Genomic DNA, 144179 nt, shown 5'->3' on the forward strand with positions numbered 1-144179 from the left:
ATGCCTTCTCATCTTCAGTTTTCAGCTCATCAAGTAGAGTTGTGTAGTGGCCAAAACGGCCTTTCCTGGTGTCAGACAACCATTTCCTGACCCTCGTGCGCCTGTTTACCCTGCCCTGGAAAATAAAAATAAAAACAAGATAAGTACATACTCATGTGAAAGAATGACAAATAAAAGCAAAATGACAAATGGCAGAGTACAATAGGACAAATTTACCTGAAAGAGGAGGTGCTGGACCTGTAAGAGGAGGTGCTGGGCCTGCAAGAGCTGCTCATCATGCACTTTGAGGTGCTTTGAGTGCTGCCTCCTTCTTTCTGGTTGTCTCATCTTCATAGGCGATTATTCGAGGTCTGTGGATTCAGGAAAATACTTAGGAGTAATTCTGACAAATGCTGAGGAGTGACACAAGCCTCTGGTCTGTACAGTTGCTAAAGAAGGACACGTGGGAGTTGTCCCGAGGGTGCCCTTTTATATAACCACGTTACCATGACAGCTGGGAAACACTTGAGCTACTCAAACTCAGCTCCTCCAACCGACACCGTGGTCCCATCGAGATGGAATCGTAATACAATACGATGGCTATACGCAGACATTATGAAGGCTGTACGCAGTCGCGTTGCCTTCTTGTGACAATCGGGCAGCATCTTGTTTCCTTCGTATTATCTTCGTAGGTGAAAATTGCACGATGGTACGATGCACAGACTGAGACTGACTGAGTTTGGTTTTACGCCTTGAGCAATATTCCAGCAACATCAGGCGGGGGACACCAGAAATGGGCTTCACACAATGTACCCATGTGGGGATTCGAACCCGGGTCTTCGGCGTGACGAGCCAACGCTTTAACCATTAGGCTACCCCACCGCCCCCGATGCACAGACGAATCAATACGATAACGACACGAATTCACAAGATGTCATTTCGATGGCCTAGCGAAGGGCAAGATGGAGACACGTAAGCATCAAGAAAAGACTTAGAGTGAGTGAGTGAGTGAGTGGGTGAATTAATTTTTACGCGCACTCAGCAATATTCCAGCTATATGGCGGCGGTCTGTAAATAATCCAGTGATCAACAGCATGAGCATCGATCTGCGCAATTGGGAACCGATGACATGCGTCAACCAAGTCAGCGAGCCTGACCACCCGATCCCGTTAGTCGCCTCTTACGACAAGCATGGGTTACTGAAGGCCAATATTCTAACCCGGCCCTTCACGGGTATCACGAAAAGAACCTTAGCACAGGGTATCGGGATTGTTTTGGCATGCCAAAGATTTTGCCCGCTCTTCCGATGTATCTGCCGGAGGCAGAGAAACTCTCCCGGCTGCCAAGCGATGGCTGAAGATGACCTTACGAATTGCCCGATTGCTTTACGATCCTCGTCGAATTTGCACAAAATCGGTACACTGAAGTGAATTTCTCCTTTGTTTCATATGTACTGTTCACTACAGGGAAACTATTCAACTATTTATGTTAAATAGAACGTTGAAACAACGTAAAATACGTTAGCATCAAATAACTTAACCTTGTGGTAAAAATGACGTATCACCACGTCAGGCCACACCATTGTGACAACGTAAATGGGAGTCCACAGAATAGCGTTGTAACAACGAAAGCATAACGTTGTAACAACGTGAAAATTGTTAGCTGGGTTACTAGATAGCGTTTGGAATTAAGGGTCCTGCCCGGAGGAGGATTTATGAAAAGAGATGATACACCGAACATTTGCTGAATGCATCCCACAGACAATGGAGATACACGGTTCACTTTGGAGACACTCTGAAACAATTACACTTTTGAATACTAGTAAATAAAATTTTACAGAAACTTATTTAAATGGTTTGCGCTATAACAGCAATACTCACATTCGTGGAACAGTGTTTCCAAAACAGACCTAGACTGAGTATCCAGGGTTCAAAGTGGAATTTATAGTGCTGGTCTACTTGTAATGTGAGGTGTTATGTGAGTTCTCCAGGATAACATTTCCTCCTTATGTATCTATAAAAGACTTTCTCTTACTCGTTGAGTCACTAACAGGCCAGTCTTGACTCGCAGTCAATATATAGTAACCAGCACATTATGTACTGTCATCTACTGAATCTCAACAGGAAGAATGTAATGCAACGCTGTTCCCCACTGAACAAAAGCTCCTCATAACAAGAGGTGGCACAACGCTTGGGTGTGTCAAAGAATGTTAATGCGACGTGTGACGAGATGGAGCCTTTAATCCAGAAACAGACAGATAGGAAACGTCATCGTGCTGTCACGACGTGTGTTGTGTTTTCTTTTTCAAATAAAGATATTTGCTTGGTAGGTTATTAAAACCATGTTCTTCTGAGGTCTTGGAATATTGCAGCAACATTTGGCAGTGGTTTGTGTGCCACCAGGCGGAGAGTACTGGCCTGGCTGCCGAGGATGGTTTTAAAAGCACTACCTCCGAGAATCAGTTTCTGATCGATATAATAACCCAATCTGTGTTTGATTTTGAATGACATCCACCTTTCTGGTATTTCCTTCATCATAGATTTCTCCTAAGATGATGTGTTGCCTCGTCGTTTTTATCTGAATATGAGACGTTACAGCTCCAATATCTGCCCGTTAGTGTTGTATCAAACCACCTTCCACTCAAAATCTGTACATGATTACGAATGGGTTTATTTATTCTTAATGTTATGTTTAGAGTCGTGTGCTATTTAGAGTGGTTGCTAGTTATTTCTGGGCTCAAATTGGTGAATGTTTGGTCTAGCGTAGAAATACAGGGCAAGTATCCTCAGCCCAGAACGCGAAGTGGAAATCTGTTGTGTATGCGCCAGAGGTCCACCGTGACTGTCCCGCCCTTGACTAGTCTCCCACACAATCGTGCTTGGTTGTCTTCATAGACGTGGTTAAATGCCCGCGGGATGACCAGGTAGCTGACATGACGTGAAACATCAGCAAGTAAGATGTACTTTTGTATTCACTAATACTGACATGACATGAAACATCAGAAAGTAGGGTGCACTGTTGTATTCACTAATACTGACATGACATGACACATCAGAAAGTAGGATGTACTTTTGTATTCGTTGATACTGACATGACGTGAAACATCAGAAAGTAGGATGTACTTTTGTATTCGTTTATACTGACATGACGTGAAACATCAGAAAGTAGGATGTACTGTTGTGTTCGTTGAGACTGACATGACGTGAAACATCAGAAAGTAGGATGTACTGTTGCATTCACTGATACTGACATGACGTGAAACATCAGAAAGTAGGATGTACTGTTGTATTCGTTGAGACTGACATGACGTGAAACATCAGAATGTAGGATGTACTGTTGCATTCACTGATACTGACATGACGTGAAACATCAGAAAGTAGGATGTACTGTTGCATTCACTGATACTGACATGACGTGAAACATCAGAAAGTAGGATGTACTGTTGTATTCGTTGAGACTGACATGACGTGAAACATCAGAAAGTAGGATGTACTGTTGTATTCACTGATACTGTCATGACGTGAAACATCAGAAAGTAGGATGTACTGTTGCATTCACTGATACTGACATGACGTGAAACATCAGAAAGTCGAATGTATTGTTGTACATTACTGATACTGTCATGACGTGAAACATCAGCAAGTAGGATGTACTTTTGTATTCACTGATACTGACATTACGTGAAACAAACATTTTTTTAACCAACAGCGTCCATGATGTAAACACTTCCAGATATAATGTAGCAAAGTCCGCTAACCTTACTTAAATTGCACCCAGTTTAAGTAATATAGTTCGTCTGGGTATGTATGTTTTTGATGAACGTTAGATATATGCCTTTTGTATACTTTGACCTAACTAGAAAAATATTCTTTAGAGTTTGTCATCTAAACTTAAAGATATATATTTCCTTGTCAGCATTCAATCTCATGACAGGAAGCCCATGTCACTATTGGCGTGCGGCATATACGCGCATTTACTCTACAGATAGGGGGAGATAATCATCTCTGGACACGGATAAAGCCATGCATGCCACCTCATGACAGGAAGCCCATGTCACTATTGGCGTGCGGCATATACGCGCATTTACTCTACAGATAGGGGGAGATAATCATCTCTGGACACGGATAAAGCCATGCATGCCACCTCATGACAGGAAGCCCATGTCACTATTGGCGTGTGGCATATACGCCCATTTACTCTACAGATAGGGGGAGATAATCATCTCTGGACACGGATAAAGCCATGCATGCCATCTCATGACGGGAAGCCCATGTCACTATTGAGTCGATGGCGTGCGGCATATACGCCCATTTACTCTACAGATAGGGGGAGATAATCATCTCTGGACACGGATAAAGCCATGCATGCAATGGTAATGAGTTGAGATTACCATCAACGTAATGGCTAGAAAGCGGCATACACGTCATGGCTTCATCATAAGTAGCTTGTGGAACACAGTGTGTACATTCAGACAGTTGTCCTGGGTAGGCAGCGATGGCTGTAGAACTGACTCGTCAAGATGGGGACAGTAAATGGTCAGTAATTCGTTATGTTGGCCTCTCAAATTGGCCGTATCACACTTTCAGTTGCTTCCGATTGAACAGGGAAATGAAAGCAGTGATAAAAATCGCAATTTCCCATTTTGAATCTGGGATCGAATGAACAACATCATATTTCTTTAAAGAAAGTACAAGGCCAAGGACCATGGGCATTACTCCAGCAACACGGCATGCCCCATATTTGTTAATGGTAGTGAAATGAATGCCACAAGACCCAACGACTGATGATGCTGTGTAGGATCTGTAACAACAGAAGGGAACTACTAGTTACTTATATCAGCAACTGATTTGGTAATTTAAAACAAAGAAACTGTTTTCCTTAAACTTTCAATCGAACATTTAAGTGAAACGTGTCTCAGGACGTCAATCATTCATGTGAAACATGTTTGAAACTCGTCTGTTCGGAAGCCACGGATCTCCAATAGATGTAACTCTGAAAGAATAACGAGAAGACTAACGAGGACCCCGTTGTCACACATACGTAGCCATAAAGTGTACACGTTTTCTACCTCTATCCTCCTGAATAACTATGCACAGATATTGATGACCACCATAAGGTCGTTTTGCACTCCCATGTGACATTGTTGACGTTAGCGGGACAAAAGCATCACCCTAATAATGGAGACACTTTACACTGACACTGATGTTAAAAGGCAGGTGCAATATTGTAGAGGTGCCATACAGCCCTCCCCCATCGAGCATACTGAGGAGATCAAGGTTACATTTTACTTCCTGACTCATGTAAATGGGCATCAGTACACGTCTCGATTACACGGGTTTTATGTAGACTCAAAATTCTAGTCTGCCATACAGATCCTGAAAGAAATATATCCAAGAAAGTCCATGCAAGTCAAGAATATGTGGCAAGTCTAAATATCTGAAAATGAAGAAAGTCTCTGGGCTCCTTTTCATTATATTTATGATTATGTTTTATGAACAGATTTTTTTTCTGTAAAATATGTTCATATCAGAGAGAAGATTCATATGAACTTACCTTTTTCTTTACTTGAACATTATCTAATAAGTTTTGACGCAGATTAGTCAGCCAGAGATGGTAAACACGAATATGGTATTCCGGTTCATTCACAGTATATAGTTGTTTTTCACCAAAGGTGAAACGGCAGTCTAGTGTGTGTAGCAGTGCCTTACAGACAGACGAATTCGGCCAGCAATGCACGCCCCCGACCTACCCGAGTTACATACTGTGCCAGCTGTCATCAGTGTATGTCCCGATACACCCGACTTACATACTGTGCCAGCAGTCATCAGTGTACGCCGCCCGACTTACCCGAGCTACATGCTGTGCTAGCAGTCATCAGTGTACGCCCCCGACCTACCCGAGTTACATACTGTGCTAGCAGTCATCAGTGTATGTCCCGATACACCCGAGCTACATACTGTGCTAGCAGTCATCAGTGTACGCCCCCGACCTACCTGAGTTACATACTGTGCCAGCAGTCATCAGTGTACGTCCCCGACCACCCAGAGTTACATACTGTGCTAGCAGTCATCAGTGTACGTCCCCGACCTACCCAAGTTACATACTGTGCCAGCTGTCATCAGTGTACGTCCCCGACCTACCCGAGCTACATACTGTGCTAGCTGTCATCAGTGTACGCCCCCGACCTACCCGAGTTACATACTGTGCTAGCAGTCATCAGTGTACGCCCCCGACCTACCAAAGTTACATACTGTGCTAGCAGTCATCAGTGTACGTCCCCGACCTACCCGAGTTACATACTGTGCTAGCAGTCATCAGTGTACGCCCCCCGACCTACCCGAGTTACATACTGTGCTAGCAGTCATCAGTGTACGTCCCCGACCTACCCGAGTTACATACTGTGCCAGCTGTCATCAGTGTATGTCCCGATACACCCGAGCTACATACTGTGCTAGCAGTCATCAGTGTACGCCCCCGACCTACCCAAGTTACATACTGTGCTAGCAGTCATCAGTGTACGCCCCCGACCTACCCGAGTTACATACTGTGCCAGCTGTCATCAGTGTACGCCCCCGACCTACTCGAGCTACATACTGTGCTAGCAGTCATCAGTGTACGCCCCCGACCTACCCGAGTTACATACTGTGCTAGCAGTCATCAGTGTACGTCCCCGACCTACCCGAGTTACATACTGTGCTACCAATCATCAGTGTACGCCCCCGACCTACCCAAGTTACATACTGTGCTAGCAGTCATCAGTGTACGCCCCGACCTCTGCAAGTTACATACTGTGCTAGCAGTCATCAGTGTACGCCCCGACCTACCCGAGTTACATACTGTGCTAGCAGTCATCAGTGTACGTCCCCGACCTACCCAAGTTACATACTGTGCTAGCAGTCATCAGTGTACGCCCCCGACCTACCCAAGTTACATACTGTGCTAGCAGTCATCAGTGTACGCCCCCGACCTACCCAAGTTACATACTGTGCTAGCAGTCATCAGTGTACGCCCCCGACCTACCCAAGTTACATACTGTGCCAGCAGTCATCAGTGTACGTCCCCGACCTACCCGAGTTACATACTGTGCCAGCTGTCATCAGTGTATGTCCCGATACACCCGAGTTACATACTGTGCTAGCAGTCATCAGTGTACGCCCCCGACCTACCCAAGTTACATACTGTGCTAGCAGTCATCAGTGTACGTCCCCGACCTACCCGAGTTACATACTGTGCCAGCAGTCATCAGTGTATGTCCCGATACACCCGAGTTACATACTGTGCTAGCAGTCATCAGTGTACGTCCCCGACCTACCCGAGTTACATACTGTGCCAGCTGTCATCAGTGTATGTCCCGATACACCCGAGCTACATACTGTGCCAGCTGTCATCAGTGTACGCCCCCGACCTACCCGAGTTACATACTGTGCTAGCAGTCATCAGTGTACGCCCCCGACCTACCCGAGTTACATACTGTGCTAGCAGTCATCAGTGTACGCCCCCGACCTACCCGAGTTACATACTGTGCTAGCAGTCATCAGTGTACGCCCCCGACCTGCCCAAGTTACATACTGTGCTAGCAGTCATCGGTGTACGTCCCCGACCTACCCGAGTTACATACTGTGCTAGCAGTCATCAGTGTACGTCCCCGACCTACCCGAGTTACATACTGTGCTAGCAGTCATCGGTGTACGCCCCCGACCTACCCGAGTTACATACTGTGCTAGCAGTCATCAGTGTACGCCCCCGACCTACCCGAGTTACATACTGTGCTAGCAGTCATCAGTGTACGCCCCCGACCTACCCAAGTTACATACTGTGCTAGCAGTCATCAGTGTACGCCCCCGACCTACCCGAGTTACATACTGTGCTAGCAGTCATCAGTGTACGCCCCCGACCTACCCGAGTTACATACTGTGCTAGCAGTCATCAGTGTACGCCCCCGACCTACCCGAGTTACATACTGTGCTAGCAGTCATCAGTGTACGTCCCCGACCTACCCAAGTTACATACTGTGCTAGCAGTCATCAGTCATCAGTGTACCCCGACCTACCCGAGTTACATACTGTGCTAGCAGTCATCAGTGTACGCCCCCGACCTACCCAAGTTACATACTGTGCTAGCAGTCATCAGTGTATGCCCCCCGACCTACCCTGCCGAGTTACATACTGTGCTAGCAGTCAGTGTACGTCCCCGACCTACCCGAGTTACATACTGTGCTAGCAGTCATCAGTGTACGCCCCCGACCTACCCGAGTTACATACTGTGCTAGCAGTCATCAGTGTACGTCCCCGACCTACCCGAGTTACATACTGTGCTAGCAGTCATCAGTGTACGCCCCCGACCTACCCGAGTTACATACTGTGCTAGCAGTCATCAGTGTACGCCCCCGATATACCCGAGTTACATACTGTGCTAGCAGTCATCAGTGTACGTCCCCGACCTACCCGAGTTACATACTGTGCTAGCAGTCATCAGTGTACGCCCCCGACCTACCCGAGTTACATACTGTGCTAGCAGTCATCAGTGTACGCCCCCGACCTACCCGAGTTACATACTGTGCTAGCAGTCATCAGTGTACGTCCCCGACCTACCCGAGTTACATACCCCCGACCTACCCGAGTTACATACTGTGCTAGCAGTCATCAGTGTACGCCCCCGACCTACCCCGAGTTACATACTGTGCTAGCAGTCATCAGTGTACGCCCCCGACCTACCCGAGTTACATACTGTGCTGCAGTCAGCAGTGTCATCAGTGTACGCCCCCGACCTACCCGAGTTACATACTGTGCTAGCAGTCATCAGTGTACGCCCCCGACCTACCCGAGTTACATACTGTGCTAGCAGTCATCAGTGTACGCCCCCGACCTACCCGAGTTACATACTGTGCTAGCAGTCATCAGTGTACGCCCCCGACCTACCCGAGTTACATACTGTGCTAGCAGTCATCAGTGTACGCCCCGACCTACCCGAGTTACATACTGTGCTAGCAGTCATCGGTGTACGCCCCGACCTACCCGAGTTACATACTGTGCTAGCAGTCATCAGTGTACGCCCCCGACCTACCCGAGTTACATACTGTGCTAGCAGTCATCAGTGTACGCCCCCGACCTACCCGAGTTACATACTGTGCTAGCAGTCATCAGTGTACGCCCCCGACCTACCCAGAGTTACATACTGTGCTAGCAGTCATCAGTGTACGCCCCGACCTACCCGAGTTACATACTGTGCTAGCAGTCATCAGTGTACGTCCCCGACCTACCAGAGTTACATACTGTGCTAGCAGTCATCAGTGTACGCCCCCGACCTACCCGAGTTACATACTGTGTAGCTAGCAGTCATCGGTGTACGCCCCCGACCTACCCGAGTTACATACTGTGCTAGCAGTGGCCCAGTCATCAGTGTACGCCCCCGACCTGCCCGAGTTACATACTGTGCTACCAGTCATCAGTGTAGATGACCTACCCGAGCTACATACTGTGCCAGCTGTCATCGGTGTACGTCCCCGACCTACCGATGAAGGAGCTGTCATCGGTAGATATACTTAGATATACTGTGCTAAAGAAATCAGTCGTCGACTATAGGGATACGCTGTTACCCGCAAACTTAGTATTACTGTGCCAGCAGTCATCTCACAACGTCCCTGAAAGCCAGTTACACTGTGTGCTAGCAGTCATCTCAACATACGCCCCGACTTCTATAGTTTTATACAAGTACGTATTAGATATTTGCCGAAACAACTTTCTCAATAATTTCTGGGAATACTGTAATTCCTTTCAGTCAACGTAGACGGTATCACCCTTATTGGTAACAGCGAGCTGAATGGACGTCAGTCAGATCAAAACTTCTTTGAATGAAGTACTGGCTCCACCGTGCAGGGCTTCCCCAACACACCCGTTGTTCACGCCACAGTGTAACCTATTGGTATGCACGTCTCACACTGACGTAAGCGCCTATGCAAACTGACATCAAAGCAACAAGTGCTTATAAATATCAATTATTTAGCGCTGCAAAATGAAAACGAAAACATACAAGGAACTGTTTGGTACTGCTAGAGGCAAAGCACGACATTCCATATTCGAATTTAAGGTTTATAGCAACAGTCATCGACATCAGACATATTAGATTCATCCAATGGTGTAAAAGTTGAGCAGCAGTTTACAACATATTCATTTCTCTGTGTTCCTCCATTAAAACTGAGATATAAACACACTTTTCCCTTCTTTGAAATGTAATCGGGATACAGTTTTTTAACATATAGCCTATTATTGGGCCTGGCATACACAGTTTCATCACTGGGGATCAGTTTCCGGAACAACGGATACATATAGAATCTATAAATACTACATTGGGGAACTTAAAATTTCTTGCACAAGGTCGGTCACGAAAAAGTCGGTCAGCTGTTTCGGCAACTTGTTTAGTCATCGCAACACGTGTTCAGATCGTGAATTGTCATATCAAAGCTAAGGGTTGCGCCACAAGTTAAACAATTATCTGTACACACAGACAAGTGGGTTAAATGGATTATGGGGGGAAGCGGTTGGTGGAGAAAACGGCCAAACCTCGGCGTCTGGAATTGATGTCAGTGTTTACCGAAACTTGCGGAACCTGTCACCTGTTGCCAACACGCTCACAGCCGCTGAAAGGCTGCACCAGCAGAACTATCTTATCTGGGTACTGCTTTGTCTATGTCCTATGTCAGTCTATTCATAATTGTTCATTTCACTCTTTTTATAGCTTAAATGGGGCGGTGGGGTAGCCTAGTGGTTAAAGCGTTCCTTCGTCACGCCAAGACACGGGTTGGATTTTCCAGATGGGTACACTGTGTGACGCTCATTTCTGATATCCCCCAGCCGTGATATTGCTGAAATATTGCTAATAATGGCGTAAAACCAAACTCACTCACTTAAACACACAACTACGCTCGTGCAAGAGAAATACAACTGCCCTCGTCTATTACGCGGGTATCACTTCCTGCTCGCCGTTAGAAGTTAGTTTCCATATTGACTTTCGAACAGATACAGCCTGACTGTTATGCACACTGCAATACCTAACGAAATATTGACTTGCGTAGCTATCTGACAAGCGTTGGCAAGCGAGAGATAGTTGCTGTAATACGGAAGACGTTATAGTGAAACCTGCTTTACACACAACACTGTTATCTATCTACATACTGGTAAAGAAAACATTGAATGAGCAGTGGCATACAGCGTGACCGTAACGTCTGCGGCGGCGGCGGCGGCGTCACGTACACCTATACATATGGCGAGGTTATGTAACACGCCTTTTTTAGATGAAAACGACTGTGCGCCCCAAATTCAGAATATTTGTGTATTTCCCGTATTGGAAAACAAACGGTAAGTTTGCGTTCATTCTACCATGGCTCCCAAGCATGTTGTGACATTCCTTGGTAATAACAAATGCCTTCTCATCTGAGACGTATAAACCTTTTTGTTTTGTGAACGAGTATTTTAGTTTATCACTAATAGAAATGTAGCCTTCTTCCAGTTCGTCAAAATAACATTTACAATAAGATTTTGCTTTACCAATCTCACACTAAGCGCTACGTAATGATGGACAGGCAGAGCACGCCAACGTGGACCGTCATGGATGTGTCTAGTGCAGTGGGTGACCTGTGTCAACCATCAATACAGTTGTGGAGACAAGTTATTGCCGGGTTTATTCCTGGTTAGGTTAGAGGTTGTTTTGTGGACAAGTGTTGTTGCGCCTACGTCAGCAATATGACGCTGTCACTCACCAACGAACACTCTCAGTGTCGTATGAATATACTGACCTACTTGTTTCATAACTCGGTGGGATAATTCATACTGATTCACAGGTAAGCGATCTGTCGTAAAGCGGGCAGACAGGTTGTCACTGACCGAATTTCCACATATAGACACAAAAATACACCCATAAACCACGGCGTCAGAGCAAAGGGTGAAATGAAATCACTGGGCCAGTGTATGCGTATGCACATATTAACGTGATCGAAATTAACTTAATACTACCACAACCTCAACGTTGATTAATTAACTGCAGCTACGTCATGCTCTGTTCCTTACTTACACGTACTTGAAACAGCTTTAACAACATGCTGTTTTATCTTTCATCTGCGTCAGGATATAGTGTCAGGCATTTGGAGGGACGCAATGCATCCTTGGCTTTATAAGCAGCATCTAAACTTTAATTGCCAACAGGAGTCTTGTGAAACGGTGGTATGTCAAAGGTTGTCATCTACTACAAGTCAACAAGCAGCTGCCCACATGTTCACGCAAACTGTACGGTTTGTTCTTCCCTTGACTTACATAGTCGACATGCTCAGAACAAAACAATGCATCTTTCGAAATCCATTTCATATATATAAAAAAAATTTCTTTTAAAAACATTTAACTTCATGGAACCATATACAAATTGATATGTTTATAATAGGAATTATGTATGCCTTCCTGTGTGACCAAAAAACTGCATGAAAGTACGTGTCTGTAATCATCTACTTGTTATCCGACATAAAGCAGGTTGTAGACACTAGAACATGTACCAGGCTGTACTTGTAGTAGACACTAGAACATGTACCAGGCTGTACATGTAGTAGACACTAGAACATGTACCAAGTTGTACCTGTAGTAGACACTAGAACATGTACCAGGTTGTACCTGTAGTAGACACCAGAACATGTACGAGGCTGTACCTGTAGTAGACACTAGAACATGAACCAGGTTGTACCTGTGGTAGACATAAGAACATGTACGAGGCTGTACCTGTAGTAGACACTAGAACATGTACCAGGCTGTACTTGTATTAGACACTAGAACATGTACCAAGTTGTACCTGTTGAGACATGTACCAAGTTGTACCTGTAGTAGACACTAGAACATGAACCAGGAAGTACCTGTAGTAGACACTAGAACATGTACCAGGCTGTACCTGTAGTAGACACTAGAATATTTACCAGGTTCTACCTGTAGTACACACTAGAATATGTACCAAGTTGTACCTGTAGTAGACACTAGAACATGTACCAGGCTGTACACTAGAATATGTTCTGTAGTAGTACACTAGAATATGTTACCAGGTTGTACCTGTAGTAGACACTAGAATATGTACCAGGCTGTACCTGTAGTAGACACGGGAACATGTACCAGGCTGTACCTGTAGTAGACACTAGAACATGTACCAGGAAGTACCTGTAGTAGACACTAGAATATGTACGAGGCTGTACCTGTAGTAGACACGGAAACATGTACCAGGAAGTACCTATATTAGACATTAGAACATGTACCAGGCTGTACCTATAGTAGACACTGAAACATGTACCAGGCTGTACCTGTAGTAGACACTAGAATATGTACCAGACTGTACCTGTAGTAGACACTAGAACATGAACCAGGCTGTACCTGTAGAAGACACTGAAACATGTACCAGGCAGTACCTGTAGTAGACACTAGAACATGAACCAGGCTGTACCTGTAGTAGACACTAGAACATGTACCACGCTGTACCTGTAGTAGACACTGAAACATGTACCAGGCTGTACCTGTAGTAGACACTAGAATATGTACCAGGCTGTACCTGTAGTAGACACTAGAACATGTACCAGGTTGTACCTGTAGTAGACACTAGAACATGTACCAGGCTGTACCTGTAGTAGACACTAGAACATGAACCAGGTTGTACCTGTGGTAGACATAAGAACATGTACCAGGCTGTACCTGTAGTAGACACTAGAATATTTACCAGGTTCTACCTGTAGTAAACACTAGAATATGTACCAAGTTGTACCTGTAGTAGACACTAGAACATGTACCAGGCTGTACTTGTAGTAGACACTAGAATATGTTCCAGGTTGTACCTGTAGTAGACACTAGAATATGTACCAGGCTGTACCTGTAGTAGACACTGAAACATGTACCAGGCTGTACCTGTAGTAGACACTAGAACATGTACCAGGAAGTACCTGTAGTAGACACTAGAATATGTACGAGGCTGTACCTGTAGTAGACACGGAAACATGTACCAGGAAGTACCTATATTAGACATTAGAACATGTACCAGGCTGTACCTATAGTAGACACTGAAACATGTACCAGGCTGTACCTGTAGTAGACACTAGAATATGTACCAGACTGTACCTGTAGTAGACACTAGAACATGAACCAGGCTGTACCTGTAGAAGACACTGAAACATGTACCAGGCTGTACCTGTAGTAGACACTAGAACATGAACCAGGCTGTACCTGTAGTAGACACTAGAACATGTACCACGCTGTACCTGTAGTAGACACTGAAACATGTACCAGGCTGTACCTGTAGTAGACACTAGAATATGTACCAGGCTGTCCCTGTAGTAGACAATAGAATATGTTCCAGGTTGTACCTGTAGTAGACACTAGAACATGTACCAGGCTGTACCTGTAGTAGACACTAGAACATGAACCAGGTTGTACCTGTAGTAGACACTAGAACATGTACCAGGCTGTACTGTAGTAGACACTAGAACATGTACCAGGCTGTACATGTATTAGACTGTACCTGAAGTATGACATGAGACCATGTACCAGGCTGTACCTGTAGTAGACACTAGAACATGAACCAGTACCTGTAGTAGACACTGTACCTGTAGTAGACACTAGAACATGAACCACGTTGTACCTGTAGTAGACATTAGAACATCTACCAGGCTGTACCTGTAGTAGACACTAGAACATGTACCAGGCTGTACCTGTAGTAGACACTAGAATATGTACCAGGCTGTACCTGTAGTAGACACTGAAACATGTACCAGGCTGTACCTGTAGTAGACATTAGAACATGTACCAGGCTGTACCTGTAGTAGACACTAGAGCATGAACCAGGAAGTACCTGTAGTAGACACTAGAACATGAACCAGGAAGTACTTGTAGTAGACACTAGAACATGAACCAGGTTGTACCTGTAGTAGACACTGAAACATGTACCAGGCTGTACCTGAAGTAGACACTAGAACATGTACCAGGAAGTACTTGTAGTAGACACTAGAATATGTACCAGGCTGTACCTGTAGTAGACACTAGAACATGAACCAGGAAGTACCTGTAGTAGACACTAGAACATGAACCACGTTGTACCTGTAGTAGACATTAGAACATGTACCAGGCTGTACCTGTAGTAGACACTAGAACATGTACCAGGCTGTACCTGTAGTAGACAGTAGAACATGTACCAGGCTGTACCTGTAGTAGATACTAGAATATGTACCAGGTTCTACCTGTAGTAGACACTAGAATATGTTCCAGATTGTACCTGTAGTAAACACTAGAACATGTACCAGGCTGTACCTGAAGTAGACACTAGAACATGTACCAGGCTGTACCTGTAGTAGACACTAGAACATGAACCCGGCTGTACCTGTAGTAGCGTTAGCATATGTACCAGGTTCTACCTGTAGTACACACTAGAATATGTACCGAGTTGTACCTGTAGTAGACACGGGAACATGTACCAGGCTGTACCTGAAGTAGACACTAGAACATGTACCAGGAAGTACTTGTAGTAGACACTAGAATATGTACCAGGCTGTACCTGTAGTAGACACTAGAACATGAACCCGGCTTATGGAGAGCAAGGCGAAATACATCGGTCAGGGGAGTTACTCTAATTCAAAGGTGCACGAAGAACACTAGATACGTACCCGTATACCTGTAAACAAACACAAATAGCAGTCACCCGATAGATGTATAGAAGGTTCTATAGGACTTAAGATGTTGTGATTTATTGGTGTTAGAGGATTAGTTTGGTTTGTAGAGACACCACATTTCGATATTTATGTGACCTGTTACGCGTCACTGACTGTTTGCAGTATTCCCCATGTGGTCTGCGCAACAACCCCATACAAGTAACACATCGTATTTATTACGACGCATATTGGTCTAAGTTTCTATCATCATGACGAGTGCGCATGTCCACTATACGGTTGCGGTGACACCCTGTATTACACACGTGTGAAGGAGAGAAAACGTAGAACTGAATGATGTCAGCAACCAGTGTCACTGTGTCTGGTGTGTGTGTGTGTGTTTAGAACTCGGGGCTCTGTAGCATCATGTCTCGTGAGGGTAACATAGCACACAGGCACTGAAGCTAAACTGTTCAGCACGTATATACAGGAAGTAGAGAAATGAAATGTGCACATGAAATGATAGAGGTATCATATTCAGAAGAAATATCTATTCCTTGAACTGTGACACAACTGTAAGCTCGGTGTGTGACTGAATGGAGAGGAGTCTTGGTCTTTGTTTTGAAAAGGCGGTTTAACATATTCACTTCACGATACTTACAATCTAGGGCGACATCGTTCAACTATAAATAACTGTGTCAGTACGTGTTGCTTCGTCTGATTCAATGAGTAAAGTACAAGTTCGCCCTACGTAACATTCTACATGTAAACGCCACTCTATTTCCAGAATGATTAACATGTCAGATGAACAGGCGGTAGCTTCTCACACGCCTCTCATGTCTGAGGCAGGTGCTGGTGCTAGCCTATAACATGTCATAAGGCAGGTGCTGGTCTATAACATGTCATAAGGCAGGTGCTGGTCTATAACATGTCATAAGGCAGGTGCTGGTCTAAACATATCATAAGGCAGGTGTTGGTCTATAACATATCATAAGGCAGGTGCTGGTCTATAACATGTCATAAGGCAGGTGCTAGTCTATAACATGTCATAAGGCAGGTGCTGGTCTATAACATGTCATAAGGCAGGTGCTGGTCTGTAACATATCATAAGGCAGGTGCTGGTCTATAACATATCATAAGGCAGGTGCTGGTCTATAACATATCATAAGGCAGGTGCTGGTCTATAACATGTCATAAGGCAGGTGCTGGTCTATAACATGTCATAAGGTAGGTGCTGGTCTATAACATGTCATAAGGCAGGTGCTAGTCTTTAACATTTCATAAGGCAGGTGCTGGTCTATAACATGTCAAAAGGCAGGCGCTAGTCTATAACATGGCATAAGGCAGGTGCTGGTTTATAACATATCATAAGGCAGGTGCTGGTCTATAACATGTCATTAGGCAGGTGCTGGTCTATAACACATCATAAGGCAGCTGCTGGTCTATAACATATCATAAGGCAGCCGCTAGTCTGTAACATGTCATAAGACAGGCGCTAGTCTATAACATGTCATAAGGCAGGTGCTGGTCTATAACATATCATAAGGCAGGTGCTGGTCCATAACATATCATTAGGCAGGTGCTGGTCCATAACATGTCATTAGGCAGGTGCTGGTCTATAACACATCATAAGGCAGCTGCTGGTCTATAACATATCATAAGGCAGCCGCTAGTCTGTAACATGTCATAAGACAGGCGCTAGTCTATAACATGTCATAAGGCAGGTGCTGGTCTATAACATATCATAAGGCAGGTGCTAGTCTATAACATGTCATAAGGCAGGTGCTAGTATATAACATTTCATAAGGCAGGTGCTGGTCTATAACATGTCATAAGGCAGGTGCTGGTCTATAACATGTCAAAAGGCAGGCGCTAGTCTATAACATGTCATAAGGCAGGTGCTGGTCTATAACATATCATAAGGCAGGTGCTGGTCTATAACATATCATAAGGCAGGTGCTGGTCCATAACATGTCATAAGGCAGGTGCTGGTCTATAACATGGCATAAGGCAGGTGCTGGTCTATAACATATCATAAGGCAGGTGCTGGTCTATAACATGTCATAAGGCAGGTGCTGGTCTATAACATGGCATAAGGCAGGTGCTGGTCTATAACATGTCATAAGGCAGGTGCTGGTCTATAACATATCATAAGGCAGATGCTGGTAGATAACATGTCATGTGACGCAAATTGTGCTGGTTGAAACCATGGCATATAGGGCAGAGGTCATTTGCGCTGGTCTAGGGCTTTAACTTCTTTTACTAACTGGTGTTTGAAAGGCCAGCTGGTCTGAGCATATGGTTGAAGTCACGCCTATGCATAATTTCAGTAAGTGTATGTAACTGATTTTGTCCAGAAGATATTCTAAGGTTCTGTATGTTATTTAATCAGATATTTAAAAATGAGGCGTCTAAGGCGTCGTCTATTAATCAAGACATATACTGCAGACAGCAGAGTATGTTAACCTAGGCTTGACCAAACAACATCTTTTCACAATGCAGGAAATGGTAAACTTTTGATAATGAGCTCCATGCGCCGAAAATACCGCTGTTTGTTTTGATGTGTCTATGTTTAGAAATCGTGACTGTGTCCTCTGCACGGCGGCTGTAGACAAGTATGAAATGCTGTAAGGGACATTCTCGCCGTGTTGAATTCTCGCGATCTCGACCTCTTAATTAAGGCAAAACGTCGGCCATCTCACGATTTCGTTTTTGTACACAGTATATTTTGTGAAAAGTCTGTATTTGGGCCTGTGAAATATGGCAATGTTGAGTTTTCAAATCATATTTAATGCATGTGTCACTATCAAATCATGTTAGTTGGTATCACGTGCCTAACAAATCATGTCACATGTAATTAATGCATGTGTGTGGTAACAGCACTATCAAATCATGTTAGTTGGTATCACGTGCCTAACAAATCATGTCACATGTAATTAATGCATGTGTGTGGTAACAGCACTATCAAATCATGTTAGTTGGTATCACGTGCCTTAACATATCATGTGACATGTAATTAATGCATGTGTGTGGTAACAGCACTATCAAATCATGTTAGTTGGTATCACGTGCCTTAACATATCATGTCACGTGCCTTAACATATCATGTGACATGTAATAATGCATGTGTGTGGTAACAGCACTATCAAATCATTCTAGTTGGTATCACGTGCCTTAACATATCATGTCACATGTAATTAATGCATGTGTGTGGTAACAGCCCTATCAAATCATGTTAGTTGGTATCACGTGCCTTAACATATCATGTCACATGTAATTAATGCATGTGTGTGGTAACAGCCCTATCAAATCATGTGAGTTGGTATCACGTGCCTTAACATATCATGTCACATATAATTAATGCATGTGTGTGGTAACAGCACAATCATATCATGTTTCATGTAATTTCAAAGGTAAACAGGTGAAAAGTTACACGTCTATAAACAAAGAGTTCGCTAATACAACAGCAGCCTTTATTGTTGTGTTTCTGTATACTTTCAAGAGTCCACAAGATGGCGTCAAAGTCAGTACTTTGTATAGCCACAATTGGCAGCAATTACTGCTCGGCATCGTCTCGGCACAGGCGGCATAAGTCGACGAAGTCGCTCTTGCGGAATTCTTCCCCACTCTTCCTGCAATGCGATGACCAGTTGTGGAAATGTCTGAGGCTTTTTTTTGACGTCGATCGAATTCATCCCATAGGTGTTCTATAGGGTATAGATCCAGTGATCGGGAAGGCCATGACAAGACATTGACATTAGAATTGGCAAGGATGCGGACCGTGACGCGTGCTGTATGTGAAGTAGCGTTGTCATGCTGGAACAACTCCCTCTGTCGGTCCATAATCGGAAGCATGTGACGTGCAAGGATTTCGTTGATGTACCGATTTGCTGTCAAATTCCCCTGAACCACCACTTCTAAATCCATTTGTACGCTGGTGTGCTGGTGCGCATGTGTGCTGGTTATTTCACCCTACACCATAACACGTCCTCCACCGAATCTGTATACCTGTCGAATGCAATTAAGGGCAAAGGTAAACACGCTGTCTTCCATCTCGCCGGTGAAGAAGAAATCCTGATTCATGAATGAACCAGACTCGCCTCCAGTTTCTAAGGTTCCAGTTCCGGGCTCTACGACAGCACCGCAAGTGATTGCGCCGGTGGAAGTCTCTCAAAACAGGGGCGACAACTCGCCTTCTTGGTCGAATCCCCCCCCTTCACGCAATCGATTCCTGACAGTTTGGTCGGAAGTTCTTCTCGCAAGACGATGACGCAAGTGAATAACCCGGATGTAGCGGTCCTGAGCTTGGGTGTTAACTCTTGGACGGCCGCTTCTCGGGCGATCTTAGGCGAGATATGGTGCTCTGATGACCGTTGAAATGTCAGGCAACTGCGGACTGCGACCCCCAGCTTCAAGGCGGCCTGTGGGATATTTCGATTGTGAAAATCAAAATCACCTACATTTTTTTAAGAGTGTAACTTGAGTTTTTTGCCATCCCAGAAAAGAACTAAGTTCACCACTTTGTACACTCCTATCCTACTTTACAAACTTAGCAAAAACGTAATTTCTTAATCCTTGGGCATTTGTCAATAAATGCCTTAAACATAAATGTCTACATCTCCATCTTCAAATGTTCACGACAACTTGGTAAAACTGCAAAGCAAATGTCAACTAAAGTTTACAGAGAAATCGATATGTGGAGACGTTAATTGGTAACGGCTGTGTTTACATTTTAACATTTAGGGAGGAAGTAAAAATGGACACCAATTGTGCTTCCCTTCTCCCGGGTCTGTTTCTTTGTGCTCATACCAGCAAACCTCGAAACGTTATCAGGATTATAATAAAGGCCTCGGTTAAACAGGTTTATTGTAGAATCGCGGAAGACAATTTAAACAATTGTCTCCTGACCTTCTGTGTAGCGTTACACCTTTTCATCTGTCAGGTTGTAGATCAGCACCTGACCTTCTTTGACGCGCTATAGTCCAACACCTTTTCATCTGTCAGGTTGTAGATCAGCACCTGACCTTCTTAGATGCGCTATAGTCCAGCACCTTTTCATCTGTCAGGTTGTAGATCAGCACCTGACCTTCTTAGACGAGCTATAGTCCAGCACCTTTTCATCTGTCAGGTTGTAGATCAGCACCTGACCTTCTTAGACGAGCTATAGTCCAGCACCTTTTCATCTGTCAGGTTGATCAGCAGACCTTCTTTGAAGCAGTGCCTGACCTTCAGGTTGTAGATCAGCACCTGACCTTCTTAGACGAGCTATAGTCCAGCACCTTTTCATCTGTCAGGTTGTAGATCAGCACCTGACCTTCTTAGACGCGCTATATCGCTGGGTCTGAAAGTTGATTTGTTATAAGAGTTCATCATTGCATCTATGTATTGTCAGATACTATATTTAGCATATCTGCATGGTCAGAAAAGTTATGTTTCATGTCTGTATAGATCTAAGGATGTATCTATGCATACATATGCCGTTCTAAGAGTATAATTATGAACATCTGTATTCAGATAGGATATGACATATGTGGTATAAGAATTGAATCAATGCAGAACTATAAATGTTTTATCCGAGCTTAATAACAACATGTATGTAGGGCTATAAAGGTTGATTAGTGATATAGGTGATTGAGGTTGCACCTGCATATACCAGATTACCAATGGTTTACATGAGCATAGGAGCTGACCAATACAATTCATACATATACATCACAAGTAGTGCGATACAGTTAACGTTGTACCTGTATATACGAACCGACTAATGTTATACCTGTATATATATATATGATGTGATCAATTTCATACCTGTATATATGTTGTACCTGTAAAAATGAACCGATTACGGGTGCACCTATATATCTTTTTGATCTTATGCATGCATATTTGATCTTATTTATTATATAAAAGATGTACACATACGCCGAATAAAGCTCTGCCGGTTTACAGGAGCCGGTTATTGATTGATACAGGCTGTGAATAAGATCTTCGTAAATTGATTAGTTTTGATTTGTTGAAAACAAACGGTTCAGTTCAAGTTTATTCTGCAAAATATGACTAATGTATGTTTACCCTCCTAATTGTAGATTTCATATATATCAAGCTGTTGTGTATCGTTTGTCTAATAGTCATTCTGTCATCCATATCAAACGTATATTACAGGCTAGTATAAAGTGATATATCTAGACGATTTCTACATCTTGTCAGAAGTGGAAATGCACTATCTCAGCAGACTTCTGTCCTTTCAGTCGGCACGTCGCACTTAATTGCTCACTGTAGCAATGTAGGATAAAAAAAATCATGTCAGTCAACTGTTTGATATGATTGAATCACCTATTCCACAACAATAAGCAGAACGGGTTCGGTGTATACCTCGGAAGCAGCAGCCAATGGCTACGGCCAAGGTTAACTGCGATTGGCTGGGAACAAGGTTATCGGGTAGGGTTACGACTGTGACGCTCAGCCCGGCTTATAAAGTGCGTTCGATCAGCTGTTGATCAGCTGTTGCGAGAAGCCGGCCGGTGTAATTCCGAGGAAGCAAGTGGATATCGTGTAAGCATTAATATGGGGGATCTGGACATTGACAATTACTTGGGATCCGACCCAGCATCCGACATCATTCAAGATATCATTTCAGGGTCTAGACGACACAAGGTAGGCCATGCCCACATATGTTGCCGTTGAATATGTTCAAACACATATTCACCTGGTTAGCAATAAATAATCTGTATTTTGTCATGAACTTTTCACTGACATTATTTCAGATGACTAATGGTTATTTCGATTAACGCCGCATTTGTTGAATTACTAAATCTGATCGTAATATGATTTCTACATGCATATTGAATCATGTTACTGAAATAAGCAGCACGTTTGGAAAAGATTGTCATTCATGTCTCTCGTCTCAGTGTTGAGTGTCTTTTGGCTCAGTGGTCAGTGTCTCTTTGATCAATGTTCAGTGTCTCTTGGTTCAGTGGTCAGGGTCTCTTGGCTCACTGGTCCGTGTCTCTTTGATCAATGTTCAGTGTCTCTTGGCTCAGTGGTCAGTGTTTCTTGGCTCAGTGGTCAGTGTCTCTTGGCTCACTGGTCAGTGTCTCTTTGATCAATGTTCAGTGTCTCTTGGCTCAGTGGTCAGGGTCTCTTGGCTCACTGGTCCGTGTCTCTTTGATCAATGTTCAGTGTCTCTTGGCTGAGTGGTCATTGTCTCGTGGCTCACTGGTCAGTGTCTCTTTGATCAATGTTCAGTGTCTCTTGGCTCAGTGGTCAGTGTCTCTTTGATCAATGTTCAGTGTCTCTTGGCTCAGTGGTCAGTGTCTCTTTGATCAATGTTCAGTGACACTTGGTTATGTAGCCAGTGTCTCTTGGTTCAGTGGTCAGAGTTTCTCTCTCATTGGTTAGTGTCTCTTGGCTCAGTGATCAGTGTATCTTGGCTCACTGGTCAGTGTCTCTTTGATTAGTGCTCAGTGTCTCTTGGCTCAGTGGTCAGTGTCTCTTTGATCAATGTTCAGTGTCTCTTGGCTCAGTGGTCAGTGTATCTTTGATCAACGTTCAGTGACACTTGGTTATGTAGTCTGTGTCTCTTGGTTCAGTGGTCAGAGTCTCTTGGTTCAGTGATCAGAGTCTCTCTCAATGGTCAGTGTCTCTCTCAATGGTTAGTATCTCTTGGCTCAGTGCTCGGGGTCCCTGGGATCAATGTTTAGTATGTATCGTGACTCAGTGGTCTCTGGGAGAAGCTTGTCTGACGGCACAAATACGATACATTTCTTCACTGATGCGGTGAAACAAAGAGGGAATGTTTGTAACGATATTTCCTGCTTGATGTGCTTAAACATAGTTTGTCAAAGTAAACAAATGAATGACAAGTGCACTTGACAATATTCCGCGGGCGATTGCTTGTAGAGTCAATTTTCACGGTTCGTTGCCTGTATAGTTAGACATTTATAATGTGTTCTGGAAGATTAAACGAGAAGATTGCGCTCTATGAGCTCAGAGATCATTTTTGCATGTGCATATGGCCATCTAAAATATAACCCAATGTGCATTGTTTTGAATGTATTCAAACAGTTATAGACAATTCCAGGACACAACATGACAGAAGTAGCCGGTCCAGCCAATCACCATGCTTTCCATAGTAATGGGATTCCCGTGTGATCCGTGGCAGATGGTCTGGACCCAGAAAGGAACGTCCTCTACAGCCCTCATGATATATCTAAACATCAGTTTTAAAGTTCAACTTGTTGAAGCCACATATTTCAACAAAAAGATATTAAAGGATTAAATATCACAAAAGGCTATGTTCGATACTTAGAATCAGGTGGCAGTACTTGACAACTGTAGTCATGTGGCACAGTGTCTCTCTCAGTCTACATTGCCAGAAACCATCTTGTAACAGACATAGAGCAAAGCGCGAAGTTCCAGCAGTCGCCTTCACACAGCCGCCCATCTTGATGCAGCGAGTGACAACGGCTTCTCGTGGTGGTATATCACGTATTTAATTTCAGGTTTTATGTCAGACGCTGGAAGCTGGTCTGTTTGAGGAAATCGAGACATTCAGAGGCCCTGTCTCCAGCGCAGATCTCGCCAGAAAGTGTCACTATAACCATGACGTCACGGAGAGACTCCTCAACACATTAGTGTGTCTGAAGCTGTTGGAGAAGACTACATCTACCGACGGTACGCTTTTGATGTGAACAGTCACGTATCTGTTGTAACATTCCCAGTGTTGATCTCATATGATGTAACGATGAATCTGTTCAGCACAAACTGATGCAACACTTGTGTATTCATGTGATTTACTCGGTGTAAGACTCATTTCTTCAACCTGAACCTAATGTATAACTGATTTCATCAACCTCAACCTAATGTATAACCGATTTCATCAACCTCAACCTAATGTATAACTGATTTCATCAACCTCAACCTAATGTATGACTGATTTCTTGACCATAACCTGATTTATACCTGATGTATACCTGAGTTACTTAACCATAACCTAATGTATACCTGAATTCCTTAACCATAACCTAATGTCTGGCTGATTTTCTTAACCACAGACTAATGTATGATTGATTTCGGTAATCATGCACAACCTAATGTATGGCTGATTTCTTTGAATATAACATAATGTATGACCGATGTTTTTGATTTATCAACCTCAACCTATGAACTGATTTCATCAAACCATAACCTAATGTATGATTGATTTCGGTAATCTCAACCTAATGTATGACTGATTTCGGTAATCTCAACCTAATGTATGACTGATTTTTCATAATGGTAATTTCATCAACCTCAACTAATGTATGATTGATTTCAGTAATCACAACCTAATGTATAACTGATTTTCAAGTTATCACAACCTAATGTATGACTGATTTCGGTAATCACAACCTAATATATGACTGATTTCATTCAACCTCCCTATGTATGATGTATTACCAACCTAATGTATGACTGATTTCATCAACCTCAACCTAATGTATGATTGATTTCATCAATCTCAACCTAATGTATGACTGATTTCGGTAACCTCAACCTAATGTATAACTGATTTCATCAACCTCAACCTAATGTATAACTGATTTCGGTAACCTCAACCTAATGTATGACTGATTTCAGTAATCACAACCTAATGTATGACTGATTTCATCAACCACAACCTAATGTATGACTGATTTCATCAATCACAACCTAATGTATGACTGATTTCAGTAATCACAACCTAATGTATGACTGATTTCAGTAATCACAACCTAATGTATGACTGATTTCAGTAATCACAACCTAATGTATGACTGATTTCAGTAATCACAACCTAATGTATGACTGATTTCAGTAATCACAACCTAATGTATGACTGATTTCAGTAATCACAACCTAATGTATGACTGATTTCGGTAATCACAACCTAATGTATGACTGATTTCAGTCAACCTAATGTACCTAATGTATGACTGATTTCAATAATCAACCTAATGTATGACTGATTTCAGTAATCACAACCTAATGTATGACTGATTTTCAGTAATCACAACCTAATGTATGACTGATTTCGGTAATCACAACCTAATGTATGACTGATTTCGGTAATCACAACCTAATGTATGACTGATTTCGGTAATCACAACCTAATGTATGACTGATTTCGGTAACCATAACCTAATGTCACAACCTAATGTATGATTGATTTCGGTAATAACCTAATGTTTGACCAGTAATCACAACCTAATGTATGACTGATTTCGGTAATCACAACCTAATGTATGACTGATTTCGGTAATCACAACCTAATGTATGACTGATTTCAGTAATCACAACCTAATGTATGACTGATTTCAGTAATCACAACCTAATGTATGACTGATTTCGGTAATCACAACCTAATGTATGACTGATTTCGGTAATCACAACCTAATGTATGACTGATTTCGGTAATCACAACCTAATGTATGACTGATTTCAGTAATCACAATCCTAATGTATGACTGATTTTTCGGTAATCACAACCTAATGTATGACTGATTTCAGTAATCACAACCTAATGTATGACTTGATTTCGGTAATCACAACCTAATGTATGACTGATTTCAGTAATCACAACCTAATGTATGACTGATTTCGGTAATCACAACCTAATGTATGACTGATTTCGGTAATCACAACCTAATGTATGACTGATTTCGGTAATCACAACCTAATGTATGACTGATTTCGGTAATCACAACCTAATGTATGACTGATTTCAGTAATCACAACCTAATGTATGATTGATTTCAGTAATCACAACCTAATGTATGATTGATTTCAGTAATCACAACCTAATGTATGATTGATTTCGGTAATCACAACCTAATGTATGATTGATTTCAGTAATCACAACCTAATGTATGACTGATTTCGGTAATCACAACCTAATGTATGACTGATTTCAGTAATCACAACCTAATGTATGACTGATTTCGGTAATCACAACCTAATGTATGACTGATTTTGGTAATCACAACCTAGTGTATTTGTGATTTCGGTAATCACAACCTAATGTATGACTGATTTCGGTAATCACAACCTAATGTATGACTGATTTTGGAAATCACAACCAAATGTATGACTGATTTTAGTAATCGCAACCTAATGTATGACTGATTTCGGTAATCAGAACCTAATGTGTGACTGATTTCTACAACCACAACCTAATGTATGATTGTTTTTGGTAATCACAACCTAATGTTTGATTGATTTCGGTAATCAGAACCTAATGTATGACTGATTTCAGTAATCAGAACCTAATGTTTGATTGATTTCGGTAATCAGAACCTAATGTATGACTGATTTCAGTAATCAGAACCTAATGTATGACTGATTTCGGTAATCACAACCTAATGTATGATTGATTTCGGTAATCACAACCTAATGTATGACTGATTTCGGTAATCACAACCTAATGTATGACTGATTTCGGTAATCACAACCTAATGTATGACTGATTTCGGTAATCACAACCTAATGTATGACTGATTTCGATAATAACAACCTTATGTATGACTGATTTCAGTAATCACAGTCTAATGTATGATTGATTTCAGTAATCACAACCTAATGTATGATTGATTTCGGTAATCACAAGTCTAATGTATGATTGATTTCGGTAATCACAACCTAATGTATGATTGATTTCGGTAATCACAACCTAATATATGACTGATTTCGGTAATCACAACCTAATGTATGACTGATTTCAGTAATCAGAACCTAATGTATGATTGATTTCGGTAATCAGAACCTAATGTATGACTGATTTCAGTAATCACAACCTAATATATGACTGATTTCGGTAATCACAACCTAATGTATGACTGATTTCGGTAATCACAACCTAATGTATGATTGATTTCAGTAATCAGAACCTAATGTATGACTGATTTCGGTAATCACAACCTAATGTATGACTGGTTTCAGTAATCAGAACCTAATGTATGACTGATTTCGGTAATCACAACCTAATGTATGACTGGTTTCAGTAATCAGAACCTAATGTATGACTGATTTCGGTAATCACAACCTAATGTATGACTGATTTCAGTAATCACAACCTAATGTATGACTGATTTCGGTAATCACAACCTAATGTATGACTGATATCAGTAATTACAACCTCATGTATGACTGATTTCGGTAACCACAACCTAATGTATGACTGATTTCGGTAATCACAACCTAATGTATGACTGTTTTTGGTAATCACAACCTATTGTTTGATTGATTTCGGTAATCACAACCTAATGTATGACTGATTTCTGTAATCACAACCTAATGTATGATTGATTTCGGTAATCACAACCTAATGTATGACTGGTTTCAGTAATCACAACCTAATCTATGATTGATTTCGGTAATCACAACCTAATGTATGACTGATTCGGTAATCAGAACCTAATGTGACTGATTTTAGTAATCGCAACCTAATGTATGACTGATTTCGGTAATCGGAACCTAATGTGTGACTGATTTCTTTAACCACAACCTAATGTATGATTGTTTTTGATTTCGTTTGATTGATTTCGGTAATCACAACCTAATGAATGACTGATTTCTGTAATCACAACCTAACGTATGATTGATTTCGGTAATCACAACCTAATGTATGACTGATTTCGGTAATCAGAACCTAATGTATGACTGATTTCAGTAATCACAACCTAATGTATGATTGATTTCGGTAATCACAACCTAATGTATGACTAATTTCGGTAATCACAACCTAATGTATGATTGATTTGGTAATCAGAACCAAATGTTTGATTGATTTGAGTAATCACATCCTAATGTATGATTGATTTCGGTAATCACAACCTAATGTATGACTAATTTCAGTAATCACATCCTAATGTATGACTGATTTCAGTAATCACAACCTAATGTATGACTGATTTCGGTAATCACAACCTAATGTATGACTAATTTCGGTAATCACAACCTAATGTATGACTTATTTCGGTAATCACAACCAAATGTATGACTGATTTCGTTAATCACAACCTAATGTATGTCTGATTTCAGTAATCACAACCTGATGTATGATTGATTTCAGTAATCACAACCTGATGTATGACTGATTTCGTTAATCACAACCTAATGTATGACTGATTTCGGTAATCAGAACCTAATGTATGACTGATTTCAGTAATCACAACCTAATGTATGATTGATTTCGGTAATCACAACCTAATGTATGACTAATTTCGGTAATCACAACCTAATGTATGATTGATTTGGTAATCAGAACCAAATGTTTGATTGATTTCAGTAATCACATCCTAATGTATGATTGATTTCGGTAATCACAACCTAATGTATGACTAATTTCAGTAATCACATCCTAATGTATGACTGATTTCAGTAATCACATCCTAATGTATGACTGATTTCAGTAATCACAACCTAATGTATGACTGATTTCAGTAATCACAACCTAATGTATGACTAATTTCGGTTAATCACAACCTAATGTATGACTTATTTCGGTAATCACAACCTAATGTATGACTGATTTCGTTAATCACAACCTAATGTATGTCTGATTTCAGTAATCACAACCTGATGTATGATTGATTTCAGTAATCACAACCTGATGTATGACTGATTTCGTTAATCACAACCTAATGTATGACTGATTTCTGTAATCAGAACCTAATGTATGTCTGATTTCAGTAATCACAACCTGATGTATGATTGATTTCAGTATTCACATCCTAATGTATGATTGATTTCGGTAATCACAACCTGATGTATGACTGATTTCTTTAACACAACCTAATGTTTGCCTGATTTCGGTACAACCTAATGTAAGACTGATTTCTGTGACCATAACCTAATATATGAATTATTTCTTTCACATAACCTGATTTATACCTGATGTATACCTGAGTTACCTAACGTTTGACTGATTCCCTGAACTACAATGTAATGTATGGCTGGTGTCTTTAACCACAACCTAATGTCTGACTGATTTCTTTGACCTTAACCTAATGTCTGACTGATTTCTTTGACCTTAACCTAATGTCTGACTGATTTCTTTGACCGTAACCTAATTTCTGACTGATTTCTTTGACCTTAACCTAATTTCTGACTGATTTCTTTGACCTTAACCTAATTTCTGACTGATTTCTTTGACCTTAACCTAATGTCTGACTGATTTCTTTTACAAAACCTGATTTTTAACTATATTTTATGAACATGGCCTTCTGTATAACTCATTTCAATAAACATAGTCTAACGCATAACCTCAACCTGTTGTATTACTTTAACCGTAACCAGAAGCAGCAACTATTCTGTTTATAAGCCAAGCATCGTTTGTGTAGGTGTTGTTGGGTACAAGAACTCCACGGCGACAACCAGATACCTGCTTCGCTCCAAGCGGCCAAGCATGATCGCCTGTTGCATGAGCGAAGCCGCTATGGTCCTCCCGGCACTAGATAATCTGGCTGCTGTCCTCAAAAGAGGTACATTATTTTGTAATCAGAGTAAAAGGTGTTTCCTCCTTTTGTGTAATACATAGATGCAACTAAACACTTGTAAACGTGACGTAATGGAACACTGTGTTGTCAATCATTCGGAAGCATGAGAGTTAAATATACAAAAACAGTGTGAGAGTTAAAACATACAAAAACAGTGTGAGAGTTAAAACATACAAAAACAGTGTGAGAGTTAAAACATACAAAAACAGTGTGAGAGTTAAAACATACAAAAACAGTGTGAGAGTTAAAACATACAAAAACAGTGTGAGAGTTAAAACATACAAAAACAGTGTGAGAGTTAAAACATACAAAAACAGTGTGAGAGTTAAAACATACAAAAACAGAGGTTTCTGGCTACAGCATGATTGTATATTAAATCAGGGACCTCCGAGATGTTCATGTCGGCGATGGAGGGCATGGCGGCCTCTTGATGCCATTGGGAACAGAATAATAAACTGAGCAAGGGCGGATCAATGCCAAAGTGCTCCGTTAGTTACCAGTAACCCACTGAGCACCATGCTCAGTTCAACATCGACAAACAGATGATGTTCATCCTAGCGGCGATGGAGGGCATGGCTCTGTTCTACTCCTGCCACATGCTCCGTGCTAATCACTAGGAACCTATGTTCTACCTGAGTGGAAATAAGACTGCTAAGCAGACCTATGGCGGTAGGATCATTAACAAAGTGCTCCGTTCTAATCACTTGCAACCTATGTTCTATTCAGCAGCAATGTGCTCTGCTCTAGTTCTAATCTCATCACTAGTAACCTATGTTTAACTAGCAACCATGTTCTAATCACTAACAATGTGCTCTGTTCTAATCACTAGCAATCTATGTTCTACTCAGTAGCAACGTGCTCTGTTCTAGTCACTAGCAACATCCTATATTACAATCAGTAGCAAAAGCTCTGTTCTACTCAGTATCAACGTGCTCCGTTCTAATCACTAGCAACCTATGTTCTACTCAGTAACAATGTGCTCTGTTCTAATCACTAGCAACCTATGTTCTACTCAGTAACAATGTGCTCTGTTCTAATCACTAGCAACCTATGTTCTACTCAGCAACAATGTGCTCTGTTCTAATCACTAGCATTTTATGTTCTCATCACTAACAACGTACTCTGTTCTAATAACTAGCAACCTATGTTCTAATCACTAACAATGTGCTCTGTTCTAATCACTAGCAATCTATGTTCTACTCAGTAACAACGTGCTCTGTTCTAGTCACTAGCAACATCCTATATTATAATCAGTAGCAAAAGCTCTGTTCTACTCAGTATCAACGTGCTCTGTTCTAATCACTAGCAACTATGTTCTACTCAGTAACAATGTGCTCTGTTCTAATCACTAGCAACCTATGTTCTACTCAGTAACAATGTGCTCTGTTCTAATCACTGGCAACCTATGTTCTACTCTACTCAGCACCTATGTTCTACTCAGTTACAACGTGCTCTGTTCTAATCCCTAGCAACCTCCTATATTATAATCAGTAACAGCGTGCTCTGTTTTAATCATTAACAACCTCTTATGTTCTAAGCAGTAACAAGGTGCTCAAATCAAACATGACTATCAACAGGGAATCTTTTTTGCAGCCAATCACAAGAATAATTTGAATGTGTTACAGGAGCGTCAGGATTAAAAATGTCCAGTGGAAGTGGATGCCGAGCTTTCCATCCATGTCTAAGTTATTTAAGGATCCAGTTTCTGTCCTGGAATATACTCTCTCTCTGAAATAGAAACACTCCAGTTATTCGCCATTTAGTATATTTCCTTGGCAAATTCTTGTGCCACCTATCTTCTTTCGGGGTGTCATCCCTCCGTTTTCCACTTAAAGCCACTGCCCATTCATTGACGGTGCTTAAGGAGGGCTTTTCCTAGCGTTATTCTCCACGTTATCTTCCTCCACTATTTTCCTCCGTTTCCTCCGTTTCATAAGAGGTCACATGTCCGGGCGTTTTCTGATTTGTCAAGCCAGGCAATTTCCATCGATATGCATCACCCAGTTTTGGATATACCGCTGTAACGGTAAAATATCGTGTACGCCCTTCTTTCTATGTGAGGCTAAGGACTTCGATCAGTACAATCAATCATTCGTATGTGTCAGATGAACTGAGCAGACATATCAAAACGACATTTCTTTCCTGGTGGGTTCTTCAAATTTCAGTCTTCCTCCTGCAGATCTGTACATCCATATCTCACATAATTCATGGCTGGGACATTGAAAGACGGACATCCTTCTTTCAAAGTGTTCCGCAGTGAGCATACTACCAGTATTGAAGGTCTTTGCCTACATACGTGGTGTTGTGGGTGCCCAAAGAAATCGCCTCTTTTACTGATGTAGGTGTGCCGGTATAGTATCCCTGATTGAGGTATCACCAGAGTGCCCCCTACATATACCTTGCCCTGCATACTGTCTTGTATGCTGTGCCCTGTATACTGTGTCTGCCTTTGCCCCTGTAAAACTGCCTGTGTGCCCCTGTAAATGTGCCCTGTATACTGCCCCTGTATACCGCCCTGTATACTGCGCCCTGTGCTGCCACTGCATACCACCCCGTTCTTCTCCCCGTATGCTGTCCCTGTAAACTGTGCCATGTATCTGCACCTGTCACTGCACCTGTGCTGCCCTGTGTGCCTGCCTGTATGCCCTTGTGTCTGTGTATACTGCCCCTGTGTCTGCCCCTGTGCACCTGTCCTGTATGTCCTGTGTCTGTATGCTGTCCCTGTACTGCTGTGTATATGTTGCCCCCTGTATACTGTGTTGCTGTGTGTCCCTGTACTGCCCTGTGTACTGCTCCTGTTGTTGCTGCCCCTGTATCCTGTATGCTGTGTGCCTGTGTGTGCTGTGTCTGTGTGTCTGTGTCTATAGATTGCCTGTGTGTCCCTGTATGCTGCCCTGTATTGTTCTGTGTATACTTATACTGCCCCTTCTGCCCCTATGCTGCCTGTGTATGCCTGTCCCTGTGTATGCTGCCTGTATACTGCCCTGTGTTTGTGCCCCTGCTGCCCTGTATACTGCCCTGTATACTGCCTGTACTGTGTGCCCTCTGTGCATGCCTGTGTGCTGTCTCTGTATGGGGTTCCTGCATACTGCCCTGCTGTGTGCCTGTGCTGCCCTGTGTGCCCTGTGACACTCACCCCATATCACTGTGTATACTGTGTTGTCCAGATACTTGCTGCTGCCCTGATACTGTCTCTCACTGCCCTGAGTATATGTCTCCCTGTATTGCCCCTGTTGTTAAGCGTCCTGTATATCACTGCCCCTGTGTACTGCCTCAGATGCTGCCCTGTTGTTGTCTATACTACCCTGTATTGTCCCTAAACTGCCCTGTATATGTATATTGCCCCCTGTTGTTGCTGCCCCTAGATATATACTGCCCTTCTGCATACTGCCCCTGTATATTGCCCCTGTATGCTGCCCTGTATTCCTGTGCATACTACCTGTGCGCCCTGTGTCTCCCTCTGAATACTTACTGCCTGGGACTGCCCCTGTGTGTCCTGTATTGTATGCACTGCCCCTGTATAATGCCCCTGTATACTGCTGTACCTGTGTGTTGTATACCCTGTGCTTCACCTGTATACTATACTGCCCCTGTATACTGCCCCTGTATACTGCCCCTGTATACTGCCCCTGTATACTGCCCCTGTATACTGCCCCTGTATACTGCCCCTGTATACTGCCCCTGTATACTGCCCTGTATACTGCCCCTGTATACTGCCCTGTATACTGCCCTGTATACTGCCCCTGTATACTGCCCTACTGCCCCTGCCCCTGAGATACTGTATACTGCCTAGTATGCTGCCCTGTATACTGCCCTGTAATGCACTGCCCCTGCTGCCTGTATACTGCCCCTGTATACTGCCTGTATGCTGCCCCCTGTATACTGCCCCTGCCCCTGCACACCCAGATGTCTGCCCCTGCCCCTCCTGTATACTGCCCCTGCTGCCTCGTATACTGCCCTGTATGTCTGCTGTATACTGCCCCCTGTATACTGCCCCTGTATACTGCCACCGTTGTTGCTGCCTCTGTATACTGCCCCTGTATACTGCCACCGTTGTTGCTGCCTCTGTATACTGACCCTGTATACTGTTCCTGTTGTTGCTGCCCCGGTATACTGACCCTGTATATTGCCCCTGTTGTTGCTACCCCTGTATACTGACCCTGTTGTTAGTGCCCTTGTATACTGCCCCTGTATACTGCCCCTGTACACTGTCCCTGTTGTTGCTGCCCTTGTATACTGCCCCTGTATACTGCCTGTTGTTGCTGCCCCTGTATACTGCCCCTGTATACTGCCCCTTTCTATTTGCACCTGTATACTGCCTTTAATGTATGTGTCACACTTCTATAGTGCCATTTGTCTCTATATACTAACTTTGTTCTGGGTGGAGAAATTATAGCTTTTATATCCACAAAATGATGAGATAAATTCTTTAGCGTAATGTGCCTTTTACAGGGGGAAGCTTACTTCTGCTGGAGAAGATTCTCAACGAAGATAAAGATGGACCATGGCCATGTATCAGCATGGATCTTGTCATGGCAATGATCTCAAAGGGAAGGGAGAGAACTCCGTCAGAATACAGCACGTTGCTCAAGAAGCACGGGTTTTCAAACACCCAGATCAAATCAATAGAAGGGTGCAATTACTATGATGCTATTCTTGCAAAGAAACCGTTTTAGGTATGCAGTGTAGCGTGTGACTTCCATACACAGACCAGTGAGCCGGTGATGCACATGAGGACGGAGGGTGGAGAAGGTGTTCGTAATGTTCATTTGTCATTTACTTATTCACTTTCACAACGCAATATCAATGTCACGAAACTTCAGCCACTGTATTTATTGTCTTGCAACATTTAGTTAGTGCATATGTTTCCACGTCGTGGCGTATTGGAGCTGTGTTTTCGCCTACCGTCCACAGAGGCACACAGCATATCCCCGTGATCCCGGACACCTCACGTAATTTATAGAAACTTGATAGGAGCATGAGACCACCATGGCAACGATGGAGCGAAGTTATTGTATATACGTGATACACGTGAATTAGTTACTCCGTCTGTTTCAAGAACAACTTTTTGTTAGGCGACAAGAGCCAATATAGTATGTTTCCGCATGTTTTGTATTTGTTATGAGATCTGTACATTATTTACAACTCTTCATATCATCATGTATTTTACACTTTTATATCACATTTTGTAACATGTTGTAAGAAAATACAGTATAATGTACGTCAAATAACGTTGTAGTATTTATAAAACCAGCGGATGCCCAGAATATTTTGTCCAGCAAAGTCCCACGTGGAACGATTCCACCAATCACAAAAAGTCAAGGAACCAGGAACATTGGAAACCTTCAAACAAATGAACTTGGCAAGTTGATGCCGATAGATAAATACTAAAAATTTACGACTGTTAGAAGATTAATATTCCCTCAGATAAAACATACGATTGGTGATATACTACACACATTTTGCTATAGATCACAACTTTAAAATGTAATACCTAAAATTGCGTGCATCCGTGGAAAATAGCAACCAACAATATTGTATTAGCCTTGTCACTACACTTCCTGGACTCTTTCTGTAAAATATACATTCAAACCATAGCAGGTTCTATTCGAAAATAAGAGTGACAGAACAAAAAACTAACATAACCATCAGTGATGCAAACAACCAGGAGAGACGACTGGGATTGTAGTTGACTTGATCGATAATGGATCACTCCTCGTGACTGGTAAAACATTACACTTTGCTGGCATGATATATTGGTTGTTTGGGCTTGACATAGAGCCTAATTTCTGATTAATCAACCGGAGAGACGAAATGGCAACCAATGCAAGATTGCGTTTCCTTGTGCGAGTAATGAGTCGCACTGCACTGTTCTGCACTCTCTGTTGGCGGCATGCGAGAGAGAGTGGTAGTCCACACAGCAGAGAGTTACCATAGTCCAGTAACTTGATGTGACACGCGAGTGGACCGCGGAGAGCGGAAGGTCGCAGGTTCGATCCCCGGTCGCGTCAAAAGACGTTAAAATATGGTACTGGTTGGTCCCTGCCTGGCGCTCGGCATTAATGGGTACATCAAGGACTGGTCGGCTCGGAGTCAGTATAATGTGTCTGAGTGGGGTATTCATGCTTCATTGCGGCATAGTATCTCAGTGGGCTAGCACTATAAAACCAGCTTAAGTCTGGGCTAGTACAAGTAGCCGCACATACACATATACACGCATGCACGTCGTCATATGAGCGAAATATTCTCCAGCGCGACGTTAAACCCAATTTCACCTCACCTCACGTGAGTGAACCGAGGTTCTGCAGGTGTCCTCTGTGAGATATTGCCTGATGGTGCCACGGTTCCTGATCTGGTAGTAGCAGGATTTAAATACAGCATGAACCTGCGTCTCCATCTTCAGGCAACTGTCAAATTACACCCTGAGTCAACAGCATGGATTGTGTTGCTGCCAAATTGTACCGCAAGCTCTTGGGTTCTATTAATCCGATTCTTGGATTCTGTTTTATCCTGATTCAAGTTCAGCATGTTGACACTTGTCCAGTCGTTGAGATCTGTTAGACAGCCCTCCAATCGGATAGTGGCATTCTCACAGTTATTGCAAGGGGTATAACATAACAGACTAAGGCACAGTACACAGGTTGACTATCTCCTCCTGTGTTATCGCTTTAGAGTAAGCCATTAAACAATTCCCAAACCTGTTCACAGATACTGCACTAACGAAGGAGCAGGCAGCTTACGTGTTACCATGGATAAAGAAGACCAACATTAATAATGACTCAGAGAGTATTGACGATATTTCACTGTTGCATCAACATCAATAACAACAAGCGTGCATGGAGGAACTGTTCCAAGTGTGTTGAGGCGTTAGATTTTTGGTCTCCAACCCGACCTGTCTCTGACTGTCAGTTTCTGAAGCTGATCTGTCTTCTGACTACAGATCATTTACCGACACCTGTGACTCCATATACCTTCAACAAACCTCACGACTCTTCATGTAATGTTCAATATTATACTAGCGCTTCTTACACATGGCATTGTTCAAATCTGACGGTTGCAACTTGTGTGTGTGCCTTAACACAAACTACCTCTGCTGCCGGTAGAAAGGTACGTATTTACACACACTAGTTGTGGTGACATTCGAAAGGTATGTATTTACACACAGTAGTTGTGATGACGGTAGAAAGGTATGTATTTAAACACAGTACTTGTGATGACGGTAGAAAGGTACGTATTTACACACACTAGTTGTGATGACGGTAGAAAGGTATGTATTTACAAACACTAGTTGTGATGACGTTAGGAAGGTACGTATTTACACACACTAGTTGTGATGACGGTAGAAAGGTACGTAGTTACACACACAAGTTGTGATGACGTTAGGAAGGTACGTATTTACACACACTAGTTGTGATGACGGTAGAAAGGTATGTATTTACACACACTAGTTGTGATGACGGTAGAAAGGTACGTAGTTACACACACTAGTTGTGGTGACGTTAGGAAGGTACGTAGTTACACACACTAGTTGTGGTGACGTTAGAAAGGTATGTATTTACACACACAAGTTGTGATGACGGTAGGAAGGTACGTATTTACACACACGAGTTGTGATGACGGTAGAAAGGTACGTAATTTAGTACACATGTATTTACTTGTGATGACGGATGACGGTAGAAAGGTATGTAGTTACACACACTAGTTGTGATGACGGTAGGAAGGTACGCATTTACACACACAACTTGTGATGACGGTAGGAAGGTACGTATTTACACACACTAGTTGTGATGACGGTAGAAAGGTACGTATTTACACACACTAGTTGTGATGACGGTAGAAAGGTATGTATTTACACACAATAGTTGTGATGACGTTAGGAAGGTAGGTATTTACACACACTAGTTGTGATGATGGTAGAAAGGTACGTAATTACACACACTAGTTGTGATGACGGTAGGAAATTACGTAATAAAACACAAGTTGTGATGACGGTAGGAAGGTACGTATTTACACACACTTGTTGTGATGACGGTAGAAAGGTACGTATTTACACACACTAGTTGTGATGACGGTAGAAAGGTACGTATTTACACACTAGCTGTGATGACGGTAGAAAGGTACGTATTTACACACACTAGTTGTGATGTCGGTAGAAAGGAACGTATTTACACACACTAGTTGTGATGTCGGTAGAAAGGTAAGTAGTTACACACACTAGTTGTCATGTCGGTAGAAAGGTACGTATTTACACACACTAGTTGTAATGACGGTAGAAAGGTACGTTTTTACACACACTAGTTGTAATGATAGTAGAAAGGTATGTATTTACACACACTAGTTGTGATGACGGTAGAAAGGAATGTATTTACACACACTAGTTGTGATGTTGGAAGAAAGGTACGTATTTACACACACTAGTTGTGATGTCGGTAGAAAGGTACGTATTTACACACACTAGTTGTGATGACGGTAGAAAGGCACGTATTTACACACACTAGTTGTGATGATGGTAGAAAGGTATGTATTTACACACACTAGTTGTGATCACGGTAGAAAGGTACGTATTTACACACACTAGTTGTGATGATGGTAGAAAGGTATGTATTTACACACACTAGTTGTGGTGACGTTAGGAAGGTATGTAGTTACACACACTAGTTGTGGTGACGGTACAAAAGTATGTATTTACACACACTAGTTGTGATGACGTTAGGAAGGAATGTAGTTACACACACTAGTTGTGGTGACGGTACAAAAGTATGTATTTACACACACTAGTTGTGATGACGTTAGGAAGGTATGTATTTACACACACTAGTTGTAATGAGGGTAGAAAGGTATGTATTTACACACACTAGTTGTGATGACGTTAGGAAGGTATGTAGTTACACACACTAGTTGTGGTGACGGTACAAAAGTATGTATTTACACACACTAGTTGTGATGACGTTAGGAAGGTATGTATTTACACACACTAGTTGTCATGACGGTAGAAAGGTACGTATTTACACACACTAGTTGTAATGACGGTAGAAAGGTATGTATTTACACACACTAGTTGTGGTGACGTTAGGAAGGTATGTAGTTACACACACTAGTTGTGGTGACGGTACAAAAGTATGTATTTACACACACTAGTTGTGATGACGTTAGGAAGGTACGTATTTACACACACTAGTTGTCATGACGGTAGAAAGGAATGTATTTACACACACTAGTTGTGATCACGGTAGGAAGGTACGTATTTACACACACAAGTTGTGATGACGGTAGAAAGGTATGTATTTACATACTAGTTGTGATGACGTTAGGAAGGTATGTATTTACACACACTAGTTGTGATGACGGTAGAAAGGTACGTAATTACACACACTAGTTGTGATGACGGTAGGAAATTACGTAATAACACACAAGTTGTGATGACGGTAGGAAGGTATGTATTTACACACACTAGTTGTGATGACGGTAGAAAGGTACGTATTAACACACACTAGTTGTGATGACGGTAGAAAGGTACGTATTTACACACACTAGTTGTGATGACGGTAGAAAGGTACGTATTTACACACACTAGTTGTGATGTCGGTAGAAAGGTACGTATTTACACACACTAGTTGTGATGACGGTAGAAAGGTACGTATTAACACACACTAGTTGTGATGACGGTAGAAAGGTACGTATTTACACACACTAGTTGTGATGTCGGTAGAAAGGTATGTATTTACACACACTAGTTGTGATGTCGGTAGAAAGGTATGTATTTAAACACACACCAGTTGTGATGTCGGTAGAAAACGTATGTAGTTGTGATGACGGTAGAAAGGTACGTATTTACACACACTAGTTGTGATGTCGGTAGAAAGGTACGTATTTACACACACTAGTTGTGATGACGGTAGAAAGGTACGTATTTACACACACTAGTTGTGATGACGGTAGAAAGGTACGTATTTACACACACTAGTTGTGGTGACGTTAGAAAGGCACGTATTTACACACACTAGTTGTGATGTCGGTAGAAAGGTACGTATTTACACACACTAGTTGTGATGTCGGTATAAAGGTACGTATTTACACACACTAGTTGTGATGACGGTAGAAAGGTACGTATTTACACACACTAGTTGTGATGACGGTAGAAAGGTACGTATTTACACACACTAGTTGTGATGTCGTTAGGAAGGTACGTATTTACACACACTAGTTGTGATGTCGGAAGGAAGGTACGTATTTACACACAATAGTTGGGATGACGGTAGGAAATTACGTAATAACACACAAGTTGAGATGACGGTAGAAAGGTACGTATTTACACACACTAGTTGTGATGACGGTAGAAAGGTACGTATTTACACACACTAGTTGTGATGACGGTAGAAAGGTACGTATTTACACACACTAGTTGTGATGACGGCAGAAAGGTACGTATTTACACACACTAGTTGTGATGACGGTAGAAAGGTACGTATTTACACACACTAGTTGTGATGACGGTAGAAAGGTACGTATTTACACACACTAGTTGTAATGTCGGTAGAAAGGTATGTATTTACACACACTAGTTGTGATGTCGGTAGAAAGGTACGTATTTACACACACTAGTTGTGATGACGGTAGAAAGGTACGTATTTACACACACTAGTTGTGATGACGGTAGGGAGGTACGTAGTTACACACACTAGTTGTGATGTCGGTAGAAAGGCATGTATTTACACACACTAGTTGTGATGACGTTAGAAAGGTATGTATTTATACACACTAGTTGTGGTGACATTAGAAAGGTACGTAGTTACACACACAAGTTGTGATGACGTTAGGAAGGTACGTATTTACACACACTAGTTGTGATGACGGTAGAAAGGTACGTATTTACACACACTAGTTGTGATGATGGTAGAAAGGTACGTATTTACACACACTAGTTGTGATGACGGTAGAAAGGAACGTATTTACACACACTAGTTGTGATGTCGGTAGAAAGGTACGTACTTTACACAACACTAGTTGTGATGTCGGTAGAAAGGTACGTATTTACACACACTAGTTGTGATGACGGTAGAAAGGCACGTATTTACACACACTAGTTGTGATGTCGGTAGAAAGGTACGTATTTACACACACTAGTTGTGATGTCGGTAGAAAGGTACGTATTTACACACACTAGTTGTGATGACTTTAGAAAGGTACGTATTTACACACACTAGTTGTGATGTCGTTAGGAATGTACGTATTTACACACACTAGTTGTGATGACGGTAGAAAGGTACGTATTTCCACACACTGGTTGTGATGACGGTGGAAAGGTACGTATTTACACACAGTACTTGTGATGTCGTTAGGAAGGTACGTATTTACACACACTAGTTGTGATGTCGGTAGGAAGGTACGTATTTACACACACTAGTTGTGATGACGGTAGGAAATTACGTAATAACACACACTAGTTGTGATGACGGTAGAAAGGTACGTATTTACACACACTAGTTGTGATGACGGTAGGAAGGTACGTATTTACACACACTAGTTGTGATGACGTTAGGAAGGTACGTATTTACATACACTAGTTGTGATGACAGTAGGAAGGTATGTATTTACACACAGTACTTGTGATGACATTAGAAAGGTACGTATTTACACACACTAGTTGTGATGACGGTAGAAAGGTACGTATTTACACACACTAGTTGTGATGACGGTAGGTTGGTACGTAGTTACACACACTAGTTGTGATGACGTTAGAAAGGAATGTATTTACACACACTAGTTGTGGTGACATTTGAAAGGTACGTATTTACACACACTAGTTGTGATGACGGTAGGGAGGTACGTAGTTACACACACTAGTTGTGATGACGGTAGGAAGGTACGTATTTACACACACTAGTTGTGATGACGGTAGGAAGGTATGTATTTACACACACTAGTTGTGATGACGGTAGGAAGGTACGTATTTACACACACTAGTTGTGATGACGGTAGAAAGGAATGTATTTACACACACTAGTTGTGATGACGTTAGGAAGGTACGTATTTACACACACTAGTTGTCATGACGGTAGAAAGGAATGTATTTACACACACTAGTTGTGATGACGGTAGAAAGGTACGTATTTACACACACTAGTTGTGATGACGGTAGAAAGGTACGTATTTACACACTAGTTGTGATGACGTTAGGAAGGTATGTATTTACACACACTAGTTGTGATGACGTTAGAAAGGTACGTAATTACACACACTAGTTGTGATGACGGTAGGAAAGTACGTAATTACACACACTAGTTGTGATGACGGTAGGAAGGTACGTATTTACACACACTAGTTGTGATGACGGTAGAAAGGTACGTATTTACACACACTAGTTGTGATGACGTTAGAAAGGTACGTATTTACACACACTAGTTGTGATGACGGTAGAAAGGTACGTATTTACACACACTAGTTGTGATGTCGGTAGAAAGGTACGTATTTACACACACTAGTTGTGATGACGGTAGAAAGGTACGTATTAACACACACTAGTTGTGATGACGGTAGAAAGGTACGTATTTACACACACTAGTTGTGATGTCGGTAGAAAGGTATGTATTTACACACACTAGTTGTGATGTCGGTAGAAAGGTATGTATTTACACACACTAGTTGTGATGACGGTAGAAAGGTACGTATTTACACACACTAGTTGTGATGACGGTAGAAAGGTACGTATTTACACACACTAGTTGTGATGACGGTAGAAAGGTACTTATTTACACACACTAGTTGTGATGTCGGTAGAAAGGTACGTATTTACACACACTAGTTGTGATGACGGTAGAAAGGTACGTATTTACACACACTAGTTGTGGTGACGTTAGAAAGGCACGTATTTACACACACTAGTTGTGATGTCGGTAGAAAGGTACGTATTTATACACACTAGTTGTGATGTCGGTATAAAGGTACGTATTTACACACACTAGTTGTGATGACGGTAGGGAGGTACGTATTTACACACACTAGTTGTGATGACGGTAGAAAGGTACGTATTTACACACACTAGTTGTGATGTCGTTAGGAAGGTACGTATTTACACACACTAGTTGTGATGTCGGAAGGAAGGTACGTATTTACACACAATAGTTGGGATGACGGTAGGAAATTACGTAATAACACACAAGTTGAGATGACGGTAGAAACGTACGTATTTACACACACTAGTTGTGATGACGGTAGAAAGGTACGTATTTACACACACTAGTTGTGATGACGGTAGAAAGGTACGTATTTACACACACTAGTTGTGATGTCGGCAGAAAGGTACGTATTTACACACACTAGTTGTGATGACGGTAGAAAGGTACGTATTTACACACACTAGTTGTGATGACGGTAGAAAGGTACGTATTTACACACACTAGTTGTAATGTCGGTAGAAAGGCATGTTGCATATTATAACACCAGTTGTGATGTCGGTAGAAAGGTACGCATTTACATAACACCAGTTGTGATGACGGTAGAAAGGTACGCATTTACACACACACTAGTTGTGATGACGGTAGGAGGTACGTAGTTACACACACTAGTTGTGATGTCGGTAGAAAGGCATGTATTTACACACACTAGTTGTGATGACGTTAGAAAGGTATGTATTTATACACACTAGTTGTGGTGACATTAGAAAGGTACGTAGTTACACACACAAGTTGTGATGACGTTAGGAAGGTACGTATTTACACACACTAGTTGTGATGACGGTAGAAAGGTACGTATTTACACACACTAGTTGTGATGATGGTAGAAAGGTACGTATTTACTCACACTAGTTGTGATGACGGTAGAAAGGCACGCATTTACACAGAAGTTGTGATGTCGGTAGAAAGGCACGTCTTTACACACTAGTTGTGATGTCGGTAGAAAGGCACGCATTTACAACACACCAGTTGTGATGACGGTAGAAAGGCACGTATTTACACACACTAGTTGTGATGTCGGTAGAAAGGTACGCATTTACACACCAGTTGTGATGTCGGCAGAAAGGTACGCATTTACAACACACTAGTTGTGATGACTTTAGAAAGGTACGCATTTTACAACACTAGTTGTGATGTCGTTAGGAATGTACGCATTTACACACAACTAGTTGTGATGACGGTAGAAAGGTACGTATTTCCACACACTGGTTGTGATGACGGTGGAAAGGTACGTATTTACACACAGCACCTTGTGATGTCGTTAGGAAGGTACGTATTTTACACACACTAGTTGTGATGTCGGTAGGAAGGTATCGTATTTACAACACTAGTTGTGATGACGGTTGGAAATGCACGTAATAACACACTAGTTGTGATGACGGTAGAAAGGTACGTATTTACACACTAGTTGTGATGACGGTAGGAAGGCAACGCATTTACACACACCAGTTGTGATGACGTTAGGAAGGTACGTATTTACACACACTAGTTGTGATGACGGTAGGAAGGTATGTATTTACACACAGTACTTGTGATGACATTAGAAAGGTACGTATTTACACACACTAGTTGTGATGACGGTAGAAAGGTACGTATTTACACACACTAGTTGTGATGACGTTAGAAAGGTACGTATTTACACACACTAGTTGTGATGACGTTAGAAAGGAATGTATTTACACACACTAGTTGTGGTGACATTTGAAAGGTACGTATTTACACACACTAGTTGTGATGACGGTAGAAGGTACGTAGTTACACACACCAGTTGTGATGACGGTAGGAAGGTACGCATTTTACACACACCAGTTGTGATGACGGTAGGAAGGTATGTATTTACACACACTAGTTGTGATGACGGTAGGAAGGTACGTATTTACACACTAGTTGTGATGACGGCAGGAAGGTACGCATTTACACACACTAGTTGTGATGACGTTAGGAAGGTACGTATTTACACACCAGTTGTGATGACGTTAGGAAGGTACGTATTTACAACACCAGTTGTGATGACATTAGAAAGGTACGCATATTTACACACTAGTTGTGATGACGGCAGAAAGGTACGCATTTACAATTAGTTGTGATGACGGTAGAAAGGTACGCATTTACACACACTAGTTGTGATGACGGTAGAAAGGTATGTATTTACACACTAGTTGTGATGACGTTAGAAAGGAATCGTATTTTACACACCAGTCAGGTGACATTTGAAAGGTACGTATTTACACACACTAGTTGTGATGACGGTAGGAAGGTCCGTAATTACACAATAATTAGTTGTGATGACGGTAGGAAGGTACGTAATCAATAACACACTAGTTGTGATGTCGGTAGGAAGGTACGCATTTTATAACACTAGTTGTGATGACGGTAGAAAGGTACGTATTTACACACACTAGTTGTGATGACGTTAGGAAGATACGTATTTACACACACTAGTTGTGATGACGGTAGAAAGGTACGTATTTACACACACTAGTTGTGGTGACGTTAGAAAGGCACGTATTTACACACACTAGTTGTGATGTCGGTAGAAAGGTACGTATTTACACACACTAGTTGTGATGTCGGTATAAAGGTACGTATTTACACACACTAGTTGTGATGACGGTAGAAAAGTACGTATTTACACACACTAGTTGTGATGTCGGTAGAAAGGTATGTATTTACACACACTAGTTGTGATGACGGTAGAAAGGTACGTATTTACACACACTAGTTGTGATGTCGTTAGGAAGGTACGTATTTACACACACTAGTTGTGATGACGGTAGAAAGGTAGGTATTTACACACACTAGTTGTGATGTCGTTAGGAAGATACGTATTTACACACACTAGTTGGGATGACGGTAGGAAATTACGTAATGACACACAAGTTGAGATGACGGTAGAAACGTACGTATTTACACACACTAGTTGTGATGACGGTAGAAAGGTACGTATTTACACACACTAGTTGTGATGTCGGTAGAAAGGTATGTATTTACACACACTAGTTGTGTTGTCGGTAGAAAGGTACGTATTTACACACACTAGTTGTGATGACGGTAGAAAAGTACGTATTTACACACACTAGTTGTGATGTCGGTAGAAAGGTATGTATTTACACACACTAGTTGTGTTGTCGGTAGAAAGGTATGTATTTACACACACTACCAGTTGTGATGACGGTAGAAAGGTACGTAATTTACACACACTAGTTGTGATGACGGTAGGAAGGTACGTATTTACACACACTAGTTGTGATGACGGTAGAAAGGTACGTATTTACACACACTAGTTGTGATGACGTTAGGAAGGTACGTATTTACACACACTAGTTGTGATGACGGTAGAAAGGTACGTATTTACACACACTAGTTGTGGTGACGTTAGAAAGGCACGTATTTACACACACTAGTTGTGATGTCGGTAGAAAGGTACGTATTTACACACACCAGTTGTGATGTCGGCATACACAAAGGTACGTATTTACACACACTAGTTGTGATGACGGTAGGAAGGTACGTATTTACACACACTAGTTGTGATGACGGTAGAAAGGTACGTATTTACACACACTAGTTGTGATGTCGTTAGGAAGGTACGTATTTACACACACTAGTTGTGATGACGGTAGAAAGGTAGGTATTTACACACACTAGTTGTGATGTCGTTAGGAAGATACGTATTTACACACACTAGTTGGGATGACAGTAGGAAATTACGTAATGACACACACGTTGAGATGACGGTAGAAACGTACGTAGTTACACACACCAGTTGTGATGACGGTAGAAAGGTACGTACACACACAAGTTGTGATGTCGGTAGAAAGGTATGTATTTACACACACTAGTTGTGTTGTCGGTAGAAAGGTACGTATTTACACACACTAGTTGTGATGACGGTAGAAAGGTACGTATTTACACACACTAGTTGTGATGACGGAGAAAGGTACGTATTTACACACACTAGTTGTAATGTCGGTAGAAAGGTATGTATTTACACACACTAGTTGTGATGTCGGTAGAAAGGTACGTATTTACACACACTAGTTGTGATGACGGTAGAAAGGTATGTATTTACATTTACACACACCAGTTGTGATGACGGTAGGAAGGTACGTAGTTACACACACTAGTTGTGATGTCGGTAGAAAGGTATGTATTTACACACACTAGTTGTGATGACGTTAGAAAGGTATGTATTTATACACACTAGTTGTGGTGACATTAGAAAGGTACGTAGTTACACACACTAGTTGTGATGACGTTAGGAAGGTACGTATTTACACACACTAGTTGTGATGACGGTAGAAAGGTACGTATTTACACACACTAGTTGTGATGACGGTAGAAAGGTACGTATTTACACACACTAGTTGTGATGACGGTAGAAAGGCACGTATTTACACACACCAGTTTTGTGGTGACGGTAGAAAGGTACGCATTTACACACCAGTTGTGATGTCGGCAGAAAGGTACGTATTTACACACACTAGTTGTGATGACATTAGAAAGGTACGTATTTACACACACTAGTTGTGATGACGGTAGAAAGGTACGTATTTACACACACTAGTTGTGATGTCGTTAGGAAGGTATGTATTTACACACACTAGTTGTGATGACGGTAGAAAGGTACGTATTTACACACACTAGTTGTGATGACGTTAGGAAGGTACGTATTTACACACACTAGTTGTGATGACGGTAGAAAGGTACGTATTTACACACACTAGTTGTGATGACGTTAGGAAGGTACGTATTTACACACACTACTTGTGATGTCGTTAGGAAGGTAGGTATTTACACACACTAGTTGTGATGTCGGTAGGAAGGTACGTATTTACACACACTAGTTGTGATGACGGTAGGAAGTTACGTAATAACACACAAGTTGAGATGACGTTAGAAAGGTACGTATTTACACACACTAGTTGTGATGACGGTAGAAAGGTACGTATTTACACACACTAGTTGTGATGACGGTAGGAAGGTACGTATTTACACACACTAGTTGTGATGACGTTAGGAAGGTACGTATTTACACACACTAGTTGTGATGACGGTAGAAAGGTATGTATTTACACACACTAGTTGTGATGACATTAGAAAGGTACGTATTTACACACACTAGTTGTGATGACGGTAGAAAGGTACGTATTTACACACACTAGTTGTGATGACGGTAGGTTGGTACGTAGTTACACACACTAGTTGTGATGACGTTAGAAAGGAATGTATTTACACACACTAGTTGTGGTGACATTTGAAAGGTACGTATTTACACACACTAGTTGTGATGACGGTAGGGAGGTACGTATTTACACACACTAGTTGTGATGACGGTAGGAAAGGTACGTATTTACACACACTAGTTGTGATGACGGTAGAAAGGTATGTATTTACACACACTAGTTGTGATGACGGTAGGAAGGAACGTATTTACACATAACTAGTTGTGATGACGGTAGAGGAAGGAATGTATTTACAACACACACTAGTTGTGATGACGTTAGGAAGGTACGTATTTACACACACTAGTTGTGATGACGGTAGGAAGGTATGTATTTACACACACTAGTTGTGATGACATTAGAAAGGTACGTATTTACACACACTAGTTGTGATGACGGTAGAAAGGTACGTATTTACACACACTAGTTGTGATGACGTTAGAAAGGTACGTATTTACACACACTAGTTGTGATGACGTTAGAAAGGAATGTATTTACACACACTAGTTGTGGTGACATTTGAAAGGTACGTATTTACACACACTAGTTGTGATGACGGTAGGGAGGTACGTAGTTACACACACTAGTTGTGATGACGGTAGGAAGGTACGTATTTACACACACTAGTTGTGATGACGGTAGGAAGGTATGTATTTACACACACTAGTTGTGATGACGGTAGGAAGGAACGTATTTACACACACTAGTTGTGATGACGGTAGGAAGGTACGTATTTACACACACTAGTTGTGATGACGTTAGGAAGGTACGTATTTACACACACTAGTTGTGATGACGGTACAGACGTGTAGACATGTGAACATGCTCTTGGATGAGAATTCAATTCAGTATAAACTATAATGTAACGTTCGAGTTTTGGGGATGTTTTGGTTTGCTTATGTAAGGGTAGAGCTCCAGTGTAAAGCTGCACTAGTTACAGCATCTGTGATCCTGTATAAGAGTGGATTGTCATCTGTGATCCTGTATAAGAGTGGAATGTTGCATCATCTGTGATCCTGTATAAGAGTGGATTGTTGCAGCGTGTGTGGTCTTATTGTATAAGGGGGGAGAGTTGCATCATCTGTGATCCTGTATAAGAGTGGATTGTCATCTGTGATCCTGTATAAAAGTGGAATGTTGCATCATCTGTGATCCTGTATAAGAGTGGATTGTTGCAGCATGTGTGGTCTTATTGTATAAGAGTGGAGAGTTGCATCATCTGTGATCCTGTATAAGAGTGGAATGTTGTATCATCTGTGATCCTGTATAAGAGTGGATTGTTGCAGCGTGTGTGGTCTTATTGTATAAGAGTGGAGAGTTGCATCATCTGTGATTCTGTATAAAAGTGGAGATTTGCAGCATCTGTGATCCTGTATAAGAGTGGATTGTTGCAGCATATGTGATCTGTGATTGTATAAAAGACCACACACGTTGCAACAATCTGTGATCCTGTATACAGGATCACAGATGCTGCTATCATCTCCTCCGCCTTATAAGAGGATCATCATCTGTGATAGCAGAAGAGCAGAGAGTTGCAGCGAGTGTGGTCTTGTTGTATAAGAGGGGAATGTTGTAGTAGCTGTGGTGTGGCTGTTTGGGCTTGGTGTTGTAGTAGCTGTGGTGTGGTTGTTTAGGTAGGGGTGTTGTAGTAGCTGTGGTGTGACTTTTTGAGGTGGGGTGTTGTAGTAGCTGTGGTCTGATTGTTTAGGTGGGGTGTTGTAATAGCTGTGGTGTGGTTGTTTGAGGTGGGGTGTTGTAGTAGCTGTGGTGTGGTTGTTTTGGGGTGGGGTGTTGTAGTAGCTGTGGTGTTTGTTTTGAGGTGGGGTGTTGTAGTAGCTGTGGTGTGGTTGTTTAGGTAGGGGTGTTGTAGTAGCTGTGGTGTGGTTGTTTGAGGTGGGGTGTTGTAGTAGCTGTGGTGTGGTTGTTTGAGGTGGGGTGTTGTAATAGCTGTGGTGTGGTTGTTTGAGGTGGGGTGTTGTAGTAGCTGTGGTGTGGTTGTTTGAGGTTTGTAGTAGCTGTGGTGTGGTTGTTTGGGGTGTTGTAGTAGCTGTGGTGTGGTTGTTTGAGGTGGGGTGTTGTAGTAGCTGTGGTGTGGTTGTTTGAGGTAGGGGGTGTTGTAGTAGCTGTGGTGTGGTTGTTTGAGGTGGGGTGTTGTAGTAGCTGTGGTGTGGTTGTTTGAGGCAGGGGTGTTGTAATAGCTGTGGTGTGGTTGTTTGAGGTGGGGTGTTGTAGTAGCTGTGGTGTGGTTGTTTGAGGTGGGGTGTTGTAGTAGCTGTGGGGTGGTTTTTGGGTGTTGGGTGTTGTAGTAGCTGTGGTGTGGTTGTTTGAGGTGGGGTTTTATAGTAGCTGTGGTGTGGTTTCTTGGGCTGGGTTGTTGTAGTAGCTGTGGTGTGGTTGTTTAGGGTGGGGTGTTGCAGTAGCTGTGGTGTGGTTGTTTTGGGGTGGGGTGTTGCAGTAGCTGTGAGAGCCGTGTAGTGATTGATGAGGTTTCGTGAGTTAGCTTTGTTTGTTGTAATCAACTCATGTACCGACATTATAACAAATGACCAATGTCTGTGAGAGATATTTGGTTTGGTTGGACGGAGTTATACAGAAACATAAGAGGAATTGATATGTATGGAAACGTTTATTGCTCCTCAGTAAAGTGAATAAAATCATTAATACCATGTCAACGATATACACACAGCGATCCGTGGTACTAATCACATTGCAATTGTTACAGCCGCGTGAGAACTGCACGTGTGCGGTTTGCACTGGACATAGACACATAGCTTGTAAAAATGTAGAGCTTGCGTGTAACTATAATCTCTGCCTGAGCAACAACAAACCCATGTCGCGATTGCGCGAGGCAGAAAAATACAACGCTATGGACCGCTTGGAATACAGGTGGACCTGGACTTTCCATGTATCCTCAAGCACCCTGGAGTAGTTACCAACTGGACAGAACATGACACTCAAAGACCCGCCTGATCACGCTACGTCTGTGTCTGTGATGTATCAGTTCGACGGATCAACGACAGCGACTTCTGTGATGGCATGTCCGGGGACTATGACATCGACAGCAAAAGAGATCTGCGTAGATAAGTGATGAGTGCTTCCACGTGCAGATTGAAGATGTCGGGTTTATTATGCGTGACGCATTCTGGCACTAAGGCTGTAAGAACCAAGGTTTAGAGCTCAAAGAAACCGAAATGACAATATACAGCTACACTCCATTAAAGCCGTGCAAAACGTAAAACACCAGCCTGTTTAGCACGATAACGCCAGACTCACTACACTACACCAACGCATCATTTGCCCTGATGTCTGTCATCAGATCTCAACACCTTTATGCATGTATGGGACAGTAGAAGACTTTGCCACAGCCGACACTGGCACTGCAGGCTCACGAATATTTGAATCGCATCCTCAATGTGCCCATGCTTTCAAAGAAGATGGGTTTATATCAACTGCCTTGAAGATTGGTTTGTCATGTTAAACATAGCGAGGTGCTTGTTCTCGCAGCAGGGACGCCATGCTCTTACATTAATGGCAATGTTTCATTTAAGGCATTTCCAAGGACCCATTGACGACAGCGTTGAAGAGAGCACTACAATAAAGGATTACACGATGAATAATGAGTGAACAAAATACGGATGCACGACATTATATCTCTCAATGGTACTTCCCTTTAAAACCATTGAGCATTGATGCAACTGCAAATATAGATGGTGGCGTCATTACTTGGGGCACTGTCAAAATGTGGCTGACAGATAGATTATGTGGTCATTACTTGGGGCACTTTATACAGGGGTCTCTGGAAGGCAGCAGATACACATCTGACAGTTTCAGGGCAGGCAGATCAAACATAAGGTCCTAACTGAGATTTAAATGCCACGCCTACCTTTTGACATTGAGTGGAATCTCACCTGTAGTGTTGCGGGTCATACCGTACTTTAACCCAAGTAAACAACGGTGATTTGACGACACTTTCCACAGTATACTTCAGTGACGTTAGACCGTCAATGGCAGCTCGTTTACCTGCCTCCCAAAGTAACTCTTTCCTGTAAAGATGTTCAAAACTTTAAACAGGTGTGTCTGCAGTATCTCTGAGTGTCAAGAATTACACAATAAGTATAAATGTGTCAATCGTGAGAGAAAATATACACCATCATCATTCAGTGATATAATTCAGTGATTATTGAATATACTGAACCTTCGTACTTTCTTTGAAGTTCATACAACGTATGAGACGAGCGGTGCCAAGTAGTATTCACCTTTACCGACGCATGTGGCTCTGAATCTTTACTATTCCCCCGAGATGACTGACTTGGTTGCCCTCGTCAATCGAGTGATTGAAGCTGTACTATTTACCTGTGGTGATTGACTTGGTTGCCCTCGTCAATCGAGTGATTGAAGCTGTAGTATTTACCTGTGGTGATTGACTTGGTTGCCCTCGTCAATCGAGTGATTGAAGCTGTAATATTTACCTGTGGTGATTGACTTGGTTCCCTCGTCAATCGAGTGATTGAAGCTGTAGTATATACCTGTAGTGATTGACTTGGTTGCTCACGTCAATCGAGTGATTGAAGCTGTAGTATTTACCTTTGGTGATTGACTTGGTTGCCCTCGTCAATCGAGTGATTGAAGCTGTAGTATATACCTGTAGTGATTGACTTGCAATTGGTTGCTCACGTCAATCGAGTGATTGAATCTGTAGTATATACCTGTAGTGATTGACTTGGTTGCTCACGTCAATCGAGTGATTGAATCTGTAGTATTTACCTGTGGTGATTGACTTGGTTGCCCTAGTCAATCGAGTGATTGAAGCTGTAGTATATACCTTTGGTGATTGACTTGCAATTGGTTGCTCACGTCAATCGAGTGATTGAATCTGTAGTATTTACCTGTGGTGATTGACTTGGTTGCCCTCGTCAATCGAGTGATTGAAGCTGTAGTATTTACCTGTAGTGATTGACTTGGTTGCCCTCGTCAATCGAGTGATTGAAGCTGTAGTATTTACCTGTGGTGATTGACTTGGTTGCCCTCGTCAATCGAGTGATTGAAGCTGTAGTATCTCCCTATCTGTATAGGTACTTCATACACTGGATTACTCAGGAGGTCTAATCTGGAACAGGGCAGTATCTGGCAACGTTAGATGTGACCATTACTTCGCCAGCCCCTGACAACTGACAATTTGGGGAAAAAACAGTCCTTATTTAGATGAGCGTAGAACATGATCATCGTGAAATTCGGGATTTAACGTCTCCACATTAATAAGTGCTCGATAATTGGCTTGTTGACACACGTTCTCTTTACCGGAGAAATGGTATTGTTTCGTGGGCTGCGAATACGGTTGTTCTGGCCGCCGACGTTACCTGAACCTCATGTCGTCGTCTTCTCCACCCCACCCCATGTACAGGTTGGAGAAACCATTCACCCCACGGAACTGTTGCTCGGTGAAAGCTAAAGCACCTCCGATATACCTCCGCATGGCGCTGAAGTGACACAAGATATAGCTTTAACTGTGTGAGACTTCCTGAACATGGGAGGAAACATAACAAATATCTATAATACACAAAAATATGAAATAACAGTCGAATTCAACGACCAGGTCATTTAGTTACCTAGATATATCAAAGTTCTTATTGTCATTGTTTAACACACACGCGCGCGCGCACGCACACGCACACGCACACACACACACGCACCTTCTCCAATGTGTGTGTGTGTTTGTTTGTTTTGTGATCTGGTCATTTGGATAGAAACTGAATAAAACGAATATTGGTCTGTGATAAAAATCAAACGTGAATTGAGATGAATGTATGCAACAATAGCTAGCTAGAAGTCAGTAATAGTCCCAGGATATATACAGTAACAGTGTAGCATGTATACAGAGCGTATTAACTTTAACACAGTAACATTGCCTATATATATATACAGAAACTATTAAACTAAAACACATCACCGGTGTTTTAACAGAGAGTATTAACAAAAACAGTAACAGTGTCAATACATACACAGACAGTAACAGTACCAATGTGTATACAGAGAATATTAGTTTGAAACAGTGCCAGTAAATACAGTAATATGTCCGTATACAAACATTTCTGGCGTGCATTCAGTAATAAAGTGGGTATATATGCAAACATTTCTGGCGTGCATTCAGTAATAAAGTGGGTATATATGCAAACATTTCTGGCGTGCATTCAGTAATAAAGTGGGTATATATGCAAACATTTCTGGCGTGCATTCAGTAATAAAGTGGGTATATATGCAAACAGCATTCAGTAATAAAGTGGGTATATATGCAAACATTTCTGGCGTGCATTCAGTAATGAAGTGGGTGCAAACATTTTGGTTGCATTCAGTAATAAAGTGGGTATGTATGCAAACATTTCTGGCGTGCATTCAGAATGAAATGTGATAAATTCACTGTTTTTATAATCTAACTTCACTGTTTTATAATCTTTCCTGTTTGTATTTGACAAGACAAGATAACCCGATACATGGCAGATTGAGGGATGCTATGTGAATGAATTCCTTGACGGTGCATACTGTTTTTGTTACGGTAAACTTTCCGCACCCCTGTTTCAATGTAAACTTAAAATATGTCCAAACAGGAGACTTAAATTTGCCAGGCGGGTTCTCAAAATCGCCATCAGCAATATCCATGACGCTACTTTTGGTATCTAGGCGAGGATGTGCGTTTGGATGTTTCTGATAGGCTATGGTCGCTAGCGTGGCCTTATCCAATAATATTGGGAACAATGGTTATCTCAGGCAAAATAGTAAAGCTAGCAAGACTTGTTATCACGGCAGACTCGTATTCGTCATAGGGCCAAATACATAATAAAATAAACGGGCTTTAGCAAAAGTTTTTATATAATACATTGGTGCAACATCAAATAATAATCGATATACATGTACATCAAAATATGAATCAATCATAAAACAAATAAATCGCGTATAGCACCCTGGTAATCGTTCCGGCGATGCACCGGTGCATTGGTGAATCGTAACATTACCAATAAACATTGTTGGTATACAAAAACACTGTATTACTGATAATAGTACTTCCGGACAGCAGCCACCAAATGCACCACCTGCTCGGGGCGACAGTTGTACGGTATTCGGTCATCTTCCGGAATCAGGTCCACGTCGTGGAACATGTAGCAGTCATACTTTCCAAGACGTACCGCTTCAATGAAGCCTGCGTTCATCATTAATGCCTTGTTGAATACCCCATCAGACACCTGGTAAAAGTAACCAAATAGTTAGTATATCACATTTTTTCACATGGCTCAAGTATTGATTCTAACACTGGATACAAATCGAACATTGACAAGATCTTCTGTTTTGCTCTCCTTATTCATGCTGAGATATGATATTTCTCTTCCAGTGGAGATGGTGATTACCTGTTCTACCACATAGATGGTAAAGTCCCGGCGCTGCTGCAGCAGGTAAGGCACCAGGTTGTTGAGGAGGATCGGTAGGTGTTCATGTCGTTTTCGGAAAGGGATAATAATGGCTGACTTCTGGTCGTCTACACAATGCCGCGGTCGGAAATGGCCGGCACCAATTCCTAAAGGGGTGAGAACCTTTTCCACCTCCTCATAGCTAACATTCTGTTTGTTTACTTGCAGTCGTCCTGCAAATATATCACCATAGTAAAATAGCGCAATCATTTGGTTTCCCTAAACACGTGTACTGTGCGATATTTGACCAAACCAACGTATACCACATAATCATAAAGAACACCCCAATACGAACCTTGACCAGGGTTTGACAAACACTTTGAGAGACCCATTGGGATGACCAGCTTGGTACTGATGACAGTTGTTATCTGTGAAAGCTGTAAATGGCCGTCTCGTTCACAGACCCAACAAAGCAACATCATCAACACCAGCACTGGGGTCCAAGTGGAAGAGCGTCTCCGGAACCAACGTAACAAGGTCATGAACACTCGTAACATCACGCACGGCACGCTGGTATAGAAGAAAGCTACCTGAGTGCATAATACACATACAACAAGAGTGGTGCGAGCTAGCTACTAACCTTTGTTAGCTCTGTTTGTTGAGCGTCCGTGGTGATCTGCTAGTACCTGCCCCTAAGGAGGGAGACATGTTGTTGGTGTTCCACGTCAGCAGAGTGCAACAGGGTTGTCTCAGGGCGAGGAACACGCAATGGCACAATCCCACCTGTTGGTGACCTTTATCAGCAGAGGTGACACGACACCACGAACTGATCTTCATCTCCGTCAACACAACGTCATCTGTTACTGGCCATTATCAGCAGAGGTGACAAGTGTCGGGGCTCAGACCAGCTGTTTCTCCTTCATATTGAGAATGTAGCATTGTAACTGGGGAAAACGTACATAATATGTATTTAAAGTGAAATGTCCCGGGTCAAATGTACAAGAGGATTCGTTGTCCTCAAATTCACATTAGCAAATGACCATTGTTCACGACAAATCAGGAACCATTGCATAGACTCTGAAATGAACGCATTTTACGGGACGAAAAGGGCCCTAAATTATGTTTATAAAATATAATAAAATGAAGCCCAAAGACTTTCTTCATTTACAGACCTGAAACTGTGAGACTTGCCACATATTCTAGACTTGCATGGGTTCTATTAGGTATATTTGTTTCAGGGTCTGTATGGCGGGAAAGTAGGTTGTAAGGGCATATGTGAAAGCGTGCCAGTAATCAGTTTGAAATGTAACTTGTATATATAAAAGAATAATCTTATACTTGCACAAGGTCCACATGATCTTTCTTCATCTAAATTTTTCAAAAAGTCCACCCGTTCATCCACCCGTTCTCTTGGTTGTTGGGGTTCGAGATGGCCTTATCAGTGATACTGTTAAAATAAATAAATATCTTACTGCTTCTGTTACATATATGATTCTCAGACACATAACATATTGACTGATACTGTAGCATTGATGAATAATACACTATGATTATATCTATACCATGTAAACATGTAAAGTGCCTGGGGAAATGACTATAACTTCAACGACTGCCGATAAATCCTTTTACTGCCGATCCGTGTGACTGTTTCAATATACAAATATCGCGATAATTGGACATCTTCCGTCATAATCAATCCACCGCAGTTAACTTTATGCAGATAACTTGCGATCCATGCACCTTTACATATCTCACACATCTATGTGTCATTATCAGTAAACAATAGATCTAAGTGTATATTTATAAGTTGGTTAAGTTCTTGAACTATCTATATGAGTATATATAACTAGAATCTACATTGGGATTACTGAAAACATGAGCTAAAGCACATTGTACATGTGGGTAACGAATACCTCTCATACGCGTATGCGGTCTCTCGACATACTTTGATTCTGCAGTAGAGCTAGACGGCATGGTTACCTCCCTTTCCCTTGAACGCGGAACGAGGAGACACAGGCCAGACTTTGTATTGGCTTTGTGAAGGAACGAAATGTGATCCTGGGAGGTGGTGTGGATACGCTTTTTGTATAAATGTGACCAGGATCTGATAAGGAGTGACCAAAGGTAATATTTGCAGATATCTGCGGTAACACGTATTCGGTGATTGGTTCGCACTTAGTCAATTTATGTGCAATGTAGCGACCTTGCAACAGTCGGCCATGACGGATATGCACCAGACGCCATGCAGCAGTCTATCTCCGGTATACAAGAGCCTGTATTTCTGTAAGTTGGGTTTGACAGACGTCAACGTTGGTTCGGATGATAAAGCGAAAGGCTACGCTTGTGGCTGTCTAAAGCGGCTTTGTTTAAGTAAACTGGAATGAGAATTTCTTATCAGTTTCTTGAGGCTGTACCGCATGACCTAAGTGAGGGGAGATTGTGAGGAAGTCTGGAGTAGGGATTTTACGAGCGCATTATAACAGTAGCGAGTGATCACTACCAAGCCTGTTGTCGTTCATTTCCGATGAACGTCAATGTATTGCATGATTATGTTGTCAGCAGAGCAGAGAGTTACATAATTACAGAACTGTCATCATTTCGCACAAGATGCAATCATTGGGACAGTATCATCAGACGAGATTAAAAAATATAATGTTATATGTATGCAGGGGCGGAGAAAGGGTGTGTTTGTGTGTGTTGCAAATAAATCATAAAGACCAAAGGTTAGTGGAGGAGGAGGTGCAGTGCAACTTACATATTTTGAACCAGTGGAATTTTTGTTCAACAAATACGTTTGAATGGATTGGTTTTTTTGTTTGGGGATAACTCTCCATATCTATTGGATAGGTGCAGTTCAAAGTTATGATTTGATATTTTTAATCAATCAAGAGTTATCACAAACTACATCTCCAAAACTCGATTCCCACACGGGTACAATGTGCGAAGCCCATTTCTGGTGTCCCCTGCCGTGATGTTGCGGGAATATTGCTATAAGTGGCGCAAAACCATACTCACTCACCTAAACTAGGATAAAAGTCCCATATCAAATGTGGTCAGTCAATAATTTTACTATTTTTTAATGGACTGTTTTCATATTTTGATAATGGGTTCTTTATAGGAAGGGTTCTGTGCGAAAGTTTGATACAGATATTGTGTTTTTGGCAAGATAAGAGTAGTCATTGTTAATTGTTGTTCAGCTGAAGTTGGGGCGGTGGGGTAGTCTAGTGGTTAAAGCGTTGGCTCGTCACGCCAAAGACCCGGGTTGGAATCCCCACATGGGTACAATGAGTGAAGCCCTTTCTGGTGTCCCCCGCCGTGATATTGCTGGAATATTGCTAAAAGCGGCGTAAAACCAAACTCAGTCAGTCAGTCAGTCAGCTGAAGTTATAAGTTATGGTTAGGGCTATTAGTGAGCCTTGATCACTTTTGGGGCTTTTAATTCATAGAAACGCAGTTTATTAAGTAGATAATTGAAGTTAGTTGAAGCTGCGCACATCCAAATAACACTGATCTAAACACAGTTGCGACATCTACTGTCCCATCACGGAATATCTTATCAATAAATCAGTTAGGTCTTGAGTCTCCACTTTTTTAATGAAAATGAGACATTGTCAATTTGTTTCATGTTGGAACAGTGGACAACAAGACTGTACCAAGAAATGCAGTTCATGCTGTTTCATGTGTGTCTTCTTCAACAACTGTTGGGCCCTCCACTACCAACGTAAAGCCACATATCGGTATTGATTCAACTGACAACATGCTAAGTGCTCAAATTATTAAATGTTTTGCTTTCCTTTATTCAAGCATGTAAACTGTTCCACTGACATATAGATCTGATAGATTTTATATCATCTATTCACAGAAACCTAACCAGTCAAGGAGTTCTCCATGATGAGTGACAGTTCAGCCACTAACAAAAGTATCCAGCCTGCTGTGGGTGTTGACATTCAGCCATCACGAACAGGCTTTGCACTGGAAATGGATTCAGACAACAAACAGGCAGTTCAGTCTTTGTTGGCCATGTCATCAGAAGCCATTGTTAGAGGTGTTCCACCAGAGAAACAAAGCCATATGCTTCCACAGATGGACCAATCAGGCTTGACCAGCATCAGTTCTCTTAATCATGTTCCAACAGATACAGAAGAAATCCGACAAACGTCTGTTCTAGACAGGGCAACACATGAAGCAGTTGAGATGACTTCACCCACTGGTGTTTCCCCAGATCTGCCAGACTCTAGAACATATTTAATCAGTGACATTACTGCATCAAGACAGGGAACAACAGATGGGAACAGTGGACAAGACGAGACTGTACCAAGAAATGCAGTTCATTCTGTTTCATGTGTGTCTTCTTCAACAACTGTTGTGCCCTCCACTACCAACGTAAAGCCACATATCGGTATTGATTCAACTGACGACATGCTTAGTGCTCAAACGCCAACTACACCTGAAGGCAGTGTTTGTGTTTCATCTGCTACAATGAACCTTGCAGAGTCCTCGATCAACCCAACTGATGATTCTTATGTTGAGAATCCAGTTACCACTGGTCTCACAAATCCAGACACAGTCCAGGAGAAGCAGAATGGCCAGTCTGTGCCTGAGACCAGCTGTTCAATGGACAGTGCCTTCACTACCACTCCTGTACAACTGCACAGTACAGGAAATATTAGGGAAACTGAGAAATATAAAGAACAGAGTGACAGCAAGCAAGGTTTGCAAACTGAAAAACTCACAACATCAGAAATAGTGACTGATAAGTTTGAATGTTCATTTACAGAAAGTGATGACAGTGATTCAGATGGCGAACATTCAAAAATGAAGAAAAAAGATGATGGGTTCTTTCAGATAACATTTGATATGGATGATGATTCCATACTCTCAACAGAAAACAGTGAATGTGGAACATTCCTCACATGTTGTGTATGTGGAAAGGAACTGCCTGAGACAACAGTAGCAGAAGCAGGTAAAGAAATGTGTAACACATGCAGACTTGTCAGATTCATGCCAGAGGAAACAAAAGCAAGGGGGAAAAGAGGTAGAAAGAAGACTTTAGCATCATCAGAAAGTAAAGTTGCTGTTAAGCCAACAATTAACAAATGCCCAAGGAAAAGTACAGTGAAAGTAGAAAATAATGATTCCATAGCCCCTGTCAGAAAGAGTACAAGAAAGCGAGTATCAACAATTGTTATTGACCAAACAGCTGGGGACTCAGAAGAAGACATTTCTCTCTCAGAAGATATGACTGCTGATGACTATGTTGGAGAAGATAACTACACAGAGGTTAAACATATGAAGCCTCGCGAAAAAAAATGCGTTGTACAAGAGGAAATCTCTAAGAGTAAGTATGCTCAAGAGCTAAATTTGACTCCAACAGTGAAATCTGAAACAGATGGTACAACTGAACCAGAAATTCCTCCAGAAGTGATGTCACTTATCATAAGAGGTAATATGCCTCCGAGGAAGAAAGGTAGGCCCAAGGGTTCCAAAAATAAACCTAAAGCATTAAGAGCTGCTGAGAAAGTGGCAAAGAGGGATATGAAGTTCAACAAGAGATGGTACAGAGGACGTGGTCCAGTTCCAGATGCTAATCCAGATTCTGCAGATGGCCTTTGGGCATGTGAATTTTGTGGGAAGGCATTTCCTATTCGGAGGAATTTTCTTGCCCATAGAAGAAAGCATTCTGGACGACATAAGTGTGATGAGTGTGGCGACACTTTTGAGTGTAATAGTAAATTGCAGAGGCACATAAGAAGACATCGTGGTGAAAAGCCATTTGCTTGTCACCTATGTCCAAAAGCATATTCAGAAAACATGTGGCTTCAAAGACACCTTGCAACTCATCTATCCGAGGGTCATGCCCCGCAGCCCAAGCCCTATCAATGCAACATTTGTGGACGCCAGTATACTCACAAAGGAACAATGATCTACCATGTGAAGACTCACACCGAAACAAAATTTTACCAGTGTGATGTTTGTGGGAAGCAGTTCACTCATAGAAGTTCTCTTGAATGTCACATTAAGACCCATACGGGGGAAAAACCTTATGTCTGTGAGGTTTGTGGCAAACGTTTTGCTGACCGAAGTGTCCAGCTCAGACACACACGATCACATTCTGGAGACAAACCATATAAATGCAGTGTGTGCGACAAGGGCTTCACACAGAGTGGAACTCTCAATATACACATGAGATTACACACATCAGAAAAACCATACAAGTGCAAGATTTGTGGTACTGGTTTTCTGAAAAGATGTGATCTTAGCAAACACTCTAAATGTCATGTCGGTGAAATGCTAACAAAGAAAGCTAACTTAATAACATGCCGTGTTAATGAAGGTAGAGGTGCTGATATTCAAGAAAAAGCAGCCCAGATCCTTATAAATGCCTATGGTGAGAAGAGACCAGACGGAACCATTGAGATAAAAACTAGACGACTTGAGCAGCCAGTAGAGACTGAACACTATGAGCAAGAAGACACTGCTGAGCATGTTCAAGCAGGACAGGTAGTAGATATGATTCAGACTGTAGGAATAACTTCGGGCGACACTCACCATCTTGATCAACGTGCAATGAGCAGTCACCATGAAGTATCAGAGCAAGATCAAATACAGCAACATTCAGAAGATATTCAGCGTCGTGCTTTAGAGTTTCTGGCCATGAGAAGACAAGAAATTGAGCAGCAGCAAGGCCTACAGATCCTCCATCCACCTCTACACAGGTCCACTATAGACCTTGGTTCGTTGGATAGACCAGTCATGGATCATCACTCAATGGAGATAGTCACTGAACAGCAGACTTCAGATAGGCAGAGACTGGAGCAGCAGATTGAGAGGCATGTTGATCAACACCCAGTTGAAAGGCAGCTGCTGGAGCAAGTTGAGGGGCAGGTTATTGGACAACCGCAGATGATAGAGAACCAACAGACAGAACAGCAAAGACTTGAACAAATGTCACCTCCACAACAGCAACAGCAGCAGCAGCAGCAAGAGCCTGTCTGGATCTGCAAGTATAACTAGTCACAACAGTGTGTTATTCATTACATTTTGTAAACTGTCAACAGGTTTTACCTTCAACATTCATCACACAGACTAAAGTACAGAATCAATGCAAATTTACTTGGGACTTGAGGATACTCATTAACAGTACAGACTTGTGATTTGTAATCACTCTTCATCTAAGTGCTGTAAATATTACAGAGGAGTGTGAGAGTACATCAACTGGGATGTGTTATCATGTCAGTATGTGTCAAAGTGGACCAGATCAGGAAATGAGACTCAATGAAACAGCATAGCCTTATCTTGAAACTGATTCAAGCCTGCCATATAGTTGTTGATATATTGTTGGAAAACTTGACAGAAAATATTTGGTTTGAAATACCCTGCAATTGATATCTATATATCCCTCTTTTTTATCAATATTATCATAAAAGTGCTACTCATTTCTGCCCTAATTTGAACATGATTTACAAGTGTCATGCCTTGTTGTTGAACTTACATAATTGTTAAGCCAGAATGTATTACTACTGAAGTTGTGAAATGGAATATCTTGGAAATACCTCCTTATAATAACTATGATATAGACCTAATTTTATTAATGTCAGATGTAGCACAAAGCATGCTGTAGTTGGCTCAAGCACACTGTGTGTTACTCATGATTGGTTGCAAATACTAACTCACATCATACAATGCAAAGGAGCAGAGCCAAAAAGGATGGGAGTTTCAAATAACAAAGTGTCTACTTACATGCTGTAGTGCTTGACTGTACAAATACATGTGAAGCAGGACTGCTTTATATGAGCATGTTAATGCTTTGTTGGAATTTGATCAAGGCTAATGGATATTTTTCTAATAATTAGTTCACAATACTTTTTTATATCAGAGATATTTCTTCCATCATGAAACTTTGTATATTTTTAAGATAGGCACCAGTTTGTTCAAGATTTATGAAAGCTTGGGATCTGTGTTAAATTTCTTTTATTACATGGTTTTCTTCTGGTCAGTTGGTACATTTATCTCAACTGGTATGACACTGCATTCTTTTATGTAACTTAGGTAACCTACCACTTCAAACTTTATCTGCAAGTCGGAGGTTAAGGATATTTTGAAAAGCTGTTGTATTATAAGATTAAAGTATACTGTGAAGATGATCCAAATGTCTCCTACAGTGTGTTTAATGGCATTGGAGAATTCCTGTGTTGCATACAAATCCATCTAACTCTTACATTTATTGACAGTTGATTCATATTTAGTTAATGACTATCGATCTCTGTGATCTGTATCGATAGCCAGCCCTACTAAAATTGGTCTAAAACATACTTGCTCAGTTTGTTTTCAAGTCTAACTTTGTACAGTTTGTAATACTTAGTAACTACTAGTATAATACAGAAATACATTGCTGACAGTGAGATAATATATGATGCCCAACAGTCAAGACAAGGTCATTCAGGAATGTTGTATGTGTCAATAAGAAAGACAGACAGACAGACAGACACTTTTTTCGGTAATATGGCCTTATGGCCCATTTTACAGTTAATATATAATGTTGTTGTTTTTTAATGTCACGTGAGCACAAATTGAAATAGTTATCTAGCAATAAATATATGTTTTAACAATGTTGCAACTGCATGTATAACAAGAGGATTGTGAGAGTTTAATAAATTTACCATTAACATCTAGTTTTTATGGACATGTTTAATGTGTGGAAGATATTTCTCTCTCAAATCTTTATATTTATCACAAACTAATAATACATGGAATTCATCTTCAATAAAACCCAATTTACAGTTTGCACATTTAATTAGGTCAATATTGTCTTGTTTTTACCTTCTGGAAAAATTGACAATAAAATTGTGTAGGGAAAGTCTAAATTTACACATGGCTCTTATCAAATCCTTATTTTCTAATGATGTTAAATACTTCTCTGGTTCTATAGCTGACTTAATCGAATTATAATGACATAAAAAGGATGAAGATGAAATACTATTGTGCCAGGTTTGATAATACATATCTTGTAATACTATGATAATTGCAATGTGAAATGTCATATAACAGAGAGTTACTTTCAGAGTGATGATGTGTTCTTATATACTCATAGGAAAAAGTATCGCAACACACTGTACTTTGCATAGTATCAATATGTTACCATTAACCATAGCAAACCATATCAATGACTGAGCACAATGTCACTATCTGGTGTAACTTCTGAGAACTGCTATAACATCCCAGACCCTCCTCCTCATTGACTGTATCACCCAGACATTGAATTTGACGTTGAGTTACTGCGTTCAATTCTTGACAGAGGCTATGTACCCTTGACATAAGTCTTGTGATACGGACAGGGGCTGTGTTCTCCTTGGGGGTTGTGTGACTCATGGTCAGCATGAACGCTGACAGTCCTTAACGTCATTAATGGATGACGACCTACACCTCATGCAATAGCCCTCAATGACATGCCAGCATTCCACATGCCAATGAATTGCCATCTTTGAGTAGTTGTCATATTTGCTTATCAACAATGCTATCGTCTGTTATCCAGCTGTAGGGACAGCTGACTGAAGCTTGGTATTTGCTTAATGACAGGTACACATACTGCATGTGATGCTCAACCTTGATCATAGCACATGCATATCTAAAGTCAATGTACAGTGTCTGAAGGGTCAAAATAATGATACAAACAAACAAACAAACACTATTGTGGTATTTGAGAGTCCCTGAAGCTCATACTCTTAATTTTCAGGGATCCTGGACAACAAAATGGGGGTCCCAGACACTTAATTATTATTAATACTGTAATTGTATTGTGTATCATGATCATGACATTGTTACAGTAATTAAATTGCAAATAATACCATATAACCCAGCTAGTAACAAACTCAGTGATAACTTATTGTCACTTGATTGGAATTTTTACAAAAAGTATTTGGACTTTTTCTGAGTCCCTGTGGACGCGCTTAATAAATTTTGTTGCGTCCATTGTCAATTTTTATGCATATGGGACACAGGAATTCGCGTCCTGTAAATCCCTGAATACTTTTTCCCATGAGTACTGGTACATAATGTAATTCTGTATTGGATGTGTTTTGTTAACAAGGATTTTGATTGACACAGGTTAACAATTGAGATATCTGAAAGTGAGTTTGTGCATTGGTATAAGCATGATAATTATCAAGTTTCAAGTTGAGCTGGCAAATCATGAAACCACCTTATCACTCTCACTGTCTCATACAGGTATGTAAGGTTGAATTACAGACAAGTAAATCATATATTATGTTACTACTGTCTTCCTTCAAATTATTAATTTCCAAAGAGAAATGCCTAGTCCAAAGAATTGTACTGATGATGTTTGTTTGTATAAGATATTAATGTTTTCACATGTTATGCATGCATGGTACATGCAGTAAGGGAAATGAACCTTGAACTGTTGTTTAACAAGGTTTTGATCTCTCTATCAGAGAGCAAAGAGGCATTTCCTGATTAGAATTCTGTGTATCAGGTAACTGTTTGTGTTGACATTGTTCAGATGTATTGCTGATTTTGTCTTTAGTTGTACTATTTTGTGTTGTAATATTGCTCTCTAGGTTAGATGTATGTGGCAGAGAGTTTTATACAATGTATACATTGGACCTAATACTTCCACATTTGGCTGTCATGTGTGGTGAACATGGTAACAGACAGACCAGCATGTCTTTAGTTCTATACTGAACACCTATTATTGGGATTAGTGAATAGATATTTGAATATATATATATATAATATACTGACATGCTTCCACTGGAGGTCAACTCAATAGTGCTTTGTTAAACATATGAAAATGTTTTGTACAAAATGATAATAGTTATGACTGTATGCATGTTGGTGTGAACCAGCATGTGTGGTTAGAAGATGTTTATGCTGTCAGCTTCATATGTACTGTAGATAGCATAGATTTCACGTTAGAGGGCATACAAAAAATATCAGCTTGTATAAGACTCAGGCACAAGTAGAAGTATGTATGTGTGAGGATAATGCATGTATCATATTATTACTGGAAAATACAGTGGTTCACTCATATGAACAGATGAGTTTCGGTGCTCCATTCTAACACTGTAAGAAAGAAGTTTTTCTTTGTATCACGGTATCACAAACACTTCATGAGACAGAAACTGACATGCCAATAATGTTTCTCTGGACAAACCTTTGTTTAATACTACGTCATTATTTCTGTGACACAGTGCAGTCATGAATCCTTATTTTCTCTTAGTTACAACCTGCATAAATGAAATTGCCTGTATGGACACATAAGTGATTAATACAATAAAGTCACAGAATAATGGTAACCTAGTTACTTCTCATTGTCTGCACTACAATTGTAACATGAGTTATGTTTGGATTTACACTTTCTCAGTAAAGTACAGATTCGAATCTGCAGTCACCTGTACAAAAAAATAGCGATCTAACCCACTCAGCCACAGTGTACGTTGGCATATCTCCCATGGCCAAACGATATTAATAAACTATGCCTGTTTAGAAGTGGTCAGATGGAATGTTAAGAAAAGAGTAATCCCAGGTATGAAACTTGTTACATTTGACCACTTTCTAGAAGTTGTTTATGTATTCAGGGCAGATGTTGTATGCGACGACTCGTTAACCCTGTATCCAAACTAGTCAAGAGAGGCCCTGGATCCAAGGTGTCTGCTCAGATGTGTACCACCAGCTAATCAAGGGAACACACAGAACCACCTAAACTTATATTCAGACCCAACAAGTACATTAGTTCTCCTTTTTTTTCTGACAGTGTACCCACTGAGTATTATAGTATGTCCAGAAATTATTGAGAATTTGAGGAATATGTTTAATTGGATTTCTAGTATAAACAATCTTGACCAGTTATCAAGTGCTTGACCAGCTATCAACTCCGTTAATCCTTTTTCATTAGTTTGTGAAGAGTTATCCCCCTTTGTTTACTTGCTAGCAGACATTTTCAGTGATCCTCAGTATGGATGATTTAGAGAAGAGGAAGTTGATTTTAGAGTATTATAACAAACACATCAGGTCAGCTAAAGTGATTTCAAGTAGAACAGGCATCCCTTTGTCCACTGTTTATCGTGTTTTGAAAAATATTGCAAATGGATATGGCATTGAGCACCAGGGAGGCGCAGGTATGCCCAGAAAATTGACTGTCGGTGACAGGAGGCGGCTTGGTATTCTTGTTTCTAAAAACAAACGAAGGAGTTTAGAAAACTTAAGGCTGGATATGATTGATAGAGGAACTGTGGCTGTCTGTAAGGAGACACTTAGAACTGAGCTGCATGCAATGGGTTGGCAGAAAAGTCGAGGAATTCCATCACCGATCATGAAACCTGAACAAAAGGAGCGAAGGTTGAACAGGTGCTTACAGCATAGAAATTGTAACTGGGAAAATGTGATTTTCTCAGAAGATAGTTCTGTGTGGCTGTTTCCTAATACACTGAAATTCTGGACCAAACAAACTGAAAAACCTTTGTATCAGCGCCCAAAGTACAGTCCGAAATTTAACGTGTGGGGTGGCATATCTGTGTTAGGGGCAACGCCCCTCTGTGTATTTGAAGGGGATATGAACAGTGAGCGGTACACAGATATTCTCGAGGGACATTACACGTGTCCTATGGACATTTTTGGATTTTCCAACAGGACAACGACCCAAAACATCGTTCAAAGCATTCACAGGCCTGGTTTCGGACCCAAAATATGACATTATTAGATTGGCCAAGCTATAGCCCTGACCTAAATCCAATAGAAAATGTTTGGGGACTTATGAAGGAAAGTGTCAATAAGAAAAATCTGACAATATTGGGACAGCATAGACCACGACTTTTTAACTTCTTTGATCAGTAGTATGCCCCGCTGCATTGAAGCCTGCATTGCTGCCCATGGTGACTTGACAAAATACTAACTGTTCACCTGTCTTTGAATCTGGAGTTATGTTCTGCTAATATTCACATTTAATACGTGAGTAATGAGTGAAAAAAAAAATTACAATCTTTAAATCTTAATAATTTCTGGTTGTACTGTACATGAGTCTTGAAAATTGACATAGTAATTGCAGAACATTCCTTCAAATTGGAAGAACTTTTCTCCACGACAGTCATTGATTTACAAATTTGGTGAACTGTCAGTGATGTTGTCCTGCAAGTAATCTATGGCAGGACAAGTAATCTGTGGCAGGACAAGTAATCCATGACAGGACAAGTTATCTGTGGCAGGATGAGTTGTTCATGGCAGGACAAGTTATCGGTGGTAGGAATCGGTGGCAGGAAAAGTAATCGGTTGCAGCACAAGTAATCGATGGCAGGGTAACAGTTAGGTATTATCTTGTACACATAGCAAGTTATTTTTTTAAAGTGGGCGCCAAATTGTTTGTTTGGTCACTGGTCATAAAACCACACGTCAGACATCAGTCACAGTAACAGGGAGACTAAAGAACTTTGACAGTTGTCTTAAGCAGACACAAACATCATTATGTTTTAGTCTGAAAGGTTGGTGATTTTGTTTATAGGTAAAAATATCAGCAATTCATCCAGAATCTCAAATTAAAATATGATAAAAGAAAGAACATAAAGGGATATCTAACAAACAAACCCGAACTTTTGGGTGATCTTTGCGATGGTACATCTAATGTCCTCTGAATAATGCCGTTTTTAAATAAGTCACTTATCATCAATATTGAACATGTCATTTTTGCTCATTACTCAACTATTTCTGCATGTATCGTTATGACATTTTATATTGAGCAATTATGTTTGATAATGCATTAAATTTTGCTGAGCCAGTGGAGAATCGGATTGGAATCAGCCATCGTTACTATATCCCTTGTCGAAAAAGATAGATGAAATTGATTGTGTGTTCAGGCTCTAACTGAGTATCATCCCAACCCGACGGCACGGGGCATTGCTCATTATACCAACCGCTGGTTTATCGGGAACAATGTCATTTTCCCTTCACAATGCGTTTTCAGCACTTCGTCAACAATCTATTGTTGGGGTAATACATAAACACATTCTTTCCTGGCTGCTCCTGTAGTTCTCTAGTACACGGTACACTGGTAGATGTTTGTCGTTAAGGTTGAAACATCATAAAATATATTTCTATATTGTTGAGGTAAGTGTTTTGTGTTATTGTGTATTAGCTTGATGTCATAAATAGTTATTTCTTTGACTAGAGAATTACCAGTCTGAACACTACATACTGTAGATGTAGCAACGGGCTTCACCCCCAGTTGTTCATGTTACAGATGTCTTTAACCACTGAAGGTGATATTAAGAGGTTCGCCCCTCGGGCTGATAAGGTAGTCTCGGGCTGATATGACTGGCGAAAGGAAACTCATATCATAACCTTTTTATCATACACCACATCAATAGACGTAACCCTAAAATAAACTAGGCTCCGTCTATTGAAGTTTCGAGCGTTTGCGTGTATTCTTTCCGCACCAGTTTAGTAGCCGGGCATTACGGCTGACATGCATATTCGGCCCGGGTGGTCAATATGGACATATTCCGACAGTCAGTATTGTATGTGCAAAATTGTCATATTATTCATAGGTATATGATAATGGCTTTTATCATACACCCATAAATTTGTCTCCAAAAATACTAATCACGTTTTGCAATCAGTGTTTGCGAGCATTCAGGCCATGTGCTTTAAGAACATCCACCAAGTTAAACTATTGACATTTAGGAATAGATTCATTGAACAACTGTCACCGTCGCAACAGGAAGGTTAACCATTGGTAAAATGTCACTTTCAAACTCGAGTGATATTCGCAACGCAAGCATGGAGTGATGTGGAGTGACGTAATGTTGGTCAGTGTGCGTCACATGTATGAAATCATGGCACCTGACATCATTCCACTGGCACAAAGTGACTATTACTAATCTACGTTGACTGGTACTCCATGGTAACCAGTAGAGTCGTCACGCATGCTGTATGTAAGATCTCCCCTCAATCCTGTTGAACGTGCTTGAAACACCTTGAAGAGATGTGTCAGGGTGTTCCCGTGTTCACATCAAAAAGAGCAGGTCACAGTGGGTGAAATTGCAGAATATTCCAAACACCAGCATGATCCATGAGGTCAATGCCACGATGAACCAACTTGTATTCGCGACAAGGATGGACATACGCGTGTATGGACATATGTCTGCCCATAGCACTGGCCGATGAAGTGAGCGTTCTGGAGTTCTTTTCGGACCCGTGCATGGACAACGCTTTACGTAATGTTTCACCGGGAAGAGCTGTGTTTGGATGCTACTTAACACTTCATTTATTGCACCATCATCTTTTCTGTCAACTTGATGTCACAGCGCATTTTACAGTTTCTGGTCTCATTTAAACACTGCAATTTATTAACGAAATCGTTTTTTATGTTTATTTTGTCTTAAGAGTCTACAAAGTTGTCTAAAATGTTGATCAATTAATACTTACGAATACGAAATTAATAGGATGTTTGTCTAAAATACACAAATTCCTGATGCAACTATATGCATGTATATGGAAATGAACTTCTGATGCGTTGTTCAGTGCTTGGTCAACTTTGCTGTTATCCAAGTTGTATTATTTTCGCTCAACAGCTGATATGAGCAGCAATGTAATGACGTAAACGTTGTCTTCCAATGGACATGTCAAATTATCTTACTTATCCACAATGTTTATAATGGCAGTAAAGCTCACTGACTTTGGACCCGTGAAGATCCGGGTTAGGATTGATCTTCAGTAACCCATGCTTGTCGTAAGAGGCGACTAACGGGATCGGGTGGTCAGGCTCGCTGACTTGGTTGACACATGTCATCGGTTCCCAGTTGCGCGGATCGATGCTCATTCTGTTGATCACTGGATTGTCTGGTCCAGACTCGAATATTTACAGACTGCCGCCATATAGCTAGAATATTACTGAGTGCGGCGATAATTTAAACTCACACCCATTGACTTTGAATGTACACAAGATACTTGACATATCAAGTACAAACATACGAATATATACTCTCCCAATAATGAAACGTGTAGCTGTATTTTCTGAATTTTATCTGCTGTAAGACAACGCATGTAATTCTGGATCAGTTGCAGCCGAGTTTCAAAGTATAAAAGATCTGTCAACAATTATGGATAATAAAAGGTTTAATAAGTGAAAGCGTCCGTTTATGCTTATCCGTTTTCTTCAATATCTGTTGTAACCAGAATGGGCTCCTCAAACTGTTCGGTTCCGATTCTGCATGGGCTGAAGAAGTCTTTGAATTCGACCTTGTAGAATTTTGGCTCACTAAACTAAACACGTCACCAGTTTTGCAGATTCCAGACTCGAACGTCGACGTCAATGTAACCATCGCAGCACTCAAGACTCCCAAGCCACAAGACTTCGGATGACAATGTTTCGATTTAGAGGTTTTTTTTTCAATTAGCTAAAAATTGCCAAAGACTGTCTTAAAGTGAAAAAACCCGGCTATATTCAGGCACCTTTCACGATTCAACGGAATTCCGAACCACTCTACTCTAGGATATTTTCATGGAAATTGAGGCTTTCGAAAGCAGACATGCATTTAAGTGTCCGAAGTTGCGTTTTCGCACTCTGTATTCGTTCCATGTATTCAAAAGAGCTTTTAATGGCGAAATTATAACAAGCGAACACTTTCTTTGAAAACTATTGATAATCCCACATCAATATCACCTATGCGTTTCATTGAATACTTTTCAGTTTAGAGTTTTCATTTTGATAAAACAGAATTTACTAAGTCCTCTATCATGCTAAAATACCTTCAGGCAATGAAATAAACAGTAATATATCGTTAGTAGTAAATAGTCATACATCTTTTATTATTGCTTTGATTACAGAACTGGTATATTTCGATCTTCTAGTATACTTCCACTGTTAACCAGACATGGTCATAATTTCTATTGGATTGTTTGATTCCACGACTTTTAAGATTGGTTAGCTACAAAATCTATACCTTTGACCTTTGAAAACAAGCAAACGGACAAACAAATGTCAAACAAATTGTTAAATCCTTCCAGCCAGACAGGAGTAATTGTGTGTCGACGACCTCGTTGAATGGCTAGACCTACGGGATGTGGTTCTGAAGACTATCTGACATAAATGGTTCAGTGTCTCTTATCGTAGCAGTGCAGTAACACTCCACGCCAGGACAGCCAGGACAATGGTCACTGCGCTGGAAGCGTGTACGAGGGACGTCCGTTGTGGTGCCAGCGTCGTAGACCTGTGACATACAGAAACCATTGAAGGTTCTTTTTAGTGTGATAAAATAGTCGGCAAAAGAAGTTGCATTATACACGCAGAACTAAAAACTGCCTGTTGTAACTATTATATTCTTATCGAAACCTCTAGATGGATGTGAGGGGCTGTGGGGTAGCCCAGTGGTTAAAGCGTTCGCTCGTCATGCCGAAGGCCCGGGTTCGATTCCCCACATGGGCACAATGTGTGAAGCCCATTTCTGGTGTCCCCCGCCGTGATATTGCTGGAATATTGCTAAAAGCGGCGTAAAACCCAACTCACTCACTCACTCTAGATGGATGTAATAGTTCACATTATCAACAAATCGTATATGCCTCAACGATCACGCATCTATTGAAGCTTCGAATATGAACAACGGCCACACGTCTCTCACCTTACTACTGAAAATGTTTACAATAGCTGAAACGTATATCATATTCCGCCGTCAGATTTAGCTATTTCCTCGGTATGTACTGATTTGATTAACCGGTGTGCGTTGTGTGTGAGCATCTAGCCTGTCTAGCATCACGTTCACTAACACTAGCCTCGTTGCGTACTGACTTGATTAACCGCTGTGTGTTGTGTGTGAGCATCTAGCCTGTCTAGCATCACGTTCAACTCTAGCCTCGTTACGTACTGACTTGAGTAACCGGTGTGTGTTGTGTGTGAGCATCTAGCCTGTCTAGCATCACGCTCAACTCTAGCCTGTCTAGCTCGTTACGCACTGACTTGATTAACCGGTGTGTGTTGTGTGTGAGCATCTAGCCTGTCTAGCATCACGTTCAACTCTAGCCTCGTTACGCACTGACTTGATTAACCGGTGTGTGTTGTGTGTGAGCATCTAGCCTGTCTAGCATCACGTTCAACTCTAGCCTCGTTACGTACTGACTTGATTAACCGGTGTGTGTTGTGTGTGAGCATCTAGCCTGTCTAGCTTCCCGCTCAACTCTAGCCTCGTTACGTACTGACTTGATTAACCGGTGTGTGTGTGTGTGTGAGCATCTAGCCTGTCAGCACGCTCAACTCTAGCCTCGTTACGTACTGACTTGATTAACCGGTGTGTGTTGTGTGTGAGCATCTAGCCTGTCTAGCTTCCGCTCAACTCTAGCCTCGTTACGTACTGACTTGATTAACCGGTGTGTGTTGTGTGTGAGCATCTAGCCTGTCTAGCATCACGTTCAACTCTAGCCTCGTTACGTACTGACTTGATTAACCGGTGTGTGTTGTGTGTGAGCATCTAGCCTGTCTAGCATCACGCTCAACTCTAGCCTCGTTACTACTAGCCTCGTTACGTACTGACTTGATTAACCGGTGTGTGTTGTGTGTGAGCATAGCCTGTCTAGCTGTCTAGCATCCCCTCTCAACTCTAGCCTCGTTACGTACTGACTGACTTGATTAACCGTGTGTGTTGTGTGTGAGCATCTAGCATCACGTTCAACTCTAGCATCACGCCGGTGTGTGTTGTGTGTGAACTCTAGCCTCGTTACGTACTGACTTGATTAACCGGTGTGTGTTGTGTGTGAGCATCTAGCCTGTCTAGCATCACGTTCAACTCTAGCCTCGTTACGTACTGACTTGATTAACCGGTGTGTGTTGTGTGTGAGCATCTAGCCTGTCTAGCATCACGTTCAACACTATCATTAATATTTGGTTTCTGTTGCCTACTAGAGGCAGAGTTTAAAAGTAGTTAACAACAGCTGAACGTGAAATATTAACCCTCAGATACGTCTTTCTTCACAAGACACAGTGAAACATTAAAATACTGATCGTGAATACTAAGTTATTTCTGTAGCCAGTACAGTTACAGTCTCACCTTGCAAACATGTAAGAAAAATGATAATTTAACATGTGATACTTCATGTCATTTCTCATAGTGCTAAATATCTGATAAATCGTGTATATAGTCCAGATATATGGTTGCGTCTAGAGGTTAGGATATCGCCCATAAATCCAGAAGGCACGACCTACCTATCAACAGGCTGAAGCTGGCCCACATCCTTGGACACGACAGTATCCTCGCAGCAGAGACGGATGGCAGCGTCCTGTCCACTGATATATAGGGCGTTGTATTGTAGCATCGAGGTCACGCAATGTCCAACAACACCATTCTACAAGTAAGACATATGACCAAAAAATAATAGTTACTTCTGTTTCAACAACTGTCAAATTACAGTTAACATGAAACTGATTCATTTTGTGCTATGGCATCCAATATTCACGAAACCTGCCAGTTGAATCCAGCAAACCAAATACTGAGGCTAAAACACATTTAAAGACGTGAAAAGATTTGAAATGCTGATAGGATAAGGAAGCAATAACCATATACATAGTATACAATGTATATACTTTTACCTTTATTCTGTATCTGCAGTAACAGCACAGCCATCTGTACCTTGAATGTAACTCACAACCCTTCATTCTAAGAAGGGGGCGGTGGGGTAGCCAAGTGTTTAAGTTCCCTCGGTACCACGAAGAACCGGGTACTATACCCCACACGGGCACAATGTGTCAAGCTCATTTCCGATGTCCCCCGCCGTGATGTTCTGAAATATTGCTGAAAGCGTCGTAAAACCTTACGCACTCACTCACCTTTAACTGTATATTGTCACGGATATCGAGAACTGATACAAGTGACCGATTTCATCAAAGAGGCATGTCCCCTAATTCTAAATGGCTTGAACTGTACTTACTGGACGTGTGACAATCTCTGCTGGACAGTTAGAGGTGGCATCAATGCCGACCTCCAGGAATGTTCCAACCCACCCTGCAGGAGTGTCAGCAGGGACAGTGGTACTAAAATCACAACTTCCTCTCTTGTCTTTGAGGAAGACACGTGCGGTCATAGCTCCCGGAACATTGATGTTGGTGATTATTTTTCCGGGAAGAGAGCAGACGACCTGAACTGTGGATTAGTAATGAAGCATGCTTATATTACCAATAAATCGAGATAGTCTTTTCAACTGGTCATAACTGATATATCAAGTTCTACAGATGCTATTCATAGATACATCTTTTAGTGCGGCTCATTGTATCCCCAGATTTTGTTTCTGAGCAGAAGCTTGTCAAAGACGTTTTTAATCGGGGAGATCAGAGACAATCATGAGATCCTGGAGTTGTATGAAGATGGCTTCAACGAGGAGGAGGAACATTGACCCATTCTGTGTGGGTACAATGCGACATGTATCAATTTGTCTAGCTGGTATCATGAAGTTATTAGCTCAAGGTACACACATTACTTCATTCACACAAGGATCATGGAGAACTTGAAAAGATGCACAGAATGTAGGTTTACTTACACGTTTTGAACTGACACTTGTTTCCGTAGTGAGAAGGTGGACAGAAGCAATCTCCGTTCGTCTTACAGAAGAACCCTTGGGCAGCCTCGTTACAGCCACAGCTTCTCTGATCCGCAGCATTAGAGGAGGTGTCTGGAGGTGAGAGTTGGACATACAGACACATTAACAGAGCAGCATTAGAGGAGGTGTCTGGAGGTGAGAGTTGGACATACAGACACATTAACAGAGCAGCATTAGAGGAGGTGTCAGGAGGTGAGAGTTGGACATACAGACACATTAACAGAGCAGCATTAGAGGAGGTGTCTGGAGGTGAGAGTTGGACATACAGACACATTAACAGAGCAGCAGAAACGGAAGTGTCTGGAGGTGAGAGTTGGACATGCAGACACATTAACAGAGCAGCATTAGAGGAGGTGTCTGGAGGTGAGAGTTGGACATACAGACACATTAACAGAGCAGCATTAGAGGAGGTGTCAGGAAGTGAGAGTTGGACATACAGACACATTAACAGAGCAGCATTAGAGGAGGTGTCAGGAGGTGAGAGTTGGACATACAGACACATTAACAGAGCAGCATTAGAGGAGGTGTCTGGAGGTGAGAGTTGGACATACAGACACATTAACAGAGCAGCATTAGAGGAGTGTGTGGAGGTGAGAGTTGGACATACAGACACATTAACAGAGCAGCATTAGAGGAGGTGTCTGGAGGTGAGAGTTGGACATACAGACACATTAACAGAGCAGCATTAGAGGAGGTGTCAGGAGGTGAGAGTTGGACATACAGACACATTAACAGAGCAGCATTAGAGGAGGTGTCTGGAGGTGAGAGTTGGACATGCAGACACATTAACAGAGCAGCATTAGAGGAGGTGTCAGGAGGTGAGAGTTGGACATGCAGACACATTAACAGAGCAGCATTAGAGGAGGTGTCAGGAGGTGAGAGTTGGACATACAGACACATTAACACATTAACAGAGCAGCATTAGAGGAGGTGTCTGGAGGTGAGAGTTGGACATACAGACATTAACACATTAACAGAGCAGCATTAGAGTGAGGTGGACATACAGAAACATTAACAGAGCAGCATTAGAGGAGGTGTCAGGAGGTGAGAGTTGGACATACAGACACATTAACAGAGCAGCATTAGAGGAGGTGTCTGGAGGTGAGAGTTGGACATACAGACACATTAACAGAGCAGCATTAGAGGAGGTGTCTGGAGGTGAGAGTTGGACATACAGACACATTAACAGAGCAGCATTAGAGGAGGTGTCTGGAGGTGAGAGTTGGACATACAGAAACATTAACAGTGCAGCATTAGAGGAGGTGTCAGGAGGTGAGAGTTGGACATACAGACACATTAACAGAGCAGCATTAGAGGAGGTGTCAGGAGGTGAGAGTTGGACATACAGACACATTAACAGAGCAGCAGAGAGGTGGAGGTGTCAGAGCAGCAGAAACGGAAGTGTCATTAGAGGAGGTTCAGGAGGTGAGAGTTGGACATACAGACACATTAACAGAGCAGCATTAGAGGAGGTGTCTGGAGGTGAGAGTTGGACGTACAGACACATTAACAGAGCAGCATTAGAGGAGGTGTCAGGAGGTGAGAGTTGAACGTACAGACACATTAACAGAGCAGCATTAGAGGAGGTGTCAGGAGGTGAGAGTTGGACATACAGACACATTAACAGAGCAGCATTAGAGGAGGTGTCAGGAGGTGAGAGTTGGACATACAGACACATTAACAGAGCAGCATTAGAGGAGGTGTCAGGAGGTGAGAGTTGGACATACAGACACATTAACAGACAGCATTAGAGGAGACATGCAGACACATTAGAGCAGCATTAGAGGAGGTGTCAGGAGGTGAGAGTTGGACATACAGACACATTAACAGAGCAGCATTAGAGGAGGTGTCTGGAGGTGAGAGTTGAACGTACAGACACATTAACAGAGCAGCATTAGAGGAGGTGTCAGGAAGTGAGATTTGAACGTACAGACACATTAACAGAGCAGCATTAGAGGAGGTGTCTGGAGGTGAGAGTTGGACATGCAGACACATTACAGACACATTAACAGAGCAGCATTAGAGGAGGTGTCTGGAGGTGAGAGTTGGACATACAGACACATTAACAGAGCAGCATTAGAGGAGGTGTCTGGAGGTGAGAGTTGGACATACAGACACATTAACAGAGCAGCATTAGAGGAGGTGTCAGGAGGTACAGAGTTGGACATGCAGACACATTAACAGAGCAGCATTAGAGGAGGTGTCAGGAGGTGAGAGTTGGACATACAGAAACACATTAACAGAGCAGCATTAGAGGAGGTGTCAGGAGGTGAGAGTTGGACATACAGACACATTAACAGAGCAGCATTAGAGGAGGTGTCTGGAGGTGAGAGTTGGACATACAGACACATTAACAGAGCAGCATTAGAGGAGGTGTCTGGAGGTGAGAGTTGGACATACAGACACATTAACAGAGCAGCATTAGAGGAGGTGTCTGGAGGTGAGAGTTGGACATACAGACACATTAACAGAGCAGCATTAGAGGAGGTGTCTGGAGGTGAGAGTTGGACATACAGACACATTAACAGAGCAGCATTAGAGGAGGTGTCTGGAGGTGAGAGTTGGACATACAGACACATTAACAGAGCAGCATTAGAGGAGGTGTCAGGAGGTGAGAGTTGGACATACAGACACATTAACAGATCAGCATTAGAGGAGGTGTCAGGAGGTGAGAGTTGGACATACAGACACATTAACAGAGCAGCATTAGAGGAGGTATCTGGAGGTGAGAGTTGGACATGCAGACACATTAACAGAGCAGCAGAAACGGAAGTGTCTGGAGGTGAGAGTTGGACATGCAGACACATTAACAGAGCAGCATTAGAGGAGGTGTCTGGAAGTGAGAGTTGGACGTACAGACACATTAACAGAGCAGCATTAGAGGAGGTGTCTGGAGGTGAGAGTTGGACATGCAGACATGCAGACACATTAACAGTGCAGCGAGAGTTGGAGAGGAGGTGTCTGGAGGTGAGAGTTGGACGTACAGACACATTAACAGTGCAGCAGAAACGGAAGTGTCTGGAGGTGAGAGTTGGACATGCAGACACATTAACAGAGCAGCATTAGAGGAGGTGTCTGGAGGTGAGAGTTGGACGTACAGACACATTAACAGTGCAGCAGAAACGGAAGTGTCTGGAGGTGAGAGTTGGACATGCAGACACATTAACAGAGCAGCAGAAGAGGAGGTGTCTGGAGGTGAGAGTTGGACGTGCAGACACATTAACAGTGCAGCAGAAACGGAAGTGTCTGGAGGTGAGAGTTGGACATGCAGACACATTAACAGTGCAGCAGAAACGGAAGTGTCTGGAGGTGAGAGTTGGACATGCAGACACATTAACAGTGCAGCAGCAGAAACGGAAGGTGTCTGGAGGTGAGAGTTGGACATGCAGACACATTAACAGTGCAGCAGAAACGGAAGTGTCTGGAGGTGAGAGTTGGACATGCAGACACATTAACAGTGCAGCAGAAACGGAAGTGTCTGGAGGTGAGAGTTGGACATGCAGACACATTAACAGTGCAGCAGAAACGGAAGTGTCTGGAGGTGAGAGTTGGACATGCAGACACATTAACAGTGCAGCAGAAACGGAAGTGTCTGGAGGTGAGAGTTGGACATACAGACACATTAACAGACACATTAACAGCAGCAGAAGGAGGGTGTCTGGAGGTGAGAGTTGGACATGCAGACACATTAACAGTGCAGCAGAAACGGAAGTGTCTGGAGGTGAGAGTTGGACATGCAGACACATTAACAGTGCAGCAGAAACGGAAGTGTCTGGAGGTGAGAGTTGGACATGCAGACACATTAACAGTGCAGCAGAAACGGAAGTGTCTGGAGGTGAGAGTTGGACATGCAGACACATTAACAGTGCAGCAGAAACGGAAGTGTCTGGAGGTGAGAGTTGGACATGCAGACACATTAACAGTGCAGCAGAAACGGAAGTGTCTGGAGGTGAGAGTTGGACATGCAGACACATTAACAGTGCAGCATAGACGGAGGTGTCTGGAGGTGAGAGTTGGACGTACAGACACATTAACAGTGCAGCAGAAACGGAAGTGTCTGGAGGTGAGAGTTGGACATGCAGACACATTAACAGTGCAGCAGAAACGGAAGTGTCTGGAGGTGAGAGTTGGACGTACACAAAGATGAGTATTGGTCACCAGGATGAGTATTGGTCACATACAGTTACTTAGTCAGACGCACGCATAGCGTTTGTGTTTTGTACATTCTGGCGTATATCTTGTCGTGTTAAGCATAATTGATAGGACATCCTCGTGTTGATGTGGTAGATCTTTCGTTACTGCCCGCATCATTATATTGGGTCCCGGGAAGCAGACCAGTCAGTGTAAGAATGGAGCATGCCACCTTCATGCTACTCCTTGTGCAACTAAACTTAGACATCATCTAGATACTGTAGTGCTGCGCTGTGCTGAGTCAGTTGATCTTATCTCTGGAGGTATTCGAGGACAGCTTAAAATGTGTGTACCGAACAACTTCGAATTAACGAATTTATTAAATTCAGGTCGTTGCCAATTGCTGTTATAACTTAGGTTTCATCTTTATGAAACCAAAAGCACTCAAACTATATGTGATACTGATATCGGCGACAGTCAAGATAGATCAACATATTACCAAACATCGCGACATATATCTGTAACATCATTATAACACTAACTTTAACTTAAATCAGAACATTAAACATGTCTCTGGATCATCTAAATTTATGTAGGATTTAAATATCTATTGGAGCCAAGGATGTAAGTCTCCTTCGCACGTAAGGTAAAATGTACGGATGGGAAGACAAAATATTTATTTTGTATCGCGACGTCACACAGTTCTAGTGTGGAGCTGACCGTGAGAGCAGTCAAAGCCACCCGTGTTGCCCGGGCAGACACAATCTCCTTCTGGGGTGCATGTGCCTCCAGCCTTACAGCTTGTACCCTCTCGAAGACAGTTGAACTCTGGAAGGAACAAAAGTAATCGAAGCCAGATCATTGAGCATTCCTTAAACGGTTTACCAAATAATGCGGTATGGACGTGGTGTAGCAGACCATTTACCTATAGAAACACCGTGACCACCGTCCTGCATTACAAGTAGCCAGTACCACAGCAGCACTCCCCTGGCAGTGACACCGCGTATCTGGAACATCATCAACTGTTGTTATACTCTCCATCTCGTTACCATTGTTTCTTTAGTCAGTGCAACACGTGCACACCTATATGTTTCACAGATTGTCTACTTGAAACAACTACATGTATGTATGAAAATGTATTCGAACAATAATTCCAAACATTCAAACTTGAATTGCAATCGAAGTCAAGAGAATACGTTAGCCATGACACCCAGAACACGACATCCGAACACTCTGATGAGGATGTCACTGACACTCTCGGACTGTGAAGGGGAAATGAAGAACGTTGGCAACACATGGTGGATTTACTGATGATTGTATATAAGAGGGCTATGCAACATGAAAACATGGTTCTCGCTTTCCGCATCCCTAATCATACCATCTCAGATGGGTCCAGAGTGAGTGAGTGAGTATGGTTTTACGCCGCTTTTAGCAATATTCCAGCAGCATCACGGCGGAGGCGGGTCCAGACATCATTATTTTATATCGGCTATTGCAGCAGAACTTGTAACAATTCTAAAAGCACTGAGTCTGGCACATGAATATGACCATGAAGTAAACATTTTCACCGAGTCTCAGGCAACCATTAGGGCTATTGCGTCTGGAGATAATGGACCCAGAAATAACATGGTTTACGACACTTTGAAACTGGACATGGAATCATAACTGTATGTAATGTCATATTGTACTGGTTCCAGCTGATGGAGGGTAATCAACTAGTAGTGTCGGTGTTGCTGGTGTCACCTCTGTAACCAGTGTGGTGGTAAAACGCATCCAGCAGTACAGCACTATATATTAGAATGTCCTCGCTGTCTCAAAACCTTAGAACTGCCGTGCTCCAGAAAAGTGAACATTTTTCCCTAGTTGTAATTATTTGCACCAGCAGGCTACAAAAGACAATACCAACAGCACCAGGCAAGTAACATGTCGTCTCGTAGAAATAAACATTAAACCAAATATATGAGTGGCTTTCAAATCATTTTACCATTTCCTTTTCTGAAAGATTTTCCACTTACATAATCAACTTTGCTTGATATGTTGATCCATTTCTACAAGTCGAGGATCCTGTCACTTCATCAGAGGTAGCGTGTACAATGTGTAACATTTCTACATGGTAAACAAATGCCCTTGCTGTAGTAAATCTACTTGTATTCATAGCTCTAAAACGTCATTTAATGTGTTGTACGCAGATAGACCTTATTTTTTATCAAAGGCGCTACACCTCAACCATTGCTGTATGTTGTAAGTGTGATCAGTTGATATCAGTTTCAGTTACTTTTATCAGTTGTGCTACGTAAACATGAAGTTAGTTTGAAGTATAACATTGTTTACCCATTCCATCCTCCGCGTATGGATCAGCACGCCGCCAGCACGCCCATTACGCAACGAAGCTGCAGAATTATTGGCCTATGTACCTCGAACACCGTAATCTTTACTGAATACATGGTGTAGCCGTTGTACACGCGATGTCGCCGATGTTACTCACATTAACAATTGTACACACTTCAATCGGTTGGTGGGGCAAAATGTAGGCTCTGGCAATTCAATTATAGTCAAAGATAATGAAGAGGACCACAATAATGTTTGTTCGGTGCACTGACTTTAATAACATTAGCAATGCATTACGACATGTAAGATGTGAATATATTTGATGAGAGTAGACATGGCTTTGTTGAGCAGTGGACAAACCAACGAAATAACGAAATATGTACATATACTACACCAACACTAACTGGTGACTCAGTACATATATGTACGTATACCATACCAACACTAACTGGTGACTCAGTACATATATGTACATATACCACACCAATACTAACTGGTGACAGAGTACATATATGTACATATACTATACCAACACTAACTGGTGACTCGGTACATTTTATGTGCACATACTATACCAACACCAACTGGTCACTCAGTACATATATGTACATATACTATACCAACACTAACTGGTAACACAGTACATATATGTACGGTACTATACCAACACTAACTGATCACTCAGTACGTATATATACGTATACCATACCAACACTAACTGGTGAAACAGTGCATATATGTACATATACTATACCAACACTAACTGGTCCCTCAGTACATATATGTACATATACTACACCAACACTAACTGGTGACTGTACATATATGTACATATACTACACCAACACTAACTGGTGACACAGTACATATATGTACATATACTATACCAACACTAACTGGTGACTCAGTACATATATGTACATATACTATACCAACACTAACTGGTGACTCAGTACATATATGTACATATACTATACCAACACTAACTGGTCACTCAGTATATATATGTACATATACTATAGCAACACTAACTGGTGACTCAGTACATATATGTACATATACTTTACCAACACTAACGGGTGACTCAGTGCATATATGTACATATACCAAACCAACACGAACAGGTGACTCAGTGCATACATGTACATATACTATACCACTGACTGAGGTTGGTTTTACGCCGCTTTTAGCAATATTCCAGCAACATCAAGACGGGGGACACCAGAAATGGGCTTCACACATTGTACCCATGTGGGGATTCGAACCCGGGTCGTCGGCGTGACGAGCTAACGCTTCAACCACTAGGCTACCCCACCGCCCATATACTATACCAACACTAACTGGTGACACAGTACATATATGTACATATACTATACCAACACTAACTGGTGACTCAGTACATCTATGTACATATACTATACCAACACTAACTGGTGACTCAGTACATATATGTACGGTACTATACCAACACTAACTGGTGACACAGTACATATATGTACATATACTATACCAACACTAACTGGTGACTCAGTACATATATGTACACATACTATACCAACACTAACTGGTGATACAGTACATATATGTACATATACTATACCAACACTAACTGGTGACTCAGTACATATATGTACATATACTATACCAACACTAACTGGTCCCTCAGTACATATATGTACATATACTACACCAACACTAACTGGTGACACAGTACATATATGTACATATACTATACCAACACTAACTGGTGACTCGATACATATATGTACATATACTATACCAACACTCACTGGTTACTCAGTACATATATGTACGGTACTATACCAACACTAACTGGTGACTCAGTACATATATTTACGTATACTATACCAACACTAACTGGTGACTCAGTGCATATCTGTACATATACTATACCAACACTAACTGGTGACTCAGTATATATGTACGTATACCATACAAACACTAACTGGTCACTAAGTACATATATGTACATATACAATACCAACACTAACTGGTCCCTCAGTACATATATTTACGTATACTATACCAACACTAACTGGTGACACCGTACATATATGTACATATACTACACCAACACTAACTGGTGACACAGTACATATATGTACATATACTATACCAACACTAACTGGTCACTCAGTATATATATGTACATATACTACACCGACACTAACTGGTTACTCGGTACATATATGTACATATACTTTACCAACACTAACTGGTGACTGTACATATATGTACATATACTACACCAACACTAACTGGTGACACAGTACATATATGTACATATACTATAGCAACACTAACTGGTGACTCAGTACATATATGTACATACACTATACCAACACTAACTGGTGACTCAGTGCATATATGTACATATACTATAGCAACACTAACTGGTGACTCAGTACATATATGTACATATACTTTACCAACACTAACGGGTGACTCAGTGCATATATGTACATATACCAAACCAACACGAACTGGTGACTCAGTGCATACATGTACATATACTATACCACTGACTGAGGTTGGTTTTACGCCGCTTTTAGCAATATTCCAGCAACATCACGACGGGGGACACCAGAAATGGGCTTCACACATTGTACCCATGTGGGGATTCGAACCCGGGTCGTCGGCGTGACGAGCTAAGGCTTTAACCACTAGGCTACCCCACCGCCCATATACTATACCAACACTCACTGGTTACTCAGTATATATATGTACATATACTACACCAACACTAACTGGTGACACAGTACATATATGTACATATACTATACCAACACTCACTGGTGACTCAGTACATATATGTACATATACTATACCAACTCTAACTGGTGACTCAGTGCATATATGTACATATACTATACCAAGTCTAACTGGTGACTCAGTACATATATGTACATATACTATACCAACACTCACTGCTTACTCAGTACATATATGTACATATACTATACCACTTCTAACTGGTGACTCAGTGCATATATGTACATATACTATACCAACACTAACTGGTGACTCAGTATATATATGTACATATACTATAGCAACACTAACTGGTGACACAGTACATATATGTACATATACTATACCAACACTCACTGCTTACTCAGTACATATATGTACATATACTATACCACTTCTAACTGGTGACTCAGTGCATATATGTACATATACTACACCAACACTAACTGGTGACACAGTACATATATGTACATATACTATACCAACACTCACTGGTTACTCAGTACATATATGTACATATACTACACCAACAGTAACTGGTGACACAGTACATATATGCACATATACTATACCAACACTCACTGGTTACTCAGTGCATATATGTACATATACTATACCAACTCTAACTGGTGACTCAGTGCATATATGTACATATACTACACCAACACTAACTGGTGACACAGTACATATATGTACATATACTATACCAACACTCACTGGTTACTCAGTACATATATGTACATATACTATACCAACTCTAACTGGTGACTCAGTGCATATATGTACATATACTACACCAACACTAACTGGTGACTCAGTACATATATGTACATATACTATACCAACACTCACTGGTTACTCAGTACATATATGTACATATACTATACCAAACTCACTGGTGACTAGCACTGGTACCAACTCTAACTGGTGACTCAGTGCATATATGTACATATACTACACCAACACTAACTGGTGACACAGTACATATATGTACATATACTATACCAACACTCACTGGTCCCTCAGTACATATATGTACATATACTATACCAACTCTAACTGGTGACTCAGTACATATATGTACATATACTATACCAACACTAACTGGTGACTCAGTACATATATGTACATATACTATACCAACACTAACTGGTGACTCAGTATATATATGTACATATACTATACCAGGGAGACTATATAAGGTTGTAGAGTATCCCTGACTATACCAACACTAACTGGTCCCTCAGTACATATATGTACATATACTATACCAACACTAACTGGTGACTCAGTACATATATGTACATATACTATAGCAACACTAACTGGTGACTCAGTACATATATGTACATATACTTTACCAACACTAACGGGTGACTCGGTACATATATGTACATATACTATACCAACACTAACTGGTGACTCAGTACATATATATACATATACTATACCAACACTAACTGGTCCCTCAGTACATATATGTACATATACTATACCAACACTAACTGGTGACTCAGTACATATATGTACATATACTATACCAACACTAACTGGTGACTCGGTACATATATGTACATATACTATACCAACAGTAACTGGTGACTCAGTACATATATGTACTATACTATACCAACACTAACTGGTCCCTCAGTACATATATGTACATATACTATACCAACACTAACTGGTGACTCAGTACATATATGTACATATACTATAGCAACACTAACTGGTGACTCAGTACATATATGTACATATACTTTAACAACACTAACGGGTGACTCGGTACATATATGTACATATACTATACCAACACTAACTGGTGACTCAGTACATATATGTACATATACTATACCAACACTAACTGGTCCCTCAGTACATATATGTACATATACTATACCAACACTAACTGGTGACTCAGTACATATATGTACATATACTATAGCAACACTAACTGGTGACTCAGTACATATATGTACATATACTTTACCAACACTAACGGGTGACTCAGTACATATAAGTACATATACTATACCAACACTAACTGGTGACTCGGTACATATATGTACATATACTATACCAACACTAACTGGTGACTCGGTATATATATGTACATATACTATACCAACACTAACTGGTCACTCAGTATATATATGTCCATATACTACACCAACACTAACTCGTGACTCATATATATGTATATATACTAACTCGTGACTCGGTATATATATGTACATATACTATACCAACACTAACTGGTGACTCAGTATATATATGTACATATACTATACCAGGGAGACTATATAAGGTTGTAGAGTATCCCTGACTATACCAACACTAACTGGTCCCTCAGTACATATATGTACATATACTATACCAACACTAACTGGTGACTCAGTACATATATGTACGGTACTATACCAACACTAACTGGTCCCTCAGTACATATATGTACATATACTATACCAACACTAACTGGTGACTCAGTACATATATGTACGGTACTATACCAACACTAACTGGTCCCTCAGTACATACATGTACATATACTATACCAACACTAACTGGTGACACAGTACATATATGTACATATACTATACCAACACTAACTGGTGACTCAGTACATATATGTACATACACTATACCAACACTAACTGGTGACTCAGTACATATATGTACATATACTATAGCAACACTAACTGGTGACTCAGTACATATATGTACATATACTTTACCAACACTAACGGGTGACTCAGTGCATATATGTACATATACCAAACCAATACGAACTGGTGACTCAGTGCATACATGTACATATACTATACCACTGACTGAGGTTGGTTTTACGCCGCTTTTAGCAATATTCCAGCAACATCAAGACGGGGGACACCAGAAATGGGCTTCACACATTGTACCCATGTGGGGATTCGAACCCGGGTCGTCGGCGTGACGAGCTAAGGCTTTATACTAGGCTACCCACCGCCCATATACTATACCAACACTCACTGGTTACTCAGTACATATATGTACATATACTACACCAACACTAACTGGTGACACAGTACATATATGTACATATACTATACCAACACTCACTGGTGACTCAGTACATATATGTACATATACTATACCAACTCTAACTGGTGACTCAGTGCATATATGTACATATACTATACCAAGTCTAACTGGTGACTCAGTACATATATGTACATATACTATACCAACACTCACTGGTTACTCAGTACATATATGTACATATACTATACCAACTCTAACTGGTGACTCAGTGCATATATGTACATATACTACACCAACACTAACTGGTGACACAGTACATATATGTACATATACTATACCAACACTCACTGGTTACTCAGTACATATATGTACATATACTATACCAACTCTAACTGGTGACTCAGTGCATATATGTACATATACTACACCAACACTAACTGGTGACACATGTACATATATGTACATATATACATATACTATACCAACACTAACTGGTGACTCAGTGCATATATGTACATATACTAACACCAACACTAACTGGTGACTCAGTACATATATGTACATATACTATACCAACACTAACTGGTGACTCAGTGCATATATGTACATATACACCAAACATATATGTACATACTATACCAACACTCACTGGTCCCTCAGTACATACATGTACATATACTATACCACTGACTGAGGTTGGTTTTACGCCGCTTTTAGCAATATTCCAGCAACATCACGACGGGGGACACCAGAAATGGGCTTCACACATTGTACCCATGTGGGGATTCGAACCCGGGTCGTCGGCGTGACGAGCTAAGGCTTTAACCACTAGGCTACCCCACCGCCCATATACTATACCAACACTCACTGGTTACTCAGTACATATATGTACATATACTACACCAACACTAACTGGTGACACAGTACATATATGTACATATACTATACCAACACTCACTGGTGACTCAGTACATATATGTACATATACTATACCAACTCTAACTGGTGACTCAGTGCATATATGTACATATACTATACCAACACTAACTGGTGACTCAGTACATATATGTACATATACTATACCAACACTCACTGGTTACTCAGTACATATATGTACATATACTATACCAACTCTAACTGGTGACTCAGTGCATATATGTACATATACTACACCAACACTAACTGGTGACACAGTACATATATGTACATATACTATACCAACACTCACTGGTTACTCAGTACATATATATGTACATATACTATACCAACTCTAACTGGTGACTCAGTGCATATATGTACATATACTACACCAACACTAACTGGTGACTCAGTACATATATGTACATATACTATACCAACACTAACTGGTTACTCAGTACATATATGTACATATACTATACCAACACTAACTGGTGACTCAGTGCATATATGTACATATACTACACCAACACTAACTGGTGACACAGTACATATATGTACATATACTATACCAACACTAACTGGTTACTCAGTACATATATGTACATATACTATACCAACACTAACTGGTGACTCAGTACATATATGTACATATACTATACCAACACTAACTGGTGACTCAGTGCATATATGTACATATACTACACCAACACTAACTGGTGACACAGTACATATATGTACATATACTATACCAACACTAACTGGTGACTCAGTACATATATGTACATATACTATACCAACTCTAACTGGTGACTCAGTGCATATATGTACATATACTACACCAACACTAACTGGTGACACAGTACATATATGTACATATACTATACCAACACTAACTGGTCACTCAGTACATATATGTACATATACTATACCAACACTAACTGGTGACTCAGTACATATATGTACATATACTATACCAACACTAACTGGTGACTCAGTACATATATGTACATATACTATACCAACACTAACTGGTGACTCAGTACATATATGTACATATACTATACCAACACTAACTGGTGACTCAGTATATATATGTACATATACTATACCAACACTAACTGGTGACTCGGTACATATATGTACATATACTATACCAACACTAACTGGTGACTCAGTACATATATGTACATATACTATACCAACACTAACTGGTGACTCAGTGCATATATGTACATATACTATACCAACACTAACTGGTGACTCAGTATATATGTATGTACATATACTATACCAAACACTAACTGGTTTATATAAGGTTATATGTACATATACTATACCAACACTAACTGGTCCCTCAGTACATATATGTACATATACTATACCAACACTAACTGGTGACTCAGTACATATATGTACATATACTATACCAACACTAACTGGTGACTCAGTACATATATGTACATATACTATACCAACACTAACTGGTGACTCGGTACATATATGTACATATACTATACCAACACTAACTGGTGACTCAGTACATATATGTACATATACTATACCAACACTAACTGGTGACTCAGTACATATATGTACATATACTATACCAACACTAACTGGTGACTCAGTACATATATATATACATATACTATACCAACACTAACTGGTGACTCAGTACATATATGTACATATACTACTATACCAACACTAACTGGTGACTCAGTACATATATGTACATATACTATACCAACACTAACTGGTGACTCAGTACATATATGTACATATACTATACCAACACTAACTGGTGACTCAGGTATATATGTACATATACTATACCAACACTAACTGGTGACTCAGTACATATATGTACATATACTATACCAACACTAACTGGTGACTCAGTACATATATGTACATATACTATACCAACACTAACTGGTGACTCAGTATATATGTGTACATGCATATATGTACATATACTATACCAACACTAACTGGTGACTCAGTATATATATGTACATATACTATACCAACACTAACTGGTGACTCAGTACATATATGTACATATACTATACCAACACTAACTGGTGACTCAGTACATATATGTACATATACTATACCAACACTAACTGGTGACTCAGTACATATATGTACATATACTATACCAACACTAACTGGTGACTCAGTACATATATGTACATATACTATACCAACACTAACTGGTGACTCAGTACATATATGTACATATACTATACCAACACTAACTGGTGACTCAGTGCATATATGTACATATACTACACCAACACTAACTGGTGACACAGTACATATATGTACATATACTATACCAACACTAACTGGTGACTCAGTACATATATGTACATATACTTTACCAACACTAACGGGTGACACAGTGCATATATGTACATATACCAAACCAACACTCACTGGTCCCTCAGTACATATATGTACATATACTATACCACTGACTGAGGTTGGTTTTACGCCGCTTTTAGCAATATTCCAGCAACATCACGACGGGGGACACCAGAAATGGGCTTCACACATTGTACCCATGTGGGGATTCGAACCCGGGTCGTCGGCGTGACGAGCTAAGGCTTTAACCACTAGGCTACCCCACCGCCCATATACTATACCAACACTCACTGGTTACTCAGTACATATATGTACATATACTATACCAACACTAACTGTTGACTGAGTAGTACATATATGTACATATACTATACCAACACTAACTGGTGACTCAGTACATATATTTACGTATACTATACCAACACTAACTGGTCACTCAGTGCATATATGTACATATACTATACCAACACTAACTGGTGACTCAGTATATATGTACATATACTATACCAACACTAACTGGTTACTCAGTACATATATGTACATATACTATACCAACACTAACTGGTGACTCAGCACATATATGTACATATACTACACCAACACTAACTGGTGACACAGTACATATATGTACATATACTACACCAACACTAACTGGTGACTCAGTACATATATGTACATATACTATACCAACACTAACTGGTGACTCAGTGCATATATGTACATATACTACACCAACACTAACTGGTGACACAGTACATATATGTACATATACTATACCAACACTAACTGGTTACTCAGTACATATATGTACATATACTATACCAACACTAACTGGTGACTCAGTACATATATGTACATATACTATACCAACACTAACTGGTGACTCAGTACATATATGTACATATACTATACCAACACTAACTGGTGACTCAGTATGTATATATGTACATATACTATACCAACACTAACTGGTGACTCAGTACATATATGTACATATACTATACCAACACTAACTGGTGACTCAGTACATATATGTACATATACTATACCAACACTAACTGGTGACTCAGTACATATATGTACATATACTATACCAACTCTAACTGGTGACTCAGTGCATATATACACATATACTACACCAACACTAACTGGTGACTCAGTGCATATATGTACATATACTATACCAACACTAACTGGTGACTCAGTACATATATGTACATATACTATACCAACTCTAACTGGTGACTCAGTACATATATGTACATATACTACACCAACACTAACTGGTGACACAGTACATATATGTACATATACTATACCAACACTAACTGGTTACTCAGTACATATATGTACATATACTATACCAACTCTAACTGGTGACTCAGTGCATATATGTACATATACTACACCAACACTAACTGGTGACACAGTACATATATGTACATATACTATACCAACACTCACTGGTGACTCAGTACATATATGTACATATACTATACCAACTCTAACTGGTGACTCAGTGCATATATGTACATATATACTACACCAACACTAACTGGTGACACAGTACATATATGTACATATACTATACCAACACTCACTGGTGACTCAGTACATATATGTACATATACTATACCAACTCTAACTGGTGACTCAGTACAGTACATATATGTACATATACTACACCAACACTAACTGGTGACTCAGTACATATATTTACGTATACTATACCAACACTAACTGGTCACTCAGTATGTATATGTACATATACTATACCAACACTAACTGGTCACTCAGTACATATATGTACATATACTATACCAACACTAACTGGTGACTCAGTACATATATGTACATATACTATACCAACACTAACTGGTGACTCAGTACATATATGTACATATACTATACCAACACTAACTGGTGACTCAGTATATATATGTACATATACTATACCAACACTAACTGGTGACTCAGTATATATATGTACATATACTATACCAGGAGTCTAACTGGTGACTTGTAGATATATACATATACTATACCAACACTAACTGGTCCTCAGTACATATATGTACATATACTATACCAACACTAACTGGTGACTCAGTACATATATGTACATATACTATAGCAACACTAACTGGTGACTCAGTACATATATGTACATATACTCTACCAACACTAACGGGTGACTCGGTACATATATGTACATATACTATACCAACACTAACTGGTGACTCAGTACATATATATGTACGGTACTATACCAACACTAACTGGTCCCTCAGTACATATATGTACATATACTATACCAACACTAACTGGTGACTCAGTACATATATGTACATATACTATAGCAACACTAACTGGTGACTCAGTACATATATGTACATATACTATACCAACACTAACGGGTGACTCGGTACATATATGTACATATACTATACCAACACTAACTGGTGACTCAGTACATATATTTACGTATACTATACCAACACTAACTGGTCACTCAGTATGTATATGTACATATACTATACCAACACTAACTGGTCACTCAGTATATATATGTACATATACATTACCAACACTAACTGGTGACTCGGTACATATATGTACATATACTATACCAACACTAACTGGTGACTCAGTACATATATGTACATATACTATAGCAACACTAACTGGTGACTCGGTATATATATGTACATATACTATACCAACACTAACTGGTGACTCAGTATATATATGTACATATACTATACCAGGGAGTTTATATAAGGTTGTAGAGTATCCCTGACTATACCAACACTAATTGGTCCCTCAGTACATATATGTACATATACTATACCAACACTAACTGGTGACTCAGGACATATATGTACATATACTATAGCAACACTAACTGGTGACTCAGTACATATATGTACATATACTCTACCAACACTAACGGGTGACTCGGTACATATATGTACATATACTATACCAACACTAACTGGTGACTCAGTACATATATGTACGGTACTATACCAACACTAACTGGTCCCTCAGTACATATATGTACATATACTATACCAACACTAACTGGTGACTCAGTACATATATGTACATATACTATAGCAACACTAACTGGTGACTCAGTACATATATGTACATATACTTTACCAACACTAACGGGTGACTCAGTACATATAAGTACATATACTATACCAACACTAACTGGTGACTCGGTACATATATGTACATATACTATACCAACACTAACTGGTGACTCGGTATATATATGTACATATACTATACCAACACTAACTGGTCACTCAGTATATATATGTCCATATACTACACCAACACTAACTCGTGACTCGGTATATATATGTACATATACTATACCAACACTAACTGGTGACTCAGTATATATATGTACATATACTATACCAGGGAGACTATATAAGGTTGTAGAGTGTCCCTGACTATACCAACACTAACTGGTCCCTTAGTACATATATGTACATATACTATACCAACACTAACTGGTGACTCAGTACATATATGTACATATACTATACCAACACTAACTGGTGACTCAGTACATATATGTACATATACTATACCAACACTAACTGGTGACTCAGTACATATATGTACATATACTATACCAACACTAACTGGTCCCTCAGTACATATATGTACATATACTATACCAACACTAACTGGTGACACAGTACATATATGTACATATACTATACCAACACTAACTGGTGACTCAGTACATATATGTACATATACTATACCAACACTAACTGGTGACTCAGTACATGTATATGTACATATACTATACCAACACTAACTGGTGACTCAGTACATATATGTACATATACTTTACCAACACTAACTGGTGACTCAGTGCATATATGTACATATACCAAACCAACACTAACTGGTGACTCAGTGCATACATGTACATATACTATACCACTGACTGAGGTTGGTTTTACGCCGCTTTTAGCAATATTCCAGCAACATCAAGACGGGGGACACCAGAAATGGGCTTCACACATTGTACCCATGTGGGATTCGAACCCGGGTCGTCGGCGTGACGAGCTAACGCTTTAACCACTAGGCTACCCCACCGCCCATATACTATACCAACACTCACTGGTTACTCAGTACATATATGTACATATACTATACCAACACTAACTGGTGACACAGTACATATATGTACATATACTATACCAACACTCACTGGTGACTCAGTACATATATGTACATATACTATACCAACTCTAACTGGTGACTCAGTGCATATATGTACATATACTATACCAACACTAACTGGTGACTCAGTACATATATGTACATATACTATACCAACACTACTGGTTACTCGGTACGTATAATATGTACATATACTATACCAACTCTAACTGGTGACTCAGTGCATATATGTACATATACTACACCAACACTAACTGGTGACACAGTACATATATGTACATATACTATACCAACACTCACTGGTTACTCAGTACATATATGTACATATACTATACCAACTCTAACTGGTGACTCAGTGCATATATGTACATATACTACACCAACACTAACTGGTGACACAGTACATATATGTACATATACTATACCAACACTAACTGGTTACTCAGTACATATATGTACATATACTATACCAACTCTAACTGGTGACTCAGTGCATATATATATGTACATATACTACAACACCAACACTAACTGGTGACACAGTACATATATGTACATATACTATACCAACACTCACTGGTTGCTCAGTACATATATGTACATATACTATACCAACTCTAACTGGTGACTCAGTGCATATATGTACATATACTACACCAACACTAACTGGTGACACAGTACATATATGTACATATACTATACCAACACTCACTGGTTACTCAGTACATATATGTACATATACTATACCAACTCTAACTGGTGACTCAGTGCATATATGTACATATACTACACCAACACTAACTGGTGACACAGTACATATATGTACATATACTATACCAACACTAACTGGTTACTCAGTACATATATGTACATATACTATACCAACACTAACTGGTGACTCAGTACATATATGTACATATACTACACCAACACTAACTGGTGACACAGTACATATATGTACATATACTATACCAACACTCACTGGTTACTCAGTACATATATGTACATATACTATACCAACTCTAACTGGTGACTCTCAGTGCATATATATGTACATATACTACACCAACACTAACTGGTGACACAGTACATATATGTACATATACTATACCAACACTCACTGGTTACTCAGTACATATATGTACATATACTATACCAACTCTAACTGGTGACTCAGTGCATATATGTACATATACTACACCAACACTAACTGGTGACACAGTACATATATGTACATATACTATACCAACACTCACTGGTCCCTCAGTACATATATGTACATATACTATACCAACTCTAACTGGTGACTCAGTACATATATGTACATATACTACACCAACACTAACTGGTGACTCAGTACATATATTTACGTATACTATACCAACACTAACTGGTCACTCAGTATGTATATGTACATATACTATACCAACACTAACTGGTCACTCAGTATATATATGTACATATACATTACCAACACTAACTGGTGACTCGGTACATATATGTACATATACTATACCAACACTAACTGGTGACTCAGTACATATATGTACATATACTATAGCAACACTAACTGGTGACTCGGTATATATATGTACATATACTATACCAACACTAACTGGTGACTCAGTATATATATGTACATATACTATACCAGGGAGTCTATATAAGGTTGTAGAGTATCCCTGACTATACATACACTAATTGGTCCCTCAGTACATATATGTACATATACTATACCAACACTAACTGGTGACTCAGTACATATATGTACATATACTATAGCAACACTAACTGGTGACTCAGTACATATATGTACATATACTCTACCAACACTAACGGGTGACTCGGTACATATATGTACATATACTATACCAACACTAACTGGTGACTCAGTACATATATATGTACGGTACTATACCAACACTAACTGGTCCCTCAGTACATATATGTACATATACTATACCAACACTAACTGGTGACTCAGTACATATATGTACATATACTATAGCAACACTAACTGGTGACTCAGTACATATATGTACATATATTCTATACCAACACTAACTGGTGACTCGGTACATATATGTACATATACTATACCAACACTAACTGGTGACTCAGTAGTACATATATGTACATATACTATACCAACACTAACTGGTCCTCAGTACATATATGTACATATACTATACCAACACTAACTGGTGACTCAGAACATATATGTACATATACTATAGCAACACTAACTGGTGACTCAGTACATATATGTACATATACTTTACCAACACTAACGGGTGACTCGGTACATATATGTACATATACTATACCAACACTAACTGGTGACTCAGTACATATATGTACAGGTACTATACCAACACTAACTGGTCCCTCAGTACATATATGTACATATACTATACCAACACTAACTGGTGACTCAGTACATATATGTACATATACTATAGCAACACTAACTGGTGACTCAGTATATATATGTACATATACTATACCAGGGAGACTATATAAGGTTGAAGAGTATCCCTGACTATACCAACACTAATTGGTCCCTCAGTACATATATGTACATATACTATACCAACACTAACTGGTGACTCAGTACATATATGTACATATACTATAGCAACACTAACTGGTGACTCAGTACATATATGTACATATACTCTACCAACACTAACGGGTGACTCGGTACATATATGTACATATACTATACCAACACTAACTGGTGACTCAGTACATATATGTACGGTACTATACCAACACTAACTGGTCCCTCAGTACATATATGTACATATACGCTATACCAACACTAACTGGTGACTCGGCTGCCCCACCGTACATATACTATACCAACACTCACTGGTGACTCAGTACATATATGTACATATACTATACCAACACTAACTGTTGACTGAGTACATATATATGTACATATACATATACCAACACTAACTGGTGACTCAGTACATATATGTACGTATACTATACCAACACTAACTGGTCACTCAGAGCATATATGTACATATACTATACCAACACTAACTGGTGACTCAGTACATATATGTACATATACTATACAAACACTAACTGGTCACTCAGCATATATGTACATATATGTACATATACTTTACCAACACTAACTGGTGACACACTATATATGTACGTATACCATACAAACACTAACTTGTCACTAAGTACATATATGTACATATACAATACCAACACTAACTGGTCCCTCAGTATATATATTTACGTATACTATACCAACACTAACTGGTGACACCGTACATATATGTACATACACTACACCAACACTAACTGGTGACTCAGTACATATATGTACATATACTATACCAACACTAACTGGTGACTCAGTATATATATGTACATATACTATACCAGGGAGACTATATAAGGTTGTAGAGTATCCCTGACTATACCAACACTAACTGGTCCCTCAGTACATATATGTACATATACTATACCAACACTAACTGGTGACTCAGTACATATATGTACGGTACTATACCAACACTAACTGGTCCCTCAGTACATATATGTACATATACTATACCAACACTAACTGGTGACTCAGTACATATATGTACGGTACTATACCAACACTAACTGGTGACTCAGTACATATATGTACATATACTATACCAACACTAACTGGTGACTCAGTACATATATGTACATATACTATACCAACACTATCTGGTCACTCAGTACATATATATGTACGGTACTATACCAACACTAACTGGTCCCTCAGCACATATATATGTACAGGTGACAAGATATAAGACCGCTACAACTGCCCCTCTCTGATCTAACAGTAGGCATCATGTTCAGTAGAAGAGAAAATCCTCCTGTAACCCCGATGCAATTAGCTAATCCCGATTTGTCATGCAGTAAACAGTACAGTCTGTAACAGTAACATCGAGTAACATGTCTACTTACCCTGACCATGTTCCCCGCTCAGCTACCCTGACCAGGATGAAGTCTCAAAGCAGGGGCTGCCCCTTGGGAAGGCATTAACGCAACTGCTGTCCAGCAGAGCGAGACAACCAGCATTGTGTGGCGGATATAACGCCTATAGTTAACTCGGATATACCGGTGAATCAAGAATGCGAACCACTTAAAGATACCATGCTTCATCAGACTTTTAACTTAGAAAATATAATATATCTGGAATCCTGGACGGAACATTCTTGCATTGTGACCTTTACAAAACCACGTGAAACGTGTCACAAATTTACCTAAAACAACAGTTCGACAATTAGATATTTGGACATTTGTTTCAAGGTGAGGATTGAATATGGTGTTGGTTTAACCAAAGGCTGACAAAACGCCTACACGACATTTGTTTTCAACAAGGCCGAGGGTTCGAACTCATTCTCAATGATAACAACGTACGTAACAGAAGGAGCTGAGTCTGAGTTGGCAGGTAGTCTGAAGGTTGGTGTGTTAGCTCATGGGAAACAACTCAAATATCTGTCCCACTTCCACTTTTGGTGTGCGTCGGTGGCTGAGTGGAGATGGCTAACTTTGTGCTGGCGATCAGGTGCCTCACTCTGATAGATTGGGTACGAATCCCGGAAGTGAATCAACTCAAGAAATTACCTCCATTGATTACAGTGATGATGTACAAGTATTACTTTTTATGTGTTCTTATTACCCGATAGCAAAATAAATAAGATCTTCCTGCCAATTGCACAGGTTTTGTATCTATGTTTGGTTATTGGTTTTTATATCATAGGGTATTGATATTGAGATGGTTAGGACTGACAGATTTGACATCCCCGGATATACAGACACCCTGGTTCTGACGCCATGAATCGTAGTCGACAAATGATGGCGTTACAGCCAGGATAGACGACAGAATGTCACTCAAGTAGCATCTACACGACATTCACACCATACAAGTACACCTCAGAAAACATGTAAAATGTACACACATACAGTCCAAGAACATTCAGTCAACCATGTATAAAAACACATAACACTATAACACAAAACAATAGTAACATATCTGTTCTCACAGTTCTCATGATGCGACACCAGCATGTACACAGTTCTCATGATGCGACACCAGCACGTACACAGTTCTCGTGATGAGACACCAGCACGTACACAGTTCTCTTCATGCGACACAAGCACGTACACAGTTCTCATGATGCGACACCAGCACGTACACAGTTCTCTTCACGATAGCACAGTACCAGTTTCATGAGACACTAGCACGTACACAGTTCTCGTGATGAGACACCAGCACGTACACAGTTCTCATGATGCGACACCAGCATGTACACAGTTCTCATGATGCGACACCAGCATGTACAGTTCTCATGATGAGACACCAGCACGTACACAGTTCTCATGATGCGACACCAGCACGTACACAGTTCTCATGATGCGACACCAGCACGTACACAGTTCTCATGATGCGACACCAGCATGTACACAGTTCTCATGATGCGACACCAGCACGTACACAGTTCTCATGATGCGACACCAGCACGTACACAGTTCTCATGATGCGACACCAGCATGTACACAGTTCTCATGATGCGACACCAGCACGTACACAGTTCTCATGATGAGACACCAGCGTACACAGTTCTCATGATGAGACACCAGCACGTACACAGTTCTCATGATGAGACACCAGCACGTACACAGTTCTCATGATGAGACACCAGCACGTACACAGTTCTCATGATGAGACACCAGCACGTACACAGTTCTCATGATGAGACACCAGCACGTACACAGTTCTCATGATGAGACACCAGCATGTACACAGTTCTCATGATGAGACACCAGCACGTACACAGTTCTCATGATGCGACATCAGCACGTACACAGTTCTCGTGATGCGACATCAGCACGTACACAGTTCTCATGATGAGCACACCAGCAGTGTACACAGTTCTCATGATGCAGCATCAGCATGTACACAGTTCTCGCCATCAGTGTGTACACAGTTCTCGCGATGAGACACCAGCACGTACACAGTTCTCGCCATGCAGCATCAGCACGTACACAGTTCTCGCCATGCAGCATCAGCACGTACACAGTTCTCGCCATGCAGCATCAGCACGTACACAGTTCTCGCCATGCAGCATCAGTGTGTACACAGTTCTCGCCATGCAGCATCAGTGTGTACACAGTTCTCGCCATGCAGCATCAGTGTGTACACAGTTCTCGCCATGCAGCATCAGCACGTACACAGTTCTCGCCATGCAGCATCAGTGCGTACACAGTTCTCGCCATGCAGCATCAGTGTGTACACAGTTCTCGCCATGCAGCATCAGTGTACACAGTTCTCGCCATGCAGCATCAGTGTGTACACAGTTCTCGCCATGCAGCATCAGCACGTACACAGTTCTCGCCATGCAGCATCAGCACGTACACAGTTCTCGCCATGCAGCATCAGTGTGTACACAGTTCTCGCCATGCAGCATCAGTGTGTACACAGTTCTCGCCATGCAGCATCAGTGTGTACACAGTTCTCGCCATGCAGCATCAGCACGTACACAGTTCTCGCCATGCAGCATCAGTGTGTACACAGTTCTCGCCATGCAGCATCAGTGTGTACACAGTTCTCGCCATGCAGCATCAGTGTGTACACAGTTCTCGCCATGCAGCATCAGTGTGTACACAGTTCTCGCCATGCAGCATCAGTGTGTACACAGTTCTCGCCATGCAGCATCAGTGTGTACACAGTTCTCGCCATGCAGCATCAGCACGTACACAGTTCTCGCCATGCAGCATCAGTGTGTACACAGTTCTCGCCATGCAGCACGCTGAGATTCTTAATACATTTAAATATGATTCTGGAGAATTACAAGCCACATTTAATATAAGACATTGCGGCACCATAAGTTTATAACGATCTGAAGCAGGCGGTTAAATAGCAATACATTTGCCCACATCACAGTTTAGCGTCATTTTATGGGCGGGTCTATTCTATATACAATGTATGGACTTCGAGCGGACGGTTTACCCAGTAAAGTGTAACAATGTGTGTTTCCGACCACGCAACTGACCGTGTTTTCTGAAGCGTTGTACATGACTGGCCAGAGAGTGTGAACCAGTGTTTGTCTCCACTCTACCTGAGTAACCAGGTGTTGTATGAGCTGTCAACGTAGAAGATAACTCATCCTTTCTCTGCTAAAAAGTAATCTCAGCCAGCCGGTGGTTTTCTTGATCGGTGTTCAGGTTTCAGCTTCGTAGCGGTCTGTAAGCCGTTATCTTATACACGTGCGCATTAATTAGGCACCACCTGAAGCCAAAGGCAATTTTTAAAGTTTTGCTCCAAGCAGGCAATCATACCCTAGCATACTGGAATGCACCTGAAAAGCACCTGCTTCACACAATATCTCAAAAGCTAAGGGTCTCATGTTTACGCGCAGCAAAGGCGCCAAGCACATTTGGGTATGGAGTAAACATGAACTAAACAGTTATTAGTCGACTTGTGGGGAAGCACGTGATCACGTGAAGTAAAAGATCGTCTAAGACCTGGAAGGCCGAGGAATGACCGTGCTGATCGAATCATAACTCGTCTGGCAAGACGGTCAATCCCCTGAGCCAGCAGTGGGGAGTGGGAGTCCGACTCTCTATCAGTATTATTGGAAGGAGGCGGCGTGGCTGCTTGATTAATGCTCATGTATATACATCTAAGCAGTTTTCTGGATATTGTCCCGAATGAAGATCTGATTGTAAGGGGTAATGACAGGCGACACTCCTAGCCCTAGGTGTGAATGGATGGTATATCTTACTCAGCATATTGTTTCGGTTTATGCAGTTTTTTCTCAACCATCTTGAAACACTATTCCAGGTTTGCAAATAAACGTTTCCACATTTCAGTTAGTAACGTTTCTTTTGTCCGTCAGGACATTAAAAAGCAATGTCCATCATCCACAATCTTAGCAATTGATAAGTACCTTGTTCAAGTTGTTGTCAGTACAAACATGTCAGAGAAAACACCACCCTTAATATCAGATAGTAGGTACGCCGCTTTCAGCAATATTCAAGCGATATCACGGCGTGGTAGACAAGAAATGGATTTCACCATGTGTGTGACTAGGTTATCCCACAGCCCCGGGGGTAGGAATGACGTAACACCACTGTAGAATTGAAGGCCATGTGGCCAAGAATACAACAAGTAATACAACATCGTCATGGTGTGTAGAGTAGAAATATAGTAAAACAAATTATGTTAACGTAGGTTTTGCTTAAGGAATATACATATCCCTTTGAGGCCATTAATATTTTGCATCTTCACGAGGGCTCGAAATTTGACAATTGAAGGTCGACTGTAAAAGTAGGCTGGAATACATTCGGATCTTCATCGTTTATAAAATGGACATATTAGCAACATGTGATATTCGTCTTCAAGCAAGTTTAAATTACAATTTTTACAAACTACTTCATCATATTGAACCATTATCTTTGAGAAACGTTGTTTTTGTATATTCAAGTTATGTGATTGACATCGAAATTTGATTAACACTCGCATTAAATCCAGACATAGGAAAATCCCGTGGTGGATTCGAACATGTGAAACCCAATTTGTGCCTTCGTTGTCATCATAGACTTTCATCATATTATAGGAGGCATTTGGATATTTATTTTGGTCCATACAAATAATTTGGCGCCAATATTTGATACACCTTGAATAATGATATACACACAAAATTATATCTGCCAATTTCTCAAAGTACAGCTAATGATGCAGTTTTTTTACTGATTGACAAAAATCTTTTAAAATACTCACTATGAACCATTTCAATACACCTTCTATAAGTAAAGCCCCAAATTCCCCTTCAAAAGGTTAAGTATCCTACTAACAAATATGTTTTGAGCAATAGATAAAGACATACTTTGAGGCTTGGTGAACACTTGAAACAGAGGGAAGCGTGCACTTTTGGCTTGTAAAGATAGAGTTTCACATGCTTTGGACCAAACTAAACAAGATGAAAGTACAATTCCTAAATATTTATAACAAGGGGTGACCTCTACAGGTAAACCTTTAAAGAACCATTTTTCATTCCCCTTAACACGTCCACCATTTCGAAAACAACCACCTTAGATTTATCCAGATGTACTTCTAAACCCCACTTGTTACAAAAAATCTTCAAGAATGTCTAATTTTCTTTGTAAATCAACAATGCTATCTGCTAGGAGTGCAACGTCATCAGCGAACAATAATATCGTTATAACTTATATGTATTCATTTACGAAAATTCTATGAGTATTGCTTTGATGAAGATCGTCTGCAGGTTTATTGATAAATAGGATGAAAAGCAGCAGACTTAGCATGCAGCCCTGGTGAACACCATTACTAGTTGAAAAGAAATGTGTTCTAGATTTACCAGAACGAACAGAGGCACATACATTTGAGTACATATTCGCAATGATTTTATACATCTTGCCGTGTACACTCTCTTCAAGTAGAAGATATAACCATTTTTTCTATCAGTAAGATCGAAGGCCTTGCGGAAATCGATGAAAGCTACATAAAACCGATGCTAAGTACTAATGAATAAGAAAAGAGTGAAAACATGTTATCTATGGTAGAATAATTATTTCTAAAGCCTCTCTGCCCTTCATGAAGTAAATCATTAAACAAAACCCAGTCTTCCTTCAAGAACATAAGTGAATATTTACCAATGACATGGGTATTCATCGATAATTGTTGGGATCAGACATATTTCCCTGTTTATAGGTAGGTACCAGTGAACCAACAACTGTTGCACATTAAACAATTACTGAAGACAGGCAGCAAACTCACTCAGACTTTGCACACTGCACATGGCAATCATGTCGTCGCCGATGATACATCCCAGCAGGGTCCAAAAATATTCACAACCACATAATTTATTGATCGGGTACAACGAAGAAAGAAGCCAAATATATTCACAGCCACATGATTTATTGATCGGGTACAACGAAGAAAGACGCCAAATATATTCACAACCACATGATCTATTGATTGGGTACAACGAAGAAAGACACCAAATGTGTTCACAACCACATGCTTTATTGATCGGGCACAACGAAGAAAGACGCCAAATATATTCACAACCACGTGATTTATTGATTGGGTACAACGAAGAAAGACGCCAAATATATTCACAACCACATGCTTTATTGATCGGGTTCAACGAAGAAAGACGCTAAATATATTCACAGCCACATGATTTATTGATCGGGTACAACGAAGAAAGACGCAAAAAAGTGTACAAGACAGAAAATAGAATGAATATATGGATTCACATCGCCATTTAGAAAGTGATGAAATGTAACACGCAAAGATAATGAAATATTGCGACTGTGAAGTTGGTCAATAACAGGATGCAGTTGCCAGATATTTAGGTAATTCCAAAAGTGTGATCTCCAGACTCGTGGAATGACATCATCAGACGGCGTAATCTGAGATTAGGCTGCCCTAGCTCACCAGTCCATAACCAAACAATACCCTGTTACATTTTATAGCTTACATCACATTTCGTCATTTCAGATCTATTAAGAGTGGACTACCCACGACCTTAATAATAAAAGATATAACCAAGTACAATTGCGTTTCCTGTACAGGAACATGGATCACCACATTTGTAAATACAAATAATGAAGTAGTGTCTTACTGTCAGCTTAAAGGGTGTTCTACAAATAACTGCTGTTATTTTTTAAGAGTAATAGTTCCAAGTTTAGCAAATTCAAAATTCATTTCATATCTTAGATTATAATTATACATTGTTTCATTTGTAGGGATATCAATCCTGAATTTCTTTCAAACTTATTTTACCCAACATACTTAATTGTTTTTCCAAGTTTCCAAATCGCCTTGAAATAATTATCGCCTTTGTCGCATCCCCTTTGATCATAAGCTTATTCCGAGCAAGACCTTTAATCCTTTGCACTCTTTCTGTAAATGTTAACTCCATTATACTTATGTAAACAGTGATAAATTAATGACCTTCTGTGTAAATGTCTTACACATAGTAAACGTCGCTAAACATTTACGTTAGATATAAACATCTTGTCCAACTTCTGAGCACCATTTTGGAATGTAAACTTGTCACACCTGCTGTAAAATGTTAACAGACGGGCGTGTCCTGGTACTGTCTATCTCTTATGCAGCAAAGAATGTGTTTACAATGGGCATATAATAAACGGAGCCGTAAAAATAGTTTCTGCAACGCGCCACTGCACTTGCATAAACGTTTAAATAAGATCATAGAGATTGTAATCTGTCAATGCAGCTGGCATCAAAGGTGAACGTGACATTACAGATGACACAGGTGATGTGTGTATTGACACAGAGGATGACACAAGAGATGTGTATTCACACATGGGCTGACAAAGGAGATGTGTGCATTGACACAGAGGATGACACAGGATATGTGTATTGACACAGAGGCTGACACAGGACATGTGTGAATTGACACAGAGGATGACACAGGAGATGTGTGTATTGACACAGAAGACGACACAGGAGATGTGTGTATTGACACAGAGGGTGAAACATGAGATGTGTATTGACAGAGAGGATGACACAGGAGATGTGTATTGACACAGAGGATGACACAAGAGATGTGTATTGACACAGAGGATGACACAAGAGATGTGTGTATTGACACAGAGGATGACACAAGAAATGTGTATTGACACAGAGGGTGACACAGGAGATGTGTATTGACACAGAGGGTGACACAGGAGATGTGTATTGACACAGAGGGTGACACAGGAGATGTGTATTGACACAGAGGATGACACAGGAGATGTGTATTGACACAGAGGGATGACACAGGAGATGTGTATTGACACAGAGGATGACACAGGAGATGTGTATTGACACAGAGGGTGACACAGAGAGATGTGTATTGACACAGAGGATGACACAGGAGATGTGTGTATTGACACAGAGGGTGACACAGGAGATGTGTATTGACACAGAGGTGACACAGGAGATGTGTATTGACACAGAGGATGACACAGGAGATGTGTGTATTGACACAGAGGATGACACAGGAGATGTGTGTATTGACACAGAGGATGACACAGGAGATGTGTATTGACACAGAGGATGACACAGGAGATGTGTATTGACACAGAGGATGACACAGGAGATGTGTATTGACACAGAGGGTGACACAGGAGATGTGTATTGACACAGAGGGATGACACAACAGGAGATGTGTATTGACACAGAGAGGATGACAAGAGATGATGTGTGTATTGACACAGAGGATGACACAAGGAGATGTGTATTGACACAGAGGGTGACACAGGAGATGTGTATTGACACAGAGGATGACACAGGAGATGTGTGTATTGACACAGAGGATGACACAGGAGATGTGTATTGACACAGAGGATGACACAGGAGATGTGTGTATTGACACAGAGGATGACACAGGAGATGTGTATTGACACAGAGGGATGACACAGGAGATGTGTATTGACACAGAGGATGACACAGGAGATGTGTATTGACACAGAGGATGACACAGGAGATGTGTATTGACACAGAGGATGACACAGGAGATGTGTGTATTGACACAGAGGATGACACAGGAGATGTGTATTGACACAGAGGATGACACAGGAGAGATGTGTATTGACACAGAGGGTGACACAGGAGATGTGTATTGACACAGAGGATGACACAGGAGATGTGTATTGACACAGAGGATGACACAGGAGATGTGTATTGACACAGAGGATGACACAGGAGATGTGTATTGACACAGAGGATGACACAGGAGATGTGTATTGACACAGAGGATGACACAGGAGATGTGTATTGACACAGAGGTGACACAGGAGATGTGTATTGACACAGAGGATGACACAGGAGATGTGTATTGACACAGAGGGTGACACAGGAGATGTGTATTGACACAGAGGATGACACAGGAGATGTGTATTGACACAGAGGATGACACAGGAGATGTGTATTGACACAGAGGATGACACAGGAGATGTGTATTGACACAGAGGATGACACAGGAGATGTGTATTGACACAGAGGATGACACAGGAGATGTGTATTGACACAGAGGATGACACAGGAGATGTGTATTGACACAGAGGATGACACAGGAGATGTGTATTGACACAGAGGATGACACAAGACATGATGACACAGGAGATGTGTATTGACACAGAGGGTGACACAGGAGATGTGTATTGACACAGAGGATGACACAGGAGATGTGTATTGACACAGAGGATGACACAGGAGATGTGTATTGACACAGAGAGGGATGACACAGGAGATGTGTGTATTGACACAGAGGATGACACAGGAGATGTGTATTGACACAGAGGATGACACAGGAGATGTGTGTATTGACACAGAGGGATGACACAGGAGATGTATGTATTGACACAGAGGTGACACAGGAGATGTGTATTGACACAGAGGATGACACAGGAGATGTGTGTATTGACACAGAGGATGACACAGGAGATGTGTATTGTTTGACACAGAGGGTGACACAGGAGATGTGTATTGACACAGAGGATGACACAGGAGATGTGTATTGACACAGAGGGATGACACAGGAGATGTGTGTATTGACACAGAGGATGACACAGGAGATGTGTGTGTATTGACACAGAGGATGACACAGGAGATGTGTATTGACACAGAGGATGACACAGGAGATGTGTGTATTGACACAGAGGGATGACACAGGAGATGTGTGTATTGACACAGAAGGATGACACAGGAGATGTGTATTGACACAGAGGATGACACAGGAGATGTGTATTGACACAGAGGGATGACACAGGAGATGTGTGTATTGACACAGAGGATGACACAGGAGAGATGTGTATTGACACAGAGGGATGACACAGGAGATGTGTATTGACACAGAGGGTGACACAGAGATGTGTGTATTGACACAGAGGATGACACAGGAGATGTGTGTATTGACACAGAGGATGACACAGGAGATATGTGTATTGACACAGAGGATGACACAGGAGATGTGTATTGACACAGAGGATGACACAGAGAGATGTGTATTGACACAGAGGATGACACAGGAGATGTGTATTGACACAGAGGATGACACAGAGATGATGTGTATTGACACAGAGGGATGACACAGGAGATGTGTATTGACACAGAGGATGACACAGGAGATGTGTATTGACACAGAGGATGACACAGGAGATGTGTATTGACACAGAGGATGACACAGGAGATGTGTATTGACACAGAGGATGACACAGGAGATGTGTGTATTGACACAGAGGATGACACAGAGGAGATGTGTATTGACACAGAGGATGACACAGGAGATGTGTATTGACACAGAGGATGACACAGGAGATGTGTATTGACACAGAGGATGACACAAGACATGATGACACAGGAGATGTGTATTGACACAGAGGATGACACAGGAGATGTGTATTGACACAGAGGACGATGACACAGGAGATGTGTATTGACACAGAGGATGACACAGGAGATGTGTGTATTGACACAGAGGGTGACACAGGAGATGTGTGTGTATTGACACACAGGAGAGGACACAGGAGATGTGTGTATTGACACAGGGGATGACACAGGAGATGTGTGTATTGACACAGAGGATGACACAGGAGTATGTGTATTGACACAGAGGGTGACACAGGAGATGTGTGTATTGACACAGAGGATGACACAGGAGATGTGTATTGACACAGAGGATGACACAGGAGATGTGTATTGACACAGAGGTGACACAGGAGATGTGTATTGACACAGAGGGTGACACAGGAGATGTGTGTATTGACACAGAGGATGACACAGGAGATGTGTGTATTGACACAGAGGATGACACAGGAGATGTGTATTGACACAGAGGATGACACAGGAGATGTATTGTGACACAGAGGATGACACAGGAGATGTGTGTATTGACACAGAGGATGACACAGGAGATGTGTATTGACACAGAGGGTGACACAGGAGATGTGTATTGACACAGAGGATGACACAGGAGATGTGTATTGACACAGAGGATGACACAGGAGATGTGTATTGACACAGAGGATGACACAGGAGATGTGTATTGACACAGAGGATGACACAGGAGATGTGTGTATTGACACAGAGGATGACACAGGAGATGTGTATTGACACAGAGGGATGACACAGGAGATGTGTGTATTGACACAGAGGATGACACAGGAGATGTGTATTGACACAGAGGATGACACAAGACATGATGACAGAGGAGATGTGTATTGACACAGAGGATGACACAAGAGATGTGTATTGACACAGAGGATGACACAGCAGATGTGTATTGACACAGAGGATGACACAGGAGATGTGTATTGGCACAGAGGATGACACAGGAGATGTGTGTATTGACACAGAGGATGACACAGGAGATGTGTATTGACACAGAGGGTGACACAGGAGATGTGTGTATTGACACAGGGGATGACACAAGAGATGTGTGTATTGACACAGGGGATGACATAGGAGATGTGTATTGACACAGAGGGATGACACAGGAGATGTGTATTGACACAGAGGGTGACACAGGAGATGTGTGTATTGACACAGAGGGATGACACAGGAGATGTGTATTGACACAGAGGGTGACACAGGAGATGTGTATTGACACAGAGGGTGACACAGGAGATGTGTGTATTGACACAGAGGATGACACAGGAGATGTGTGTATTGACACAGAGGATGACACAGGAGATGTGTATTGACACAGAGGATGACACAGGAGATGTGTATTGACACAGAGGATGACACAGGAGATGTGTATTGACACAGAGGATGACACAGGAGATGTGTATTGACACAGAGGATGACACAGGAGATGTGTATTGACACAGAGGATGACACAGGAGATGTGTGTATTGACACAGAGGATGACACAGGAGATGTGTATTGACACAGAGGATGACACAGGAGATGTGTATTGACACAGAGGATGACACAGGAGATGTGTATTGACACAGAGGATGACACACAGGATGTGTGTATTGACACAGAGGATGACATAGGAGATGTGTATTGACACAGAGGGTGACACAGGAGATGTGTATTGACACAGAGGGATGACACAGGAGATGTGTATTGACACAGAGGATGACACAGGAGATGTGTATTGACACAGAGGATGACACAGGAGATGTGTGTATTGACACAGAGGATGACACAGGGAGATGTGTATTGACACAGAGGATGACACAGGAGATGTGTATTGACACAGAGGATGACACAGGAGATGTGTATTGACACAGAGGATAACACAGGAGATGTGTATTGACACAGAGGATGACACAAGATGTGATTGACAGAGAGATGACACAGGAGATGATGTATTGACACAGAGGATGACACAGGAGATGTGTATTGACACAGAGAGGATGACACAGGAGATGTGTATTGACACAGAGGATGACACAGGAGATGTGTATTGACACAGAGGATGACACAGGAGATGTGTATTGACACAGAGGATGACACAGGAGATGTGTATTGACACAGAGAGGGTGACACAGGAGATTCGTGTATTGACACAGAGGATGACACAAGAGATGTGTGCATTGACACAGGGGATGACATAGGAGATGTGTGTATTGACATAGAGGATGACACAGGAGTTCTCTATTGACACAGAGGGTGACACAGGAGATGTGTGTATTGACACAGAGGATGACACAGGAGATGTGTATTGACACAGAGGGTGACACAGGAGATGTGTATTGACACAGAGGGTGACACAGGAGATGTGTATTGACACAGAGGATGACACAGGAGATGTGTATTGACACAGAGGATGACACAGGAGATGTGTATTGACACAGAGGATGACACAGGAGGATGTGTATTGACACAGAGGATGACACAGGAGATGTGTATTGACACAGAGGATGACACAGGAGATGTGTATTGACACAGAGGATGACACAGGAGATGTGTATTGACACAGAGGATGACACATTGACACAGAGGGTGACACAGGGAGAGGAGATGTGTATTGACACAGAGGTGACAGAAGGGGAGATGTGTGTTGACACAGAGGGATGACACAGGAGATTGACACAGAAGATGACACAGAGGATGACACAGGAGACACAGTATTGACACAGAGGATGACACAGGAGATGTGTATTGACACAGAGGGTGACACAGGAGATGTGTGTATTGACACAGGAGGATGACACAGGACATGTGTATTGACACAGAGAGGGATGACACAGGAGATGTGTATTGACACAGAAGGGATGACACAGGAGATGTGTGTATGGACACAGAGGATGACACAGGAGATGTGTATTGACACAGAGAAAGGATGTGACAACACAGAGGACAGATGTGTGTATTGACACAGAGGATGACACACAGGAGACAGTATTGACACAGAGGATGACACACAAGACACAGAGGATGACACAGGAGATGTGTATTCACACAGAGGATGACACAGAAGATGTGTATTGACACACAGAGAAAGGATGACACAACAGATGTGCATTGACACAGACAGGATGACACAGGAGAGATGACACACATGCTGACACAGACTAGAGGATGACACAGGAGATGTGTATTGACACAGAGGAAGGATGACACAGAGATATGTGTATTTGACACACAGAGGTGACACAGGAGACATGTGTGTATTGACACAGGGGATGACACACAGAGATGTGTATTGACACAGGGATGACACAGGAGATGTGTACAGACACTGACACAGAGGGTGACACTAGACACAGGAGATGTGTGTATTGACACACAGGATGGACACAGGAGATGTGTGTATTGACACAGAGGATGACACAGGAGATGTGTATTGACACAGAGGATGACACACAGGAGATGTGTATTGACACAGAGGATGACACAGGAGATGTGTATTGACACAGAGAGGATGACACAGGAGATGTGTATTGACACAGAGACTGACACATGTGACGATTGACACAGAGGGACACAGGAGATGTGTGTTGACACAGAGGATGACACAGGAGATGTGTGTTGACACAGAGGATGACACAGGAGATGTGTATTGACACAGAGGATGACACAGGAGATGTGTATTGACACAGAGGGATGACACAGGAGATGTGTATTGACACAGAGGATGACACAGGACATGATGTGTGTTGACACAGGAGAGGACGACACAGAGGAGGTGTGTGTGTGACACACAGAAGGGATGACACAGGAGATGTGTGTATTGACACAGAGGATGACACAGGAGATGTGTATGACACAGAGGGATGACACAGGAGATGTGTATTGACACAGAGGGGATGACACAGGAGATGTGTATTGACACAGAGGGTGACACAGGAGATGTGTATTGACACAGAAGGATGACACAGGAGATGTGTGCATTGACACAGAGGGGTGACACAGGAGATGTGTATTGACACAGAGGGATGACACAGGAGATGTGTATTGACACAGAGGGATGACACAGGAGATGTGTATTGACACAGAGGATGACACAGGAGATGTGTGTATTGACACAGAAGGATGACACAGGAGATGTGTATTGACACAGAGGTTGACACAGAGGAGATGTGTATTGACACAGAGGATGACACAGAGATGTGTATTGACACAGAGAGGATGACACAGGAGATGTGTATTGACACAGAGGGTGACACAGGAGATGTGTATTGACACAGAGGGATGACACAGGAGATGTGGATTGACACAGAGGAAGGATGACACAGGAGATGTGAGATGTGACACAGAGAGGATGACACAGGAGATGTGTATTGACACAGAGGATGACACAGGAGATGTGTATTGACACAGAGGTGACACAGGAGATGTGTATTGACACAGAGGGGATGACACAGGAGATGTGTGTAATTGACACAGAGGATGACACAGGAGATGTGTATTGACACAGAGGATGACACAGGAGATGTGTAATGACACAGAGATGGACACAGGAGGAGATGAGTGTTGACACAGAGGGATGACACAGGAGATGTGTATTGACACAGAGACACAGGATGACACAGGAGAGGTGTGTTGAGATGTGGAGGATGACACAGGAGATGTGTGTTGACACAGAGGGATGACACAGGAGATGTGTATTGACACAGAGGATGACACAGGAGATGTGTGTTGACATTGAGAGGATGACACAGGAGATGTGTGATTGACACAGAGGGATGACACAGGAGATGTATGGTGTGACACAGGAGGATGACACAGGAGATGTGTATTGACACAGAGGATGACACAGGAGATGTGTATTGACACAGAGGATGACACAGGAGATGTGTATTGACACAGAGGATGACACAGGAGATGTGTGTTGACACAGAGGATGACACAGGAGATGTGTGTTGACACAGAGGATGACACAGGAGATGTGTATTGACACAGAGGATGAGACACAGAGAGGATGACACAGGAGATGTGTGTTGACACAGAGGATGACACAGGAGAATGTGTGTATGGACACAGAGGGATGACACAGGAGATGTGTGTATTGACACAGAGGATGACACAGGAGATGTGTATTGACACAGAGGGATGACACAGGAGATGTGTGTGACACAGAGGGATGACACAGGAGATGTGATATTGACACAGAGGGATGACACAGGAGATGTGTATGACACAGAGGATGACACAGGAGATGTGTATTGACACAGAGGGATGACACAGAGGATGTGTATTGACACAGAGGATGACACAGAGGGAGATGTGTATTGACACAGAAGGGATGACACAGGAGATGTGTTGACACAGAAGGATGACACAGGAGATGTGTGTATTGACACAGAGGATGACACACAGGAGATGTGTATTGACACAGAGGATGACACAGGAGATGTGTGTTGACACAGAGGATGACACAGGAGAGGAGATGTGACACAGAGGTGACACAGGAGATGTGTGACACAGAGGATGACACAGGAGATGTGTGACACAGAGGATGACACAGATGTGTGATTGACACAGGAGGATGACACAGGAGATGTGTATTGACACAGAGGATGACACAGGAGATGTGTGTTGACACAGAGGATGACACAGGAGATGTGTATTGACACAGAGGATGACACAGGAGATGTGTATTGACACAGAGGATGACACAGGAGAGGTGTGTATTGACACAGAGGGATGACACAGGAGATGTGATGACACAGAGGGGGACGACACAGGGATGTGTATTGACACAGAGGGGTGACACAGAGATGTGTATTGACACAGAGGGGATGACACAGGGTGTGTATTGACACAGAGGATGACACAGGAGATGTGTACTGACACAGAGGGTGACACAGGGATGATGTGTATTGACACAGAGGATGACACAGGAGATGTGTATTGACACAGAGGGTGTGACACAGGAGATGACACAGTAGGATGACACAGGAGATGTGTATTGACACAGAGGATGACACAGGAGATGTGTGTATTGACACAGAGGATGACACAGGAGATGTGTGTATGACACAGAGGATGACACAGGAGATGTGTGATTGACACAGAGGATGACACAGAGGGATGACACAGAGGGATGACACAGGAGATGTAGTGTTGACACAGAGGATGACACAGGGAGATGTGTGTATTGACACAGAGGGTGACACAGGAGATGTGTATTGACACAGAGGGATGACACAGGAGATGTGTGTATTGACACAGAGAGGATGACACAGGAGTGATGACACAGAGGATGACACAAGACAGGATGACACAGGAGATGTGTATATTGACACAGAGGATGACACAAGAGATGTGGACACACACAGGGATGACACAGATGTGTATTGACACAGAGGGTGACACAGGAGATGTGTATTGGATTACACAGGAGAGGATGACACAGGAGATGTGTATTGACACAGGGGATGACACAGGAGGATGTGTATTGACAGAGAGGGATGACACAGGAGATGTGTATTGACACAGAGGGGATGACACACAGGAGAGATGTGTGTCATGACACAGGGAATGACAGAGGAGATGTATTGACACAGAGGGTGACACAGGAGATGTGTGACACACAGAGGATGGCAGAGAGGATGTGTGTATTGACACAGAGGATGACACAGGAGATGTGTATTGACACAGAGGATGACACAGGAGTGACACATTGACACAGAGGGATGACACAGGAGATGTGTTGACACAGAGGATGACACAGGAGATGTGTATTGACACAGAGGTGACACACAGGAGATGTGTGATGACACAGAGAGGGTGACACAGGAGATGTGTATTGACACAGAGGATGACACAGGAGATGTGTATTGACACAGAGGGTGACACAGGAGATGTGTGTATTGACACAGAGGGTGACACAGGAGATGTGTATTGACACAGAGGGTGACACAGGAGATGTGTGTATTGACACAGAGGACGACACAGGAGATGTGTGTATTGACACAGAGGATGACACAGGAGATGTGTGTATTGACACAGAGGATGACACAGGAGATGTGTATTGACACAGAGGATGACACAGGAGATGTGTGTATTGACACAGAGGATGACACAGGAGATGTGTATTGACACAGAGGATGACACAGGAGATGTGTATTGACACAGAGGGTGACACAGGAGATGTGTATTGACACAGAGGGTGACACAGGAGATGTGTATTGACACAGAGGATGACACAGGAGATGTGTATTGACACAGAGGATGACACAGGAGATGTGTATTGACACAGAGGATGACACAGGAGATGTGTGTATTGACACAGAGGATGACACAGGAGATGTGTATTGACACAGAGGATGACACAAGGAGATGTGTGTATTGACACAGAGGATGACACAGGAGATGTGTATTGACACAGAGGATGACACAGGAGATGTGTATTGACACAGAGGATGACACAGGAGATGTGTATTGACACAGAGGATGACACAGGAGATGTGTATTGACACAGAGGATGACACAGGAGATGTGTATTGACACAGGGGACACAGGAGATGTATGTATTGACACAGAGGATGACACAGGAGATGCATATTGACACAGAGGGTGACACAGGAGATGTGTATTGACACAGAGGATGACACAGGAGATGTGTATTGACACAGAGGATGACACAGGAGATGTGTATTGACACAGAGGATGACACAGGAGATGTGTATTGACACAGAGGATGACACAGGAGATGTGTATTGACACAGAGGATGACACAGGAGATGTGTATTGACACAGAGGATGACACAGGAGATGTGTATTGACACAGAGAGGATGACAGAGCAGTATTGACACAGAGGATGACACATGAGATGTGTATTGACACACAGAGGAGGGATGACACAGGAGATGTGTATTGACACAGAGAGGATGGACACAGAGGCTGACAAAGGGATGGACATTTGACACAGAGATGTGTATTGACACAGAGGATGACACAGGAGATGTGTATTGACACAGAGGATGACACAGGAGATGTGTATTGACACAGAGGATGACACAGGAGATGTGTATTGACACAGAGGATGACACAGGAGATGTGTATTGACACAGAGGATGACACAGGAGATGTGTGTTGACACAGAGGATGACACAGAGGATGACAGAGGAGATGTGTATTGACACAGAGGATGACACAGGAGATGTGTATGACACAGAGGATGACACAGAGTGATGACACAGGAGATGAGATGTGTGTTGACACAGAGGATGACACAGGAGATGTGTATTGACACAGAGGATGACACAGGAGATGTGTATTGACACAGAGGATGACACAGGAGATGTGGTAATGATATAGAGAATGATACAGGAGGTGTGAATAATGACACATAGAATGACATATGAGATGTGTAGAAAAGTAGGAACTCGAATTGTACTCTGGTATCTGTTCTCACTGCTTGGTGAAGTTGTTGATACTGTATATTGTATACCTGCATATTAAAATGTTTATAATTGTGTAAATAATGTACCTCGTAAACATAGTATGATATGTGCACGAATACAAGCTACAATACATGGAATTATCATGAAACGCCCCTCCCATTATCAGAAATTTGCGGGACGCTGCAAATGATATTGGACCTCTCAACCTTAACGACGGGCCACTATCAGTTCTGTTGTCAAGTGACGTCATAGTGGGTGCGTGGGCTTAAGGTTCATTCGACATTGGCTTTGGACTGGCAGATATTCTGAGTCAAACAAGTCAAAGCAACCCGAATTCCCGCTTAAAATAGCGGTAATATTGGCTTTCTTGCTGGTGCAAACCTCAACAATTGCACTATTAACGTTGTTGTTTGATCAAAACCAAACACTGACATAGTTTGACATGTTGCAGGCTATGGTCTTGGCAAAGGCCAAAGTCGAATATCGTCACTTTCTGTTGTGACGTCACTTGAATATTTTACGATGACGTAATTGCATTCGGGCAGTCAGCCCCGTCAGAAGTTGGTTTTGAGTAAACTTACAGTCAAATTCCTTCATTGTTTCCTTTTTCCTTTCAACACAAATTCCATGTATTTTAGCAATAATAACGGTATAACGGTCTTTTTCAACTGCCCTCCTTCGTCGGGCAGTTAATGGAAGACCTCGAGCTTCTGCAAATGATAATGCCCTCAAAAATAGCATTACCCTCATATTATTACCCTTAAGATAATTTTTTCGAATTCTGATTGGTCAACAGCCAAAGCATACGAAACCATGAAGGCGGATTTGCCAGGGTGTACGAACGGTACACCCCGTCGTGACACTCTACACAGGTTGTACAAATGACCTTGACCTTAGATGGAATGTGGCTGCCAAACGGCTGATCGCTTCGAAACTTTAGAGTTGGCGTATACAATTATGAGTATAAACAGAGTCATAAAATTGTTGCCATAATTTCTTATTTGTTTGTGCCAATAGAAATATAAAAATGTTGATTGTATCTGTATTTCACTTGTCGTTTAACAAAACCTTAAATTCGATCAGTTTTAACATAAACTGAGCCATCCCGAGTTATCTCCCAGTATGACCGTTCAGGAAAAATCATGGCGAAACGTTTTGCGTTTCATTCTGCCGAAGACTGAATGTTGGATTTTAAAGATATGCTAAATAAAGAGATCTTAAGGTAATAAGACCCTTGTAAATTCCGTATTTCCTTAGCCGAAGGAAATACGGAAATTACAAGGGTCTTACGGTCCAATACACCCTTTCAAAACACCGTGTAACTAATATTATTTCACCCTAATTATTTCAAGGCATTACTTGAACATAACGTCATACTGAAAGTACACATCATCTATCCTGTAAAACAACACTCACGCTTTATTCATATCAGTAGTTACATAGCCAATCTGTGTGACTAATGTATAAAGTGAACATACTAGATAATAGATACGACTTGGGTAAAACCAAACACGTTTAGTCTACCTAAATATCACAGGTTTAATATACTGCAGCATTTAATGCAACAGCATGCAGTACAGATGTATGCCAACGCATTAAACTATTAACTAGCCTGATTTAACTGGTTTGTTGTCAACTTGTCTGTGCACGGGGTGTTTGCAGTACATGCAATAGACGAAGGGTCAACTTACAGAGTTTGCACTGCCATTCGTTGAGCACGGTATGATTTTGTTAATTGTTTACAACACGCACATTTGAACTACAATATCCTAATCATTAGTTATGTAAACAAAATAGGAGACGCTGGAAAATATATAATAAATATGCACAAGCGTCACGTTTGCCACAATCCATTACCGTTTGCTTGTGCAGAGGAAGGTTTTCAGGTACGTTTTCTGTATACCTGGGGCACATATCTCTAGTAGCTGGGGCGACAACGATCCTTCAGCCCCAGTGTTCCCCGTCCACAGTCCAGTCACGTGAACCTCTGGATGTCGGGAGCAAACTGTGAAGCGCTGGGCTATATTGCCACGACGGAGAACAGTGGTCTGTCTGTTGTATCTAGTCACTGTCCAGCTAGCGGTGCGTTGTACAAAGCATTGAAGGGGATTAACATGGGTTAAAAGCTTATCATCCACGTGGTTATAACGGTACTGGGAGGCAGAGTCTAAAGAACATGTCTGTAGTTTACCGAGCAGGACAGTAATACCGATTCATTCTGTGATGCTACTTTATCTAGGGGTCGTGTTTCACAGCAACAGGACGCAACGTTACTTTTGAGAATCCTTACAATGCAGTCCCATAATCGTCACACGCTGCTCATTAGGGTCTTCACTACAAAGCTGCCTTGCAGCAGGTGTATCCACTTACATACGTAACTCGAGAATATCTAGCATCCAATAATGAGTATAGAGTTTACATTATCTTCCGATAAAAATCAATACGCACACGCACACGCACACGCACACGCACGCAGACCGTAGCCGCCACCGCCTGCAGGTGTATTCATTATTCATTGCGCACAAGGTAAATTGAACTGGTGGAAGGGAGACTACTCCTTATGCCCACATATCCACAGAGACCTCAGAACGCCTGGGATGGACTTAGTTGTGTACTTTAATACACGTACTGTATGTTGTATTACAGTTGTGTATGTCAGCATTCACTGTGCTATGAGCTGAGGTTATCCTACAGTCGCATGTCTTACAAGAACGAGCTTCCTTCCATCATGAACATATGCTACAACAACAGTAATAGCAGAAAACATTGATATCAGTTTTACATATGATAATCAGGTCTGTGGCTATGAACATCCATGCGTGCCAGTCTCAGGTTTTACGTGACTGTTTCACCTTAACCACAATACACGCATACCGTAAAGTTAGTATTAATACTAAAATTAACATCATTTAGTTATTAGTATTAGTATAAGCATAGAGTTGTTAGCATGTAGTGTAGTTAGCATAAGTATCAAGTTATTAGTATTAGTATTAGCATAGAGTTGTTATCATGTAGTGTAGTTAGCATAAGTATCAAGTTATTAGGATTAGTAGTTGTTAGCATGTAGTGTAGTTAGCATAAGTTAGCATAGAAGCATAAGTATCAAGTTATTAGTATTAGTATTAGCATAGAGTTGTTATCATGTAGTGTAGTTAGCATAAGTATCAAGTTATTAATATTAGTATTAGCATAGAGTTGTTATCATGTAGTGTAGTTAGCATAAGTATCAAGTTATTAGTATTAGTATTAGCATAGAGTTGTTATCATGTAGTGTAGTTAGCATAAGTATCAAGTTATTAATATTAGTATTAGCATAGAGTTGTTAGCATGTAGTGTAGTTAGCATAAGTATCAAGTTATTAGTATTAGTATTAGCATAGAGTTGTTAGCATGTAGTGTAGTTAGCATAAGTACCAAGTTATTAATATTTAGTATTAGCATAGAGTTGTTAGCATGTAGTGTAGTTAGCATAAGTATCAAGTTATTAGTATTAGTATTAGCATAGAGTTGTTATCATGTAGTGTAGTTGTTATCATTAGTATTAGTATTAGCATAGAGTTGTTAGCATGTAGTGTAGTTAGCATAAGTATCAAGTTATTAATATTAGTATTAGCATAGAGTTGTTATCATGTAGTGTAGTTAGCATAAGTATCAAGTTATTAATATTAGTATTAGCATAGAGTTGTTATCATGTAGTGTAGTTAGCATAGTAGTATTAAGTTATTAATATTAGTATTAGCATAGAGTTGTTAGCATGTAGTGTAGTGTAGTTAGCATAAGTATCATTAGTATTAGTATTAGCATAGAGTTGTTAGTATTAGCATAGTAGTTATTGATTATTAGCATAGAGTTGTTATGTAGTGTAGTGTAGTTAGCATAAGTATCAAGTTATTAGTATTAGTATTAGCATAGAGTTGTTAGCATGTAGTGTAGTTAGCATAAGTATCAAGTTATTAGGATTAGTATTAGCATAGAGTTGTTAGCATGTAGTGTAGTTAGCATAAGTATATTAGGATTAGTATTAGCATAGAGTTGTTAGCATGTAGTGTAGTTAGCATAAGTATCAAGTTATTAATATTAGTATTAGCATAGAGTTGTTAGCATGTAGTGTAGTTAGCATAAGTATCAAGTTATTAGGATTAGTATTAGCATAGAGTTGTTACCATGTAGTGTAGTTAGCATAAGTATCAAGTTATTAGGATTAGCATAGAGTTGTTAGCATGTAGTGTAGTTAGCATAAGTATCAAGTTATTAGTAGTAGGGTTAATATTAACATTTGTATTAGTAGTTAGTACATGTTATAGCAGTAGGTAAATGTATAACTTATGTGACGTGCATATTTGTATTTGTATGACAGATGTATTGGTTCTTTATATGTTATATGATACAGTGTAAGCAATAAGGCTGTGCAATGTGACCGGTAAACCGGTGTATACCGGTACAGTATCTCGCGATACGAATATCGCGATATGGTTCAGATTCTGCACTATATTGGGTCATCTCCCGGAGTTAGCTCCCTTTGAATTAGCTGCCCTTGATTTCCATAGCAACAAAATGTGCTCTAAAAGTGCCAAATATACTTTTATCTCTATTGGTTTCATGTAACATTTTACAAGTGGAATTATCTTTACAGGTGGCTCCGAAAGAGTCAAATATTCTATCAATTTTTGTGGGTTTGAATGGATTTCATATGTGACATTTTGGAGGAATTAAGTGGCCTCAGATGGACCAATTTGTTATTTGAACTTCTGAGTAGAGCCTCTGGCTCTCAGTGACCATTTCACAATTCACTCGCTATTTTGTTATATTTGTTTGTTTCTTAATGATACATATGTTATCAATTTATCATAAAAGCCTGTAAAAGGACTGTATAATGGCATTCTAGTCAAGAATCTTAGTCATTGGAGGTCAATTTGCAATAGTTCATGTTAACACGTGTTTATATTGTTGTTGAATCTTAATGAATCACTGGCATACAGTAACAATAATTACATACTGCATTGAAGTGCATTCTGCTGAAGCAAACTACACTCACCATGAAAATCCCGTAATACAACTGTCTTTATCATTATGTTCGCACAACTGTGTTGCAATACTTCAATTAAACATTCTACAAATTAATCTTTATATCATTTTATATATCTGTAAACCACTGGCATACACCCATACACAATGGGGACGGGGAAAGTACGGTGTTACAGCAACTAAGAAGATGATGTCGCACACAGAGAGCTATTATGAATTTTTGATGTATGCACTTTTTTTATTATTTTTTTATTATTATTATTCCATTTCTTACATGCATATATATGGACAATAAACATTTCAGACAAAGTATATGGACAATAAACGTTTCAGTGATCAATAATTCGGTCATGTTATTCAGGTCATGGATAAGCATAATGGATACGTACAGGTTTTAACAGATTACTTCATTTATACTATATATAATTTACAATGACACTATATATAATTAAAGTGATAGCTGATAACACTGTGATTGATTATTTTATGGTGCTTCAGGATAGTTCAGGCAGTCCCTTCCATTTTTTTTAAAGTCACGATATCTATTATTTTTTCTTGCTATGAAATGTTCAATTTTACAAATGTCCTTTATTGATGAGACAAATCTGTCAAATGATAGGGAAAGGTGCTGAAGACTTGAGATGTAGATAAACCTTTTGGCTATGAGTAAGATATGATTAACTATGTGAGTGTTTGAACCTAAACATTACACAGTATTTTGTTACTTTCAGATTACTTTCGAAATAGTTATTAATGAAATTCTCAACTTTCTGCCAGAAGTTGAAAACAATCTGACATTCATAGAAGACATGTAATATATTTTCAGAGTCTGTTTTACAAAAAGAGCATAGATCATCATCAACTAACTTCATTTTCAGTAACTCTTTTTTGTGTATATTACTCTGTTAATAAATCTGTACTGAAAATCTAATAGCTTGCAATCATTTGTACATTTTCTATAACAAACAAAGGCTTCTTTCCAGTTGATATCATGATCGAAAACAGAGTATGTATGCACTTGGTCAGAAACTTTCCAGTCAATATATCACAATATGAATTGCAATATCTCTTACGGTATTGCAATATATTGCAATATGAAAATCAGGGCAATATCCAACCCTAGTAAGCAACTGTATGCCAACTGAGTGATGTATTTCTGGGCGTCACTAACCAACCAATAAACAGTGCATCTATGGTTAGTTAACAGAGTCATAAATGAGGAAACAGAATTCACACTCGTAGCCGTGTTCGATATTAATTCTTCAACAACACACAACCCTGCAAGTTTGGAATCAAATTCCCAATCTTATTATTGCTATGTAACACGACAGGAAACTCGTGACGGGATAGGTGCACAACTCCTTACAGTACTGTTCCAGGTTAGCAGGCGCTGCAGAGCAAGTGCATGAATTTCGGAGCAACTGTGTTTATATGGTGATCTGGCATAGGAAGTGCCACACGATGCAGTTGTAGCCGACTGTCGCAACCTGCGTCGTCAGGGTAGTAGTATAAGGTACTGGGGATAGTTTTCACAGGCCGATTATTCATTTCGCGTGAGAACGTCCGGTGGTTGACTGAAAGTCTGTATGTACTTCAAGATGCATTAGCCAGTGCGAGGGACATCTGTAGGCCACATTGGTCGCTGCTTGTATCAACAGACCAGGGTCAGGACTTCAGTGACCATCAACTTAATTTAATAACGACTCGAAACGAAACGATGCAAGGTCAACCGAAGCGAAGTTTATGAACTTATTTCGGATTCATGACGTAAGAGAAGGGAGTCTGTATCGGTGGACAGAGAAGATGTATGCCTTTAAATGGATCATTCAGAATATGGACACTTGACAAAGACCAATACTACAATTTCCAACCTGTTGGTAGCCCGTGTTGAGCGAGAATGGCATAATGGCGGACAAGAGGCTCACTGATTCACTCCTCAGGTATTAGGCATTCAGTCTACTTTGGCCAGCACGCCCCACATGCCTAGCCCCCGCTTTCTGCTACTTCCACACATCGCTGAGACAGGCCTCACTCGCATCAGTCCGCGCGTGTATCAGGCCAAAACACAAGTTCACCCTACGTAGAGAGACATTGTTTATTATTTGCACCGGTTCATATTGGCAGGGCCACTGCAGCATCCACGTGTACGTATTATCGAGCCACTGCAGCATCCACGTGTACATATTATACAGATATGGCATCTATGTGTATGTAGTGATATACATGTACATATAACTGATTTCATCAAGGGTAATGCATCTGTGTATATACGTCTAATGACATACATACAACTGATTTCATCAAGGGTAATGCATCTTTGTGTATACGTCTAGTGATATACATGCAACTGATTTCATCAAGGGTAATACATCTGTGTGTATACGTCTAATGATATACATGCAACTGGTTTCATCAAGGGTAATGCATCTTTGTGTATACGTCTAGTGATATACATGCAACTGATTTCATCAAGTGTAATACATCTGTGTGTATACGTCTAGTGATATACATACAACTGATTTCATCAAGGGTATTGCATCTGTGTGTATACGTCTAATGATATACATGCAACTAATTTTATCAAGGGTCATGCATCTCTGTATATACATCTAGTGATATACATGCAACTGATTCCATCAAGGGTAATACATCACATCTAATGTGTATACGTCTAATGATATACATGCAACTGATTTCATCAAGGGTAATGCATCTGTGTTTATACATCTAGTGATATACATGCAACTGATTCCATCAAGGGTAATACATGTGTGTATATGTCTAATGATATACATGGAACTGATTTCATCAAGGGTAATACATCTGTGTGTATACGTCTAATGATATACATGCAACTGATTTCATCAAGGGTAATACATCTGTGTGTATACATCTAATGATATACATGCAACTGATTTCATCAAGGGTAATACATCTGTGTGTATACGTCTAATGATATACATGCAACTGATTTCATCAAGGGTAATGCATCTGTGTGTATACATCTAATGATATACATACAACTGATTTCATCAAGGGTAATACATGTGTGTGTACGTCTAATGATATACATACAAATGATTTCATCAAGGGTAATACATCTGTGTGTATACATCTAGTGATATACATGCAACTGATTTCATCAAGGGTAATGCATCTGTGTGTATACGTCTAATGATATACATGCAACTGATTTCATCACGGGTAGTACATGTATGTGTATACGTCTAATGGTATACATGCAACTGATTTCATCAAGGGTAATGCATCTGTGTGTATACGTCTAATGATATACATGCAACTGATTTCATCAAGGGTAATGCATCTATGTGTATACGTCTAATGATATACATACAACTGATTTCATCAAGGGTAATGCATCTGTGTGTATACGTCTAATGATATACATGCAACTGATTTCATCAAGGGTAATGCATCTGTGTGTATACGTCTAATGATATACATACAACTGATTTCATCAAGGGTAATGCATCTGTGTGTATACGTCTAATGATATACATGCAACTGATTTCATCAAGGGTAATACATCTGTGTGTATACGTCTAATGATATACATGCAACTGATTTCATCAAGGGTAATACATCTGTGTTTGTATACGTCTAATGATATACATGCAACTGATTTCATCAAGGGTAATACATCTGTGTGTATACGTCTAATGATATACATGCAACTGATTTCATCAAGGGTAATGCATCTGTGTGTATATATCTAGTGATATACATGCAACTGATTTCATCAAGGGCAATACATGTGTGTATACATCTAGTGATATACATGCAACTGATTTCATCAAGGGCAATACATGTGTGTATACGTTTAATGATATACATACAACTGATTTCATCAAGGGTAATGCATCTGTGTGTATACGTCTAATGATATACATGCAACTGATTTCATCAAGGGTAATGCATCTGTGTGTATATATCTAGTGATATACATGCAACTGATTTCATCAAGGGCAATACATGTGTGTATACATCTAGTGATATACATGCAAGTGATTTCATCAAGGGTAGTACATCTGTGTGTATACGTCTAATGATATACATATAACTGATATCATCAAGGGTAATACATCTGTGTGTATACATCTAATGATATGCATGCAACTGATATCATGAATGGTAATGCATCTGTTGGTATACGTCTAATGATATACATGCAACTGATTTCATCAAGGGTAATACATCTGTGTGTATACGTCTGATGATATGCATACAACTGATTTCATCAAGGGTAATGCATCTGTGTGTATATATCTAGTGATATACATATAACTGATTTCATCAAGGGTAATACATCTGTGTGTATACGTCTAATGACATGTATACAACTGATTTCATCAAGGGTAATGCATCTGTGTGTATACGTCTAATGATATACATGCAACTGATTTCATCAAGGGTAATGCATCTGTGTTTATACATCTAGTGATATACATGCAACTGATTTCATCAAGGGTAATACATCTGTGTGTATTCTGGTGTATATACGTCTAATGATATACACATATAACTGATTTCATCAAGGGTAATACATCTGTGTGTATACGTCTAATGATATACATGCAACTGATTTTATCAAGGGTAATGCATCTGTGTGTATACATCTAATGATATACATACAACTGATTTCATCAAGGGTAATACATCTGTGTGTATACGTCTAATGATATACATACAACTGATTTCATCAAGGGTAATACATCTGTGTGTATACATCTAATGATATACATGCAACTGATTTCATCAAGGGTAATGCATCTGTGTGTATACGTCTAATGATATACATACAACTGATTTCATCAAGGGTAATGCATCTGTGTGTATACGTCTAATGATATACATGCAACTGATTTCATCAAGGGTAATACATCTGTGTGTATACGTCTAATGATATACATGCAACTGATTTCATCAAGGGTAATACATCTGTGTATACGTCTAATGATATACATGCAACTGATTTCATCAAGGGTAATGCATCTGTGTGTATACGTCTAATGATATACATGCAACTGATTTCATCAAGGGTAATGCATCTGTGTGTATACGTCTAATGATATACATGCAACTGATTTCATCAAGGGTAATACATCTGTGTGTATACGTCTAATGATATACATACAACTGATTTCATCAAGGGTAATACATCTGTGTGTATACGTCTAATGATATACATGCAACTGATTTCATCAAGGGTAATGCATCTGTGTGTATACGTCTAATGATATACATGCAACTGATTTCATCAAGGGTAATGCATCTGTGTGTATATATCTAATGATATACATGCAACTGATTTCATCAAGGGTAATGCATCTGTGTGTATACGTCTAATGATATACATGCAACTGATTTTATCAAGGGTAATGCATCTGTGTGTATATATCTAATGATATACATGCAACTGATTTCATCAAGGGTAATACATCTGTGTGTATACGTCTAATGATATACATGCAACTGATTTCATCAAGGGTAATGCATCTGTGTGTATATATCTAGTGATATACATGCAACTGATTTCATCAAGGGTAATACATCTGTGTGTATACATCTAGTGATATACATGCAACTGATTTCATCAAGGGCAATACATGTGTGTATACGTTTAATGATATACATACAACTGATTTCATCAAGGGTAATACATCTGTGTGTATACGTCTAATGATATACATGCAACTGATTTCATCAAGGGTAATGCATCTGTGTGTATATATCTAGTGATATACATGCAACTGATTTCATCAAGGGCAATACATGTGTGTATACATCTAGTGATATACATGCAACTGATTTCATCAAGGGTAATACATCTGTGTGTATACGTCTAATGATATACATATAACTGATATCATCAAGGGTAATACATCTGTGTGTATACATCTAATGATATGCATGCAACTGACATCATGAATGGTAATGCATCTGTTGGTATACGTCTAATGATATACATGCAACTGATTTCATCAAGGGTAATACATCTGTGTGTATACGTCTGATGATATGCATACAACTGATTTCATCAAGGGTAATGCATCTGTGTGTATATATCTAGTGATATACATACAACTGATTTCATCAAGGGTAATACATCTGTGTGTATACGTCTAATGACATGTATACAACTGATTTCATCAAGGGTAATGCATCTGTGTGTATACGTCTAATGATATACATGCAACTGATTTCATCAAGGGTAATGCATCTGTGTTTATACATCTAGTGATATACATGCAACTGATTCCATCAAGGGCAATACATGTGTGTATACGTCTAATGATATACATGCAAGTGATTTCATTAAGGGTAATACATCTGTGTGTATACGTCTAATGATATATATGCAACTGATTTTATCAAGGGTAATGCATCTGTGTGTATACATCTAATGATATACATACAACTGATTTCATCAAGGGTAATACATGTGTGTGTATACGTCTAATGATATACATACAAATGATTTCATCAAGGGTAATACATCTGTGTGTATACATCTAGTGATATACATGCAACTGATTTCATCAAGGGTAATTCATCTGTGTCTATACACCTAAGGATATACATACAACTGATTTCATCAAGGGTAATGCATCTGTGTGTATACGTCTAATGATATACATGCAACTGATTTCATCACGGGTAGTACATGTATGTGTATACGTCTAATGGTATACATGCAAATGATTTCATCAAGGGTAATGCGTCTGTGCGTACACGTCTAATGATATACATGCAACTGATTTCATCAAGGGTAATGCATCTATGTGTATACGTCTAATGATATACATACAACTGATTTCACCGAGGGTAATGCATCTGTGTGTATACGTCTAATGATATACATGCAACTGATTTCATCAAGGGTAATGCATCTGTGTGTATACGTCTAATGATATACATACAACTGATTTCATCAAGGGTAATACATCTGTGTGTATACGTCTAATGATATACATGCAACTGATTTCATCAAGGGTAATACATCTGTGTGTATACGTCTAATGATATACATGCAACTGATTTCATCAAGGGTAATGCATCTGTGTGTATACGTCTTATGATATACATGCAACTGATTTCATCAAGGGTAATGCATCTGTGTGTATATATCTAATGATATACATGCAACTGATTTCATCAAGGGTAATACATCTGTGTGTATACATCTAGTGATATACATGCAACTGATTTCATCAAGGGTAATACATCTGTGTGTATACGTCTAATGGTAAACATACAACTGATTTCACCAAGGGTAATGCATCTGTGTGTATATATCTAGTGATATACATGCAACTGATTTCATCAAGGGCAATACATCTGTGTATACGTTTAATCATATACATACAACTGATTTCATCAAGGGTAATGCATATGTGTGTATACGTCTAGTGATATACATGCAACTGATTTCATCAAGGGTAATGCATCTGTGTGTATATATCTAGTGATATACATGCAACTGATTTCATGAAGGGTAATACATCTGTGTGTATACGTCTAATGATATACATACAAATGATTTCATCAAGGGTAATGCATCTGTGTGTATACATCCAATGATATACATGCAACTGATTTCATCAAGGGTAATACATCTGTGTGTATACGTCTAATGATATACATGCAACTGATTTTATCAAGGGTAATGCATCTGTCTGTATACATCTAATGATATACATACAACTAATTTCATCAAGGGTAATGCATCTGTGTGTATACGTCTAATGATATACATGCAAATGATTTCATCAAGGCTAATACATCTGTATGTATACATATAGTGATATACATGCAACTGATTTCATCAAGGCTAATTCATCTGTGTGTATACACATAATGATATACATGCAACTGATTTCATCAAGGGTATCGCATCTGTGTGTATACTTCTAATGATATACATGCAACTGATTTATCAATGGTAAGTCATCTGTGTGTATACGTCTAATGATATACATACAACTGATTTCATCACGGGTAGTACATGTATGTGTATACGTCTAATGATATACATGCAACTGATTTCATCATGCAACTGATTTCATCAAGGGTAATGCATCTGTGTGTATACATCTAATGATATACATGCAACTGATTTCATCAAGGGTAATACATCTGTGTGTATACGTCTAATGATATACATGCAACTGATTTCATCAAGGGTAATGCATCTGTGTGTATATATCTAGTGATATACATGCAACTGATTTCATCAAGGGGGTGTATACATCTAGTGATATACATGCAACTGATTTCATCAAGGGTAGTACATCTGTGTGTATACGTCTAATGATATACATACAACTGATATCATCAAGGGTAATACATCTGTGTGTATACATCTAATGATATACATGCAACTGATATCATCAAATGGTAATGCATCTGTTGTGTATACGTCTAATGATATACATGCAACTGATTTCATCAAGGGTAATACATCTGTGTGTATACGTCTGATGATATGCATACAACTGATTTCATCAAGGGTAATGCATCTGTGTGTATATATCTAGTGATATACATATAACTGATTTCATCAAGGGTAATACATCTGTGTGTATACGTCTAATGATATACATGCAACTGATTTCATCAAGGGTAATGCATCTGTGTGTATACGTCTAATGATATACATGCAACTGATTTCATCAAGGGTAATGCATCTGTGTGTATACATCTAATGATATACATGCAACTGATTTCATCAAGGGTAATACATCTGTGTGTATACGTCTAATGATATACATACAACTGATTTCATCAAGGGTAATACATCTGTGTGTATACGTCTAATGATATACATGCAACTGATTTCATCAAGGGTAATGCATCTGTGTGTATACATCTAATGATATACATACAACTGATTTCATCAAGGGTAATACATCTGTGTGTATACGTCTAATGATATACATACAAATGATTTCATCAAGGGTAATACATCTGTGTGTATACATCTAGTGATATACATGCAACTGATTTCATCAAGGGTAATACATCTGTGTGTATACGTCTAATGATATACATACAACTGATTTCATCAAGGGTAATGCATCTGTGTGTATACGTCTAATGATATACATGCAACTGATTTCATCAAGGGTAATACATCTGTGTGTATACGTCTAATGATATACATGCAACTGATTTCATCAAGGGTAATGCATCTGTGTGTATACGTCTAATGATATACATGCAACTGATTTCATCAAGGGTAATGCATCTGTGTGTATACGTCTAATGATATACATACAACTGATTTCATCAAGGGTAATGCATCTGTGTGTATACGTCTAATGATATACATGCAACTGATTTCATCAAGGGTAATACATCTGTGTGTATACGTCTAATGATATACATACAACTGATTTCATCAAGGGTAGTACATGTGTTTGTATACGTCTAATGTTATTCATGCAACTGATTTCATCAAGGGTAATGCATCTGTGTGTATACGTCTTATGATATACATGCAACTGATTTCATCAAGGGTAATGCATCTGTGTGTATATATCTAATGATATACATGCAACTGATTTCATCAAGGGTAATACATCTGTGTGTATACGTCTAATGATATACATGCAACTGATTTTATCAAGGGTAATGCATCTGTGTGTATATATCTAGTGATATACATGCAACTGATTTCATCAAGGGTAATACATCTGTGTGTATACGTCTAATGATATACATGCAACTGATTTCATCAAGGGTAATGCATCTGTGTGTATATATCTAGTGATATACATGCAACTGATTTCATCAAGGGTAATGCATCTGTGTGTATACATCTAGTGATATACATGCAACTGATTTCATCAAGGGTAATACATCTGTGTGTATACGTCTAATGATATACATGCAACTGATTTCATCAAGGGTAATGCATCTGTGTGTATACGTCTAATGATATACATGCAACTGATTTCATCAAGGGTAATGCATCTGTGTGTATATATCTAGTGATATACATGCAACTGATTTCATGAAGGGTAATACATGTGTGTATACATCTAGTGATATACATGCAACTGATTTCATCAAGGGTAGTACATCTGTGTGTATACGTCTAATGATATACATATAACTGATATCATCAAGGGTAATACATCTGTGTGTATACATCTAATGATATGCATGCAACTGATATCATGAATGGTAATGCATCTGTTGGTATACGTCTAATGATATACATGCAACTGATTTCATCAAGGGTAATACATCTGTGTGTATACGTCTGATGATATGCATACAACTGATTTCATCAAGGGTAATGCATCTGTGTGTATATATCTAGTGATATACATATAACTGATTTCATCAAGGGTAATACATCTGTGTGTATACGTCTAATGACATGTATACAACTGATTTCATCAAGGGTAATGCATCTGTGTGTATACGTCTAATGATATACATGCAACTGATTTCATCAAGGGTAATGCATCTGTGTTTATACATCTAGTGATATACATGCAACTGATTTCATCAAGGGCAATACATCTGTGTGTATACGTCTAATGATATACATGCAACTGATTTCATCAAGGGTAATACATCTGTGTGTATACGTCTAATGATATACATGCAACTGATTTCATCAAGGGTAATGCATCTGTGTGTATACATCTAATGATATACATGCAACTGATTTCATCAAGGGTAATACATGTGTGTATACGTCTAATGATATACATGCAACTGATTTCATCAAAGGGTAATACATCTGTGTGTATACATCTAGTGATATACATGCAACTGATTTCATCAAGGGTAATTCATCTCTGTGTATACATCTAATGATATACATACAACTGATTTCATCAAGGGTAATACATCTGTGTGTATACGTCTAATGATATACATGCAACTGATTTCATCAAGGGTAATACATCTGTGTCTAATGATATACGCAAACATGTAATAATGCGTCTGCAAACGATTTCATCTGCAATATCTGTGTGTATACGTCTAATGATATACATGCAACTGATTTCATCAAGGGTAATGCATCTGTGTGTATACGTCTAATGATATACATACAACTGATTTCATCAAGGGTAATACATCTGTGTGTATATCGTCTAATGATATACATGCAACTGATTTCATCAAGGGTAATGCATCTCTGTGTATACATCTAATGATATACATGCAACTGATTTCATCAAGGGTAATACATCTGTGTGTATACGTCTAATGATATACATACAACTGATTTCATCAAGGGTAGTACATGTGTTTGTATACGTCTAATGTTATTCATGCAACTGATTTCATCAAGGGTAATGCATCTGTGTGTATACGTCTAATGATATACATGCAACTGATTTCATCAAGGGTAATGCATCTGTGTGTATATATCTAATGATATACATGCAACTGATTTCATCAAGGGTAATACATCTGTGTGTATACGTCTAATGATATACATGCAACTGATTTCATCAAGGGTAATACATCTGTGTGTATACGTCTAATGATAAACATGCAACTGATTTCATCAAGGGTAATGCATCTGTGTGTATATATCTAGTGATATACATGCAACTGATTTCATCAAGGGCAATACATCTGTGTATACGTCTAATGATATACATGCAACTGATTTCATCAAGGGTAATGCATCTGTGTGTATACGTCTAATGATATACATGCAACTGATTTCATCAAGGGTAATGCATCTGTGTGTATATATCTAGTGATATACATGCAACTGATTTCATCAAGGGTAATACATCTGTGTGTATACGTCTAATGATATACATGCAACTGATTTCATCAAGGGTAATACATCTGTGTGTGTATACATCTAATGATATACATGCAACTGATTTCATCAAGGGTAATACATCTGTGTGTATACGTCTAATGATATACATGCAACTGATTTCATCAAGGGTAATGCATCTGTGTGTATACATCTAATGATATACATGCAACTGATTTCATCAAGGGTAATGCATCTGTGTGTATACGTCTAATGATATACATGCAAATGATTTCATCAAGGCTAATACATCTGTATGTATACATATAGTGATATACATGCAACTGATTTCATCAAGGCTAATTCATCTGTGTGTATACACATAATGATATACATGCAACTGATTTCATCAAGGGTATCGCATCTGTGTGTATACTTCTAATGATATACATGCAACTGATTTATCAATGGTAAGTCATCTGTGTGTATACGTCTAATGATATACATACAACTGATTTCATCACGGGTAGTACATGTATGTGTATACGTCTAATGGTATACATGCAACTGATTTCATCAAGGGTAATACATCTGTGTGTATACATCTAGTGATATACATGCAACTGATTTCATCAAGGGTAATACATCTGTGTGTATACGTCTAATGATATACATACAACTGATTTCATCAAGGGTAATGCATCTGTGTGTATACGTCTAATGATATACATGCAACTGATTTCATCAAGGGTAATGCATCTTTGTGTATACGTCTAATGATATACATGCAACTGATTTCATCAAGGGTAATACATCTGTGTGTATACGTCTAATGATATACATACAACTGATTTCATCAAGGGTAATGCATCTGTGTGTATATGTCTAATGATATACATGCAACTGATTTCATCAAGGGTAATGCATCTGTGTGTATACGTCTAATGATATACATGCAACTGATTTCATCAAGGGTAATGCATCTGTGTGTATACATCTAGTGATATACATACAACTGATTTCATCAAGGGTAATGCATCTGTGTGTATACGTCTAATGATATACATGCAACTAATTTTATCAAGGGTCATGCATCTCTGTTTATACATCTAGTGATATACATGCAACTGATTCCATCAAGGGCAGTACATGTGTGTATACATCTAGTGATATACATGGAACTGATTCCATCAAGGGCAATACATGTGTGTATATGTCTAATGATATACATGGAACTGATATCATCAAGGGTAATGCATCTGTGTATATACGTCTAATGATATACATGCAACTGATTTCATCAAGGGTAATGCATCTGTGTGTATACATCCAATGATATGCATGCAACTGATTTCATCAAGGGTAATACATCTGTGGTATACGTCTAATGATATACATGCAACTGATTTTATCAAGGGTAATGCATCTGTGTGTATACATCTAATGATATACATACAACTGATTTCATCAAGGGTAATACATGTGTGTGTATACGTCTAATGATATACATACAGATGATTTCATCAAGGGTAATACATCTGTGTGTATACATCTAGTGATATACATGCAACTGATTTCATCAAGGGTAATTCATCTGTGTCTATACACCTAAGGATATACATACAACTTATTTCATCAAGGGTAATGCATCTGTGTGTATACGTATAATGATATACATACAAATGATTTCATCACGGGTAGTACATGTATGTGTATACGTCTAATGGTATAGATGCAACTGATTTCATCAAGGGTAATTCACTGTGCGTACACGTCTAATGATATACATGCAACTGATTTCACCAAGGGTAGTGCATCTGTGTGTATACGTCTAATGATATTCATGCAACTGATTTCATCAAGGGTAATGCATCTGTGTGTATACGTCTAATGATATACATGCAACTGATTTTATCAAGGGTCATGCATCTGTGTGTATACATCTAATGATATACATACAACTGATTTCCTCAAGGGTAATACATCTGTGTGTATACATCTAGTGATATACATGCAACTGATTTCATCAAGGGTAATAAATCTGTGTGTATACGTCTAATGATATACATGCAACTGATTTCATCAAGGGTAATGCATCTGTGTGTATACGTCTAATGATATACATACAACTGATTTCATCAAGGGTAATGCATCTGTGTGTATACGTCTAATGATATACATGCAACTGATTTCATCAAGGGTAATGCATCTGTGTGTATACGTCTAATGATATACATGCAACTGATTTCATCAAGGGTAATACATGTGTGTATACGTCTAATGATATACATGCAAGTGATTTCATCAAGGGTAATGCATCTCTGTGTATACATCTAATGATATACATGCAACTGATTTCATCAAGGGTAAAACATCTGTTTGTATACGTCTAATGATATACATACAACTGATTTCATCAAGGGTAGTACATGTGTTTGTATACGTCTAATGATATTCATGCAACTGATTTCATCAAGGGTAATGCATCTGTGTGTATACGTCTTATGATATACATGCAACTGATTTCATCACGGGTAATGCATCTGTGTGTATATATCTAATGATATACATGGAACTGATTTCATCAAGGGTAATAGATCTGTGTGTATACATCTAGTGATATACATGCAACTGATTTCATCAAGGGAAATACATCTGTGTGTATACGTCTAATGGTAAACATACAACTGATTTCATCAAGGGTAATGCATCTGTGTGTATATATCTAGTGATATACATGCAACTGATTTCATCAAGGGCAATACAATGTGTGTATACATCTAGTGATATACATGCAACTGATTTTCATCAAGGGTAGTACATCTGTGTGTATACGTCTAATGATATACATACAACTGATATCATCAAGGGTAATACATCTGTGTGTATACATCTAATGATATACATGCAACTGATATCATGAATGGTAATGCATCTGTTGGTATACGTCTAATGATATACATGCAACTGATTTCTTCAAGGGTAATACATCTGTGTGTATACGTCTAATGACATGTATACAACTGATCTCATCAAGGGTAATGCATCTGTGTGTATACGTCTAATGATATACATGCAACTGATTTCATCAAGGGTAATGCATCTGTGTTTATACATCTAATGATATACATGCAACTGATTCCATCAAGGGCAATACATGTGTGTATACGTCTAATGATATACATGCAAGTGATTTCATCAAGGGTAATGCATCTCTGTTTATACATCTAGTGATATACATGAAACTGATTCCATCAAGGGCAATACATGTGTGTATACGTCTAATGATATACATGCAACTGATATCATCAAGGGTAATGCATCTCTGTTGATACACGTCTAATGATATACATACAACTGGTTTCATCAAGGGTAATACATCTGTGTGTATACGTCTAATGATATACATACAACTGGTTTCATCAAGGGTAATACATCTGTGTGTATACGTCTAATGATATACATGCAACTGATTTCATCAAGGGTAATACATCTGTGTGTATACGTCTAATGATATACATGCAACTGATTTCATCAAGGGTAATACATCTGTGTGTATACGTCTAATGATATACATGCAACTGATTTCATCAAGGGTAATACATCTGTGTGTATACATCTAGTGATATACATGCAACTGATTTCATCAAGGGTAATACATCTGTGTGTATACGTCTAATGATATACACACAACTGATTTCATCAAGGGTATTGCATCTGTGTGTATATATGTAGTGATATACATGCAACTGATTTCATCAAGGGCAATACATGTGTGTATACGTCTAATGATATACATACAACTGATTTCATCAAGGGTTATGCCTCTGTGTGTATATATATTGTGATATACATGCAACTGATTTCATCAAGGGCAATACATGTGTGTATACATCTAATGATATACATGCAACTGATTCCATCAAGGGTAGTACATCTGTGTGTATACGTCTAATGATATACATACAACTGATATCATCAAGGGTAATACATCTGTGTGTATACATCTAATGATATACATGCAACTGATATCATCAAGGGTAATGCATCTGTGTGTACTCGTCTAATGATATACATGCAACTGATTTCATCAAGGGTAATACATCTGTGTGTATACGTCTGATGATATGCATACAACTGATTTCATCAAGGGTAATGCATCTGTGTGTATATATCTAGTGATATACATATAACTGATTTCTTCAAGGGTAATACATCTGTGTGTATACGTCTAATGACATGTATACAACTGATCTCATCAAGGGTAATGCATCTGTGTGTATACGTCTAATGATATACATGCAACTGATTTCATCAAGGGTAATGCATCTGTGTTTATACATCTAATGATATACATGCAACTGATTCCATCAAGGGCAATACATGTGTGTATACGTCTAATGATATACATGCAAGTGATTTCATCAAGGGTAATGCATCTCTGTTGATACATCTAGTGATATACATGAAACTGATTCCATCAAGGGCAATACATGTGTATATATGCGTCTAATGATATACATGCAACTGATTTCATCAAGGGTAATGCATCTCTGTTGATATACGTCTAATGATATACATACAACTGATTTCATCAAGGGTAATACATCTGTGTGTATACGTCTAATGATATACATACAACTGGTTTCATCAAGGGTAATACATCTGTGTGTATACGTCTAATGATATACATGCAACTGATTTCATCAAGGGTAATACATCTGTGTGTATACGTCTAATGATATACATGCAACTGATTTCATCAAGGGTAATACATCTGTGTGTATACGTCTAATGATATACATGCAACTGATTTCATCAAGGGTAATACATCAAGGGTAATACATTTGTGTGTATACATCTAGTGATATACATGCAACTGATTTCATCAAGGGTAATACATCTGTGTGTATACGTCTAATGATATACATGCAACTGATTTCATCAAGGGTAATGATTTCATCATCTGTGTGTATATATATAGTGATATACATGCAACTGATTTCATCAAGGGCAATACATGTGTGTATACGTCTAATGATATACATGCAACTGATATTCATCAAGGGTAATGCATCTGTGTGTATATATCTTGTGATATACATGCAACTGATTTCATCAAGGGTAATACATCTGTGTGTATACATCTAATGATATACATGCAACTGATATCATCAAGGGTAATGCATCTGTGTGTACTCGTCTAATGATATACATGCAACTGATTTCATCAAGGGTAATACATCTGTGTATACGTCTAATGATATACATACAACTGATTTCATCAAGGGTAATGTATATGTGTGTATATATCTAGTGATATACATGCAACTGATTTCATCAAGGGCAATACATGTGTGTATACATCTAATGATATACATGCAACTGATTTCATCAAGGGTAATACATGTGTGTATAGGTCTAATGATATAAATGCAACTGATTTCATCAAGGGTAATGCATCTCTGTTTATACATCTAGTGATATACATGCAACTGATTCCATCAAGGGCAATACATGTGTGTATAGGTCTAATGATATAAATGCAACTGATTTCATCAAGGGTAATGCATCTCTGTTTATACATCTAGTGATATACATGCAACTGATTCCATCAAGGGCAATACATGTGTGTATACGTCTAATGATATACATGCAACTGATTTCATCAAATGTAATGCATCTCTGTTTATACATCTAGTGATATACATGCAACTGATTCCATCAAGGGTAATACATCTGTGTATACGTCTAATGATATACATGCAACTGATATCATCAAGGATAATGCATCTGTGTGTATGCGTCTAATGATATAGATGCAACTGATTTCATCAAGTGTAATGCATCTGTGTGTATACATCTAATGATATACATGCAACTGATATCATCAAGGGTAATGCATCCGTGTGTATACGTCTAATGATATACATGCAACTGATATCTTCAAGGGTAATGCATCTGTGTGTATGCGTCTAATGATACAGATGCAACTGATTTCATCAAGGGTAATGCATCTGTGTGTATACATCTAATGATATACATGCAACTGATATCATCAAGGGTAATGCATCCGTGTGTATACGTCTAATGATATACATGCAACTGATTTCATCAAGGGTGATACATCTGTGTGTATATATCTAATGATATACATGCAACTGATTTCATCAAGAGTAATGCATCTGTATGTATACATCTAATGATATACATGCAACTGATTTCATCAAGGGTAGTACATCTGTGTGTATACGTCTAACGATATACATGCAACTGATTTCATCAAGGGGTAATATCTGTGTGTATACGTCTAATGATATACATACAACTGATTTCATCAAGGGTAATACATCTGTGTGTATACCTCTAATGATATACATGCAACTGATTTCATCAAGGGTAGTAGATCTCTGTGTATACGTTTTATTATATACATACAGCTGATTTCATCAAGGGTAATACATCTGTGTGTATACGTCTAATGGTATACATACAACTGATTTCATCAAGGGTAATGCATCTGTGTGTATATATCTAGTGACATACATGCAACTGATTTCATCAAGGGCAATACATGTGTGTTTACGTCTAATGATATACATGCAACTGATTTCATCAAGGGTAATGCATTTGTGTGTATACGATGTCATAGTATACATGCAACTGATTTCATCAAGGGTAATACATCTGTGTGTATACGTCTAATGGTATACATACAACTGATTTCATCAAGGGTAATGCATCTGTGTGTATATATCTAGTGACATACATGCAACTGATTTCATCAAGGGCAATACATGTGTGTATACGTCTAATGATATACATGCAACTGATTTCATCAAGGGTAATGCATTTGTGTGTATACGATGTCATAGTATACATGCAACTGATTTCATCAAAGGTAATGCATCTGTGTGTATACGTCTAATAATATACATGCAACTGATTTCATCAAGGGTAATACATCCAGGTGTAATGATTGAAGGGGATACATCCAGGTGCATTGATTGAAGATCATACATCCAGGTGTATTGAATTGAAGGCATACATCCAGGTGCACTGATTGAAGGGGAGATATCCAGATGTGCTGATTAAAGGGCATACATCCAGCTGCAATGATTGAAGGGCATACATCCAGGTGTATTGATTGAAAGGCATACATCCATGTGCATTAGTTGAAAGGCATACATCAAGGTACATTGATTGAAATGCATACACCCAAGTGTATTGATTGAAATGCATACACCCAAGTGTATTGAATGGAAGGCATGCATCCAGGTGCACTGGCTGAAGATCATACATCCAGGTGCAATGATTGAAGGGTATACATCCAGGTGCAATGGTGGAAGGGCATACATCAAGGTGCATTGATTGAAGATCATACATCCAGGTGCACTGATTGAAGATCATACATCCAGGTGCACTTGTGGAAGGGCATACATCAAGGTGCATTGATTGAAGATCATACATCCAGGTGCACTGATTGAAGATCATACATCCAGGTGCACTTGTGGAAGGGCATACATCCAGGTGCATTGATTGAAGATCATACATCCAGGTGCACTGGTGGAAGGGCATACATCAAGGTGCATTGATTGAAGATCATACATCCAGGTGCACTGATTGAAGATCATGCATCCAGGTGCACTGGTGGAAGGGCATACATCAAGGTGCATTGATTGAAGATCATACATCCAGGTGCACTGATTGAAGATCATACATCCAGGTGCACTGGTGGAAGGGCATACATCCAGGTGCATTGATTGAAGATCATACATCCAGGTGCACTGATTGAAGATCATACATCCAGGTGCACTGGTGGAAGGGCATACATCCAGGTGCATTGATCTTAAGGCATACATCCATATTCATATTTAGATCTGTGCACAAAGATTCAGAGTGACAAAAATCTCCACAAAGCTGTATGACAAAAGGGGTGATTTCAACTTTGCAACAGTCAACTTCCCTGTCGAGCAATATTCCAACAGCTCCAGCCTTTGGTGTTTACATTTCAAACCTCTTGAGGTACAATCGAGCGTGTTGTTTTTATCAGGATTTTAAAGAATGCCATGCCACCCTTACTGAGAAGTTAGTTGATGAAGGTTACAACATTCAAGGCCTCAGTAAATCTTTCAAGAAGTTTTATGGTCGACATGTGGAGGAAACTTCCAGATGTGATGCATCAGTGACCAAAATGATGTCCGATGCCATTCCCTATTTTGACTTGTACCATACGTTCCCGGAATATTTCAGGTGAACAACTGACTAGACTTAGCTTATGTTTATGACGGGTGATACGCTCACCTTTACGCGAACACCTGGTATCATCATTATACACATGTTCTGTCATCAGCATCATACAGCTGTAATACTGCTGAAGCAAATATTTGCTCATGATATAGTCACAATCGTACAATCGACTCTCCTTTTGGCAGAGATTTCTTACGAATGTGGAAAGGGTTTT

General features: G+C 40.3%; 4 protein-coding genes across 6 annotated transcripts; 2 read left to right on the forward strand and 2 right to left on the reverse strand.

Annotated features, from left to right (window-relative positions):
- The first annotated feature begins 21926 nt into the window (after positions 1–21926).
- LOC124262728 lies at positions 21927–35371 on the forward strand. The gene is made up of 5 exons (XM_046697273.1): positions 21927–22282; positions 24130–24301; positions 29986–30126; positions 30523–30563; positions 34575–35371. The coding sequence occupies exons 1-5, from the start codon at positions 22193–22195 to the stop codon at positions 34815–34817; spliced, it is 687 nt and encodes a 228-aa protein (XP_046553229.1). The 5' UTR covers positions 21927–22192; the 3' UTR covers positions 34818–35371.
- Positions 35372–51047: 15676 nt separating this feature from the next.
- Positions 51048–56553, reverse strand: LOC124262730 (beta-1,4-galactosyltransferase 4-like). The gene is made up of 7 exons (XM_046697274.1): positions 56403–56553; positions 55717–55949; positions 55364–55554; positions 53677–53796; positions 53322–53426; positions 52228–52362; positions 51048–51908 (listed from the first exon to the last, which is right to left on the reverse strand). The coding sequence occupies exons 1-7, from the start codon at positions 56551–56553 to the stop codon at positions 51863–51865; spliced, it is 981 nt and encodes a 326-aa protein (XP_046553230.1). The 3' UTR covers positions 51048–51862.
- A 1165-nt stretch (positions 56554–57718) lies between these two features.
- On the forward strand, positions 57719–64182 carry LOC124262726 (zinc finger and BTB domain-containing protein 24-like). Of its 3 annotated transcripts, none has more exons than XM_046697269.1 (2): positions 57719–57840; positions 59579–64182. In XM_046697269.1, exon 2 carries the CDS (start codon positions 59605–59607, stop codon positions 62728–62730), a length of 3126 nt encoding a protein of 1041 aa, XP_046553225.1. In that variant the 5' UTR covers positions 57719–57840; positions 59579–59604; the 3' UTR covers positions 62731–64182. The 3 variants fall into 3 exon arrangements, with proteins under 3 accessions (XP_046553225.1, XP_046553226.1, XP_046553227.1); XM_046697270.1 differs by lacking the exon at positions 57719–57840 and adding an exon at positions 57861–57999; XM_046697271.1 differs by lacking the exon at positions 57719–57840 and adding an exon at positions 59407–59447 and having other exon boundaries at positions 60110–64182.
- Positions 64183–72503: 8321 nt separating this feature from the next.
- On the reverse strand, positions 72504–100172 carry LOC124262727 (EGF-like domain-containing protein 1). Its single transcript, XM_046697272.1, has 7 exons — positions 100042–100172; positions 81359–81440; positions 81154–81261; positions 76243–76374; positions 75637–75848; positions 74915–75054; positions 72504–72932 (listed from the first exon to the last, which is right to left on the reverse strand). Exons 1-7 carry the CDS (start codon positions 100048–100050, stop codon positions 72827–72829), a joined length of 789 nt encoding a protein of 262 aa, XP_046553228.1. The 5' UTR covers positions 100051–100172; the 3' UTR covers positions 72504–72826.
- Positions 100173–144179: the final 44007 nt, after the last annotated feature.

Source organism: Haliotis rubra, unplaced genomic scaffold (genome assembly GCF_003918875.1).
Source record: "Haliotis rubra isolate DU_JTF1 unplaced genomic scaffold, ASM391887v1 Scf850, whole genome shotgun sequence".
Classification (NCBI taxonomy): domain Eukaryota; kingdom Metazoa; phylum Mollusca; class Gastropoda; order Lepetellida; family Haliotidae; genus Haliotis; species Haliotis rubra.

Coding starts and splice junctions, on each gene's coding strand:
- LOC124262728 (XM_046697273.1), top strand. CDS start 22,193: ATGGGGGATCTGGACATTGACAATTACTTGGGATCCGACCCAGCATCC. Junction 22,283..24,129: donor CAGGGTCTAGACGACACAAG/GTAGGCCATGCC, acceptor ATTTAATTTCAG/GTTTTATGTCAGACGCTGGA. Junction 30,564..34,574: donor CGGCGATGGAGGGCATGGCG/GCCTCTTGATGC, acceptor TAAATTCTTTAG/CGTAATGTGCCTTTTACAGG.
- LOC124262730 (XM_046697274.1), bottom strand. CDS start 56,553: ATGAAGATCAGTTCGTGGTGTCGTGTCACCTCTGCTGATAAAGGTCAC. Junction 52,363..53,321: donor AACCAAGTCAATCACCACAG/GTAAATACTACA, acceptor ACATCTTTACAG/GAAAGAGTTACTTTGGGAGG. Junction 51,909..52,227: donor TATGACCCGCAACACTACAG/GTGAGATTCCAC, acceptor CCTTTATTGTAG/TGCTCTCTTCAACGCTGTCG.
- LOC124262726 (XM_046697269.1), top strand. CDS start 59,605: ATGATGAGTGACAGTTCAGCCACTAACAAAAGTATCCAGCCTGCTGTG.
- LOC124262727 (XM_046697272.1), bottom strand. Junction 81,262..81,358: donor TGGTCACGGTGTTTCTATAG/GTAAATGGTCTG, acceptor TGTTCCTTCCAG/AGTTCAACTGTCTTCGAGAG. Junction 72,933..74,914: donor CAGCTTCAGCCTGTTGATAG/GTAGGTCGTGCC, acceptor TGTATGTCACAG/GTCTACGACGCTGGCACCAC.